The 127,324-nt window shown below is 43.2% G+C and overlaps 3 protein-coding genes and 1 long non-coding RNA gene across 10 annotated transcripts; 3 read left to right on the plus strand and 1 right to left on the minus strand.

Annotated features, from left to right (window-relative positions):
* Window positions 1-3,160: 3,160 nt before the first annotated feature.
* LOC106600899 (uncharacterized) lies at window positions 3,161-7,408 on the plus strand. Its single transcript, XR_001327910.3, has 3 exons — window positions 3,161-3,469; window positions 4,620-4,652; window positions 5,050-7,408. It is a non-coding gene; the product is annotated as an uncharacterized LOC106600899 (long non-coding RNA).
* A 2,280-nt stretch (window positions 7,409-9,688) lies between these two features.
* On the plus strand, window positions 9,689-34,681 carry LOC106600898 (BAR/IMD domain-containing adapter protein 2-like 2). Of its 4 annotated transcripts, none has more exons than XM_014192661.3 (13): window positions 9,689-9,943; window positions 10,236-10,311; window positions 10,958-11,044; window positions 25,873-25,934; window positions 26,244-26,315; window positions 27,225-27,320; window positions 27,812-27,937; window positions 28,420-28,609; window positions 28,889-29,108; window positions 29,386-29,451; window positions 29,638-29,809; window positions 30,412-30,455; window positions 32,230-34,681. In XM_014192661.3, exons 1-13 carry the CDS (start codon window positions 9,890-9,892, stop codon window positions 32,306-32,308), a joined length of 1,344 nt encoding a protein of 447 aa, XP_014048136.1. In that variant the 5' UTR covers window positions 9,689-9,889; the 3' UTR covers window positions 32,309-34,681. The 4 variants fall into 4 exon arrangements, with proteins under 4 accessions (XP_014048136.1, XP_014048137.1, XP_014048139.1 ...); XM_014192662.3 differs by having other exon boundaries at window positions 29,641-29,809; XM_014192664.3 differs by having other exon boundaries at window positions 29,653-29,809.
* Window positions 34,676-77,103, minus strand: prva (Parvalbumin alpha). 2 transcript variants are annotated; one of them, NM_001173764.1, is given in 5 exon segments: window positions 34,676-36,647; window positions 36,771-36,880; window positions 37,131-37,263; window positions 38,768-38,836; window positions 76,932-77,103. In NM_001173764.1, coding segments are annotated over 4 exon segments (330 nt in total). In that variant the 5' UTR covers window positions 38,829-38,836; window positions 76,932-77,103; the 3' UTR covers window positions 34,676-36,621.
* Window positions 77,104-96,181: 19,078 nt separating this feature from the next.
* Window positions 96,182-111,753, plus strand: csf2rb (colony stimulating factor 2 receptor subunit beta). 3 transcript variants are annotated; one of them, XM_014192659.3, is made up of 14 exons: window positions 96,182-96,808; window positions 97,600-97,733; window positions 98,017-98,146; window positions 98,256-98,416; window positions 98,615-98,769; window positions 103,900-104,044; window positions 104,384-104,519; window positions 104,707-104,861; window positions 105,258-105,385; window positions 105,624-105,807; window positions 106,629-106,725; window positions 107,418-107,487; window positions 108,173-108,282; window positions 108,423-111,753. In XM_014192659.3, the coding sequence occupies exons 2-14, from the start codon at window positions 97,631-97,633 to the stop codon at window positions 109,189-109,191; spliced, it is 2,343 nt and encodes a 780-aa protein (XP_014048134.1). In that variant the 5' UTR covers window positions 96,182-96,808; window positions 97,600-97,630; the 3' UTR covers window positions 109,192-111,753. The 3 variants fall into 3 exon arrangements, with proteins under 3 accessions (XP_014048134.1, XP_014048131.1, XP_014048130.1); XM_014192656.3 differs by lacking the exon at window positions 96,182-96,808 and having other exon boundaries at window positions 97,006-97,733; window positions 108,176-108,282; XM_014192655.3 differs by lacking the exon at window positions 96,182-96,808 and having other exon boundaries at window positions 97,007-97,733.
* Window positions 111,754-127,324: the final 15,571 nt, after the last annotated feature.

Below are 127,324 nucleotides of genomic sequence, written 5' to 3' on the forward strand. Positions count from 1 at the left end.
CCCTGGTGAGACAAAACCGTGACATGTCAGTGAAGAGCACTTTTTGCCAGTCCTGTCTGGTCCAGCGACGGTGGGTTTGTGCCCATAGGCGACGTTGTTGCCGGTGATGTCTGGTGAGGACCTGACTTACAAAAGGCCTACAAGCCCTCAGTCCAGCCTCTCTCAGTCTATTGCAGACAGTCTGAGCACTGATGGAGAGATTGTGCGTTCCTGGTGTAACTAGGGCAGTTGTTGTTGCCATCCTGTACCTGTCCCGCAGGTGTGATGTTCGGATGTACCAATCCTGTGCAGGTGTTGTTACACGTGGTCTGCCACTGTGAGGACGATCAGCTCACAGTACAGACATTGCAATTTATTGCCCTGGCCACATCTGCAGTCTTCATGCCTCCTTGCAGCATGCCTAAGGCACGTTCATGCAGATAAGCAGGGACCCTGGGCATCTTTCCTTTGGTGTTTTTCAGAGTCAGTAGAAAGGCCTCTTTAGTGTCCTAAGTTTTCATAACTGTGGCCTTAATTGCCTACCGTCTGTAAGCTGTTAGTGTCTTAACGACCGTTCCACAGGTGCATGTTCATTAATTGTTTATGGTTCATTGCACAAGCATGGGAAACAGTGTTTAAACCCTTTACATTGAAGATCTGTGAAGAAATTTGGATTTTTACAAATTATCTTTGAAAGACAGGGTCCTGAAAAAAGGGACGTTTCTTTTTTTGCTGAGTTTAGTTGTATGTATTGCTGCTGCATAGACCTATATCTGTAGGCAGCCTTTAGGATTCCATTCAAACTGTAAAAAGTTTTAGTGTAGGGCAGGGGTGGGAAAACCTTTTGGCTCGAGGGCCACATCGGGATTTTGAAATTCAACGGAGGGCCACATTTTTTGGGGGACTAATTGTTTGTTAAAATCAATTCGTGAGGTCCTCCCGAGTGGCGCAGCAGTCTAAGGCACTGCATCGCAGTGCTTGAGGCGTCACTACAGACCCCGGTTCGATCTCAGGCTGTGTCACACCTGGCCGTGACTGGGAGACCCATGAGGTGGCGCACAATTGGCCCAGCGTCGGGCGGGTAAGGAGAGGGTTCGGCAGGCTGAGATTTCATTGTCCCATTGTGCTCTAGCAAGATAAATACACGTTCAATTGTTTATGGTTCATTGCACAAGACTCCTGTCTTGTGAGACTCCTGTGGCGGGCCGGGCGCATGCACGCTGACACGGTCGCCAGGTGTACGGTGTTTCCTCTGACACATTGGTGCGGCTGGCTTCTGGGTTAAGCGGGCGGGCATTGTGTCAAAAAGCAGTGCTGCTTGGCTGGGTCGTGTTTCGGAGGATGCACGGCTATTGACCTTTGCCTCTCCCAAGTCCGTACGGGAGTTGCAGCGATGGGACAAGACTGTATCTATCAATTGGATACCACAAAATTGGGGAGAAATTACATTTTTAATGTCTCGCAAGCCGTATTGAAGTGCCTGGCAGGCCCCCCCCCCCCCCCCCCCCCCCTTGGTGTAGGGTATGCTACAGCACTGCTGTGAGAGAGTCAATGATGTATGCCTATGGAGAGTTCAGATGTTTAAAATTCCAGTCATGTCTCCAGTGGTTTTATGGTGCCACCTAGTGTACAAATAGCCATCAGACAGACAGACCATGATTACTGCGCCACTAGTTTTATGAGAGCTCAAGGGCCTTCTCTCTCTGTGTCATCTCTCTCTCTCTCTTCTTCTCTTTCCCTTCTCCTTTCTTTCCCTTCTGTTGTTTCTTTAACTCTCTCCATCTCTCTTTCTCTCATTATATCTCTCTCTGCCCCTCTCAACTTCACTCTCCCCCCTTTCCAACCAACCAACATCTTTCTTTCTTTCCTCCCCCTCTCCATCCCCCCCCCCCCCCCCCCCCCCCCCACCACACACTTTAAACCTCTTAATTGCTTAATTAACTCAGGAACCACAACTGTGTGGAAGCACCTTCTTTCAATATACTTTGTGTCCCTCATTTACTCAAGCGTTTCTGGCAGTTACCTGTATATTACAAACAAAAAACTACGATTTAAGTGAGAATAGGCATTGGTCTGAAGCCAAAAAAGAAAGGAAATTCACATGAACATCACAATACCTACTCCACCCATGCTATACCAAGGTTTTCCAGCACACGGTTTTGACCAACTACAGTAGCTATATTGGTATTGTACTTCAAACTACTGTATGTGTAGGCAGGTTGCTATGGATTCAAACCTTCTCAAACAGACTATTTCATACTCTTCAGAGGGATAATGACCTTTACATTTCTTGCTTAAACTGAGAGATTTTGATGGGGATTTTTTTAATCGTGTTACTTAGATTTTAAGACAATTGAACAACCTCCTGGAAAATGCACACATAATCAACATGTACACATAATCAACATGTACACATTAACTATTTACATGACAATGTACCTTATAATTTACTGAAGAAAGTCATAGTACTACAATACCTGTAAACAAAAGTGAGTTATAACTAAATATCAAATTTACAACTAAATGGATAGTCAACTTTGTAAATACAATTCAGGGATGGCCACAACTGCTATTGACAAACTACAGGTTTATGCAGTACCACACCTGATTCTACTATTCATGGTCTCAATGAACAGCTGAGTAGTATAATCAGGTGTTGTAGCACTGGGCTTGATCAGAAAAGTCTGCATAACGCTGTGGATCATCAAGAGCAATATTGATAACTCCTGTCATCATCAGAATGTCCAGTTAAATAGGCCAGACTGTCCATATAAATAGTGTCAAGTTGATGTGCTTATAAAAAGGTCCGTAGTGTAATGGTTAGCGTCACCGTCTTTGGAACTGAGGACACAGTTTGACCATTCTCTTTAGTGTATAGTTTTAAGTGGCTCTTAAAAGTGCCTTTGGTTCGTGGAGTGGCAGGCAAGAGGCAGTGAGTGGGGTGGTATGTACTACCACATCCGTCTCGCTAGAACGGAGGAGAGACCAGCTCTCAGACTCTCAAGGAAGAAAGAGGTCGTTGCCCTCATCCATGAGATGCATGCCATCCCTACAGTACTGCCCAGTACTGCCCAGGGAAACAGTGCTGTACGGCAGAGTGGCGGATTGTGGACATGTGCCTGGAAGCTTTTGTTGCACAATGTTTTTGTTGTTCATTCACTCAGTGCTGATTGAACGTGTATTTATCTTGCTTGCTAAAAAATAAATCGTCTTAAACAGTTGATGTGTTGAAAACAGTTTCATTTCAGTTAGGTCATATATAGAGTTAGCTCTAACCAGGTTAGCGAGCATAGTATTTTCTTTAAACTGCGCTCAGATTCGGTTGCACTAGCAAGTTTTAACTGGGTGCACGTGTGGCAAATTCAGATTTTTGGGAACACACTGAAAAGTAATTTGACACTGTATTGATCAGTCAGTGCAAATTTGGATTATAATGACAGGAAGACAATTGCATTGAGAGAGGAGGGCGCGCACTGAATCAATGCATATGGTAAGGTCTGTAACGTTAGCTAACGTTAAATGAGCAAGCTAGCTAGCAGCTGTTATGTTAAAAGTTGAAATCTGGTTGTACATATAACGTTAGCAAGCAAGCCAATTTTACTTTATGGAGTAACTAACGTTCGATGAGCAATGCCCATTGCACAATGTATTATAACTTAGCTGTGTGGCAGTTTTCCAAAGTTTGGTGTTGACTATGAACTTTACTCAGCTAGCTAGCTATGCTTTGTGGAATATTATGGGATATAGCTAGCTAAGTTATTGTCAACATTGAGTTTTACTGGCTAGCTAACTGGCTATAGTAGGCAAGGACATTAGTTAGCTTATCTGTTTGTTTACACAGATGACTTCAGCCTTATAAAAAAAAAACTTCCCAGGCAAAATATAGGTAGGTAGCTTTCCTCGCTTGTTGGTTAGCTAGCTAGCCAACATTAGTTCTCATCTGACAGGTAACTTATTCTGTGGTATAACGTTACGTTAGCTAGTTATCTAACGTTACAGCTGCTGGCTAACTAACATTAGCTAATCAAAACAAAACCACATTCAGCTCACTAATAACAACCAACCCATTTTTCATGTTGGACAATTATCTGTGTGCATTTATTGATTAACCTCATCTTGAATACCAACATATAGCTATCTATAGTAGCTTAGGTTTGTCCTGAACCACTTCTTATCATGGCTGGCTGCCTGGCTGATAAAGGCGGTGACCGGTTTGCGTTGGCGAGTTGCTGAGCACTCTGAATTTCAGCTGAAAATATCTTAGCATTGTCAGAAATGTTACAAAAAGTTAGCACATCATTGTTTTCTAATTGACGGAAATGTGCACGTGATAAATGATACATTTCATAAAAACTGTTGCACCTACAAACTTAGCCTATCCGACATTGTTTAAATTCAATGGTCACTTTATGGACACTATAGTCTCGCTTTTAATCCGACTTCTAGAATTTGAGCAAGGTAGCCACAAGAAATACAAATTGCTAATGACAATGTTAAAAAAAATCTGGTATGTGGTTCTTGGCAGTGTTGCCAACTCCTCAGTAAGTAAGTAGCTATTGGCTGTCCTAAAAGTCGCTAAATGACACCATCACCTAATTTGCATAATTTTCATTTGCATGTAATTGTGATGGATGCTGTAGGAGAGAGGAATAACGTCGTAGGAGAGAGAAAAAGTGAGTAAAAAACACCCTAAATATGTTTAGATCTACAAATGAACTTTCTTCTGTCGATTCTTGTTTTTCTTTATGTCACAATACCAACTCTCCTCCTTTATCCGGACTTGGGACTGGCAAAAGTGACCCAAAAGAGACACTCTGGTGGAGTTACTTCGGGTTTTTTTCTTAATTTGGTTTGGTTTTTAACCTTATGGTCCACTTAGGAGCCTACAACAAGTCACAGTAAAACATGAACATTTTTAACCATAACATTCTTTAAAAAAAATGTGTATACAATCTACATGAACAATCTAAATGGACCAAAAAGAGACAATATAAAAACTGTCAATGGCAATGTGAGAAAATTATGGTAACTAGTCTGGCCCTAATTCAGGTTAATTGTTATTTTTTCCAGACCCCCCTCCTCACACACACAGGCTGTGCTGACTCACAGAAAGAGTGGATCATCGTCATTTTGGTCAAGGCTCTCTATGGCAGGTTCAGCAACTGAGGGAGCTGACTTAAATGAGTAAGCAGCTGATGTGCCAAAAAGCTGCAAAACATTATCAGGCAGCTGGTGCTCATAACAAGCCTCACCAGACAGCTTCAGTCCTTATCGAATGTACAGGATGGAGTTAAGGGTCTGCAAGGACATCCGATTTCTAAGTTTGCTTTTTACCACACTCATCTTGCTGAATACTCTCTCAACTTCAGCATTCGAGTGTGGCAAGGACAACACAGACACAGCAGCCATGGCAAATACTTGAAACGGGTTGATATCAGCTGCATCCCTGAACTTCCAAATCTCACTCCAGAAGCCCAGTGTGTTTTTTGTCTCATTCCATTTACTAAGATGGATGGCACGCCATTGCTGGACAATCTTGTCTATCTCTGCAGGGGAGTAGCCAAGGAGCTTGGCTATTTTTTTCTATTTCTCCAGGGCTCTTATTGTGCTTTAGAGTTTCTTCCACATTGAAAACTGACATGTACTGCAATGCTTCGATGTTGTCCGGCAGTCTCACCCTCAACTCATTAGTGAGGGAGATGGTGAAGGCTACACACCGCTTTCGGACATTGTTTTTATCCTCAGGTGCAAGGTGGAGCTCAGCTGCATTTGACTCGAAAAGGTAACCAAGGTACGGTTTGGACTGATGTATCCATCTATTGGCCCTTTGAGTACATCAACATTTGCCAGTGGATTCAGCACCCTGCTGCTCACAGACTTGATCAGGCTAACCAAGGTGTCAAGTAGCTTAAGAGGATCTACTTGCTCTCCCTCAAAAGCCTTGATGGCCAACTGTACCTCACCCAGCACTGACTTCAAAAAAGTCAGATACAATATGTTTTGAGGATCACTGTAAATGGAGCATAAAACCTCAGCCATGTAGCAGTGTTCACTGGACTTGGAGATTGCGAAGATCAGCCTAAGCTCCTCCCACTGGTCCAAAATGTGTGAAACTGCGGGTTCAATGGAGAGCCAACGTGTGGCACACACCTTGGTTATCTGTGAAGGTTTCTGCCCACAGTTGATGGTCTCATATATGGCCTTGTAGGCCTCCCTGCGCTTTGGAGACACTTAAAACCAGTTATAAGTCTCTCGTACCAAGTACTCCACACTATGGGGGATGGTGTCATTGGAAGCATGACTTATAGCAAGCTGCAGAGAGTGGCACACACAGCGAATAAAAACCAGATATTTGAGGCCATACTCCTCCTTCAGCACTTTATGGACCCCATTGTTAATCCCTGTCATAACAGAGGCATTGTCAGTCCCTATCCCCAGGAGTTTCTCTTTTTTAAGACAACACTTCTCGAGGAAAGCCACAACGGCTATAGATTTGGCATCTCTTCCCTCCAACTCACCAGGCCCCAGAAATGTTGATACAATTGTCTGCTTGGTGTCACTAAAGTACCTTATCACAACCCCGAGGTACTTAGAAACACTTACATCCGTGAACTCATCGAGGAGGAGGATGAAACGCTGGTCACCCACATCTGCGACCAACTTTTCAGAGAGTATGGTGCTAGAACACCATTAATCATTTCTGTGCACTTTGTCCTGTGCATTTTGAAGTGAGTAGCAGCAGTGGAGTCGGAGAAAGCAGCTCTACATGCTTCTCCAATGTGATCACATGCCAGCATGGAACAGTGTTCAGCGATAGCTAATGCCATGGTGGCCTCAACCTTTTTTGCAGATTCAATTTTTGAAACCATAAATGGCAGCTTGTTTTGGGTGGAACTGTTACAAGGCTTTGCCTTTTGAGTATGTTTTTGAGTTGTCATGTGTTTTTTTACATCACTAAGTTTGGCGTAGAAATCAGCCTTACAATACAGGTGTCACGTCCTGACCTGTAAAGGGGTCATTTGTAATTGTAGTATGGTCAGGGTGTGGCAGGGGGTGTTTGTTTTGTGTGTTTTGGGGTTTTTTTGGTTCTAGGGGATTTTGGTTCTAGTTTTCTATTTCTATGTTTCTTTTTCTATGTGTGGCCAGGTATGGCTTCCAATCAGAGGCAGGTGTCTTTCGTTGTCTCTGATTGGAAGCCATACTTAGGCAGCCAGTTTTTCCTGTGTCTTTGTGGGTGGTTATTTTCTGTATAGCCTGTGTGCCTTATGGAACTGTTTTGTCGTTTTGTTTATTTTGTTTGAGTGTTCTCTTTTCTAATAAAGTAAGAAGATGAGCACTATACCCGCTGCGCTTTGGTCTGTCCCTATCGACGCCTATGACAACAGGCAGTATGCCCGTGTATCATCTCCAATAAACGGCTTCAACCAGCCTTTGAATTCGGGGTTTGATTCCCACTCCTTTCTGTATTTTTGAGTGTACAGTTTAGACTGAGACATGATGAGCTAGCCAGCTAGATGTTTAGCTTATGTCATAGGGAGGCACACACACAGTGGACAAGGTGAATAAGTGACTGAGGCTGTGTGAGTAAAATGCAGTGATTTATTTTTGTGCTGTGATTTATTTTAGACAAAGAATATTTTGCATTTACATCCCGCCCTGAATGTAAGCCAGGGCGGGATCAGCCTGACCGCATGCGCGATTCATTTGCAGTCTGGACGCGGAGGGGTGAACATCTCCTGCTCTGACTGCAGCTGGGAGGGACTGCTGCGCCTGTGAGTGCTTTGGGACGGGGGTGGGGCCCACGGCAGCACCTGCTGCTCGTTGAGAAGAGTAAGAACTATACGTGCTTTCACCTCAGAGTCTCCAGAAGTCTCCAATAACACCAGAAAAAGTCGCTAGATTTGTCGATAGTCGATTTTTTTTGAAAATGTGTCGCTAGAGGGGTCTGAATACTCGCTAAATATAGTGACAACATCGCTAAGTTGGCAACACTGGTCATTGGTAACGGATGAATGGATCATGACGAGAGACGGAGAGTGAGTTGTGTATCTCCAATCAAGTTGATTTGAAATTGGTGTCATATTGGCTTAGATTTAGTAGGAAGATTTGAATTTAACAGTGAGCTTCAACCAATAGCTATATAGACGAGACTATCATCATGTTTATAATACATTTTGGCAGTTACCTGTATATAAATAGGAAATACAATGATTCTTCTAACATTTTGTCACATTAAATATTATAATAATTATTCTTATTCGTATTTGGAAATTGGGAACTATAGTTCTAGCTACTATCACGAGCCTTTGTAATAATCTGTATTGTATGTGAACAGAAAGGTTGGTAACACTAGTCCGTGGGGAGATGCGAGAATTATTTATTATTGACTAGTTCACTGCCTCAGCTCACATACCTGAGAGTTGTATATGTTTGAGGTCACAGGAGAATCTGATCAGTTATTCCTATTGGTCTATTCATTTGATTGGGTTAGGGCCCTATAGTTCCCCCAGTGATACATCTGAACCCTCATGCTGGGATAGCTCAAACACACACACATACACGCGCACCCGTACACACGTGCACGCACACACTATCCTGGGTGTGAAAAATGAGCTCATGCTCATCATATTGTGAATGTTATAACATTCACTCATTGAATCATTTCAGTTAACTTTGACATCTGATTAAAGTGTTGATGATGGTTGAAATGTATTACTAAAGGGCAATTACACCACTTTTCAACCTTGTATTCGTTATCTCCAGCATCATACCAGTGTCTACATGGTGTCTTTCTTTGATCTGTGGTTAAAAACGTAAACAATTATTCTCTGTGACATCACAGGGTAGGATTAAAAGTAAGAAAAACTGATTTTGTGAGGACAGACGCTTGGAGACGAGAAGCAAGTACAGGGAGTGAACATTTAATTAATAAACAGACATGAAACAAGACATGACAGCGTCTAGACATGAAAAACATAACGTCATCAATGCTGACACGGGGATCAAACTGAGGAACAGACAGATATAGAGGGAGCAATCAACAAAGTCAAGGAGTTCAGGTGAGTCCAATGATGCGCTATTGCGCGTAATGATGATGACAGGTGTGCGTAAGGATGGGCATACCGTCCTCGAGTGCCAGAGAGGGGGAGCAGAAGCAGGTGTGACAGTAGCCTCCCCTCTAGGGGCGCCACCCGTCTTCCCACCTGGGCGAGCCTGATGAACTGGCTGAGGCATGGGAGCCCGATGAGCCGGCTGAGGCGTGGAAGCCTGACGAGCCGGCTGAGGCATGACGCGGGATGGGAGCCTGCCAAACCCACTGAGGCGTGGGAGCCTGACAAGCCGGCAGCCTGGCGCTCGAGGGGGAGCGGGAGCAGGCGTGACAGATTTTCTAAGCCTGCAACTAGTTTCTAGCCAGAGGAATCTGTATTTTCTTGCTTCCCACGTCACCTTTAACCCATAGTGTTTGAAAATCACTATCTTTAAAATGTTTTAACTTTTGATGATGTCATCGGGTAGAACTTTATATATTTTTCTACAAAACGTAGAAATGCAGTTTTCACATATGTAGACGCTGGTATTGCAATGGAGATAATGAAAATGGCCATTTAAGGCCCCTACTTACACAGCTAACCTATCTTTGTAAAGCTTAGGTCACTAGTCGCTGCGTGTTCTGTGTTGTTGAGTCGTTTATAGCTTTGACTTGATTAATAATTGACAACAGTCCTCTCTGAGCTCCAGTGTCAATTACTCACACGTTCTGTTCTGCTCCTCGCCCAGTTTCCTGTGAATTAGAACATCCGCGTTGATACGGATAGGGCACTTTCGGGACTGTCACCTTATGTTTCACAACGTATAAATAAATAGATTAAACGTTTCATAGGCAGCCAGTGGGAACACTTTGAGAGTCAGAATGTCTGGACAAAACTGCGACCAGTTGCATCGCTCTACTTTGGGCATATATGCGGTGAGTGAGATTGGTTTGAACTCTTGACAATTGTAGCGTAGTTCTAGATATAAGCTTCAACTAATCTCAATGCACATTTGTTGTTTGTATATTCTGTTCAATTTGGCGCACTATACTTGTGAGCAGTACTGTATTCTATGGATAAATACAATATGACTTATGAACAGGGTATATCTATACAGCTTACTGTTCAAGTTAAGCACCACACCTTTCAATGTCTCACTGTGTGTGTGTCTCTCTCTGTCTCTCTCTGTGTGTGTGTGTGTGTGTGTGTGTGTGTGTGTGTCAACAGAGCCTGATGGATCAGTTCAACCCAAGTCTACAGAAGCTAGTGTCTTTGGGAAACAGCTACATGCAGGCTTTCCAAGGTGAGAAAGAAAGGAAGTGAAACCGATGACCTTTGTGGCATGCATTTGAATACGATGAAGCATTCCAATAAAATAGAGTACATTGTGACAAAATAGTCATTCTCAGCAGAGTCATACATACACTATATGACTCTGATTTATACTAGAGGTCCTTCTCAGAACTATACAAAGCTTCCACATCTCTTCCCTTCTACACAACAAACCTGGAAATAAATACAAATTACTTTTCATTTTGTCAACAGAGTTCATCAGGTTTCCCTTGTAAAGTACTGCCATATCACTTGGGGATGTTTATTACGATGAACCTATAGGACATAATATAATCTACACATGTTTCTATTGGTTGAACTGCTGAATGTAAATGTGTCTGTCCAGTTTATGTTCTGTCTGCAGCAGTCATTTTCCACTCCAAATCAATGAGATATGGAAATATGGAACACGTATATGTGATGGGCCCAGCTATTTGAATGAATTATAGATGAATCTGTCGATGCATATTAAACAACCTTTCTGCAATTTGCTGCTTTCAGATTCATGTGTTTGTTGTGCTTTTACTGACATGAGTCTAACTCTGGCATGTCAGAAAAGTGAATCATATCAACTGGATATGAAATTCAATTGCTTGTTTGTTTCTGTATGTGTTTAGCCCTTGCTGTGACCAGTGAGGCTTACTTCAGCACTCTTGCTAAGATAGGGGAGCAGGCCTTCCACACCATGTCGTCTCGCTCCATTGGTAAGAATCTCTTCATTCACTGTGTGTGTGTGTGTGTGTGTGTGTGTGTGTGTGTGTGTGCGTGCACATGTGTACATTACGTGTGCGTGTCTGCGTGTGTGTCAGGTCAGTTAAAGAGTATGAGAAAGGTAGAGATGCAGGAACAAAGCTAGAGAAACACGAAGGACCAATGTACTGTATGGGTCCTTTGTGCTGTTTATGGTTGTGGTTATTACCCCAATCAATGCAGTGTCCTTCACCGAACCACACAGAGCAAAGTTTACCTGACAGGCAGCACATTGGTACACTTCCTTTTACCGTCACAATACCTCTGGAGCTTTCTTAGACGAGGGCGTATGTGCATGTGCATATGTGACAGAGGGTGGACACTGGGTTGGGTTGAATAGCAGTTGTGGTGTATGCATGTGAGTTTTTTGTTGTTGTGCCATACACAGTATGTCTGTTCCTGTTTGTATAGAGCAGAGTTATAGAGGGCATAGGTGCATATATCTGTTATTTTTACCCCATAGTGGAATATTAATTAAAATTAACTTTGCCCACATCAGTGTGACTGTAATGTTGATGCATTTTGAGATAACAAGACAACCTGTGCATGAGTCTAACCATAACAACTGGTCCAGAGTCAGTCTTCCCATTTCCCTCATAATGCTAATAAGAGGTATAATGTAACCGGAGCCCTTGTTAGGGGGTGTTATCTGTACTATAGCAGTGGAATCAGGTGACAGACCGACAGGTAGTCTTCAGAGCCATATGCATAATAGAGTGTAACAGGCTGTGGGTCCTGTTTAGTTCATTTAACCCAGCCTGAACCAAGCCACTCAGGCTAAAAGGCGTTACAGATGTAGGATCTTAATTTGATCACCCTGTTGCACGAGAATTTTCCTGAAATGTAAAACATGTACTGTATTTGAGGTTTAAAAAGGCTTCTGAAATTTGTAATTTCCACTTTCAGACATGATTTTACCTTACGGAAAATGTATCAACCCCTACAAAAAAGTCCATTAATTCTACATAATAATTCACATTTCCTGTTGCTGCTGGGTTATTTTCCTTCTGTAGGAAACTGGCTCAAATTAAGATCTTACATTTGAATGTAAGGTTGGCTATGGAAACCCACATAGCAAAAGGGCTCAGTGTAGTTGAGCATTCACTGATTGGACTCCCACATTGCAAAACATTTCCTGTAAAATATACAGTAACTTACTGGCAGCAACGCCAAGTCAGCCCGTGCTCATGGTTCTCACATGGGAAGTGGAATGATAGGCTACAATGACTTTGCTCATGATCATGGCAATTTTCTTTTTCGCGTGTGCTTTTTCATTATCTGGATAAACACTTGTGGTGTCCAAAATGCTATCATATCACGCAATTATACCATTTATAAAATGGTCAGATATATCTATAAAGCTCCTATCTATCTAGTGCCTTCAGAAAGTATTCATACCCCTCCACTTATTCCACATTTTGTTGTGTTACAGCCTGAATTCAAAATTTATTAAATTTACATGTTTTTATATATTTTGCAAATTTATTGAAAGTGAAATAAAGAAATATCTAATTTATGTAAATATTCCCCCCCCCCCCCCCCCCCCCGAGTCAATATTTTGTAGAAGCACTTTTAGCAGCTGTGAGTCTTTTTGGGTAAGTCTAAGAGCTTTGCACACCTGGATTGTACAATATTTGCTCAATATTCTTTTTAACATTCTTCAAACGGTCAAGTTAATTGTTGATAATTTCTAGACAGACATTTTTAAGTCTTGCCATAGATTTTTAAGTGGATTTAATTCAAAACTGTAACTAGGCCACTCAGGAACATTCAATGTTGTCTTGTTAAGCAACTCCAGTGTAAATTTGGCCTTGTGTTTTAGGTTATTGTCCTGCTGAAAGGTGAATTCGTCTCCCAGTGTCTGGGGGAAAGCAGACTGAACAAGGTTTTCCTCTAGGATTTTGCCTGTGCTTACAGTAGCTCTATTCCGTTTCTTTTTATTCTAAAGAAATCCCTAGTCCTTGCATATGACAAGCATACCCATAACATGATGTAGCCACCACCATGCTTGAAAATATGAAGAGTGGTACTCAGTGTTGTGTTGGATTTGCCCCAAACATAATGCTTTGTTTTCAGGACAAAAAGTTCATTTCTTTGCCACATTTCTTGCAGTAGTACTTAAGTGCCTTGTTGCAAACAGGATGCATATTTTTTCATATTTGTATTCTGTACAAGCGTCCCTCTTTTCACTAGTATTGTGGAATAACTACAATGTTGTTAAACTCTGTAACTGTTTTAAAATCCCCTTTGGCCTCATTGTGAAATCCCTGAGCAGTTTCCTTCCTCTCCGGGCAACTGATTTAGGAAGGACACCTGTATCCTTGTAGTGACTGGGTTAATTGATACACCATCCAAAGCCGAATTAATAACTTCACCATGCTCAAATTCACTACTGGAATTGAGGGACCTTACAGATAATTGAATGTGTATGGTAAAGAGATTGGGTAGTCATTCAAAAATCATGTTAACTACTATTATTGAACACGGAATGAGTCCATGCAACTGATTGTGATTTGTTAAGCACTTTTTTTTACTCCTGAATGTATTTAGGCTTCACATAAACAAAGGGGTTGAATACTTATTGACTCAAGACATCGTGTCTATACATTTTTGCATTCATTTCTAAAATGTTCATAAAAACAAAATTCCACATTGATATTATAGGATATTGTGTGTAGATCAGTGACACTAAATCTTAATTGAATCAATTTTAACTTCAGGCTGTAACACAACAAAATCAGGAAAAAGCAAAGGGGTGTGAATGCTTTCTGAAGGCGCTGTATAGGTAGGGGTAAAGTAACTAGCAGCAGCATCTGTGGTGAGTGAGAAAGTGTGTGTATATGTGAGTGTGTGTGCATGTTATATGTGTGTGGGGATATGTAGTGTGTATGTGTGTTGGGGTGTCAGTGTAAGTATGTGGGAGGGTGTGGGTAGAGTCCAGTGTCTGTGCATAGAGACAGTGCAAGAGAGTAAGTGCAAAAAAGTGACTGTATACGGTATATGGGTCTTTCTAAAAGATAATTGACCAATGTGGGATAAAAATGTCTAAATGGATTGAAAAAAAAATCAAATGTTTTTTTATGCAGTTCAACATGTGTACTTAGAGGAATAAAAGTGAATATATGCAAATTGGCCAATAACTCTACCTATACAACAACATAGGCCTAGGACTATACATTCTTTAAGCGGGGTTCATACAGACATTGGCAAGTCTAATTCAAGGACTTTAAGGGACTTTTTCAAGCACTTCATTGTAATTTTCAAGGACCTGAATGTTATACAATTGTATAATCTATGTAATTGTACATATAGGGCCTAATATAGAACGCCCATCCATGCAAAAAGTGTTAAAGAAAAATTACACTATTACCACTTTAACATATTATTTTTTTAGGCCTTGATATTCACATTATTATTACATTCTAAAATATGTGAGAATAACGTGGACATTGCCTGACTAAAATATTATCTTCCCAGTCATGTGAAATCCATGGATTAGGTCCTAATTCATTCATTCAAATTGACTGATTTCCTTATATGAACTGTAACTCAGTAAAATCTTTGAAATTGTTGCATGTTGCGTTTGTATTTTTGTACAGTTTGTATTTATACATGCCGATTTTTCTGTAGCCTTGTTCCCGACGACCGGCACACATAATAAAGCCATGAATAGGGACAACATCCCTAGCCGTGTCCTCAAAGCATGCGCAGACCAGGCAAAGGCAAAGATAACAGAACTAAATGACTACCGCCCGTAGCACTCACTTCTGTCATCATGAAGTGCTTTGAGAGACTAGTCAAGGATCATATCACCTCCACCTTACCGGCCACCCTAGACCCACTTCAGTTTGCATACTGCCCCAATAGGTCCACCGACGACGCAATCGCCATCACACTGCACACTGCCTTATCCCCCTGGACAAAAGGAATACCTGTGTAAGAATGATATTCATTGACTACAGCTCAGCATTCAACACCATAGTACCCTCCAAGCTCATCATCAAGTTGGAGGCCCTGGGTCTCAACCCCACCCTGTGCAATTGGGTCCTGGACTTTCTGACGGGCCGACCCCGAGGTGGTGAAGGTAGGAAACAACATCTCCACTTCGTTGACCCTCAACACTGGGGCCCCACAAGGGTACGTGCTCAGCCCCCTACTGTAGTCCCTGTTCACCCACGACTGCGTGACCATGCACACCTCCAACTCAATCATCAAGTTTGCAGACGACACAACAGCAGTGGGCTTGATTACCAACAACGACGAGACAGCCTATAGGGAGGAGGTGAGAGCACTCGGAGTGTGGTGTCAGGAAAACAACCTCTCACTCAACGTCAACAAAACAAAAGGAGATGATCGTGCACTTCAGGAAACAGCAGAGGGAGCACCCCTCGATCCACATTGAAGGGACAGCAGTTGAGAAGGTGGAAAGTTTTAAGTTCCTCTGCGTACACATCACAGACAAACTGAAATGGTTCACTCACACAGACAGTGTGGTGAAGAAGGCGCAACAGCGCCTTGTCACCCAAAACCCTGACAGACTTTTACAGATGCACAATCGAGAGCATCCTGTCGGGCTGTATCACAGCCTGGTATGGCAACTGCACCACCCTCAACCGCAAGGCTCTCCAGAGGGTGATGCGGTCTGCACAACGCAAACTACCTATTCACACCCTACTATCCAGAAGGCGAGGTCAGTACAGGTGCATCAAAGCTGGGACTGAGAGACAAAAACAGCTTCTATCTCAAGGCCATCAGACTGCTGATTTGCTAATCAGCAATCACTAACTCAGAAAGACACAATCACTGGCCACTTTGATAAATGGATGACTAGTCAATTTATACAATGCATACTAAATAATGGCACTTTAATAAAATATATATAGTCTGTATATATATATATATATATATATATATATATATATATATATATATATATACTGCTCAAAAAAATAAAGGGAACACCTAAACAACACAATGTAACTCCAAGTCAATCACACTTCTGTGAAATCAAACTGTCCACTTAGAAAGCAACACTGATTGACAATAAATTGCACATGCTGTTGTGCAAATGGAATAGACAACAGGTGGAAATTATAGGCAATTAGCAAGACACCCCCAATAAAGGAGTGGTTCTGCAGGTGGGGACCACAGACCACTTCTCAGTTCCTATGCTTCCTGGCTGATGTTTTGGTCACTTTTGAATGCTGGCGGTGCTTTCACTCTACTGGTAGCATGAGACGGAGTCTACAACCCACACAAGTGGCTCAGGTAGTGCAGCTCATCCAGGATGGCACATCAATACGAGCTGTGGCAAGAAGGTTTGCTGTGTCTGTCAGCGTAGTGTCCAGAGCATGGAGGCGCTACCAGGAGACAGGCCAGTACATCAGGAGACGTGGAGGAGGCCGTAGGAGGGCAACAACCCAGTAGCAGGACCGCTACCTCCGCCTTTGTGCAAGGAGGAGCAGGAGGAGCACTGCCAGAGCCCTGCAAAATGACCTCCAGCAGGCCACAAATGTGCATGTGTCTGCTCAAACGGTCAGAAACAGACTCCATGAGGGTGGTATGAGGGCCCGACGTCCACAGGTGGGGATTGTGCTTACAGCCCAACACCGTGCAGGACGTTTGGCATTTGCCAGAGAACACCAAGATTGGCAAATTCGCCACTGGCGTCCAGTGCTCTTCACAGATGAAAGCAGGTTCACACTGAGCACGTGACAGACGTGACAGAGTCTGGAGATGCCGTGGAGAACGTTCTGCTGCCTGCAACATCCTCCAGCATGACCGGTTTGGCGGTGGGTCAGTCATGGTGTGGGGTGGCATTTCTTTGGGGGGCCGCACAGCCCTCCATGTGCTCGCCAGAGGTAGCCTGACTGCCATTAGGTACCGAGATGAGATCCTCAGACCCCTTGTGAGACCATATACTGGTGCGGTTGGCCCTGGGTTCCTCCTAATGCAAGACAATGCTAGACCTCATGTGGCTGGAGTATGTCAGCAGTTCCTGCAAGAGGAAGGCATTGATGCTATGGACTGGCCCGCCCGTTCCCCAGACCTGAATCCAATTGAGCACATCTGGGAAATCATGTCTCGCTCCATCCACCAACGCCACGTTGCACCACAGACTGTCCAGGAGTTGGCGGATGCTTTAGTCCAGGTCTGGGAGGAGATCCCTCAGGAGACCATCCGCCACCTCATCAGGAGCATGCCCAGGCGTTGTAGGGAGGTCATACAGGCACGTGGAGGCACACACACTCCTGAGCCTCATTTTGACTTGTTTTAAGGACATTACATCAAAGTTGGATCAGCCTGTAGTGTGGTTTTCCACTTTAATTTTGAGTGACTCCAAATCCAGACCTCCATGGGTAGATAAATTGGATTTCCATTGATTATTTTTGTGTGATTTTGTTGTCAGCATATTCAACTATGTAAAGAAAAAAGTATTTAATAAGATTATTTATTTCATTCAGATCTAGGATGTGTTGTTTAAGTGTTCCCTTTATTTTTTTGAGCAGTGTATATTATTTAACCAGGTAGGCTAGTTGAGAACAAGTTCTCATTTACAACTGCGACCTGGCCAAGATAAAGCACATCTACCATTCCAGTGTTTAATTGCTAAATTGTAATTACTTCGCCACCATGGCCTATTTATTGCCTTAACTTACCTCATTTGCACTCATTGTCTATAGACTTTGTTTTCTTTTGTTCTACTGTATTATTGACTGTATGTTTTGTTTATTCCGTGTGTTGTTATATGTGTCGAATTACTATGCTTGTCACGGTTGTCGTCGGGAAAGGAGGACCAAAACGCAGCAGGGATGTGGATGCTCATCTTGATATTTATTTATAAAATAAAGTGAACACCAAAATAATAAACACGGAAAAACCGCACGAACAACCAAACAGTCTTGTAAGGCTCACATACACAAAACAAGACACAATCTCCCACAAACACTAAACCAAACACATACCCATATATAGGACTCTCAATCAGAGGCAACGAGAAAGCACCTGCCTCCAATTGAGAGTCCAACCCCGCATTAACCTAAACAGAAATACAACTAACTAGACTAAACATAGAAATGCATAAACAAGGAACAGTGCCCAAAAAACCCGGAATACATAAATCAAATACCCTTCTACCAAAAACACCACCCCGAACCACATAAAACAAATACCCTCTGCCACGTCCTGACCAAACTACAATAACAAATAACCCTTATACTGGTCAGGACGTGACAATGCTTTATCTTGGCCAGGTCGCAGTTGCAAATGAGAACTTGTTCTCAACTAGCCTACCTGGTTAAATAAAGGTGAAATCAAAATAAATAAATAAAAATATACAGTGAGTGCAAATGAGGTAAGATAAGGGAGTTAAGGCAATAAATAGGCCATGGTGGCAAAGTAATTACAATATAGCAATTAAACACTGGAATGGTAGATGTGCAGAAGATGAATGTGCAAGTAGAGATACTGGGGTGCAAAGGAGCAAGATAAATAAATAAATACAGTATGGGGATGAGGTAGATGGGCTATGTACAGGTGCAGTGATCTGTGAGCTGCTCTGACAGCTGGTGCTTAAAGCTAGCGAGGGAGATATCAGTCTCCAGCTTCAGTGATTTTTGCAGTTCGTTCCAGTCATTGGCAGCAGAGAACTGGAAGGAAAGGCGATCAATGGAGGAATTGGCTTTGGGGGTAACCAGTGAGATAAACTTGCTGGAGCGTGTGCTACAAGTGGGTGCTGCTATGGTGACCAGTGAGCTGAGATAAGGCTGGGCTTTACCTAGCAGAGACTTGTAGATAACCTGGAGCCAGTGGGTTTGGCGACGAGTATGCAGCGAGGGCCAACCAACGAGAGCGTACAGGTCGCAGTGGTGGGTAGTGAATGGGGCGTTGGTGACAAAACGGATGGCACTGTGATAGACTGCATCCAATTTGTTGAGTGTTGGAGGCTATTTTATAGATGACATCACCGAAGTCGAGGATCGGTAGGATAGTCAGTTTTACGAGGGTGTGTTTGGCAGCATGAGTGAAGGATGCTTTGTTGTGATATAGGAAGCCGATTCTAGATTTAATTTTGGATTGGAGATGCTTAATGTGAGTCTGGAAGGAGAGTTTACAGTCTATCCAGACACCTAGGTATTTGTAGTTGTCCACGTATTCTAAGTCAGAGCCGTCCAGAGTAGTGATGCTGGATGGGCGGGCAGGTGTGGGCAGTGATCGATTGAATAGCATACATTTAGTTTTACTTGCGTTTTATAGCAGTTGGAGGCCACGGAAGGAGAGTTGTATGGCATTGAAGCTCGTCTGGAGGTTAGTTAACACAGTGTCCAAAGAGGGGCCAGAAGTATACAGAATGGTGTCGTCTGCATAGAGGTGGATCAGAGAATCACCAGCAGCAAGAGCGACATCATTGATGTATACAGAGAAGAGAGTCGGCCCGAGAATTGAACCCTGTGGCACCCCAATAGAGACTGCCAGAGGTCCGGACAACAGGCCCTCCGATTTGACACACTGAACCCTGTCAGAGAAGTAGTTGGTAAACCAGGCGAGGCAATCATTTGAGAAACCAAGGCTGTCGAGTCTGCCAATAAGAATGTGGTGATTGACAGAGTCGATCGCCTTGGCCAGGTCGATCAATACGGCTGCACAGTAATGTCTCTTATCGATGGCGGTTATGATATCGTTGAGGACCTTGAGCTTGGCTGAGGTGCACCCATGACCAGCTCTGAAACCAGATTGCATAGCAGAGAAGGTACGGTGGGATTCGAAATGGTCGGTAATCTGTTTGTTAACTTGGCTTTCAAAGACCTTAGAAAGACAGGGAAGGATAGATATAGGTCTGTAGCAGTTTGGGTCTAGAGTGTCACCCCCTTTGAAGAGGGGGATGATCGCAGCTGCTTTCCAATCTTTGGGAGTCTCATACGATACAAAAGAGAGGTTGAACAGGCTAGTAATAGGGGTTGCAACAATTTCGGCAGATCATTTTAGAAAGAGAGGGTCCAGATTGTCTAGCCCGGCTGATTTGTAGGGGTCCAGATTTTGCAGCTCTTTCAGAACATCAGCTATCTGGATTTGGGTGAAGGAGAAATGGTGGGGGGCTTTGGCGGGTTGCTGTGGAGGGTGCCGGGCAGTTGACCGGGGTAGAGGTAGCCAGGTGGAAAGCATGGCCAGCCGTAGAGAAATGCTTATTGAAATTCTCAATTATAGTGGATTTATCGGTGGTAACAGTGTTTCCAAGCCTCAGAGCAGTGGGCAGCTGGGAGGAGGTGCTCTTATTCTCCATGGACTTTACAGTGTCCCAAAACTTTTTGGAGTTTGTACTACAGGATGCAAATTTCTGTTTGAAAAAGCTAGCCTTATCTTTCCTAACTGCCTGTGTATATTTGTTCCTAACCTCCCTGAAAAGTTGAATATCACGGGGGCTGTTCGATGCTAATGCAGAACGCCACAGGATGTTTTTGTGCTGGTCAAGGGCAGACAGGTCTGGAGTGAACCAAGGACTATATCTATTCCTAGTTCTACATTTTTTGAATGGGGCATGCTTATTTAAGATGGTGAGAAAGGCACTTTAAAAAAATAACCAGGCATCCTCTACTGATGGGATGAGGTCAATGACATTCCAGGATACCCCGGCCAGGTCAATTAGAAAGGCCTGCTCGCAGAAGTGTTTTAGGGAGCGTTTGACAGTGATGAGGGGTGGTCGTTTGGTCGCAGACCCATTACGGATGCAGGCAATGAGGCAGTGATCACTGAGATCTTGATTGAAAACAGCAGAGGTGTATTTGGAGGGCGAGTTATTTAGGATGACATCTATGAGGGTGCCCGTGTTTACGGATTTGGGGTTGTACCTGGTAGGTTCATTGATTTGTGTGAGACTGAGGGCATCAAGCTTAGATTGTAGGATGGCCGGGATGTTAAGCATGTCCCAGTTTAGGTCACCTAGCAGCACGAGCTCTGAAGATAGATGGGGGGCAATCAATTCACATATGTTGTCGAGGGCACAGCTGGGGGCAGAGGGTTGTCTATAGCAAGCGGCAACAGTGAGAGACTTGTTTCTGGAAAGGTGCATTTTTAGAAGTAGAAGCTTGAATTGTTTGGGTACAGACTTGGATAGTAATACAGAACTCTGCAGGCTATCTTTGCAGTAGATTGCAACACCAGCCCCTTTGGCAGTTCTGTCTTGGTGGAAAGAGTTATAGTTAGTGATGGAGATTTCAGGGTTTTTGGTGGTTTTCCTAAGCCAGGATTCAGACACGGCTTAGACATCCGGGTTGGCAGAGTGTGCTAAAGCAGTGAGTAAAACAAACTTAGGGAGTAGGCTTCTAATGTTAACATGAAACCAAGGCTTTAATGGTTACAGAAGTCAACAAATGAGAGCACCTGGGGAGTGGGAGTGAAGCTAGGCACTGCAGAACCTGGATTAACCTCTACATCACCAGAGGAACAGAGGAGAAGTAGGATAAGGGTACGGCTAAAGGCTATACGAACTGGCCGTCTAGCACATTCGGAACAGAGAGTTAAAGGAGCAGGTTTCTGGGCACGGTAGCATCGATTCAAGGCATAGTGTACAGACAAAAGTAAGGTAGGATGTGAGTACATTGGAGGTAAACCTAGGCATTGAGTAATGATGAGAGAGATATAGTCTCTAGAGACGTTTAAACCAGGTGATGTCATTGCATATGTAGGAGGTGGAACAACATGGTTGGTTAAGGCATATTGAGCAGGGCTAGAGGCTCTACAGTGAAATAAGACAGTAATCACTAACCAGGACAGTAATGGACGAGGCATATTGATATTAGAGAGGCATGCGTAGCCAAGTAAACATATGGGTCCAGTGAGTGGTTGGGCTGGCTGGGGACACTGCGATTCATACAGTTAGCAGGCCGGTGCTAACAACCTAGTAGCTAGTAGCTCTATGTTTTCCTGTGTTCTCTCTCTGTCCTGTCTGCTCTTCTCTCTCGCTCCCCTCTCTTCCTTGCTTTCTGAATATCTGCTTTTCTGGATCCCCTATATTATTACAGACGGCATAATATTAGTGCCGTAACAACTGACGAACACACACAGAAGCAATATGAACAACACTCTTTTTACGCTGCTGCTACTCTCCGTTTATCATATATGCATAGTCACTTTAACTATATCTACATGTACATACTACCTCAATCAGCCTGACTAACCTGTGTCTGCATGTAGCCTTGCTATTTTTTATAGCCTCGCTACTGTATAGAGCCTGTCTTTTTACTGTTGTTTTATTTCTTGACTTACCTATTGTTCATCTAATACCTTTTTGCACTATTGGTTAGAGCCTGTAAATAAGCATGTCACTGTAAGGTATACACCTGTTGTATTCGGCGCACGTGACAAATAAACTTTGATTTGATTTGAAATAATGTTTACCTGAATTGATCTAAAGGTAAAATCTGGGATAATTTCTGTTCCGTATTGATATTAGCAGTTCACTCAATCTTAAACCTGATTAACATTCAACTATCTTACCCTTCACTAGCAACAATACCTGTGTTCATTCTCTCTCTGTCACTTTAGCAAGAAAATCGACATGCATTCAACCATGGGGCAAAACAGATAAGGTTGGCTTATATAGTTGACATGTAAACTATATTTCGTCTCCAATGTTTATTGCAAACGAATACATTTGCACAATGACCACTTGTTGTCTCAAATACATTGTTACAGTTGTTGGTTAGCTAACTAGCGAATATTTGCATTGACATGAAATCAGTCAAAACAAGACATGGTATCAATAACATGACAGAAAATGCTGAAATGAGTCACTTACGATTCCTCACATGGCAGTTTGTCATTCTTGCTAGCAATCTGGCAATCCAGAATCACAACATGCTGACTTCTGCCCCATGGAAGTGCGCACATCGTTTTCGTGACGTTGTCAGGCAACCCATCTATATAGCTAGATGCTAAATAATTGTATTATAAACACACACACATAATCTATTCACTTACTCCTGCAAATACAACTACCGTCTCACTCTGTGTTTGGTGATCTGCATCTCTAGCCCTCTTTCTCAAGAATTTCCTATCTTCTATAAATTGGAAAAAAATGTAATTCAGCTATCAAGCTTTGTTTTTCAACAGATACGGTAGCTAACTAATTGAGCTGACGTTACTGAAAGTAGCTAACGTTAGTCTTAAGTTAGCTAGCTAGTTTAGCAATTCTTTGCATATTTGAACAGTAGCGTTACTTGATTCGACAGTAATTGGTTTGTTAGTGATACTTGTGGGGTAGTGAATGGAGTTTTCAGAGTCTAGATAGCTAATCAATTACTGTCAAATGGTGTAAAGTACTTAAGTAAAAAATACTTGAAAGTACTACTTAAGTCGTTTTTTGGGGGATCTGTACTTTACTTTACTATTTATATTCTTGGTCACCTCCCTGACCAAGGCCCTTCTCCCCCGATTGCTCAGTTTGGCCAGGCGGCCAGCTCTAGGAAGAGTCTTGGTGGTTCCAAACCTCTTCCATTTAAGAATGATGGAGGCCACTGTGTTGTTGGGGACCTTCAATGCCTCAGACATCTTTTGGTATCCTTCCCCAGATCTGTGCTTTCACCCAATCCTGTCTTGGAACTTTACGGACAATTCCTTCGACCTCATGGCTTGGTTTTTGCTTTGTCATTGTGGGGTGTTGTGTGTAGAATGATGAGGGAAAAAAACTATTTCATCCATTTTAGAAAAAGGCTGTAATGTAACAAAATGCGAAAAAAGTCAAGGGTTCACGCCTTGTATGTTAATGAGCCAGCGATTCTTCTCCCTCCCACAATATTTTACCACAGCAATATTTTTTTTACAGCAAAAGAGCAATACAGTACTTTATTGTTGAATTGTACTGAAAAGCTATTCAGCAATTGCTAATAGTGAAAATGTAATTCTATATTACAGCATACCAACTGATATTTGGTGATTTATATCACTTGTACTTTGGGCCTTAACAAAGGCTTCGAAACTGACAGTAACTGCAGGGCAAAAGAGACACGGTTGTTGAATTCGTTCATTTTCAGTAATTTGGTCTTCACCAAGTGAGTTAATAGGATAATGTTATCATTATAATGAAATTCTATGAAAATACATTAGATAGTCCTTATTTTGAGGTCTAGCTTTACCTTAATACAGTGGCCTGAAACACATGGTTTACAGGCCACACACATCAGGCTAGCAAGTAGGTTTTCAAAGATCCAGTAACTTTCCCCAAATGTACTGATTTTCAAAAAATCCTGGTTGGAGGATTTCCAGGAATCTTCCAATTGGGATTTCTGGAAAACCTGGTCAATTTTACGTGTATTGCATGCTGTTTGGGGTTTAAGGCTGGGTTTCTGTATAGCACTTTGTGACATCTGCTGATTTAAAAAGGGCTTTATAAATACAGTTGATTTATTGATTATAATATGTCAGTTAAATTCATACAGCATTCTCACTAATGGGTGCAACAAATACAGCCTCTTACAAGTCACACCTAAAAATATGTCAACAATCTTTAGAAACTGGTTTCATCCGTCTCCTGTTACCGGGCAGAAAATTGTGGCTCAGTCAATCAGTGGCCTGGTTAAGGACAACACCATGCACCCACTGGTGTTAAAAAAGTTTTTGCGCTCCAAAAATGCAGTATGATACAGTATTTTGCATAACAGTGAATTACTGGCAGAAATTGACCAGTAAGTTACTGTACATTTTTGGGACAAAGTTTGTATATTACTGTATTCTCTGGGGGTAGAACATTCTCACTCAACTAGAGCTTCTTACAAGGCATGCCTTAAAATATGTTAATGAGATTCTTTCCCCGCCCACAGCATTTTCCCACAATGCACCATCATGTATTCTGTAAAACACATTTAAGGTATGTTTCTGTGCATTCTACAGTGTTTTACTGGCTTGTGCCATCAAACCCCTGCAACTTTAACAGAACGCTGAAGTCCGCCTGGTATTTAACCTTCCCAAGTTCTCCCATGTCATCCCGCTCCTCCTAACACTCCACTGGCTTACAGTCGAAACTAACATCCACTACAAGACCATGGTGCTTGCCTAAGGAGCAGGAAGAGGAACGGCCCCTTCCTATCTTCAGGCTACACTTAAACCCTACACCCCAACCTGAGCAATCTGTTCTGCCACCTCTGGTCTTTTGGCCTTCCCAACCCTACGGGTGGGCAGCTCCCACTCAGCCCTGTTCTGGCATCCCAATGGTGGAACCAGCTTCCCCCTGAATCTAGGACAGCAGAGTCCTCGGCCATCTTTCTACCTCTGAATTTTTCTGATATCTATTTTATTGAGGAAAAATGTACTTGCTATGCCTGTGATATGTGGTTGACCCACCTAGCTGTTTTAGGATGAATACACTAACTGTAAGTCGCTCTGGATAAGAGCATCTGCTAAATGACAGAAATGTGAAATGTAAATGTAAAATGACAGAAAACTCTTACAACGTGCTTTAAAACACGTTTACGATATTTTACTGTGAATTCTACCGTGTTTTACTGTTGAAATTACAGAAACGTCTTACAGTGTAGTCAGAGAGATGCGCCTTGGGATGTTGTTAAAGATTATAAAAGCAGGCTCTCATTCAGTGTGTGTGTGTGTGAGGGGTGGCGGGGAAGGAGCGTATGTGTGTTCTGACACTGTGTGTCTCTCTTTCTGGGATGTGTGTGTGTGTGTGTGTGTGTGTGTGTGTGTGTGTGTGTGTGTGTGTGTGTGTGTGTGTGTGTGTGTGTGTGTGTGTGTGTCTTAATGTCTGCCTATGATCATTTCTCATTGTGTCTCCCAGGAGATGTCCTGATTCAGATTTCAGAGAACCAGAAGCGTCTCACTACTGAACTGGAAGGAATAGTAGGTTACTTTACACTCCTCATCAAACAGTAGAACAGTGGCACTGCACTAGTTCTTGTACTGTATTAGAATTCAAAATGAAGAATTACGAGTGTATTGTAATTAATTGTACCTGGGGTTGTAGGTACACCTGTCAAAACAACTCACAACTAAGCAACCCACTTATTAATATGTTGTACTGTATATTTTACTAGATGGCGTAACAACACAGTTGATTCTATAATCGGACAATTTGAGATGTGATTTTTTGGCTTACCAGTGGTGTTTCGACTACTGCGATCATAATAACCATTCTCTGTGTTGCTCTAGTTCCGCTGGTTCCACACTGAGGTGCTACAGGAGATGAACAACAATGTCAAACTGGATAGGGACTACATAGCAGTGAGTAGCCACTCTCATTCACATATGGGGCGGCAGGGTAGCCTAGCGGTTAGAGCTTTGGACTAGTAACCGAAAGGTTGGAAGTTCAAATCCCTGAGCTGACAAGGTACAAATCTGTCGTTCTGTCCCTGAACAGGCAGTTAACCCACTGTTCCTAGGCCGTCATTGAAAATAAGAATTTGTTCTTAACTGACTTGCCTAGTTAACTAAAAAAATACTCCTTTCACATACTGTAGCCCCTTGTGTTGACAGTACAGAAGTTGTGTAGTAAAGCTCATGGACTGGCAAACAGACTGAATGTAGTGGGCAGTGCTCCAAGTTTGATGCTTTGTGTGAGGATCAAACAAAGTGTTATTTACTCCTGGACCATTCCTTATTGATACTTTTACATGAAGACTATGGTGGTGTTATTATGTATACACTGAGTGTACAAGACATTAGGAACACCTTCCTAATATTGAGTTGTACCCCCTTTTGCCCTTAGAACACACTCAATTTGTTGGGACATGGACTACATGCCCCAACAAATTGGGGCCCATGTTGACTCCAATGGGAGTCAACAACAACATGGGATGCTGGCCCATGTTGACTCCAATGCTTCCCACAGATGTCCTTTGTTCTTGAAACACTCAAACTGGTGCGTCTGGCAAGGGCACTTAAATCTTTTGTCTTGCCCATTCACCCTCTTAATGGCACACATACACAATCCATCTCTCAACTGTTTTAAGGCTTAAAAATCCTTCTTTAACCTGTCTGCTCCCCTTCATCAACTCTGATTGAAGTGGATTTAACAGGTGAGATCAATAAGGGATCATAGCTTTCACCTGGATTCACCTGGTCAGTCTATGTCATTAATGTTTTGTACACTCATTGTAAATGTATCTGACATTGATGTAATGTGTCCTCCAGGGCAGCAGGAGGCAATATGAGATGGAGGTACAGATCCAGGCCATATCTTTGGAGAGGCAGCTGAGGAGAGGGGCTCACCAGGTCAATCCACTCAATGTGTGTGTGTTTGTGTGTGTGTGCCAGAGGAGGTTGGTGGCACCTTAATTGGGGAGGACGGGCTCATGGTAATGGCTTGAGCGTAACAGGTGGGATGGTATCAAACACCTGGTTTCCATGTGTTTGATGCCATTCCATTTGCTCTGTTCCGGCCATTATTATGATCTGTCCCCCCCTCAACAGCCTCTGTGTGTGTGTGTGTGTGTGTGTGTGTGTGTGTGTGTGTGTGTGTGTGTGTGTGTGTGTGTGTGTGTGTGTGTGTGTGTGTGTGTGTGTGTGTGTGTGTGTGTGTGTGTGTGTGTGTGTGTGTGTGTGTGTGTGTGTGTGTGTGCGCGTGCGTGCGTGTCAGAAAGAGTATGAGTAAAATAAATAAAATATAAAGATTAAGAGTGCACCAGGGAGAACGCTATTACATTTCTGTAAAGTATTTACACAGTGCGTGTCTGTGTCAGAGGAAGTTCTATATTTACACATTGCATGTGTGCTCACAGGATGAGTACATTCACTTCCTGAGGGAGAGTCAGCGCGAGGCTCTGATGGAGGAAGAAAGGCGATACCGTTTCCTGGCTGAGAAACACTGTGGTCTCACTCAGTCCATCATCTACCTCATGAACAAGGTAGTGTAGCTTAGTTCATTGTACTACAGTCTCATTTAATCATACACACTCAATAATATGCTATTTAGCAGACACTTTTATCCAAACCGACTTACAGTCAGGGATGCATGCATTTTACATATGGATGGTCCCAGGAAGCAAACCCACTATCCTGGCATTGCAAGTGCCATGCTCTACCAACTGAGCTACAGAGGACCACCCTCTCCATTACTGTCATAAAACACATTCATCATAGAAAGAACCGTGGCTGGTTTGCAATATGACAACCTGCTCCTGGCCTTTTCCTTTTCCAAATCTCCAATTTGTGGATTTGAAGGGAATGAATAAGTAGAGGCACCACCTAGTGTGTTGCGTTCTGTTTTTATTTTTTGAGAGAGAGTGTTAAGTAAGAGAGAAGAGAGTGAGTTTCCTGACTAGATTAAAGCCAATGAGTAAACAAGGTGAATGAAAGTAATGTAACGTGTGTGTTTTCGATGGGCCAGACAGGGGCAGGGGGAGGCCTACAGCAGATAGCTGATGGATGGAGAGACCAGGTCAACGCCACCAGACGACCTGGATCCCGGAACCCTTCTCGCCTGGACCAGGACAACACATCCAGAATGAGGGAGGAGGACAGGGGGAGCCAATGGTCAGGCAAAGAGGAGCAGCCTCTGGGAAGAGTGCCCTCCAGAGGTGGGGGCATGATATACTGTATATCTACACTACAGTATACCAAACCTATAGTGTTAAATAGAGTACTCATCTTCGTGCCCAGTTGACAACTTTGGTGGAAGCCATCAATGGCAATGTCCATGCTAAAACAGGTTACGTCCATCTGGATAAATACAATGTACATACCATACTCATGGTGTTCAGGTGTCTTTCCTCTCCTATGACCTGCCTTCCTGACCCTCTGATGTTCACACATCCTCTCCCCTCTCCTTCCTCCCCTCTCACCCTTCACCCCCCCAGGCCCATCACCCCAGAACACCCGTTCCCGCTCCAGCTCATTTGGCGAGTCCCTAGGACTGGGTGGAGGTGGAGGAGGGAGACCTATGAGAGCTCTGGTATCCCACCCCGCTAACTCCAACAGCCCCACCATGCTGCCCTTCTCCCGGGGGGAGGTGGTGAGCGTGCTGGTGCAGGAGCCCCGTAACGGCTGGCTCTACGGCCGGGCAGAGAGCAGCTCACGGTGAGGGAGAGGGAGGGAGAGAGAGATGCTCCTGCCTTCAAGGCAAAGCTGCCCTCACAGAACAACATTGTATAAGGAAAACTTAAATCCGTTCAAGAGATACTCCACTTGATACTGTAGTCTTTGGGATATGAACCAGAAAATGTAAAATACCATTTTAATATATATATTTTTTAGCCTACTTGCTTATGAAATGTGCTGAATGCTAGCATGCCATAGCTCTCTGTCCTTCATAGAAACTCATAGAAATGTATCTCTTCTCTGCTTCCCCCCACAGTCAGGGCTGGTTCCCAGCTGCCTATGTGGGGACACTGGAGGAGGCCCCTAGATCAACTGGCTCCAGGTGATCCACTAGCTCCACTGTCTCTTAAAGGGACAGTTCACCCAAATTTCCCCTCAAGGGAAATTATAATTTGCTTATAATTTCCCTTGAGGGGAAATTTGGGTGAACTGTCCCTTTAAGAGATAGTTGCTAATGAGTTGCTGATGCTAATGCTGTTTTGACTTTTGGTGACCTTTGACCCTTTAGTAGCTCCACCCTTAGGAGCGCCCACAGTATGGACAACCTGCTGGACCAATCAGGAAGCAGCAGCCACGGTAGACCCCCGCCCCCGCCGCCGCCTCCACCCAATAGACAGACAGAGATGCGTCCAATCACACCCAGCATGGAGAGAAGGGCGGAGACTCACTCTGACAATAAGGTAATGCTGCCTGGGTGAATGATCACTGAGGATCGATGTTGGCCATGAAGTTCTTAAAGTCTAGTGTTTACACTGTTTACTCTATGGTGAGCCTGCTGTACGACACTAACGTGGTGTTTCTAATAAATCAATGTTGGTTTGTTATTGTTAACATGATAGTCTGAGGAAAGTCTCTGAGTGAAAGTCATTCCTATTCAGGTTTTTGGTGAGGCATAACAAGTAATGAAAAGCTAGCTATAGTAAAAGCTAGTTAGAATGGAGTTAAAGCTGAAAAGGTTAGAGAAATTAGTATTTAAAATCCGCTGCATGTTTGTCCTCCGGCCAGCAGGGGCACTGTGGCAATGTGCTGTTCTCTATGACGCCACAGCCCTCCTTCTGGTGGATGCAGGGGGGAAGCTCCAGCTGCTGACAGTGTAGGGGGGTGAGGAGTGTGTGAGTGTGTGTCTGTTTGTGTGTGTGTTTGCATGGTGTTGGATCTTTGCATGGTGTGGATTGCACACCCGTAGATGCTCTGCCCCCCTCTCTGGGTTACAGCTATATATGTAAAAATGTTTGCATGGGTTGGAATACCTTTAAAGTTGTGTTCTTTCCTCCCCTTGCAGAGAGGAGAGCGCCATGGTGGACCTGGGCCAAACCTCTTCCCAAAGTAAGGAACAGCCATTGCGGTTCTCATCAGTCCTATTTGTGTTTATTCATTACTAAGAAGTGATATCTAGAGAGATCGTTCAAGATTGACGTCGAAATTGGATGTTTATCCATGTCCCGAGGGAAATGCCATCAAAACCGGCAACTATGGGCAACAGTGAACGCTATTACCGTCAAGTAGGCTTGGGTTTTTCTAGGGCGTGGTGCCTGGGTGTAATCCCATGATTCTGGGTCAGAAGGTTGTGTGTTCGATCCCAGTTGTGGACACAGTTTTTTTATACAGAGTGCCTTCGGAAAGTATTCAGACCCCTTAACTTTTTCCACATTTTGTTAGGTTATAACCATATTCTAAAATTGATTAAATAGTTTTTTTCCCCTCATCAATCTACACACAATACCCCATAATGAAAAAGCAAAAACAGTTTTTTTGACGTTTTTGCTAATTCCTTTTACTGAGGAGTGGCTTCCGTCTGGCCACTCTACCATAAATGCCTGATTGATGCTGCAGAGATGGTTGTCCTTCTGTAAGATTCTCCCATCTCCACAGAAGAACTCTAGAGATCTGTCACAGAGTGACCATCGGGTTCTTGGTCACCTCCCAGACCAAGGCCCTTCTTCCCCGATTGCTCAGTTTGGCCGGGCGGCCAGTTTAAGGAAGAGTCTTGGTGGTTCCAAACTTCTTCGATTTAAGAATGATGGAGGATACTGTGTTCTTGGGGACCTTCAATGCTGCAGAAATGATTTGGTACCCTTCCCCAGATCTGTAATGTAACAAAATGTGGAAAAAGTCAAGGGGTCTGAATACTTTCCGAAGGCACTGTATATAACCTATCCAAAACCTAAACCCTTACCTTAAAGCAGCAATCAGCAGTAGAAACAATAACAAAGAGGACTCCCTGCCACTGTTTTGGTAAAAAGCTGAGGGATGGGGCTGGAGAAATGCAATCACTCTCGAATTCATAGACAGACTATGGATGCAAAGACTGACCATCCATGATATCAAAATTAGAGTTTTAACCATGTTAACATTTTCTTTGTTTACAAATGTTGAGCAAAACAAGCTGATATTTTAAGTTCTACTGGGGTAAGACAGTTGAACTAAGCTCCTGAGGCATTTCTAAGTTATATTCTTCAAGAATCAATGGGTACATATCATACATGTATAAGTCCAAAAATGGATGTAGCAATTGCTGATTGCCGCTGTAACCATTCAGAATGAGTGCCTAAACTTAAAGTTTTAACCCTATCCCAAACCTTAACCCTTACCTTAACCTTTGGAATGAGTGGCTAAACTCATCCCTTAACTTTGAAATTTGACGTTTGGAGGAATGGAACGATACAGAGCAGCAGGAGTCAACCCAGGGTGTCAAAAACATTTGGAGCAACTTCAAAATTTGACGTTTGGAGAACGTGGAAAAATTTCTAATTCTGCAGTGAGACTGTGAGAGCTTGTTGGAGATATTGTAATCTGCGTACACATTCAAATGTCTCTAATTTTATCACAAAATGTTATGCAAATGAGTTGCTGTATGTGATGATGCTGGGCCATGCTGGGTCAGTTAGTTTTGGAGAGGCGCCGCTGTGCGTTGGGTTAGTGCTGCTGTACACTCTGTTCATCCAAATAAACGACAACTTGATTATTTCATGGGAAATCATCATTCTGGACTGTTTATGCTGGTTAACAAACTACGTGTGTTTCGGTTTTCTTTCAGGCTCGTTTAAATATAATGCGTGAGCTAACATATCTCTGTTCTCTCACTGTCTTTGTTGTATAGGGGCACCAACCCTTTCGCCACTGTCAAGCTGAAGCCCACGTCCACCGATGACAGATCTGCGCCACGGCTCCGTCGGTGAAGAGGTCACGCCCTTGGGAGGTATTGGGCGCGTTCCAGTTCGACTACATTTCAGTCATTGCATTCCATCAACAAATGGTTTCATTCCGCGTTATCGACTGTGCAGTCGACTGCTATATCATATGATTCTCTGATATGTTAAATAAATACCTATCCAGGCGTTGTGAGATCTGGCAGGTGTCTGAAATGTAGTCATGCAAATGCAGCAGGGGTTTTAGGGTTGATGCCCTAAAACTGCCCCAAATCTTCCCAAAGTGTTGAAAACTGTCTTAATTAAAACTGCCCCAAACTTTCTCTAAGCAGCTCCTGATACCAATCTTGTACAGTTGGTTATTTAAAAATATGATGGAGTTTATCGGATGATTACAGTGATAAAGGAAGTTCGGGGGGCAATGTAAGATGCCAGAAACCCTAACAGATGCTTGGTGGACTGATTTATCTGGCAAGTGCATTAATACGTTTTATTTAATTAGTGAGACAAATCTTTTATGGCGCTCATTCATGCACTTTTATTCAGAATCAGGAATATTTTCTGACTTTATATACAGTTGAAGTCTGAAGTTTACATACACTTAGGTTGGAGTCATAAAAAACTCATTTTTTCAACCACTTCACACATTTCTTGTGAACAAACTATAGTTTTGGCAAGTTGGTTAGGACATCTACTTTGTGCATGACACAAGTACTTTTTCCAACAATTGTTTACAGACAGATTATTTAACTTATAATTCACAATATCACAATTCCAGTGGGTCAGAAGTTTACATACACTAAGTTGACTGTGCCTTTAAACAGCTTGGAACATTACAGAAAATTATGTCATGGCTTTAGAAGCTTCTGATAAACTAATTCAATCCCAGAACAACAGCAAAGGACCTTGTGAAAATGCTGGAGGAAACAGGTACAAAAGTATCTATATCCACAGTAAAACGAGTCCTATATCGACATAACCTGAAAGACCGCTCAGCAAGGAAGAAGCCGCTGCTCCAAAACCGCCATAAAAAACCCAGACTATGGTTTGCAACAGCACATGGGGACAAAGATTGTACTTTTTGGAGAAATGTCCTCTGGTCTGATGAAACAAAAATAGAACTGTTTGGCCATAATGACCATTGTTATGTTTGGAGGAATAAGTGGGAGGCTTGCAAGCCAAAGAACACCATCCCAACCGTGAAGCACGGGGGTGGCAGCATCATGTTGTGGGGGTGCTTTGCGGCAGGAGGGACTGGTGCACTTCACAAAATAGATGGCATCATGAGGTAGGAAAATTATGTGGATATATTGAAGCAACATCTCAAAACATCAGTCAGGAAGTTAAAGCCTGGTCGCAAATGGATCTTCCAAATGGACAATGACCTCAAGCATACTTCCAAAGTTCTGGCAAAATGGCTTAAGGACAACAAAGTCAAGGTATTGGAGTGGCCATCACAAAGCCCTGACTTCAATCCTATAGAAAATTTGTGGGCGGAACTGAAAAAGTGTGTGCGTACAAGGAGACCTACAAACCTGATTCCATTACACCAGCTCTGTCAAGAGGAATGGACCAAAATTCACCCAAGTTATTGTGGGAAGCTTGTGGAAGGCTAACCGTAACGTTTCACCCAAGTTAAACAATTTAAAGGCAATGCTACCAAGTACTAATTAAGTGTATGTAAACTTCTGACCCACTGGGAATGTGATGAAAGAAATAAAAGCTGAAATCCTTCTCTCTACTATTATTTTGACATTTCACATTCTTAAAATAAAGTGGTGATCCTAACTGACCTAAGACGGGGAATTTTTACTAGATTAAATGTCAGGAATTGTGAAATACTGAGTTGAAATGTTTTTGGCTAAGGTGTATGTAAAGTTCTGACTTCAACTGTACATGTCAGGTACAGGAAATATCGTGGTAGAAGTAGTTGTTTTTGTCAAAGCTTTTTGCGTTGTTTTCTTCAAGTAGCACTTTCATTTAGTTTTGCTTGTACAGTAACAGTATGCCAATTTAAACCAATACTTCACTTTGATTCTAAACTACAGTGAACCACAGTGAGCTAATCTTTCTCTTAGGAATGCCATGCAGGTAGATTGTTATGACAAGTGAGTTTTAGCGCTTAACTTAACAGTGCTGTTTTGTCCAGTGCCTTTAGTAAATGTACTATGAGATTTGTTTTTGTTTGCTCGTGCAGGCAGTAGGGTGGCCTACTACTCTAGTGAAGAACCCAGGGTTTGTCAATTCTAATCCACCAATGGGGATACTTAACCTAAATGACCCTTAGTGTGTACCCAGCTATGTAAATGGCTGACATGTGAGAGTGTTGAGCTAATGTAATATCTCTAACAAAACAATGACTTTTGACTTTACTGCTAGAATAAAAATGGTAGCTGCTTTTCACATTGTTTCCAATTCCTTTAATCAGACAGAAACACATCCTCTGATTCTGTTTTTTAGTTGCTGTTGATATTTGACACATTTATTTTCTAGTTATTGAGGGCCAATCGGTAGTGCTGAGCGATTAACTGAAATGTATTGAACAACCAATTAACCGACGTCGGTTCATTTATTTGAATTCCATTTAGTTCTTTTTTTTTTGTGAGCCCAAACGCGCCGTTTCTGTAGAGAGAAATCCAATATTCACGAGCAAAATCAAGTCAAGAACTATGTGGGACGCTTGGCTGTAGTATTAAGCCAATAATTAAACCTAATTCAGCACAGAAATTTGGTAATTAACTACAATGACCATAATCCATTGCGTCTGTACTTCGCGGCTTGGATTTGATACACACAGACCAAATAGACCGCATGAGAGGAATGTACAGAACACAACGATGAGAGGAACAGAGACAATTTGTGAAAGTATGCCTTACCTTCTTTGAAGAACTAGTAAAATTATTTTTTTAACAGACTGCTCTGCAACATTATTAGACAGGCTAGCCTAGCTAAATAGGATGACTAAAGACAGTACGGTATATGAAGCACAGAAATACTGTTAGATGGTCGGGATGGCTGGCTGCTACTACTTGAGCAGAGATGAGATGATGACTTTAAGGATTTAAAAATGATAAAGACATCAGATAAAAATGAAGTAATGTACTGAAATATGTTATCATTATGATAGTAATTTTCTATTTTTCAATGGACGTCTACCCAATGTGGACCTGACAGAGACAATGGAATATTTGAAATGCTTTGACAATATAATGTTCACTATTTTTGGTTTGTAATTTCCATTAAAAAGCTTTAAAATCATTAAAATTGTTTTATTTCGTAATGAATTTAATGTGTACCCCTTTCCTGCAGTCAAAGGACCAAATTGCCCTCTAGTGGCCTCATTGATGGAATGTTATTAATAGTTTTCATAACTTCACAATTCATTAACATCCTTTTTAAAAAAGCCGCTGAAAATCTATGTCAAACTGTTTTGCTATATTTCTGTCGTCTGTGATGTAATATTGGGAAGCAAACTCAAAATGTAATACATTTCAACTCTATATCTGACATGGTACAGGTGTCTTATTTTTGTTAAGCCCATAAACATGTGAATGAGGGGTATACTTTTGTTTCAAAGTAGATTTATTTAACCAACACTCTGTGTGACTCTGATTTAGCCCACTGCAGTATAAGGCTAAATATATTATTGAAACCGAAATCAAAAACCGCGATTACTTTTTTGTAATCAAACCGAAACCGAACCGACCTCAAAAAGCACTAATCGCTCAGCAATCCCAATCGGAGAAGAGAAGGAGACAAACAGAGGAAGCATTCGGAGTGAGTCAGTTGCTCTTGAGGCATTTTTTAAATTTATTTTAGTTTGTTCGTTCACAGCTTCATCTTTTGGTGTGTTTTTACAACAGCTCATTACCAAAGGAGAGAGGGGAAGAAAGGAAAGGAGCAATGCCAGAAAGTTGAAATAGAGACAGAAACAAAGGACAGATAAAGATAAAGAGTGGGGGAAGAGGGACAGAGTAAAAGGAGGGTGAAGTAAAATGACTTTCTCTCATTTTGAAATATCTACATTATTATTTTAACTTGAGGTTATTGGCCTTCCAGGCGGTCTGATAACTATACATAAACAGAAACACATACGTTTTGTATAAAAAGGAAAAAATAAATAGGTTGTGGGTGGGAGTGGTGGAGAGTGGTAAGTTAGCGGGGTGGGGGGCGGGAGCCACGACCCCATTCCTCCAGTGCAGTAGTAGTAGTGCGCTTGAGTGGGAGAGAGCTGGGTGTCAGTGAGGGCAGGTGGAGGGATGAGGTGGGGGAGGCTGCAGACTTGGAGAGGGGGAATATCGGGGCCGGGTGGTGGAGCGCTAGTCGGTTTAGGGATGTGTCTATTACTCGTGCACCAGGGCAACGAACTCTGAAAGAGAACAAGGAGAGACAAGAGGTTAGAGCACTCTGTGGAGTCTGTGGAAAATCGGATGACGCTATGATGACACAGGTGAGTATATGTGTCCGTCGGTCAGAGAAATAGTTTACTTACCGTCGATGCCGATCATGCCGTCTCCGTCCTTGTCGGCTTCGTTTAAGAACGCTTTGGTTTCTTTGTCGGTCAGGTCCCTGCCGTCTGAGGCAAATCCCTTCAGTACGAACCTATGGACAACAGGAGGATGGCAGAGAGACTTGAATAGAGACAGTACAAAAACTAGGAATGCTCTGGTGCCTAAACAGTTAAACGTGAGTGTTTGTTTGTGGATATGGGATGTGGACGCATGTCCACGTGGTCACTGGATAGTCACCACGCACTGTATGTTATTTAATAAATGAAGGAGTGTGTAGTTAGTCAAAGTGTCGGTGTGTGTGTCTCTCTGTCTGTGTCTTTCTGGTTGTGTGTGTCTCTTACTTGAGCTCCTCCTCCTCTATGAATCCGCTGGCATCAGCGTCCAGCACCAGGAAGGCTTTCTTCACATCCTCAGCTGACTTGGCCTTCAGACCCACCATCTCAAAGAACTTCTTATGGTCAAACGAGTCAGCCGCTGCACGGCATAATACACACACAGTTTAGTGAACACACACACATGTGTGCGCACACACACACACATACACACAGAGTACAGACACAAATGGAGGCAGGCACACGCATACATATGCACACACGCGACAGGCACGCATCCACGCAGACAGACCGCATGGCAAGCGGTACCGGAGTGCCAAGTCTAAGACAAAAAGGCTTCTCAACAGTTTTTACCCCCAAGCCATAAGACTCCTTGAACAGGTAATCAAATGGCTACCCGGACTATTTGCATTGTGTGCCTCCCCAAACCCTCTTTTTACGCTGATGCTACTCTCTGTTTATCAGATATGCATAGTGACTTTAATTATACATTCATGTACATACTACCTCAATTGGGCCGACCAACCAGTGCTCCCGCACATTGGCTAACCGGGCTATCGCCATTGTGTCCCACCCACCACCCACCAAGCCCTCTTTTACGCTACTGCTACCCTCTGTCCATCATATATGCATAGTCACTTTAACCATATCTACATGTACATACTACCTCAATCAACCTGACTAACCGGTGTCTGTATGTAGCCTCGCTACTTTTATAGCCTCACTACTGTATATAGCCTGTCTTTTTACTGTTGTTTTATTTCTTTACATGCCTATTGTTCACCTAACACCTTTTTTGCACTATTGGTTAGAGCCAGTAAGTAAGCATTTCGATGTAAGGTCTACACCTGTTGTATTCGGCGCACGTGACAAATAAACTTTGATTTGATTTTAGACAGGCACGCACGCACGGATGCTTGCACACGCACACACTCACAAAAATACAAAAAACAGCATAGGTGGCTGCCTGGATACAACACTCCAGAGGCTAAACGTTAATGCTAAACAATCATTAAGAGATTACTGTTTTTACACTATGATACAGTGTTTGTCTGAGTGTATGTGCATGTGTGGATCCAGAGCATGTGTTGTGCCAGTGGTCATATCAATTCTATAGGTTAGAGGACTGTGCCACCAGGACTAGCTGGCATCCTCTGGCAGATGTGTTACACAATACCAGTTATTACACTATCATAATTATGTCAGATATGATGTGCTATTACATTATCATAATTATGTAAAAATGTGTTGATCCCAAATGGCACCCTACTTGCTATATAGGAGGGCACTATAGGGAATAAGGTGCCATTTGGGACCCATCCAATGTGTATGTTTGACCAAGGAGCTCCTCCTGTTAACACTTTAGTATCGAGAACACATATTAACCACTAACGTGCAATACAATAAATGAATGATACCTTTATTAAGTATTATTAGCCATTTATTTTGCCTCTATTCAGTATTTTCTTGTTTACACATTATGGGACGGTTTCCCATACACAGATTAAGCCTAGTCTTGGATTAACAACAGGAAAACTTTCAATGGAGAATGCTTCTTAGTCCTGGACTAGGTTTAATGTATGTCTGGGAAACTGTTCCTAAATGTGATGTAAGAAAATAAAATGGAGTAAAAGGTGTTTGGTCACCTGCGAATGCGTCTAGGGCTTTCTTGATATCGGCAGCGTTGAGAATGCTGTTCATCGCCATCTCTGCAGCTGGAACGTCGGGGGGGGGAGAAGGAAGGAGGAGAAGAAAAGGGGGGAACCAAGTTAAACACGAGGGTACATGAGAGCAAAGACATTCAGAGAGAGACATTCTCATATTACACTGCTGAGACTTGTGAACTGGAGCAAGGAAATCAGGGCGAGAGCGAGATATTGAGAGAACAAATTAGAAAGGAGGGAGGAGGAGAAACTAGAGGGGTGCTCAGTTCTCCATTTAGTGTGTGTGTGTGTTTTTTTGGGAGGGGGTTGAGGTTATTATGAGAGAAACATGGCTGGTCTCCAGGCGTCTACTCAGCAAGGTTAGTGCCATAGGATCTGTGCCTTGTGCTGTGTCGGACATACCATAGAACAAGAACGAGCTGTGGAGCTAGGAGGCCGTTGGACATACCGCAGAGTTGGAGCTGTGTAGAGCTATAGTGTGGGCCGGGGGCTCCTTCTGTCTCACACTTTGAAAGGTGAGCCGTGTGTCCAACTCTGTGTGCCATTGAAGTCAATTGCTTCGTACTTATAAACGTATCACCTTACCCTTCCTACCCCAGCTTCCATCTGTCTCCCAGAAGAGGAGAGGAGAGGCGAGGAGAGGAGAGGAGAGGAGAGGAGAGGAGAGGAGAGGAGAGGAGAGCTGGGGAGTGAGTGGTGTTGACTAAGGGGTTATTGAGGAATGGATTAGAGGGTTGAGGTATGGTTGCTGTGTGGTGGCCATGCTATGATATCGTGCGAGGGCAATTTATAAGTCTATTTTTGGATTAGTTTACGTCTGCAATGGCCCCCGAGGGGTGGCCCTGCTCCAGGACGTCAGGGCCAAGTAGGGTGCTCTAAGATATTTCCCTAAGACACCGCTGAAGCAAAGGCTCATGGGATAAGTGAGCAAAAAGGTCCAGCTAGACATATATAGTACAATAGAGCTCGCCAGCTTGTAGTCCTAAAAAACGCGTTGCCTCTGGTTCGTTCAGCCGTTCCTATGGGGGAAATGAATAGGGAAAGAATGGGGTTTTGGGATAAACGCGGAAAATAAGGTCTGAGGTTAACACAGGCTTAGCATATCTTATACGTTTTGTTCTATAAGATAATATCAGTTAGTTAAAATGACCTTTATGAATTATGAAGCCTTTCCCTTTCAGAAAAAAACACACCATTTCCCATGTGAAATCATGTGAAAACATGTTTTTGGAACACTTCACATTTTTTTATGTGATTTTCCACATGTGAAATCATGTGGTTTATCCGTAAGGGGGATGCCAGCAATCTGATTTTCCGACTTCACAACCAGGTATTAGGCAAGAATAAAAGGTCAAAGTTACACATAAGGTACCTTCAGAGATACACAGGAATTCACATGGTACTGGCAGGGCCGGCTTAATGCAGGGGCTTACCCCAAAAATACACAGTATATATTACATATATAATATTCTGCAACTGCCAACCACAGGGGGATTCAGGAGCCCACTCTCCTGGTGCCACTCTGCTAATCGTTAGATCAAGGGAGGAGATACATGTGACTGGTCAATTGTGTGAGTCAGGGGCAGGGGCCCAAGCCCATAAGGGACCCAGTTATTATATATATGTTTTTTTTCCAACAACAGGAGCCCATCCTCAAAATACACCAGAGAGCATAATTTAGCCACAGAGGAACAATAGTTTCAAAAAATATTACTGTGGATAAAATGTTATCACAAGCACATACAGGTAACTGCCAAAATAAAGGAAACACCAACATAGTGTCTATAAAGGGTTTGGCTACGAGCTGTCGGAATAGCTTCAATGCGCCTTGGCATAAAGACTACAAGTGGACCTAAAACAAACCATGCCAGTAAAATGCACACCAGACCATAACATATTATTTGAATCCCTCGTTTACTCAAGTGTTTCCTTTATTTTGGCAGCCAACCTTTTTGGCAAGCATGCACAACAAATATACAGCTTGTGGCACCAGGGCCAATGATTTCTTAATATGGCCCTGGGTACTGGTCAATATCTTGTGTGGATAATCTAGTATAATGGTAATTTTTTCTAGGTACAATCGCTACTGCACTCCAAAAAATGCTGGGTTAAAAGCAACCCATAGCTGGCTACATAGTGGACAGAACACGTGTTGGGATATTTTTGACTCAGCCAGTTGGGTCACTTAGTTGGGTTATTGAGCTATGATCCAGCATGTCAGATCAGAATACAGAATACTGGAGGCATAACTTTCAGTTGTTTTTGGCCACCTGTGAAAGTAAATGTTGTTCCGGTTAATCTGTTCTGTTGTATTGTCAACACATGTTAAAGTTGAGCACTGACACTTTTGTAGCTTAATGAAGCGTTTTCTACTTTTTATTTGTAACCAAGGGAACAACACTGTACACTAACCATACCCTTATTTTTTTGTATGTCCCACGTTCCAAGCAATAAGCATGAACCCGGTGGCACTGCAGAAACCTTGATGCACTCAACCAAACGGTTGAAAGTTTAAATCCCCCAAATACTTATGTACACTCTATGTCTAGCACTGCTAGTTTTAGGTTAATGCAACATTGGTGGTGATAATTGGGCAATTACTTACCTGATTCTGGGCAGCTTTTAGTAAAGTGCAGGAATGTATTATTGCCAATAAGTCTGTAGCCCTATGTCTTTTATGCTCACAGACCTGGTGGTGTAGCAGGACATTTCAGATGGCTACCAACAAAGAAGTTGTGAGTTAAAATCACAACTGAGGTTTAGTCCCAAGTAATCCAGGGATGACACAATGTTCTAAAAAGGTTGTTGGGGATGTCCTGGGAACTAGACTAAACTTGCAGGGGACCATGACTGTTTAAACTGAATGCATGTCAATTATGCCGTTTAAAGTCAAATATTCTCAATGACATTCGACACCTGTGTTTTCACGTGCTCAAATGTCACGTGTAGTTTCATGGTATCACATGTTGAAATATGCCATCCCCATGTTGTCACATTTATTTCACATGAGATCATAATTTCGCATGTGTTACCATGGTCACATGTTATCACATTAACTTCACATGTGATCACGTGAAATTCATGTGGTTTTTCTGTAAGGCTTATGTGGTTTATGTTTGTTTTGATTACATAAATGCTTCAACATTCACAAAAAGTGATATTAGCTGATGAAGATTATCTCATGGAACGAAACGTACAAAATCTCCTAAGCCTGTTTACCACAGACTTTATCCTAAACCCCTCCAAACACCCAATTCATTTCCCCATAGGCTTTGGCCAATTAGCCATGGTGGAGTTAGAGCCTACAAAAAGACGCCTACAGGATCTCTACAGGATCCTACAAGACCCTATTTAGTAGTTAGCCTCTTTCCACAGTTTGTTCTATGCGAATGCCTCAACAGTCAGCCTCATCTTAGTGAGATATAGCGCTTCCTTTCACCCATCCCCTTTCTAACACTCCTCCATTTGGCTAACCCTTTGGCTCCAATGAAAAGTAGAAATATGAAACCCTCCTTTTTTCCTGCGTGTGCCCTTCTTCTCACCCAGAGGTGAGGGAAACCCAACCGCGCCACAGCAGAACGGACCGACTCCTAGCCTTCAGTACAACAGCTGCATGGTCGGTGTGTGTGCGTGTGCGTTTGGAAGAGGGGTTCTGGGGATCAAGGGAGAATGCACTTGTGTCTCAAGAAACTCGAGCCCCTTAAGTTAAGCCCCCTCGATCTCAATTTACTATAACATGTGTACGTTTGAACGCGGTCGTTTTTAGTGTCAGTGTGTGAGTGAGAGTGTGGGTTTGTGTCTATGAATGCGTGTGCTAATATGTGTGTGAACTTAGATTTGATCTTAGTGCTTGGTATAGGTTAGGTGGGCACATGGGGGGGTTATGAGTTTGTGTGTGTGTGTGTGTGTGTGTGTGTGTGTGTGTGTGTGTGTGTGTGTGTGTGTGTGTGTGTGTGTGTGTGTGTGTGTGTGTGCATGCTCCCATGGGGTGGGGATGAGTTTGTGTGTGTGTTAATGTACATGCATATATGTACGTCTGTGTGCTGTTGGTGAGATAATATTTTGCGGCATTGTGTGTCTGGACTCATATACAGTTGAAGTCGGAAGTTTAAATACACCATAGCCAAACACATTTAAACTCAGTTTTTTAATCCTAGTAAAAATTCCCTGTCTTAGGTCAGTTAGGATCACCACTTTATTTTAAGAATGTGAAATGTCAAAATAATAGTAGAGAGAATTATTTATTTCCGCTTTTATTTATTTCATCACATTCCCAGTGGGTCAGAAGTTTACATACACTCAATTAGTATTTGGTAGCATTGCCTTTAAATTGTTTAACTTCGATCAAACGTTTCGGGTAGCCTTCCACAAGCTTCCCACAATAAGTTGGGTGAATTTTGTCCCATTCCTCCTGACAGAGCTGGTATAACTGACTCAGGTTTGTAGACCTCCTTGCTCGCACACGCGTTTTCAGTTATGCCCACAAATGTTCTATAGGCTTGAGGTCAGGGCTTTGTGATGGCCACTTCAGTACCTTGACTTTGTTGTCCTTAAGCCATTTTGCCAGAACTTTGGAAGTATGCTTGGGGTCATTGTCCATTTGGAAGACCCATTTGCGACCAAGTTTAAACTTCCTGACTGATGTCTTGAGATGTTGCTTCAATATATCCACATAATTTTCCTACCTCACGATGCACCTGCAGCAAAGCAAGCTTGCAAGCCTCCCCCTTTTTCCTCCTAACATAATGATGGTCGTTATGGCCAAACAGCTCTATTTTTGTTTCATCAGACCAGAGGACATTTCCCCAAAAGGTACGATCTTTGTCCCCATGTGCAGTTGCAAACCGTAGTCTGGCTTTTTTATGGCGGTTTTGAAGCAGAGGCTTCTTCCGTGCTGAGCGGCCTTTCAGGTTATGTCGATATAGGACTCGTTTTACTGTGGATATAGATACTTTTGTACCGGTTTCCTCCAGCATCTTCACAAGGTCCTTTGCTGTTGTTTTGGGATTGATTTTCACTTTTCGCACCAAAGTACGTTCATCTCTAGGAGACAGAACGTGTCTCCTTCCTGAGCTGTATGACGGCTGCATGGTCCCATGGTGTTTATACTTGCGTCCTATTGTTTGTACAGATGAATGTGGTACCTTCAGGCATTTGTAAATTGCTCCCAAGGATGAACCAAACTTGTGGAGGTCTACAATATGTTTTTCTGAGGTCTTGGCTGATTTCTTTTGATTTTCCCATGATGTAAAGCAAAGGCACTGAGTTTGAAGGTAGGCCTTGAAATACATTCACAGGTACACCTCCAATTGACTCAAATGATGTCAATTAGCCTATCAGAAGCTTCTAAAGCCATGACATATTTTTCTGGAATTTTCCAAACTGTTTAAAGGCACAGTCAACTTAGTGTATGTGAACAACTGACCCACTGGAATTGTGATATAGTGAATTATAAGTGAAATAATCTGTCTGTAAACAATTTTTGGAAAAAGTACTTGTGTCATGCACAAAGTAGATGTCCCACCCGACTTGCCAAAACTATAGTTTGTTAACAAGAAGTTTGTGGAGTGGTTGAAAAACGAGTTTTAATGACTCCAACCTAAGTGTATGTAAACTTCTGACTTCAACTGTACCTCGTAGAGCTCTTACTTACAGTTGATTTTACATTTAAATACTCACTATGCAAGTGAATCAGAATGATTTAAACACAACAAATTGGGGATTGTGCTTGTTTTTAGCATACTGTACAGCAGAAACATTTTATTGGAGGATTTTGATTCAGAATGATAGCCAACTTGTAAATGAATTGCTGAAAGTGTGTCGAGAACAGGTCAACTGGGTGGCTACAACACAATGCTGTAGCTCCAACGGTAATGATGTCTTTAGTTATGGCTAAGTGTATCCAATCTAATGTTTGCTATTCACTGTCCATCAGAACAAATGCTATTGATTCAACAAGTCATTGATTTCATTATAAAAAGTGGAGTCAGACTCTCGTCATTCTAACGATACCAAAACACAAAGAGCAGTGGTCCGAGTGGCACTTCCATAATAACAACGCCCAGATGGATTGTGGAGGATCATCTTTGGACATAACACCAAAGTCCACTATCTTATCTCACAGCATGGTGCTGAAAATAACTGCTGAGCTACCTTCCTGCTGTACCACCACAGTACAACTGAACAATCAGACCTGTGTTCAAATACTTTCAAAAAATGTTTCAAATACTTTACCTGTACTTGACTAAATTTGACTGTTGCAACGGAACCAATAGAGCGGTCCGAGTGCAAACCTTGCCCATCTGGTTGTCCAGGTAGGCTGATAGGCTGATAAAAATATTTCAAATAGTATCCGAACCCAGGTCTGGATACCAAAGTACCCACAATTCAATGACTGAGCAGCCACAACAATAGGCATTGTGTAGTAGTAGGGACTCTCCTGGCTGGCACACAAAGGAACCGCTATGATAATGTAATCTTGTCTAATCAACTAATCACATCGTCTCATAATTCCATTTGGGACAATGGGACAATCAATAATCTACATGCAAATTCCAAACATGTCAATAACGAAACCACGTCACGAGACATTTACATAAAACACAAACAGAATAATATTATATTATTAAATAAATAGAAATGTGTATGTCGCTTAAGCCAACTATTTGCATTTAAATCAACATCTGAAGTCTTTAAGTCGTATATATTTCATTATGACACACAAACAACACATTAAATATGTCCCTAATGGCACCCTATTCCCTATATAGCGCACTACTTTTGACCAGAGCCCCATTGGGTTGTTATTTGTCTCTGTTTAATTAACAGGGGCTATAGCCATTAAAACAGTTCACTGACTCCATGAATATGCATTAACATAGAGATATGAGCAGATGAGTATCATGCAAATGCACTAATCATACTCAACGACTCAACGTAATCACATACAGAATGATAATGAGGGAAGGTTATGGTCCCGATAGGCGACTGAGTTAAAAAATGTAATTAATAAATACAATTTCCCAGTGTCAGCATTTTACACCATACTTAGTTAATGTCCTCTTCATCATTATTGAAAGGTTTGGTCGTTTGGTTCATATTCTTTATACAGTACCCATTCCCATTATACAACTAACACCACAAATTGCACCTGCTCATGCTATTTTCCAACACGTAACTACCTACATACTTAAACAAGAGCTTACCCTCACAACTTTGCGTAGAACTTTTGTCATTTTTTTCCCAAAGTAGTTGTTAGTAAGTGTACTGCAAAACTGCCTAAAATTGAATTAGAGATATTCTCTATTGTGGTGACCAATTGATGAAACCTCTTCCATGCTATTACTAGGGTTGGGGTCAATTCCATTTCAAATCAGTCAATACAGGAAGTAAACTGACATCCCAATGTTTACTTCCTGATTTGGCTGAATTAAAATGGAATTGACCCCAATCCTGGTTGTTGACCAAAGCACGCAGCCTTACCTGAGTTAAGGTGAGGAGTAGTATGAAGGAGATGGAGAAATGGGCCAGAGAGGTAGGGTGGAGGTCTGATAAAGAGACGAGGGTCCACTCCTTTCTTTTTTATACCCCTCCCCTCCGCCTATTTTAGGAGGGAAAGATGGAAACCCTATCGCTTCCTTTAACCACACTTAACTAATCAAACCCCTGCTATTAATAATCACCTGCTCAGTCTCCAGCACCCATTCCACCTGACACCTTTTTCTTTGCCCTCGCTCTTTCTTGCCTTCCCTCCACCCATCTGATTTTCTTACCTAATTTTCTCCCGCTCAAGGGGCTCTGTCCTTAAATCCTCCTTTGATGTCACTCTTTCTCACAAACTCTCTCTTTCTGTGTTATATCGCTCTCTCTTTCCTCCTCTCTCTCTGTCACTCTCTTCATCTCCTAAGTCCTGCATCTTCCAACTTCCCCTGTCTCTCACACTTAACCATTCTCAAAGCAGAGATAGGTAGTAGTTCTGTTACATGTATTTGAAATACGTATTTAAACTACTTCTGAGTATTTTGTACGTTGTATTCCACTGGGCTGAAATACAGTCCAATGTAGTTTGTAACAATATATTTTCGAAAGCCGTAATTTTCAAATGACAAAATACTTTTCTATACCATTTCTTTATAGAAGTTAAACATTTTGTGGCCCTCTTTCACCCTACACTGTTATCAAAAGTCTGACGGCACTATGGAGTGATAAGACTATCTGCTAAATTAACTTGATGTAAATGTACAGTATATGTAAAAATGAACAATTGCAAGGCATGCAGAGTATTATTCTAATGAGCACCACCCCGAAACAAGGCCAATTACAATACCCAGTGTACTTTGCAGTTGTTAATTTTCATATATACATTTTGGTAATTTAGCAGACACTCTTATCCAGAGTGACAGTGCATTCAAGTAAGGTAGGAAGAAAGACGTTTCTGTAACCGTTACTGAGAATGTTGTTTCTGTTTGGCTGGTTACTTGCAAATGTATTTTTGTATTTTATAATACAAAAGACATGTATTTAAATTAAATACAATACTTTGCAAAAGTATCTAATATTTTATTTTGATACATTGGTCTTTAGGGTATTTTTTAGTTGCATTTTCTAATTTTAATTTCTAATTTATGCCCATCCCTATCTCAAAGTCTCTCTCATCTACCATTCTTTCTCATGGGGGATTAAAACCATCAACCAACTTCCTTAATCCATCCCTTTATATCCACCTTCATTATCCTATTCCTTTCTTTGTCTGTCCCTAATGAATCTATATTTAGCAGACACAAGGCAAAGCCAAACTGAAGGTATATCCTGAACAATCATTACTTATTTTTACATCCATGATCATAACTGTAACTGAAATCTGATACCTGTGGGCCACCTTATGCTCTATGCTCGTATGAGTTTGTCCAAAAATGGCACCCTATTTCCTGTATACAGATGTAGCATCTTAATTTGACCAGTATTGTCGCAGCAAAATAATTCTGCAGCAACAGGACTTGAACGTTGCTTGATCCGTGGTTAGGCTATCAGCTGGTAAAAATTAGACTACATGAAAAGTGCAATACTGTTGACATAGCGTGTTTAAATGTGAATTCTCAGCAACAAAAGAGTGATCAAATTAAGATCGTATATATTGTACAGTGTAAGTGTGGTCAAAAGTAGTGCACTATATAGGGAACAGAGTGTCATTTGGGACACAGGCTATATTAATTTGTGGGGAGAAAATCCAAACAGGGTCTCGGCATCAATTAACCATAAAACACAGAGGCTTGGGTCACTCTGGCGCAAGCAGCACCCCGTCAGGAATCTCCAAACGCCTGTCATATATAGATATGTATTACTGATTATGGCTGTACCAGTGGACTGCACACATCAGCTGTTTCCATGTCTGAGATATTATTGAAGAGTGTGTGTGTGTGGGGGGGGGGGGGGGGTTGTGTGTGTGTGTGTGTACAGTGTGTGTGGGTGCGCAAGCATGCGTGTGTGTGTAGTCGTTGACCTTTGGAAAGGTGGGTTTTGAAGGCTAGAGATAGGGACTGCGATGTGGGCTGCGGTGCTACTGTATTGTACATAAAGAGAGCAATAAATAGGTTTACTATTGGAGAGGATGGGGGAGGTAATGGTGGTGGTTGTGGTGGTGGTGTGGGTCACTGAGCTCCCATGTATAAATGTACTTGGACATGGTGTGATGAGGAGGGATTTGCTGCTCTGTAGGGGACCTCAGTGACTGTTGCTATTAAACCTTCTTACCTTACCTCATTGGGACCATTTGGGGAGCAGATGCTGTACTTTAAAAAAAACGGATAAAGTTTTGTTTCTGGAATGACATGCATTTCTCAAACGAGGTTAATCACGCCGTTTGATTAGACGTTGAGTCATCGTGTCATATTTCCAATCACTTTGATATGGAACACCTCCCCATCTGTACTTCTTTGCAATTTACCACTATAATTTACCACTCTATAATTTATCCCTCTGTTTCTCCTGTCCCTTATTCCCTCTGGTACCACTCATGGGAATGTTATTCCCCCGTCCAATTCTAATGCGCTCAAGCACTTTAATCTTTTTAACTCTTTCTCTCCTCTCTTTCCCTTCAATGTAGCATTCCTTCCGCCTTCCGTTCACTGCATGAAGAGGTATATACAGTACCCTCCTTTTAAGGAGCCCCTTTCTTCATTTCTTCCGCTAAACTTGTGTGCTCTCCAAACTTCCTTAGACTAAATGTATCATCCTCCTCTCTCTGCCTTTCAGGGCCATGCAGCCAAGAGCCACCAAGAGGCTTGACTTAACCCCACAGCGTGCTTGTTTGTTGTCTGGGTCTCTCTCAGGGAGGGATGACAGTGGTGCTCAGTGGTGGAGCCAGGGTGGTGGCAGAAACGGACGGGCCATAGGGCAGCTCGGGAAAATAACAGATAGGCTGGTCCATCTTTAGCTCAGTGGGTCGGTGATACATTTTTTGGGGGCTAATATTGAAGGGTTTGCAAAGAAAAAATGGGTTGGTGTGGGGACCTCAAGGAAATGCCCGGCCGGTTTCTGGTCACTGACTTTACCTGGGTGGAGGGGTGATGCAAGAGGGAAGCGGGAAGCAGAAAGGCGGGCCGAAGGGTGGTGAGATACATAAACAGGTTGTATGGAAATCAGTGTTGACCTGGGATTTTTCACCCTAAGGTGTCAGGGCCTGAAGGGTGGAGGGTGAAATGACATCTGTTCTCTTCCAAATCTCAACCTCTACCCCAATGCCCTAGCTGTCATTAGCAGGCATGGCACCTGACACCATCAAAAACCTTTTGAGCAAAACAATATAAAAAATGTGATACATGTCCTGGTTTTGTAAGGGAATTGATGGAAGGTGATGGAATTATCTGCTTCTTTGATTAAAAAAGACTTTTTATTTACATTTCTGTTAATTTGAAAGGTTTTTGTTGAGGTTGATTTGAAAATAGATGCATCAATAAAATGTGTTCTGACTAGCATGTTAATAGGGAAATCAAAAGTTCCTTGTCGGTTTGTTTAAAGGGTGCGTGTTTTTGTTGTCTATCCCCAACAAAGCACACAATGCACATCGACGGGCTGTTGTGGGACAGGTCAAGAGCTGGTATTTCAGTTTTTTATGTTTCATAAATGTGCACACATTTCAAAAAAACTGTTTTTAGCTTTTTCATTATGGGTGTAGATTGTGTAGATTGATGAGGGAAAAATATGATTTAATACATTTTGGAATATGGCTTGTGTTATTATTTTATATTTTTCTCTACTATTTCTCTTTTTTTCCCTCTGTATTGTTGGGAAGGGCCCGTAAGTAAGCGTTTCACTGTTAGTCTACACCCGTTGTTTACGAAGCATGTGACAAATAACATTTGATTTGATTTCAAACTGTAATGAGTTCAGTTGTACGTCATTTCCAGTAAAGGTCTTTGAGTGTTTCATTTCAGTTTGTCTTGTTATAATATGAAACAAAATGTCAAATTTGGTTATAAAACTTTTTCCAAACCACATATTTCGTTTTTACATTTCTGGTGGCCGTCTGTCGTTCCAAGACCTTCTCTTTATAACACACTTCCTAGCGAGAGCCACTTCCTGTGGCTGAAGAAAGCACAAATATGTTTACATATTTCCCTGTTTCCCTGCCTGGAATAACAAAGACAGAGTTATTCTGAGGAAGACAAAGGGAGAGGATAAAACTGAATACGTTTTAGAGGAAGCCGAATTCCAGGGAGAAAAAGAGAGGGGATGGGGATGGGGGACGGAGGGAAGCTTTGAAAAAGTCCTAAAAAAGCTCAGCTAAAACAGACAAAATCTCATTCCCTTTGAAACTGACAGCTTTTGAAGAAGCAGAAGTCAGGGCTGTGTGGCTGGTCCAGGGTGAGATGAGAGGTAGTGGGATCTCCAAATGTCATCTTTGCAGAACAGTGTGGGTCTGGATGAAATGTTGGACGATATGAAGGCTTGAAACAACCACAGTTTATATAAATGCGTTAGCATTTTTTTCTTTTTCTTTTATGTACATTTTGGAGTGCTAGCCTTTTCTTGTCACCTGGTTTATTTACTGTATCATCAGTATCCAGTGAAATACTGGTGAAGTCTGTTTCAGCAAACCACTGAAAGCAATGCATTGTTCACTTGTTTAGCTGTGCTGTGCTGAGCCTTGCCACCTGGCAGTAGGTGTGGGTATGTAGGGGCATTACTGTTACCGGCTGTTTGGCCTGCTGTGGGACATCACATGACAGACCTATTACAGAGAATCTGTTTCAGAATTTTCTCCAAGGGAGACGCAGAGCGAAAAATGACACTGACAGGGATGAAGGGAACAAGGGAACAATGGATGAAGGGAACATGAAAGGCATAAAGAGCAAGAGAAAGACCAAGGGTAGGAAATGGAATCAGATACTGTCTGAGGGAGGGAGGGATGGAGGGAGGGAGGGAGGGAGGGGAGGGGGGAGGAGGGAGAGAGAGAGAGAGAGAGAGAGAGAGAGAGAGAGAGAATGGACAAGGACATCCATGGGTCCTGACAGAGGGAATGAGAGGAGAATGAGAGCTGGACGCCCATGGGACAGAAATTAATGAGTTATTTAATAAAGGAGCTACTGGGTCGTCCATCTGCAGGGATCCTCCCTTAGCCTTAACAAATGGGAGTCTGCATTTGAAACATTAAGACGGATGGGCTTCTTCTCTCACTCCGCATGATCAGCCGTTCCGTTGCAATGATGTAACGCTATTTAGCGCCGCGAGCATCTTCTGATGCAAGAAAAGACAGAATGCTGCAGGGCTGAGGAATACCAAGAGACACACAGAGACAGTAAGAATGATGGGCCAGTCAGGAGGCTAGAAGAGAAATAGTGTGCAGAAGATACAGAGGAAAGAGAGTGTCAGAATGATGGGCCAGTCATGAGGCTAGGAGAGAAGTAGTGTGCAGAAGATACAGAGGAAAGAGACAGTAAGAATGATGGGCCAGTCAGGAGGCTAGAAGAGAAATAGTGTGCAGAAGATACAGAGGAAAGAGAGTATAGAGAATGATGGGCCAGTCAGGAGGCTAGGAGAGAAGAAGTGTGCAGAAGTTACAGAGGAAAGAGACAGGAAGAAAGAGAAAGGAGAGGCAGGCAGTGAAAGAGGTCAAGTAGAGTTTTGGTCGGATGTGATGAAGGAAGGTTGCTCAATCTATAAGGAAAAAAATCGGATGGACGCCAGTGTCTTGTCGTCAACCTCAATCAATCATCAACGATGGACAGTGTAATGGAGGTGATTCTGTGAACTGCGCTCGCATGATTAGTAGCCTAACCTTTTCTTAGACCTGAAGACTTGTGTTAGCTCCTCAAGTTAATGCCTAGGCTTTAGCTTAGCAGGCTAACAGACCCCGTTGGTCACACCAGTATGGAAAACCGATGTGAATCGCGCCAACAAATCTGAACTAAATCATTTCAATAAGTCTTGAAAGCCCCTTGAGATGACGGTGGCCGCAATAGAAAAGCTGAACCTCAACAGAGACGATGGGGTGGGTTATTCACACGGAGTATACATCCCAAATGGTACCCTAGTCCTATATGCAATGTAATCCTTTTGACCAGGGTCCTAAGGGCTCTGGTCAAAAGTAGTGCACTACATAGGTAATAAGGTGCCATTTGGGACGCAGAGAGTATCAGAGCTGGTCTGTACTGGACTTGGCACAGGGAGGTGTGTAATCCATTCAGCAGGTGCCTTGGGACCAGAGAGACAGGCTTTGGGAGAATATGAGGTTGTGAAGGGGAGATATGAGGAAAGAGGGAGAACACGGGGAAAGCGATATGAGGGAAGAGAGGGAGAGTAGAAGGGTGTGGGGAATTGAAGAGGTAGGTATAAGCGAAAGGAAGGTGAGGAAATATGAGTTTGAGGAGGGAGAGCGAGCGAGCGAGAGGGAGGTGGGGGAGATGGAGTAGAGGGGTGAGGAGATTCCTCAGGAGCATCTGTCAACTTACAACTCAAGAGATAGGTGTTGAGTTGCACCCGGCGATGCTACAAATGTTTTATGGGAGACAGACACTGTATCCCTGGCGATGTCGTCATAACTAATGTTGGATGCTGGCCAGTTTGCATTTTTGTCATACATTTTCTAGCTCTCTTTGGGTTCTAATATCAGTGTGTTCCTGTTTGTTTTAGGAAGGATGTCAGCGAGTCAGTGATACCTTCTCTTCCTCTGTAGGCAACTGACAACATGACATTTATAACCGTGTCACTTGAGAATCACACCACCAAGCAAGCACAAAAATGCAAGCATGCATGTTGATACACACGCTCGCTCGCACGCACACACACACACACACACGCACACACACACACACACACACACGCACACCAAGATCGGTTTGACCTTGAAGTCCTAGGCTACATGTGTCAGATGTGTGGATGCAGTATGTAGTGTGAATGAACTGTGATAAGACTGTAAATAGTAGCTCTAATATATACAGAGAGCACAACACCAGCTCAAGGGCTGAGGCAGCGAGAGCACTAAAGTTCATTTGACAGAAGATGCAGTCAGGCTTAAACTGCAGCCCCAAATGGCCACATCACAGCATTATAATAACTACTACAATGATCGTTATTCCCCTAAATGTATACTGAACAAAATTTGTAATGCAACATGCAACAATTTAAACAAATTTACTGTTACTGTTCATATAAGGAAATCAGTTCAATAGGTCCTAATCTATGGATTTCACTTGACTGGGCAGGTTTGCAGCTATGGGTGGGCATGGGAGGGCATAGGCCGACGCACTTGTGAGCCAGACCCACCCACTGGGGAGCCAGGACTTTCAATCAGAATGAGTTTTTCCCCACAAAAGGGCTTTATTACAGACAGAAATACTCAGTTTCATCAGCTGTCCAGGTGGCTGATCTCAGATGATCCCGCAGGTGAAGAAGCTAGATGTGGAGATCTGGCGTGGTAGTCTGCGATTATGGGGCCTGTTGGATGTACTGACAAATTCTCTAAAACGACATTGGCTTATGGTAGAGAAATTAACGTTCAATTATCTGGCAAATGGATCATGGATCCCTCCGGAACTTTCATCACGCACACCTGTCCCCTATTCCCACTGATTAGTATTTGTATATATGTGCCCTTTTGTTTCCATGGTTTTGACGATTATTGTTACAATGTCCGTTGGTGCGTGTGAGTACCTGTGCTGTGTGTTTTGGGCTTTCGTGTCCTTGTGGATTGCGCAGATGATTACAGGTCTCGTCCCGTGCCTGTGTGCGTGTGTATTTATTCGAGGTACTCCTCGCTCTTTTGTTTGGGTTTCAACCCTGTGTTTTTGTTACGTGTTTGTTTGGTCTTTGTCCCTGTGCCTTTACACGGCACGCTGTAATTTGGCCTTAATAAAAAAAACTATTACGCATTCCTGCGTCTGTCTCCCGATCCTTCATGCCAACGTGACCCTGGTAGACATTCCTGCAGTCAGCATGCCAATTCCACATCTGTGGCATTGTGTTGTGTGACATAACTGCACATTTTAGAGTGGCCTTGTATTGTCCCCAGCACAAGGTACACCTGTGTAATGATCATGCTGTTTAATCAGCTTCTTGATATGCCACACCTGTTAGGTGGATGGATTATATTGGCAAAGGAGAAATGATCACTAACAGGGATGTAAACAAATTTGTGCACAACATTTGACAGAAATAAGCCTTTTGTGTGTACGGGAAATGTCTTTACATGTTGCGTTTATATTTTTGTTCAGTAATAGTTGTTGTTGAACAGATTTGAAAGGCTGGCGCTGGTTCTGACTCGTGTCCATTTAGGGGGATATGCTATCTCTGTCTGTGTTTCCAAATGTACTACATTATAAAAACATTAAAGAGACGGCAGCACTCACAAAGACAGAACACACACCGCTGAAATTGAAACATCAACACCGACCGACTGGCCCGCACATCCATTCAGTCAGGGGTGCGTTCATTTAGGACGCAGACAAGATGTTGGAGTGGAGTGTATTCACATATGATCAAATACAGTAGGCTTCTTGAAGGGCCCTTTAACAAACCACTGCCGTTAACTCTACGCTCCCTGTTCTGCCCCGGGACCCAGCCGCATTGCAGTTAAAATCGAAGTCTGTTCGCAGGTGAAGGATGCCTTGAGTCGCTTGGTTGAGAAGGTCTGTATTATTACTTCACACAATCAATTAGCTGTTACATGGGCTATGAGGGTGGTGCGTGTGTCTCTGTGTGTGTGCGTCTCTCTCTCTCTCTCTCTCTCTGTGTGTGTGTGTGTGTGTGTGTATATGTATGGGCAGTGTGTGTGTACGTATGTGTGTGTGTGTATGTGTGTGGGCAGCGTATGGGAGCCAGGGAGTGGCCACCATAGAGCAATTAAGCCAAGTTAATGCACCACCCCCTGTGCACATCGATCCACTATACTCTAATATCCATCAGCAGTGCCAGTCATTAGACTGTGTCCAAAATGGCACTATATCGGGAATTGGGTGCCATTTGGGATGCACTCATTATATTTATCATGGTCGATGCAATAGCCAACCGCACCATAGTGTAATTACCTAAAGAAGCATTAACCGTTTCGGGCTATTTATTTAGTAACATATACTGTATGTAAAGTATAGGTGGTGTTAGGTTTGAAAGTGTGTGGCAGATTTTGAAGTGGGGGGGATCATGAGTGGTTTTTCAGATATGCTCAATATAGGGAATGAGCTTTACCCCAGTAACTGTTGTTATCTCCCTCAGAAGAAAGTACATTCACAAAATATCACATTTCAGTTTAGGAGAAACTAACCAAAATGTTGGTTCATTTTTATTCACACTTATTTGGGGAATTCCAGTCGACACAATCCCAATTTAATGGGCGAGACACACACACATGTACACATACACACACACGCGCGCGCACACACGCATGCACGCACACACACCGCACGCACGCATGCACACTCAAGCCATTGTCTTCTAATTGGGGTATCGGGTGATATTTCTCAGAGTCTTTGAACAACTCTCTATCTGAATCATTCATGATTTGTATGAACAAACGGAAACAATGAATCTTTTACCAAAAATATAGAATAACCGAGCCCTGCTGTTACATCTGAGGAAAGTCATAGAGGGATCGCTGATTAAAAAAAAGATAAAAGAAGAGCTTTGAAACAGAATAAAAGTAAATATTCCCAGCTTCAGTTTAATCTTTTAAGATAGAATAGTAGCTGACAGCACACCAGGGACCTCATTTCTCAGTCATGCATAGGCCCAAATCTGTGCGTAAACCATGCGTGAGATCATTGTCACTCAAAGTGTGAGATTTATCAATATAAATGTTTGCTTGAGAAGGTGTGTACATTTACACACAGCCATGACCATGTGTACACAGAGAGCTTGTTTTTAGAGAAAGGTGAGACTTTTTTTTGCAGAAAGTACAGATTAAGCCATCAGATGTTGTATCCCAAAACCAATCTTGTAGGATTTTAGCAAGGATTTAGACCAACTTTAAAAAGGCGAACACATGCCATTCCGGTGCACATCCAAGTGCTATCCAGCGGCGGATTTTGGCAATGGGCACTTTTCAGCTGGAGTTTGCTGATCGGCATGTCACAGACCTCGATGAGCCAATGTTTTGGATGCATAATCAGCAAAACAAACAGTTATGTACACTTTCCATACACCATCGCACAACAGGTTGATGTAAGAGGGGTTTCTTTGCCGTCAATGGGATCCCAAATACGAAAGGAGCAATAGATGTCACCCACATTGCCATTAAAACACTATCCCAAAACGAGTTCAACTATGGTTAATGTGATGTGATGCGCAAAAAACGCAGCTGAACGTGGTGGAAAGGTGACCAGGTGGAGCGCACGACTCGTTCATTCTGCAGAACAGAAATGTTGTCCTACACGCCTAAAGGAGGGAGCTGTTGAGGATGGATGGCCTATTGGTGAGTGTTGCCTACTCATTTGAAGTATATTTGCCATAGCTAAAGCAACTTGAATAGTCTTAATGGTCCCCTCGTAGTACTTTTATTTTTTACTGGTCAGGACACAACTGAGCGAACCAAATAAAACCTTTTGGTTGTACCTAACCTCTGACACTAGCACATCTATTTCAGTTTGTTTTTCATAGCTTTTTTTGGTTGTGCCATTGTATTTCATGGTACGACATTGTATATTCCCTGCACGCTTTAGTGGGGTGATTTTGACCATATACAGTGCATTCTGAAAGTATTCTGACTCTTTGACTTTTTCTATACTTTGTTACATTACATCCTTATTCTAAAATTGATTAAATTGTTGTTGTTTTTCTCATCAATCTACACACAATACCACATAATCGACAAAGAAAAAACAGTTTTTATTATTATTTATATAAAAAAAATGAAATATCACATTTACATACAGTGGCTTGCGAAAGTATTCACCCCCTTGGCATTTTTCATATTTTGTTGCATTACAACCTGGAATTAAACAAGAAATAAGACAAAAAAACTGAAAACTTGAGTGTGCATAACTATTCACCCCCCCAAAGTCAATACTTTGTAGAGCCTCCTTTTGCAGCAATTACAGCTGCAATTCTCTTGGGGTATGTCTCTATAAACTTGGCAAATCTAGCCACTGGGATTTTTGCACATTCTTCAAGGCAAAACTGCTCCAACTCTTTCAAGTTGGATGGGTCCCGCTGGTGTACAGCAATCTTTAAGTCATACCACAGATTCTCAATTGGATTGAGGTCTGGGCTTTGACTAGGCTATTTCAAGACATTTAAATGTTTTCCCTTAAACCACTCAAGTGTTGCTTTAGCAGTATGCTTAGGGTCATTGTCCTGCTGGAAGGTGAACCTCCGTCCCAGTCTCAAACCTCTGGAAGACTGAAACAGGTTTCCCTCAAGATTTTCCCTGTATTTAGCGCCATCCATCATTCCTTCAATTCTGACCAGTTTCCCAGTCCCTGCCAATGAAAAACATCCCAACAGCATGATGCTGCCACCACCATGCTTCACTGGGGATGTTGTTCTCGGGGTGATGAGAGGTGTTGGGTTTGCGCCAGACACAGTGTTTTCCTTGATGTCCAAAAAGCACCATTTTAATCTCATCTGACCAGAGTATCTTCTTCCATATGTTTGGGGAGTCTCCCACATGCCTTTTGGTGAACACCAAACGTGTTTGCTTATTTTTTTCTTTAAGCAATGGCTTTTTTCTGGCAACTCTTTCCTAAAGCCCACCTCTGTGGAGTGTACGGCTTAAAGTGGTCCTATGGACAGATACTCCAATCTCCGCTGTGGCGCTTTGCAGCTCCTTCAGGGTTATCTTTGGTCTCTTTGTTGCCTCTCTGACTAATGCCCTCCTTGCCTGGTCCGTGAGTTTTGGTGGGCGGCCCTCTCTTGGCAGGTTTGTCGAGGTGCCATATTCTTTCCATGTTTTAATAACGGATTGAATGGCGCTCCGTGGGATGTTCAAAGTTTCTGATATTTTTTTATAACCCATCCCTGATCTGTACTTCTCCACAACTTTGTCCCTGACCTGTTTGGAGAGCTCCTTGGACTTCATGGTGCCGCTTTCTTGGTGGTGCCCCTTGCTTAGTGGTGTTGCAGACTCTGGGGCCTTTCAAAGATCTGAGATCATGTGACAGATCATGTGACACTTAGATTGCACACAGGTGTACTTTATTTAATAATTATGTGACTTCTGAAGGTAATTGGTTGCACCAGATCTTATTTAGGGGCTTCATAGCAAAGCGGATGAATACATATGCATGCACCACTTTTCCGTTTTCATTTTTTTGAATTTTATGAAACAAGTAATTTTTCATTTCACTTCACCAATTTTGACTATTTTGTGTATGTCCATTACATGAAATCCAAATAAAAATCAATTTAAATTACAGGTTGTAATGCAACAAAATAGTAAAAATGCCAAGGGGGATGAATACTTTTGCAAGGCACTGTACTGTAAGTATTCAGACCCTTTACACAGTACTTTGTTGAAGCACCTTTGGCAGCGATTACATTCTCAAGTCTTCTTGAATATGGCGCTACAAGCTTGGCACACCTCTATTTGGGGAATTTCTCCAGTTATTCTCTGCAGATCCTTTTAAGCTCTGTTAGGTTGGATGGGGTGCATTGCTGCACAGCTATTTTCAGGTCTCTCCAGAAATGTTAGATCAGGTTCAAGTCTGGGCTCTTAGCTGGGCCACTCAAGGACATTCAGAGACTTGTCCCGAAGCAACTCCTGGGTTGTCTTGGCTGTGTGCTTAGGGTCATTGTCCTGTTGGAAGGTGAACCTTCGCCCCAGTCTGAGGTCCTAAGTGCTCTGGAGCAGGTTTTCATCAAGGATCTCCCTGTACTTTGCTCTGCCACCACTATGCTTTACTGTAGGGATGGTGCCAGGTTTCCTCCAGACGTGACACTTGGCATTCAGGCCAAAGAGTTCAATCTTGGTTTCATCAGACCAGAGAATCTTGTTTTTTTGGTACCCTTCCCCAGATCTGTGCCTCGACACAATCCTGTCTCGGAGCTCTACGGACAATTCCTTCGACCTCATGGCTTGGTTTTTGCTCTGACATGCACTGTCAACTGTGGTACCTTATATACTCAGGTGTTTGCCTTTGCAAATCATGTCCAATCAATTGAATTTACCACAGGTGGACTCCAATCAAGTTGTAAAAACATCTCAAGGATGATCAATGGAAACAGGTCAATCCTGAGCTCAATTTTGAGTCTCAGAGTAAAGGGCCTGAATACTTATGTAAATAAGTTAACTTTGTCATTTAGGGGTATTGTGTGTAGATTGATGAGGACATTATTTTATTGAATCAATTTTAGAATAAGCCAGTAATTTAAAAAAAAAAATTGAAAAAGTCAAGGGGTCTGAATACTATCCGAATGCACTATATATGGTTAAAATATTTGGTTTCTCTTCAACTCTCTTTCTCTCTCACACATTCTCCCTTTCTATTGCCATCTCTCTCTTTTTCTTTCTCTCTGCCATCTTCTTATGTCCTTTTACTATGCATTCTATTACTCTTTCTTTGTTCTCGGAGATGACAGAGAGCACTATTAAACATGCACAGCACACATGCACGTGCGCATGCACACTCTTTTTGGAAGTCAAGAACATTGACATTCGCCTGACTTGCGCAACTTTTTGATTCTGGCCATTGAATAAATGAAGGAACTCAGAGTCCCAGGAGAGTAACAGATACTATTCAGCCATATCGGCCCAAAGGTCGAGCTATTGATCAAGCTTTAAACCCGCTCACACCCTCTCATGCTTCACAGAGCCTGACGGTCAGATGAAGGACTAGGGTTTGATATTACGCCCATACTGTCAGCAGCTAGCGAGCAAGGACCCGATAGTGCTCACTCTTAGATTATCGCGCCACTGTAGGCTATTTTTTATGCCTGCCGTGTATATCTCTCTCCCTGCCAGTACATTGTGTTTTCTTCTGCCTACACAGAGAGGTGGAGTCATAGAGAAGACACATTTCGGCTCACATTATAGGCCTGCCTATATGATGAGGATGGTTCATGACCCTGTTGGTTCCCCTCGGGTCAGTGTGTAGGATGAGGATCACTGTCGTGTTAACATGTAGGATGGGTCCACGTCGCCTAGGGATGAGAGGAGAGGAGAGGAGAGGAGAGGAGAGGAGAGGAGAGGAGAGGAGAAGAGAAGAGAAGAGAAGAGAAGAGAAGAGAAGAGAAGAGAAGAGAGGAGAGGAGAGGAGAGGAGAGGAGAGGAGAGGAGAGGAGAGGAGAGGAGAGGAGAGGAGAGGAGAGGAGAGGAGAGGAGAGGAGAGACAACTGGTGTGTAGGGTCGGAGGGTTAATTCCAGGGTTGGGGTCAATTCATTCAATTCCAGTCAATTCTAAAAAGTGAACCAAACTCCAATTCAAGTTCAAATGTTCCCTAATTGAAAAGCATTGAAGTTAATTGGAATTTTATTGTACTTCTTGAATTGACTGGAAATTAAATGGAATTAACCCCAACCCTGGTTAATAGAGACGCATAATAACTAATTGAGTCGTAAACTATATTGTGACTCTTTCCACACAATTACAGGTTGGTGAAAGGATATGAGTTATCTTGGAGGTTATACTCACTGGCCAAAAGGCAAGCCAGTGGAGGGACAACAATGCATTTGAGAAGGAGCCTGCTTTTTAAAGACATCACGCTAGAGCAGAGAGCCACGAGAGCTCAGTTCAGTTACTCACATACTAATGTTGCCTGTTTCTCCCGAAGCACTTAGATGCCCACACTTTCACACGAGCTGTCTCTCACTCATAACCTTCCACTGGCTTGCTCTCCCTCACTTTTTTTCATGTCTTCCACTATTTCTCTCTCTATATCTTAGTCTCACAGATATCGGCAGAGGGGTTTGAATGTGAACACAAAGACGGGACTAGTTAATCTGTAGCCAGGCTTGGCTAGAAGCTCTTCTACTAGTGAAAGACACACATGATAAAGACTATCAGACTGAGGGCAAAAATACAAATATTTTGGGGGTTTGTAAGGACGTTTGATGCAGCCAAACGTTTTAACCAGTACTTTCTCTATGTCTCGTTCCTCTTATAGAGCATAGGCAGTGGGTAAGTCGACAGAACATAGGCAAGGATCACCTGGGGCCTCATATATCAATTTATCTCAAATACTATTTACGAATGGAATTTAGAATGTTCATACGCATAGAAAAGGTGTGATTATAAAACAATCCAATGAGTGTCATACACACACCGGTAGGAGATCACCATTGATAAATGGCAATCCTTCTCAACCTTAGTGCTCGTGCATGACCTTGGCTGTTTGCATTTCGAAACGCCCCTAAGTAAACAAGGCAATCCCAAGGAATTGACCAGGGTTCAGAACAATGATAATCTATTGAAGTTGGCCACTGTTGTTACCATTCTGCTACCAACCTCGATTTGCTGTTGCCATGATGATAATGGAATCTGCTCAGAATGCCAGCATTGGTTTTTAACCTGAAGTGGCCCTGCCAATAAGCCACCTGAACTAGAATTGGAGGTGACAAGATGAGCGGGGGGAGAGAGAGAGAGAAGGGAGGAAGGGGGAGGCTGGGAGACAGACAGGGGGCATAATTAGGAGAGGTGTGTGAGGGTTGTAAGGTGGCAGCGCCCCGGAGGGAGGAATGGAAGTGAGGGAAGCCTCGGAGGAGAGGAGCTGATAAGCTAAACTGCTTCAGTAACGGCCCAGTGGATGCTGCTCTGAGCAGAGATAGATACGGTGTGATTGAGGTGCCATGCTGCTGGCTTGGCTGAGTTTTCTCCTCATCGCTCTGCTCCTCCAAATGCAACCGGCGCCAAATGAAATGCAAGAGTGCCACCTCCTCTCCTTTACTCTCCTCTCCTCCTCTGCCCCCCTGTATTTCTGTCAATTGTACGTACAAATGGAGTGGAAATCTGTGGAGCTGAGTAGTAGTCTACCTGCCAGACAGGAGGCACCTCACCTGCCCTCTCCCTGTCAAGGGCCTGTTATGCATATGGAATCACCAGTCTCTTCTCGCAGCTAAATGCCTTAGCTAGCTACAGTACATGTTTAATCAGCCCATTTGAAGGACTCTACTTATTCGCTACTCTTTATTAAAGAAATATATATATATATATTCTCCCTCTCTCTCTCTATGCATCTCTCTCTCTCTATGCATCTCTCTCAATCCATTATCATGACTGTATCATTTGGCTCCTGCCCCCTCTGTTCCAGGTGGGTTAGATGTAATAATAACAATGAGGACCAGATGTACCTGGGCAGGGAGTCGCTGGCTTTACATTAAATAACATCAGGGTCGTATTCATTATTGCCAGTGGCGGTTCTAGCTTGTATGGCTACCTGGGCGAACCCCCCCCCCCCCCCCAAAAAGCACCATTCTGCACTAACTGTAATTTTAATTCAGATGTTTGGAACAACACAAATAAATAATCATAACATTTAAAACTATATAAATATACAAAAATATACAAAAATAAGACTCATGAATATAAAAAATAAGTAACAAAGGCAAATAAAAACAAATTGTAGTATATAAATACAAATAAATAAGAGAATCAAATTATTACACTATTTCCCTATTGCTAACAAAAAGCACAAATCCTATATCATACAAATACACAAATAGAATAACACACTTATAAAGAAGAGAACCTAATAATTACACTATTGCACTTCAAACAAGAAACACACTAACTAAATTGCACAACTAATTGCATTACTAATTGCAGTACTGTACAAAGATAGAGGTGCGCTATTTAATACATTCCCCCACTCCCACTACCTCGAGCTTCCAGTGGGGAGACCTGAGGTCAACCAACCCCCACCCCCCTCCCCCTCCCCTACTTCTGAGTGGGAGACCTTCCCAGGCAGTAGCCTGCCTAGCTCACAAACTAGAATCAGGGTGGCCACTCCGACAAGGTTAATTGACCCACCGTCCCATATGGTGACATTATATAATTGACGTGACGTGCAAATGAGCAATAGAAAAATGATTGCGCAAATGTATTCCGATTTTTTAAATTAATATTATTCTTTTTTTGTGTGTGAGGGCGCCCCGTGCCGCCCACGGCAAGATGCCGCCCTGGGCGGCTGCCAATGTCGCCAATGCCTAAATGCGCCACTGATTATTGCACTTCGTTTTGCAGCGGGCAAACAAGCGTTCCTTATAAGTTCAGGCAGTCCCTTCCCATTACCATCTGTTCTCTTCAGTTTGTTATCGAGTGAATATGACCCTGGTTTTTATGTTACGTCATTTCTGCTTAAGCTTTGTTTTTCTTTACTTGCTTAGTCATCCCCTCTCCCCCACCCCCTCCTCTCTTGGTGGAAGCCAACAAATGTCACCCGACTGAGATGTGTCCTCGTGAACAGTCCCGGGTTTCCTTCCAAGTCATTACTAGATACACTATTTCTGAATGCTCTCTCTCTCTCCGGTCTCTCTTCTCATTTTTTCCAAATGGATAAATGCATCTTCTCTTTTAATAACCCCTGTTTTAAGATGGTCAAACCATGACTCATTTAGCTATTTGATTTGGATTTGTAGGACCCCTGTCGGTATATATAGTACCAGTCAAAATATTGGAACTACTCATTCAAGGGTTTTTATTTATTTTTACTATTTTCTACATTGTACAATAATAGTGAAGACATCAACACTATGGAATAACACACATGGAATCATGTAGTAACCAAAAAAGTATTAAACAAATCAAAATATATTTTAGATTTTAGATTCTTCAAATAGCAACCCTTTGCCTTGATGACAGCTTTGCACACTCTTGGCATTCTCTCAACCAGCTTCACCTGGAATGCTTTTCCAACAGTCTTGAAAGAGTTCCCACATATGCTAAGCACTTGTTGGCTACTTTTCCTTCACTTTGCAGTCCAACTCATCCCAAACCATCTCAATTGGGTTGAGGTCGGGTGACTGTTGAGGCCAGGTCATCTGATGCAGCACTCCATCACTCTCCTTCTTGGTCAAATAGCCCTTAGACAACCTGGAGGTGTGTTGGATCATTGTCCTGTTGAAAAACAAATGATAGTCCCACTAAATGCAAACCAGAGGGGATGGTGTATCGCTGCAGAACGCTGTGGTAGCCATGCTGGTTAAGTGTGCCTTGAATTCTAAATAAACCACAGACAGTGTCTCCAGCAAAGCACCCCCACACCATCACACCGCCTCCCCCATGCTTCATGGTGGGAACCACACATGCGGAGATGATCCGTTCACCTACTCTGCATCTCACAAAGACACGGCAGTTGGAACCAAAAATCTCAAATTTGGACTCATCAGACCAAAGGACAGATTTCCACCGGTCTAATGTCCATTGCTTGTGTGTCTTGGCCCAAGCAAGTCTCTTCTTCTATTTGGTGTCCTTTAGTAGTGGTTTCTTTGCAGGAATTTGACCATGAAGCCTGATTCATGCAGTCTCCTCTGAACAGTTGATGTTGAGATGTGTCTGTTTCCTAAACTCTGTGAAGCATTTATTTGGGCTACAATTTCTGTGGCTGGTAACTCTAATGAACTTATCCTCTGCAGCAGAGGTAACTTTGGTTCTTCTTTTCCTGTGGCAGTCCACATGAGAGCCAGTTTCATCATAGCGCTTGATGGTTTTTGTGACTGCACTTGAAGAAACTTTCAAAGTTCTTGACATTTTCCGCAGTGACTGACCTTCATGTCTTAAAGTAATGATGGACTGTTGTTTCTCTTTGCTTATTTGAGCTGTTCTTGCCATAATATGGACTTGGTCTTTACCAAATAGGGTTATATTTTGTACACCACCCCTACATTGTTACAACACAACTGATTGACTCAAACGCATTAAGAAGGAAAGAAATTCCACAATGTACTTTTAACAAGACACACCTGTTAATTGAAATGCATTCCAGGTGACTACCTCATGAAGCTGGTTGAGAGAATGCCAAGAGTGTGCAAAGCTGTCATAAAGGCAAAGGGTGGGGCTACTTTGAAGAATCTCAAATATAAAATATATTTTGATTTGTTTAACACTTTTTTGGTTACTACATGATTTCATATGTGCTATTTCATAGTTTTGATGTCCACCATAATTCTATAATGTAGAAAATAGTAAAAATAAAGAAAAACCCTGGACTGAGTAGGTGTGTCCAAACCTTTGACTGGTACTGCATATAAATTGGCCTTTATTGCTATAGCCTATAGAAATGTATTGAATAACCAATTTATAAATGGCAAAACAGGCAGTCCAAAAATAAATCATAAGGTTTTTAAGTATCTGTCCTATATCTCGGTGATATAAGAAAGCTCAGGAATTATTTATTATTATTTTTTGACACATATATTTAACATATTTGCACAAAACGACTTATGTACTTCTGTATTCTTTTTAACCAGTACCGGGTTACCTTCAGAACAGTCCCGTGAGATCATAGTTGGTTGTTAGCCCAAACTGTTCAGGCGCAACAGACAGAAGTTGGCACATTGGCGGTACCGACTTCAGACGAGTCCCATGAGACGAGTCCCATTTTTGTGAGAGGATCGATTTTCGGGATGTCTCCTGGTCTGACAAACAAAGCTGTAGCTCTGCCACTTTCCACCGTAGTTGTGGAAGGCTGACATCGGCGGATGTGGTGGATTGAGACGCAGCCCATACAAAACAGATATCTCTAGCTTAAACAGACGGATTTTGGTGGGGATTTTTTTATTAGGTTAATTAGTCAACTCAACTTTTAAGAGCCGGTATTTCCAATAACACTCAAGACCATTCCATCACTGTCATGCAGTGCTTGACTTGGACTGAAACAGGTTCCGGTATTCATTTTGGGTGCCGATATTGTTTATATTTAGGTGCTCCTGTGATGTTATTCCACTGCTACTTCATCTGATTTGATGGGGCTTGATTTGCCTTTATTGGTAATGACATCATGACATGTGATCTCCCATGTAAACATACATATTCTGTGATTGTGGGTAAAAAGTTGAAGTCTACAATAATCCACTGGCAGTGAAGGGTTTATGGACAGTCAGTAGTGCTCTTCCTCTCTCCACAGAGCCTAACACCCAACATATGTGACAAGTCTCGTCTCAGCAGGGGGGCAGGAGTACTCTGAACAACTCTGAACTGAGCGTCAATTCACCAGACGGGAACAACTCCCCAAAAAATGGGCTCATCGTAATAGCTGCAATGGAACGGATGGAAAGGTATCAAACACATGTCCATGTTTTTGATACCGTTCCATTTATTCCATTCCAACCATTACAATGAGGCCCTCCTCCTATTTATTCACCCACCAGCGTCCTCTGGTTCAAATTGGCTCCCCCTCCGAATATGCTAAGAGCGTTTGATTGAGTCTCGAGTGACAACTGCCAGATGGGCATGGATGGGAAATGCTCTTTCGGTATTGAACCCCTTCTGTACCTTCATGGACAATATGCATATGACTGCATTCCACTAGTCAATGTTAGATTGTCGTGATATTTACAGATAGCCATTCACACCAAAAAAGTGTCCTATAGGTGCACTACTAAGGGTACTATCTGCAAGGACAAAAACCACAGTCCCTTTCAAGCATGAGTGCCTTACACGGTGTGATGTAAGGGCTTATTTTTTTCCCTGAACTATAAAGCTCTACTGTTCACCCCAATTTTCCCTTTGTGTGTAGAGAAAGACACTAAATCAAGTGAGACAGATGTTGTCGCCCCCAATGCTGTGTGTTTGTGTTTGTGATTGAGCATGTGCTTGTGTGTGTGTGTGTGTGTGTGTGTGTGTGTGCGTGCGTGCGTGTGCGTGCGTGTGTGTGCGGTGTGTGTGCGTGTGTGTGTGTGTGTGTGTGTGTGTGTGTGTGTGTGTGTGTGTGTGTGTGTGTGTGTGTGTGTGTGTGTGTGTGTGTGTGTGTGAGAGAGAGAGCAGTTTCCACAGGGGCAGGCCACTGTAGTGAACAAAGGAGGCTAAAAGAGGTCATGGTGGTGTCAGGAGAGTGTGTGTGTGTGTGTGTGTGTGTGTGTGTGTGTGTGTGTGTGTGTGTGTGTGTGTGTGTGTGTGTGTGTGTGTGTGTGTGTGTGTGTCTAAGTGTGCGTGTGTATGTCTATGTGTATGAAGGGGATTCCTGTTTCCTTTAGTATAGTGTGAGTGGCAGCCAGGCCTGTCCAGGATGAGTCTGATGGGTTTTGATGGCCGCTGAGGCTTGAGTCACACAGCCCTGTGTGCGGAGTAGAGGGTGACAGAGGATCCTGGGGGGAGGCGTGAGAGAGAAAGAGAGAGAAAGTGACTATGGGAAGGGGCTGGATATCAGGGTCCTGTGTATCACTTAGCCAACTAGCATGGTGCTGAGGCTGAGGATTCATACATCCGCAGAACAGTGCCTGTCCATCCTGATGCATCCTTCATCTTCCTTTATTTTCTTGTCTTTTATCCCTTGCTCCTCTGGCTCCTCTCCTCTGTCTCTGGTTTGCATTTTCCTTTTCTTATCCGTTTCTTTCTTTCTTTCTTCCTTTCTTTCTTTCTTTCTTTCTTCCTCGCATGCCCTCCAGCACCTCCCTTTCGACGGTCCACCTCCTTCTTCTTCCCATTTTCTCTTGCTCTTTTATTCTCTGTTTCTCTCATTTCTTCTCCTCTCAGCTTGTTGTCTGCATCAGGCTGGTCTAAGCCTCTCTATTGTGCTGGATCCTTTCTTTCTCTTCCTGAGACAGATTCACTTCTATTCCCCATTCTCCTCATGCTCTAGGCTTACGGTACCAAAAAACTAAAGCGCAACACAATTTGTATTCTGTGCTAGTCTTTGATAGAGGGGGGGGGGGGTAGAAGAGGGATGAAGGAAGAGGGAGACAAGGTTTAAAGTCACAGTCGTGGGCTGCTTAAAATTGTTGAACATACAATTTGTTTGAGCTTTACATTGTCAGCACATTCTCTGTTTGTCTGAGATTTAACCCATGGTTCTGCAGGCTGCGAACACAAAAGCCCAAAACCCTATAATTGTGTTGTTATCGTAATAACTCGTAATTCAGTCTTCCGCTTGTAAGGCTCTCAAAATCGTAATTCCGGGATTATCGGCAAATAAGTAGCACATTACATAAGTGGCCTATCCGTCAGAACTTTGACATGACATCACGTCACTTAAATATGTTTTGTTGTGTGTGGTTGTTTGCATCAGACGGAATATAAACCAAATATTGAGTATGTGTTCATGTATTTGCATTAGCTCTTGATGTGTTTCCACGTGCAGTGTGGGTGACTGGGTGGGTGACCACCATCCACGCAGAACTGCACATTCCTCTGCTCATGTTTTTTACTGAGTGTGTGAGTGAGTCAGGGTGTGTGCGCACGTGTGTCCGTGTGTGTGTGTTTCGGTGTAGATTGTCGGAGTGTGTCTGTGTATTCAGAGAGAGAAGCTGAAGCCCCTGTCCCATTGGCAGTGGCTTGCCTTGTCAGCAGTAGTGGCAGCAGAAACTCTGCCGCCTGACAGCGCCTCTTGTCTTGCAGAAGTGTGTGTTTGTGCGTGTGTGTGTGTGTGTGTGTGTGTGTGTGCACGCTCGGCTATATAAACCCTCCATTGACCTTGCACCATAAAAGCCAGTCCAGCACTGGGCTTCCGCTACTCCTCTACTGCTCTCCTCCTCTCTTACTCTGACACAGTCTTCACACTCTGCTGGTGGGAGCTGGGGCCGAGCCTGGGGCAAGCTGAGTTGAGTGTGTCCAGCTAGCGCTCTCACAGCTCCACACAGAAAAGAGGGAGGGAGGAGGAGAGAGATGGAGAGGAAAGAGGGAGAAGGGGATGCACACATTCATGGTTCTACAAAGGAACGATATGTGCTGTCATTCATAAAGATAGAAAATAGAGAGAGATTAACACAATCTAAAAGAGCTAAAGGGGCTGTTGGCAACTGGGCACAGACACACACACACACACACAAAATCACACACAATCACACACACACACAATCAAACCATCTGTGTTTGTGTGTGTGTGTGTGTGTGTGTGCATACGTGCATACGTGCGTGTGAATCTACAGTACTACAGAATCATGACCAAAGCCCATTCACTGATAAGGCTTCAACCTAACACTCCCAAATAGAGAATGACATTCAAGTAAATGAAGCTCATCAGTGTAATACGTGATTATCAGAGACGTTTAGCGCTGGCTATACTGCAGGCCCCTTGCTCACACTGACATAACGATTGCATCCAAAATGGCACCCTATTTGCTAGATAGTGCACTACTTCTGACCAGGGCCCATAGGGCTCTATTAAAAAGCAGTGCACTATGTAGGGACATAGAGGATTTTCGGACACAGGCGGGATTGCATGTTTTCTGCATTCAGATGATCTCTACGATGATCAGGGGCCAGTCCGGAATGCTCCCAGCTCCCGTCTAAAATATAATAGCAGGCCGGCAATGGGAGAGAGGAGGCGAGGAAAATGTCCATCATCCTCTCCGCTCATTTTCAGGAACGTATGATAATATGACAGCTGATGTGGAATATGATGTATATTGGTCACCACGAATGCTATTCCAAGTCCTGCTTATCTTTTGTATCACACTGATAATGCAATGACATCTGGTCATCGTAGTCATTGCTAGGAATAGAATAGAACACGTCGGAACGGAATAGAATAGAGTTTGGTAACTTCTGCACTTCTGCACCCACTAAGTTGTCCTTTCTTGGCATCTATTCTCTATGCAGGGAGTAGAGAACAGTAGTTCTAAGATTGAACTGTTCAGCCAGGGACCAGGCAGCAGTCTTCCGTAAGGGACTAATTGTGTAGCCGGTAAGTGGCAGGTTCATGAGAAACCTGAGGAGGAGACGGAGCAGAAGTTTGAGACCTCATATAGGGAATGCAGCAGTATCTCCATCTACTCATCCACTTGTCTGTGAAACAGTGTCCCCTGTCTCACTTAGATGAACTGTGGTGCAGAGGGATGCTGTTTTAAGGTCACAGAGCAGGAGTACACTTTTGCAAATGATGTTGGGTAAGAAGCGTCATTTCTTGTGATGTGTGTGTGTGTGTGTGTGTGTGTGTGTGTGTGTGTGTGTGTGTGTGTGTGTGTGTGTGTGTGTGTGTGTGTGTGTGTGTGTGTGTGTGTGTGTGTGTGTGTGTGTGTGTGTGTGTGTGTGTGTGTGTGTGTACATGTATGTCTATATATCATCCACATCCACTGACTCTCCCAAAAGAGTAAGGACTTTTAAGTCACACCGCATCAAAATAGGTCACCATGTTACATTATCATCCCATTTACTTCACCAAAAACTCCCTCCCTCCGTGACCCATAAAAATAAAAATCTCAAACCACTTTCGTCTCCTCTGCCTCTTCCCAGATGACTTCCATCCATCCCATCACACTAATGATCTCATTTAGGAGTTTGTGGAGGTTTTAATTGCTAGGCCTGACTCCTGCAGCGCTGCGGTGACCTCTGTGTCACTACTAAAGTTAGATTCGCTCTCAGCGACCTCTGTTGCTCGGGCGGTTTAAAAATACATTGGCCTTAAAAAAATACATGGCCAAATCTCTAAAATAGATCGACTGAACTTTGGCACAAAGTGGGAAGTGTCCCCTTTTAACACCTTTGGATAGGGAGAGCGCTGGTGATAGAAAGTAAGAAAACGCGAGGCAGTAAAAGAGTGAGTAAGAGAGGAAGAGAGAGAGAGAGAGAGAGAGAGCGTAAAAGAAGATACAAGAAAGTGAGTGTATTGCAGGTGTGGTGGCAATTACATCAGCACCTGGCATCTGGTCAGGTGCAGCACCATTCAACAACAGAAAAACCCCTCATCCATCAAAACAATACGACAGTTTCCCCCTCCACATATTAATACACTTACTGCAAGATAACACAGGTAGTTTGTAAAACTAGAATGTCTGAAATCTAGATGCAAATGTAGACGGAACAACAGCTGATGTTCCAGCACCATGCATCATTAGCTTAGCCTGGGAGCCAGTCTGTTTCTGCTCTCTTGCCAACTCCTTATGGAATGCTAATGGAGTAGGGAAAAGCACAAACAGATCTGGGACCAGGCTACACCACAGTCATAATTCTCTATTAGCAGGTGACTCAAAGTTATGGCTCCCTTCCAGCTTCTGGCTTCCAACTTCCAGCCCTGTAATGCCACTTGGTCCCACATGTGCTTTCATCTGATCAGTAACACACACACACACATACACTGCATACATACACACACACATACACACAGTCTTGTATAACTAACCTTGTTGGGACACACATTCAGTCCCATTCAAAATCCTGTTTTTTCTAACCCCTAACCATAAACATAACCCTAACCCTTACCCTAACCCTAACCCTAACCTTAACCCCAAAGCATTATCGGCATTATGAGTTGGAGGATGATGTCTAAGTGCATTTTGTTGGCCAAAGTTCAAGAGATGAATGCATTGCATTGGTGACCTGACCGTGGGAGTTTATGTAGGTGGGGATGGAGATGGTATTGCCCTATTCTGCTGAGCAATGGAAAAACTAAAACGTCCTCTTCCGGAACGGTGTGTGTGACCTCTCGCTATGTGTGCATCTAGGTGAATGGGTTTATAAGGTGTGTGTGTGTGTGTGTGTGTGTGTGTGTGTGTGTGTGTGTGTGTGTGTGTGTGTGTGTGTGTGTGTGTGTGTGTGTGTGTGCGCGTGTGTATGTGTGTGTGCAAGAGTGTGTCTCAACACAGTAATGAATTGTCATGAGTGTCAACCAAATTGGGATCAATCCCCACGATGCTGACAGGCAGGCAGGCAACACCTTCTGAGTTTCCCACTCCTTACAGCAGTGGAGGCTCCTCAAAGGAGGAAGAGGAGAACCATCCTACCCAGTGATTTTTTAAATCCTTTTTAGATCAATCTCTACTAAATATATTCAAATGTCACCAAATCATTTATTAAAACACACTTTTTTTGCAATGAAGGTCTACAGTAGCCTCAACAACACTGTAGGGTAGCTCCATGGTGTAGCCGGAGGACAGCTAGCTTCCGTCCTCCTCTGGGTACATTGACTTCAATACAAAACCAACTGTAGGAGGTTCATGGTTCTCACCCCCTTCCATAGACTTACACAGTAAATATGACAACTTCCGGAGGACGCTCTTACAGCATGAACTGACATGTTGCCCACCCAATCAAAGGATCAGAGAATGAATCTAGTACTGAAAGCATAAGCTACAGCTAGCTAGCACTGCAGTGCATAAAATGTGGTGAGTACTTGACTTAAAGAGAGAGAAAGACAATAGTTGAACAGTTTTGAACAAATTGATTTATTCCAAAATGAAGGACAAGCAAGATAGAGATAGAGAGAAAGGGATTTCATAATTTAAAAAAAAATCTGTTTCATTTACTTAGCGAGCAAGTGCAGCTAGCTAGTTTAGCCTACTCAAATACCCTGCTCAAACAGAGGGATGCTATTTTAGCTAGCTGGCTATGAATTTCCAACACAACACTGGAACTCTTCCATGTCAAAGTGAGCTGCTTACTGACTCTACACTGTAACGTTACTGCATGATTGTAGCGGGTTTACTAACACATTAGTTCTATTAGCTATGTTGACTATGATGTTACTTTAGCTAATATGGTGACATCGATGCAAGCTGTGTGTAGAGGTTATGATATGGTTTGGCTTGAAATGCTTTTTTCACCTGGTCACATACAGCTGATGTGCTGTGCATTGAAGTCCACAAACAAAGGGAAAAGGTGAGAGGAGGAGAGCTCATGGATGCAAGAAGGAATACAACGTGGCTGCTATGAAAGTGAACTGTGTTTACGCGTGATCAGGGGTGTATTCATTCTGCTGATTCTGTTGAAAAAAAAAAGTTTCTTAAACGGAAGCAAACGTTTGCAACTGTTGGACTAAGGATTACACCCTAGATCAGCGAGATGCAGGCAAGAACGTGCAAGGCGGTATTGAATGTGTCACTGTCTGTCCATGTGTCACTGTCTGTCGCCTCAAATTTTTCTCTCCACCTGTGTGCACCTACATTGTAAACTTTCATTCATAGGCTAGGTTGTACCATCCTCATGATGGGTATAGGGAAAATTTGAGTATTATGTATTAGCCTAAACCTATCAATGTTATATTGAGCTGAGTGAATGGAATACGAACGACAGTCATCCAATATGCTATAATAGAAATAAAGCCATGCTCATAAAAAAAGACCCTTCCTTATCTTAAACGGCACCGACCGCCACTGCCTTACAGTATAACTACAGCCTGCCACTTCAGCAAAGAGAGAGGAAAATGCTCTCTTCTTTCTCTTCCCCCCATTTATTCTCCTCTTTATAATGATGGCGATCTGTTTTTTAATTAACGCTCTGCACCGGAGGTCGATTAAGTCTGTGTTAATTGCATGTTTTTAATGTCAAAATCTATCAGCGCAAATTGCGAATAGCTTTGTTTAAATTCATTCAATTTCATTTATCAGAAATGTACATAATGGGGGATGGCTACTTGCAAGTAGCCTTTTAAGTGGGGGAAGCTACATATTATAGTTACATCCCTGTACACTCTTAGAAAAAGAAAACTGAAAAGGATTCTTTGCCTGTCCCCATAGGAGAACCCTTCGAAGAACCCTTTCCACAGAGGGTTCTACATGGATCCCAAAAGGGTTCTACCTGGAACCAAAAAGGGTTCTAACTGGAACCAAAAAGGATTGTCCAATAGGGACGGCCGAAGAACCCTTTTGGAATCCTTTTTTCTAAGAGTGTAGTTGTGGGTGTGCGCGCCTGTGAGGTCGTTTTTGAATTGCGAGTGATGCCTTTCGGACAGTAGAATGCAGCTGTGCTTTAGTTTCATACAGTTCAGTTTTGAGGGTGCCCACGTAAAAATTCAAACATGCACTCTGGATCCGTCCGCACACAATTAGCTGGTCCTATCTAACATCTACCAACCTCTCACCTACACAATCCCACACAACAAATTTCTCTTCTTCCAAGTAATCATGGCATTCTCCTATTCTTTCACCCACTGGCACCCAGCTAGCTACCCACTCACTCAAACTCACTCAAACATACGTGCGCTGCACACGCAGAAAGGCACCCACACACGTCTATGTGGAATTGTAGAAAATATATAGATAATAAGTAGATCTGCAGTTTGATGTATGTGGGGCTGCTAAACTGGTACTGGTACACTGGTACTAGCAGGCTAGATTGATCATCTCTGTTGGATTGGTACTCTAATCCCATCCATGTTCCATGATGTCATTAATCTGCCCGTGCCTGAGTCAGAGACAGGGATCGGGGATGAGATATGCTTCATTAACTGCGGTGCTACATTGCGCTGAAGAGGCCTGCTCTGGTCTGGGCTGGTCTGGTTTGTTTGCAGACACACACACACACACACACACACACACACACACACACACACACACACACACACACACACACACACACACACACACACACACACACACACACACACACACACACACACACACACACACACACACACACACACACACACACACACACACACACACACACACACAATAACATGCTTGAATTACTCCACTATTTTAGACAGGGTTTGTGGAGAGACGCCTCAAGAAGAAGGACGATGAAAGTCACTCTAACACACACTGCAGCGGCAAACTAAACCAGAGGCAGAACCCTTGAACACATAGCTGCCACCAAGCAGAAGGTGTACCACACAAGAACTCAGTTACCCACACTTACACAACCCTGAAATCTCCCCAGAGTCCCACCCTTCCACCACGCTCCCGTGCACATCCCCATCACTCCTGTCCTGTGCTGTACTGGGTATCCCAGCAGATCCCAGCTGCCACAAATGCGACAGACACTTTGGCTGTATATTTCACAAGGTTGTATTTCACACTCCAAAGAGCCACTCGCCTCTAAGTCAGTGAATCCTTAGAAATTCACGAGATGATATAGACTAGAGTCATGCATCACACCCCTCACATTCACTTCTAATGAAAGAGGACTGATGGGGTGTGAGATACTATATGTAGTGAAAAAGAGATGGAGGATGGATGGAGCAGGGGAAAGAAGTATCTTTCTACACACTGGGCACCGACGTCAATTCAACCTCTATTCCAGGTCTTTTTTGTGAATGGGATTTTACGGAGAGGCAGAGCTGTCGCTGCTTCCTGCTTCCTGCAGCTGCACAGCTGATACATCAACATTTTCTTGACATTCTCTCTATTCTCTCTCTCTCCATCCCTCTCTCTTACGATCCTTCTCTCGCTCCCTTTCTGCATTTCTGCCTGCTGCATACATCAAACTGTTGTCTCTTTCTCTATTCTCAGACAGTTTCCTCAAGACCCACCATGTCCATCTACACATTTCTATCTATATTCCTCTCTTTTCACAAGAGTGCACTGTATTACCGCCTAGCTCTCCACACATCTCTTTCTCGTTCCATCACTACCTTTCTCTCTCTCCCGCTCTCTCTCTCTCTCAACCCTCCTCCTGTTTTTCTCCTGCCATCTCATTATAACCCTCATTCCCTCTATATGTCAGTTCATTTTTTCTCTCTTCTCTCTCTCACACTCTTTTTCTCTCTCTCCCTCTCCCGGTCTCTCTCTCTCTCTCCTCTCTGTCCCATGAACTCCTGTGTGGTTGCTGAAGTTCTCCCCGTCGCTCTATCCCTCTCTCTCCATCCCTCTCTCTCCATCCCTCTCTCTCCATCCCTCTCTCCCTCCCATATGTACTTCAGGTTGCCTGTACTTTGCCGCACCCAACGACAGTTTCCCAGAAATGTAAACGTCACTCTTACAGGCTGCTATTTGCATGCCAGGAGTGCAGCCCCTGTTTCTACAGATGTTATCAAAGGGGAGCAAGCTGGAGTGAGAGATGAGGCAATCAGGGAGTAGGGGAGAAGGGGAAAGGAGGGGGAGGGAGGAGTTGAGGAGGGAAAGTGTCCCAAAGTCTGTCGCAAAGTCACAGCGATCGTCTCTGTATCTATAGCCTGCATTATGACAAGCGTACCAACCCGCACCGGCGACATCACTAATTATTTTCATTTGGACCCCCCCTTCCTCAATACATTACATCTTGTATTAAAGTGTACACGCCTACTCAGCCCATCTCTCTCTCTCTCTCTCTCTGTTAGTCTGCATGGTGTGTGCTGCTGGAGCAGCCGCTCAAGCACAGCATTAGCACCAGACCCACAGAAGAGCTTTCTAATAGACTTTCTATTCCCTTCCTCTCTCCCGCTTTCCCTCCTTCCCTCTCACCCTCTCTCAATCTCATTCTCTAATACAGTACACACACACATTGAAGCAAACACACACCGCTCGGGGACCAATCGGAGTCCGCGGAGTTCAGCTCTTATTTGTGAATGGGATTTTACGGAGAGGCAGAGCTGCCGTTGCTTTCTGCAGCAGCACAGCTGATACACCAACATTTTCATGACATTCTCTCTATCCCTCTCCATCCCTCTCTCCCTTTCTGCAATTCTGCCCGCTGCATGCATCAAACTGTTCTCTCTTTCTCTGTTCTCAGACAGTTTCCTCAAGACACCTAATTTCAATCTAAACATCTCTTTCTATATATTCCTCTCTTCTCACAAGTAACAGTGCACTGCATTACCGCCCCTCCTCTCCACTCCTCTCTCCCTCTTCTTTTTCCACTTCATCTCTTCTCATTCTGGTTCTCCCCACTCCCTCTCTCTTTCTTTCCCTCATCCTGTCTGCCTCCAGCATCAGTGATAGTTGAGGGAAGCAGAGCCCCTCTCTCCTCTCCTCTCATCTTCCCTTATTTCTTACCTTTGTGAGAGTCTGTGTCCCGGGTGGTGCTGGAGCTTCAGCGGGATCGTCGGACAGTCAGGCGGACAGGCAGACGGACAGACAGACGGACCAGGAGCCTGGGAACCTTCTGTGAGCCAAAGAGAGAAGGAGAGAGAAAAAAGAGGGAGCGAGAGAGAGAAAAAGGTAGAAAGAGAAAGAGAGCGGGCGGTGCTGCTGAAGAGGGAGAGGGAGCGCTGAGTGGCTGGAGGTGAGATGAAGGGGAGAGAGAGAGAGGGTGGGAAAGATAAATGGAGAGGGAGGGAGGGAGAGAGGGAGAGAGGGAGAGAGGGCTGGATTGGGATAGGAGGGTATTTTGTGATGTTTAAGAGGGAGGGATTGCAGCAGTGGAGGGAGATAGTGGAAGAAGGGATGGGGAGAGGGAGGGTGGCTAGGGAGATGGAGAAGAGTGGAGAGAGGAGTGAGGGAAGTAAGAACTTGAGGCAGAAAAGGAATGAAAAGGTGATGGAAAAGGGAAGAGTGGAGGAGGAGTACAATGTGGAGTGAGGGATGAACCCCCTATAGATGAAGTGCTGATGAGAGATGGAGAGAAAGGCAATGAGAGATAAGAGAGCATGTCAGTTTGTTCTGGGGCCTGGGGTGAGTGCACTTAGGAGTGAAAGGTTACGGGAGGAGGACAGAGGACAGAGGAAGAAAAGAACAGGCTATTTTGAGGCTATTTTATACAAGATGCCTCTAGACAGTAGAAGTTCCTGTTCCAACCTGGACTCAGGGGTAGATGTAACGTAGTAAAAGTCAATTATATGATATGTTACGAATTACAATTCGAATGATATGTTACGAATTGCAATTTGTTGTGGCTAACGTTAGCTAGGTGGCTAAGTGGCTAATGCTAACATTAGCTAGGTGGCTAACGTTAGCTAGGCTAGGGCTTACGGGTTAAGGTTAGAGTTAAGGTTAGGAGTTAGGTTAAAGAGTTAAGGGTTAGGGTTAAGGGAAAGGTTAGCTAACATGCTAAGTAGTTGAAAGTAGCTAAAAAGTCGTAAGTAGTTGCTAATTAGCTAAAATGTTAAAGTTGTCTGTGATGAGATTCAAACACGCAACCTTCGGGTTCCTTGACGTTCACGTTATACGCCTACCCATCCAGCTCGATCGTTTTTGCCTTAAGTAACCGTCTGTCTTATGCAACTATACCAAACGTAACATATCATACTCATTTGAGTGTCACAGATTTACATTTACTATGTTATGTCTAGTCTATAAGACTTGGCTGGCTGTTCTAGACCTTGACTCAGTGTTAGTACTGGAATTCACTAAGTGTCTCAGAGCAGGTGCTGATCTAGGATCAACTTAGAGTTTTAGATCAAAATTATTGAGGGAGGACCTGATCCTTGATTAGCAACCCTATCATAAGTTGCTTTGTGAATAGGTGAAGGTGTCTCAGTTGATTTGCAGTGAGTGAGATGTCGAGAAGTCAGAGTGGACTTCTACCTTAGCGATTGGAGAGGCTTTAGGGGCAGGGGGTTTTGACTTAACTTGAAACACAGGATACAGTCCTGCTGTCTACAACAGTATAGAACGTAAAAGAGCACAGAATTGTCTATGAGATGCTAGATTATGAGATGCCAAATTATGAAAGCCACATTCAGCCACTGCCTGAGCAATGGAAAGTGTGATTGCATCATCATCCTTCCTCTAGTTCTCTGGAAAGAAACGACATGAGTACATGTATTTCCACACGGTCATGATGGGTTCTACTGTGATGTATATCAAAACATGTTCATTCCTTCTTCTTCTATTCTCAGGGGGACCTGAAGGAAATTAGAGGAAAAACACACATATCTCACAACTACATGTCATTAACTGTGTGTGTGTGTGTGTGTGTGTGTGTGTGTGTGTGTGTGTGTGTGTGTGTGTGTGTGTGTGTGTGTGTGTGTGTGTGTGTGTGTGTGTGTGTGTGTGTGTGTGTGTGTGTGTGTGCTTGCTTGCTTGCATGCGTGCATATGAGATAACGACGGAGCTAGGGAGAGGGAGGGAGAGAGAGAGAGAGAGAGAGAGAGAGAGAGGGGGAGAGAGAGAGATGGCGCTGCTTTAAGACAAAGCCGACACGATGTGCTGTGGATGCGCATCTGCTCCCCTCTATATATCTCATTCAAAGGCAGTTTTAGAGAGGTATCTCCTCCGCTCTGCCCGCCCGCTCCCATATATCCCCAAAGCACTTCACTTAGATTAAAACCACAAGTGCCTTATAATTACAATAATGTATCTATAAAGGGGAGGCCGAACTTAACAGCTCTCTCCCATCCATCCCTCTCTATCTATTGGTCTGAATGGTCCTATACAGTTACATTACTTCGAGCTTCTACTTTTAAAGTCAACCTTTCCAGAAATAAGTCTCTCACTGTTGCCGCATTTTATAGACCCCCCTCAGCCCCCAGCTGTAACCTGGACACCATATGTGAATTAATTGCCCCCCATTTATCTTCAGAGTTTGTACTGTTAGGTGACCTAAACTGGGATATGCTTAACACCCTGGCCGTCCTACAATCTAAGATAGATGCCCTCAATCTCACACAAATTATCAATGAACCTACCAGGTACAACCCTGAATTCGTAAATACGGGCACCCTCATAGATATCATCCTGACCAACCTGCCCTCTAAATACACATCTGCTGTCTTCAACCAGGATCTCAGCGATCACTGCCTCATTGCCAGCGTCCGTAATGTGTCCGCGGTCAAACAACCACCCCTCATCACAGTCAAACGCTCCCTAAAACACTTCAGCGAGCAGGCCTTTCTAATCGACCTGGCCCGGGTATCCTGGGCAGGATATTGAACTCATTCCGTCAGTAGAGGATGCCTGGTTATTCTTTAAAAGTGCTTTCCTCACCATCTTAAATAAGCATGCCCCATTCCAAAAATGTAGAACTAAGAACAGATAGAGCCCTTGGTTCACTCCCGACCTGACTGCCCTTGCTTGACCAGCACAAAAACATCATGTGGCGTACTGCATTAGCATTGAATAGCCCCACAGGCAGTTAGGAAATTTAGGAAAGCATTTTCAAACATAAATTTGCATCCTGTAGCACAAACTCCAAAAAGTTCTGGGACACTGTAAAGTCCATGGAGAATAAGAGCGCCTCCTCCCAGTTGCCCACTGCACTGAGGCTAGGAAACACAGTCACCACCGATAAATCTACTATAATCGAGAATTTTAATAAGCATTTTTCTATGGCTGGCCATGCTTTCCACCTGGCTACCCCTACCCCGGTCAACAGCTCTGCACCCCCCACAGCAACTTGCTCAAGCCTCCCCCATTTCTCCTTCACCCAAATCCAGATAGCCGATTTTCTGAAAGAGCTGCAGAATCTGGACCCCTACAAATCAGCTGGGCTAAATCAGCTGGACAATCTGGACCCTCTCTTTTTAAAATTATCCACCGCAATTGTTGCAACCCCTATTACTAGCCTCTATTTAGTATCGTCTGAGATCCCTAAGGATTGGAAAGCTGCCGCGGTCATCCCCCTCTTCAAAGGGGGTGACACTCTAGACTCAAACTGTTACAGACCTATATCTATCCTACCCTGCCATTCTGAAGTCTTTTCGAAAGCCAAGTTAACAAATAGATCACCGACCATTTCGAATCCCACCGTACCTTCTCCGCTATGCAATCTGGTTTTCAAGCTGGTCATGGATGCACCTCAGCCACGCTCAACGTCCTAAATGATATCATAACCGCCATCGATAAAAGACAATACTGTGCAGTCGTATTCATCGACCTGGCCAAGGCTTTCGACTCTGTCAATCACTGCATTCTTATCGGCAGACTCAACAGCCTTGGTTTCTCAAATGACTGCCTTGCCTAGTTCACTAACTACTTCTGTTAGGTTGCGTCAATTCGAATCTGGTGTCAGGACAAAGAGAAACTCTGGTCTCTAGTACTGTTTCACAGCTGTTTATTAAGCTAAGTAAATAGTGATAAATGCAATGTTCGTATATACGGGTTCACTGTAACACCTCGCAGGGCAGACAGAGAACTGAAATGACATCATAAGTTCTTCCTTAAATACTTCTTGACAGACGTAGTTCCCTCTCATAGTAGATGCTTGGGTGTGGTTTAATTAATATTTAATAAAATAAATGTAAATGTAATGTAAATGGTTTAGACTTACTCCAGCCTATCGTTGGCGTGCAGGCTGGTCCCAGCCTCTAGACGCATCTTTGTTGCCAAGCATAGTTGTCTTCTAGCTTATCTTCGTGTGTGTAACCGAGAGTCAGACACTCAAGGACAGTGCCTGTTTTTATGCTACAGCTATCTTCCATTCTATCAGTTCCTCACATACACCTGTCCTTGAGCGGCCCCACAACCAGGCATTGTGTGTGTGTGTCAAGAGTCTACTCAGCCTACACTCCTACTAGCCAGCAACCCTCCAGTTAGTCATGTCTATTATATGTTGCTCAATCTATGTTAATACAATATAAACCTCTTAGTGCATTACAGTCCATTCATACTTAGGCCTACATCTACTGTAAATGGTAATGCATCACATCTAATAAGTGAAATAAAACCCAACTCATCTCAGACAGAGTTCAGTGTGTCAAATCGGAGGGCCTGTTGTCCGGACCTCTGGCAGTCTCTATGAGGGTGCCACAGGGTTCAATTCTCAGGCTGACTCTTTCGTCTGTATACATCAGTGATGCCGTTCTTGCTGCTGGTGATACTCTGATCCACCTCTACGCAGACAACACCATTCTGTATACTTCTGGCCCATCTTTGGACACTCTGTTAACAAACCTCCAGATGAGTTTCAATGCCATACAACTCTCCTTCCGTGGCCTCCAACTGCTCTTAAATGCAAGCAAAATTAAATGCATGCTCTTCAACCGATCGCTGCCCGCACCCGCCCGCATCACTACTCTAGCATCACTACTCTGGACGGTTCTGACTTAGAATACGTGGACAACTACAAATACCTAGGTGTCTGGTTAGACTGTAAACTCTTTTTCGAGACTCACATTAAGCATCTCGAATCCAAAATTAAATCTAGAATTGGCTTCCTATTTTGCAACAAAGCATACCTCACTCATGCTGCCAAACATACCCTCGTAAAACTGACTATCCTACCGATCCTTGACTTCAGCGATGTCATTTACAAAATAGCCTCCAACACTCTGCACAGCAAACTGGATGTAGTCTATCACAGTGCCATCCGTTTTGTCACCAAAGCCCCATACACTACCCACCACTGCGACCTTTATCCTCTCGGTGGCTGTCCCTCGCTTCATATTCGTCGCTAAACCCACTGGCTCCAGGTCATCTATAAGTCTTTGCTAGGTTAAAGCCCCGCCTTATCTCAACTCACTGGTCACCATAGCAGCACCCACCCGTAGCACGCGCCTCAGCAGGTATATTTCGCTGGTTACCCCCAAAGCCAACTCCTGCTTTGGCCGCCTTTCCTTCCAGTTCTTTGCTGCCAATGACTGAAACGAATTGCAAAAATTCCTGAAGCTGGAGATCCATATCTCCCTCACTAACTTTTAGCACCAGCTGTCAGAGCAGCTCACAGATCACTGCACCTGTACATAGCCCATCTTTAAATAGCCCACCCAACTACCTCATCCCCATATTGTTATATTTTTTTTCCTCCTTTGCACCCCACTATCTCTACTTGCACATTCATCTTCTGCACAACGATCACTACAGTGTTTAATTGCTAAATTGAAATTATTTTGCCACTATGGCCTATGTATTGCCTTACCTCCCTAATCTTACTACATTTGCACACACTGTATATAGACTTTTATTTTGTGTTATTGACTGTACGTATTTTTATCCCATGTGTAACTCTGTGTTATTTGTGTCGCACTGCTTTGCACTATCTTGGCCAGGTCGCAGTTGTAAATGAGAACTTGTTCTCAACTGGCCTACCTGGTTAAATAAAGGTGAAATAAATGTAATAAAAAAAAAAAAAGATGATCTCATTATTCGTATAGGAAGACTGAATAATAACTTGCTATAAAACAGGAATAGAATAGGGTGAATCGTTCAGATGATATGTTGTGTGTCATGTTGGATCAGAGGAGGCTGGTGGGAGGAGCTATAGGGGGATGGGCTCATTGTAATCAATCAATCAATCACATTTATTTATAAAGCCCTGATGTCACAAAGTGCTTTACAGAAACCCAGCCTAAAACCCCAAACAGCAAGCAATGCAGGTGTAGAAGCACGGTGGCTAGGAAAAACTCCCTAGAAAGGCCAGAACCTAGGAAGAAACCTAGAGAGGAACCAGGCTATGAGGGGTGGCCAGTCCTCTTCTGGCTGTGCTGGGTGGAGATTATAATAGAACATGGCCAAGATGTTCAAATGTTCATAGATGACCAGCAGGATCAAATAATAATAATCACAGTGGTTGTAGAGGGTGCAACAGGTCTGCACCTCACGAGTAAATGTCATTTTGCTTTTCATAGCCGATCATTCAGAGTATCTCTACCGCTCCTGCTGTCTCTAGAGAGTTGAAAACAGCAGGTCTGGGACAGGTAGCACGTCCGGTGAACAGGTCAGGGTTCCATAGCCGCAGGCAGAACATTTTAAACTGGAGCAGCAGCATGACCAGGTGAACTGGGGACAGCAAGAAGTCATCAGGCCAGGTAGTATTGAGGCATGGCCCTAGGGCTCAGGTCCTCCGAGAGAAAGAAAGAAAGAGAAAAACCGAAAGAATTAGAAAGAGCATACTTAAATTCACACAGGACACCAGATAAGACAGAAGAAATACTCCAGATATAACAGACTGACCCTAGCCCCTGACACATAAACTATTGCAGCAAAAATACTGGAGGCTGAGACAGGAGGGGTCGGGAGACACTGTGGCCCTGTCTGACAATACCCCCGGACAGGGCCAACCAGGCAGGATATAACTCCACCCACTTTGCCAAAGCACAGCCCCCACACCACTAGAGGGATATCTCCAACCACCAACCACCAACTTACTGTGACAAGTCATTATTGTGACATAGTAGCGTGGAAATTATGCATGATGAAATGTCTGTCAGTAACAAAAAGAAGAAGCCCTGGAGAAAAGCCATTTTATAAGACGTGTATAAGTATCTCCTGAAAATTAAGGCTTCTTCTGAAAATCTATTTCTGAGAAGAGTGCCTATTAGGAAAACTGTCCATATTATGATTGTGAACTCACTATGGAATGGTTTTCTAAAAAGAAACATTACATTGAAAATCAACTGAAAATGACATTTCCTTTTCTGATCAACTGGATGAGAGTAACATTTTGTGGTCACTAGATGGGAGTGGTGAGGTTAATATAAATTGCGTTTGCCTAGGGCCATTTTCAGAGGTTTATTAGCGTAAGGGCATTACGAGGGAGCCCGGGGGGGGCTCCCTCGTCAGCTTCCCTGATGAGACGTTAGCTCCCCAAAATGCAACAAAAGTCAAACTTTGGGGGGTGGTCTCTAAATAATGCTAATTTAACCATTCTCCAATTTGTTTAAAATGCAGTGGTAAATATGTTTTACAGTGGTAAATGAAACAAACACCCCCACCTCTCTGTAATGGTTTAAACCATGTATTTCTATGTGGCAGAGTAGTTCATCCAGTAGCGCTGAATTTGGGCCTCAGCTGAGCTCCTTTGCACATAGATTTTCCTTTGTGTGTCCTCTTTTTCACCATTTCGCCATGCGTCCTTGATAAAAAAAGTAGCCTTTATTCCAATGCATTAGATTTATTAATAGATTTATCATTGTTTGATTTTGTTAGTCAACTGTTAAGAGAGCTCTTTGCTTTTGTTTTTCAGGTGCGCGCGAGTACTGTTGTTCTCCGTGCCGTCTGTGTCCAGAGGAAGTAGACCATTTGTCTAGCTTCATTATTTTCTATCATTATTTGTTTTCTTTCCTGTATCAGCTGATGATGGTTGACAATATTACTAGACAACTAACCTACAGCTAGACACCAATACACATCCATTCAACAAGTATACATTAATGACAGTAGGCCTACAGTTGACTCTTTCGGTTAGAAGTGTTACATTTTGCAACGACATAAGCCTACATTATTTTAGATTTGTGTTCCCATGAAAACTGTTTTCACAGCGAAACGTAATGAAATGTTACGTAGGTATAGTTACACTTAGATCTACAGTTGTAAGGGCTGTCTTCAGGAATGGACCAAAATGCAGCGGAGTTAGTATTCATCTTTCAATTTAATTAGAAAGAACACTATAACAAACAAACAAACAAACAAACGAAACAAAACAAAACAAGGAAACTGACAGCCAACAGTCCTGTCAGGTGCAAACACACTAAACAAGAAACAATTACCCCCCAACCCCAGTGACAAACAACTCCTACATATGTGACTCCCAATCAGGAACAACGATTCCCAGCTGTTCCTGATCAGGAGTCACAAGACACACACCAGACTGCCACGTCCTGACCCCCAAACTACTACACCAGCTCCATCTGCTGGTCAGGACGTGACAACAGTGCATTTTCGTTGATCTCCAAGATCCTTGATTCGTACAGCGTTTAAGTTCAGTGTTCTAATTCAATTGTTAAATGCTTAATAACTACAAATAGCACTGTCATAAATGTCATTAATGTAAGGAAAGAAAGGTATGTTACACGATCTGTGAAGACTCCAAGCATTAACACATGAACTATGGACAACTCATGAACTAGGGTGTAAAACATGTTTCAATTCAACTCAAATTACTATATATTGAATGTAGGCTACCTATTCTGGGTGTGTTCATGTGGCAGTGGTGTAGGCCTAGTGGAGGGTAAACACAAGCAAACACTGTTAACCACTTTTTTTTTAAATGCATTGAAAGTATAGGGACTATTACTTTTTTCACGTGACCGGCAATTAGAGTTTTCTCATTTACATTTACATTTAAGTCATTTAGCAGACGCTCTTATCCAGAGCGACTTACAATCATATTGTCACGTCCTGACCATAGAGTGCTCTTATTTTCTATGGTAGAGTAGGTCAAGGTGTGACTGGGGGGTTTATCTAGTTTATTTTTTCTATGTTGTGCTCTAGTTTTTTTTCTATGTTGGGGTATTTGTATGATTCCCAATTAGAGGCAGCTGGTCATCGTTGTCTCTAATTGGGGATCATATTTAAGTAGTTGTTTTTCCCACCTGTGTTTGTGGGAGATTATTTTGAGTTAGTGCATGCTGCACCGCTGTTGTCATGGTTCGTTTGGCTAAGTTTCACAATATAATAAAGATGTGGACCGATACTCACGCTGCGCCTTGGTCCGTTTCTACACACAATCGTGACACATATTTTTTTTAACAATACATCACTGGTTACTGGTAGGCCTTTTTGAAGTTCATGTTAATATACATTGTAGCCTTGTCTAGTAAGTTGACCATGTGTGTTAGGATGACCATCCTGTATTTCCTGGGCCAGTTTCAGCCCCATTTCAGGTGTCCCGACTTCTCAGGCTATAAAAAAGGTTCATTTGTCAGCAAGAGCATCAATTAATGTTGGACTAATCAATATAGAACTAATTAATGTAGGCCTAATCAATGGCAATCTGCAAATGTCATTAGGCACACTTTTTGGTGTTTTGTAACAGATGTCTATTTCCATTCATCAAATGGCGCAGGAATACGCAGTTTGGATGCTGGAATAATTTTGGAGTGAACGAACATGCCTACTTTTTGAAGTGATTTGTTTGACAATCAGATGAAAACATCATGACTGGTTGTGTTCATGCCACATTGAAAGGTCATGCATATTTTATTATTAGGCCCACAAAAATGTTTCAGTACAGAGACCCCGAATGTCATGGTTTAATTCGCACTCTGCATAATAGGCATACTTCTATATCATCCTTATGCAGAGTGCGAATCACAATCCTACACATAACACCTTTCAAAAACCTAACAGTATCACCATTACAATCACTATTATAATCTAGGATGGCGAGGGCGTTTTGTGAACTTGTGTTGAGAACAGTAAGGACCTCCTCCTTAGTTACTGTATGTATACATTTTTCTCAACACTGTGATAACGTATGAAATGATGTACAGTGCAACCAATTACTGTATTTGATAGAATATCTCCTTCTTTGGAAAGGCGTCGAACACCCACAAGACAATTCTAAGAGCACATTTATTTCAGAGAAAGAAAGAGGAACTACTTGCTGCTTAGTTTGGCACTTGCTTCCAGGAAGCTAAAGCAAGTGAGACACAACAACACATTAAGACACTTCAGAGGGGTACACTACAAAGCAGAATCTAGCCAGCTAACTTTGATAAATAACTATTGATTTTCTAGTTAATTAAGAAAGCTAAACTTAGATATGTGTTTTTGGTTGTTGAGCCAATAAGACCATACCCATGTCAAGCTCATCTTTAAAAAATAAATACAAAAATAAAAATATTTAGGCAAGTTATCTGGATAACTCTTTGATCCTAGTTCTGCCGGTCTCTAGATGACAGATAGTTACAATGTGTCACGTTTACTCCCGCTCCACCGCTCTGTTATGGCAACACATCATTACGCACACCTGGCAACCATCATTACGCACACCTGGACTTCAACACTACCCTGATTACTCCCCCTTTATTTAGCCCTCAGTTGTTAACAGTCCCTAGGTGTTATTGTTTTCTCTCACGTTCAGTATGCGGCGCATGTTTGTTCCTTTGTTTGGTCCTCCCGGTGTGTACATTACACAATGTTAAAGCATTTAATTGGCAGACAGATGGTGAATGGAAAAGGGAGTTGAACACAAACAAACTGCAATATACTGTTACATCCCATTCACACTATTTGACTTTAATCAACCAATCAATCACATGTATTTGACAAAGCCCTTTTTACATCAGCAGTTGTCACAAAGTGCTTTATAATAACCCGGCCTAGACCCCAAAGGCCAATAAAAGCAGAAGTGAGAACACAGTGGCCAGAAAAAACTCAGTAGAGGGAAGAAACATAGAAAGGAGACCCGGGTCAGATGTGTGGTCCATCCTCTTCTGAGTGGACTGAGTAGAGATTAAGAGTATGCCAGATTGTTTTAACCTAAACAACAAGTTCATGGTCCAACATAGTATAATTGATAAGCCACAGAAAGTGACGCTTTTGTGAAAAGTCAAATGGTGTTTTCTGAAATGCGAAACAACAACCATGTCTGACTGACTAGAAGGAGTCTTCACAGATCGTGTTTCTGAGTACGTGGCCAGGCGGAGTCTGGTGGGAGTGAAGTGAACAGTGTTGCTGAGAGTATCTGATCTGAGCTCAGTGACTCAGGGGTTAATTGTCTGTGTGACTTTGATACAAACATGCCAGGTTTGTCATTAGAAGGGCACTGTATGACTGCTGCTCATGAGGGATAGTGGTGAGGGACCTTACAGAAATAGAATGGAATCAAATAGAATTTAATTGAATAGAATTGAATAGAACAACTTTATTTGAATACAACAGATGAACAGTAGTTGTTCAAAGAGGTTACAGCTGGGGAAAGATGGCACAGGACTATGGCTTATTTGTGGTAGTTATGGAAGTGAAGTAAAAACAACATAATAAGGACTCGTTGCATCCCAAATCATTTTCTGGGTAAAAGTAGTGCATAATGTAGGGAATTAGGTCCCCTTTGTGATGCAGACCCTGACTTTATCACAGGCCAGACTCTAGTGGAATATGACACCCAATGCCATAATGTCAATGTCCTACCGTCCACTAGGGGCAACGCGAACCCCTATTATCATCTAGTAGGCTTGCGATGAGCTACGAGGTTGAGGATGGACTTAAACCAAAGTCTCAAAATGAATTCCTAATCTTACTTTGATACCTGACGGTTTTTTACTTTTTCATTACCGTATATTTTTACTTTTTCCCTCACTCAACTTTTTTCCTCACTCAACTTTTTTCATTCATCCCCGGAGGTTTTATCTGGACATGGTTCGTCAGGACTTCAAACAGCCGAAGCTAAGTAACATTAACATGATGCCTTCTAATTGCAGTCGTTGTATTTATAATATACAGGAGAACGATCGCCTTACGGCAAGGATAGCTGTGCTGCAAGCCCAGCTTCAGACGCGATCGTTAGGCAAGGGTAATTTCAGTGTAGGAAAGGATGAAACAGCGTCTGTGCCACCAGTAAGTACAGATAGTAACGTTAGTATAAACCCCCTCGCACGGTCCCCGCAGCCGGACATCTTTCTCATGGCTTCTGGAGGGAAACGCTGTAGGAATGCTCAACCGGTGTCGCTTATTCAGCCGACAGAAACTTTCAACCGGTTCTCCCCATTAAGCGAGTCGGAGTCGGAGGCCGAGACTTCTCTGGTCTCTACTCCTCCCGTTGTGGGGTCTGAGACGCCGACGGCTCCCACCATTAGCTCTGACAAATTGAAAACCCTAGTCATTGGCGACTCCATTACCCGCAGTATTAGACTTAAAACTAATCATCCAGCGATCATACACTGTTTACCAGGGGGCAGGGCTACCGACGTTAAGGCTAATCTAAAGACGGTGCTGGCTAAAGCTAAAACTGGCGAGTGTAGAGAGTATAGAGATATTGTTATCCACGTCGGCACCAACGATGTTAGGATGAAACAGTCAGAGGTCACCAAGCGCAACATAGCTTCAGCGTGTAAATCAGCTAGAAAGATGTGTCGGCATCGATTAATTGTCTCTGGCCCCCTCCCAGTTAGGGGGAGTGATGAGCTCTACAGCAGAGTCTCACAACTCAATCGCTGGTTGAAAACTGTTTTCTGCCCCTCCCAAAAGATAGAATTTGTAGATAATTGGCCCTCTTTCTGGGACTCACCCACAAACAGGACCAAGCCTGGCCTGTTGAGGAGTGACGGACTCCATCCTAGCTGGAGGGGTGCTCTCATCTTATCTACGAACATAGACAGGGCTCTAACTCCTCTAGCTCCACAATGAAATAGGGTGCAGGCCAGGCAGCAGGCTGTTAGCCAGCCTGCCAGCTTAGTGGAGTCTGCCACTAGCACAGTCAGTGTAGTCAGCTCAGCTTCCCCCATTGAGACCGTGTCTGTGCCTCGATCTAGGTTGGGCAAAATTAAAAATGGCGGTGTTCGCTTTAGCAATCTCACTAGTATAAAGACCTCCTCCATTCCTGCCATTATTGAAAGAGATTGTGATACCTCACATCTCAAAATTGGGTTACTTAATGTTAGATCCCTCACTTCCAAGGCAGTTATAGTCAATGAACTAATCACTGATAATAATCTTGATGTGATTGGCCTGACTGAAACATGGCTTAAGCCTGATGAATTTACTGTGTTAAATGAGGCCTCACCCCCAGGTTACATTAGTGACCATACCCCCCGTGCATCCGGCAAAGGCGGAGGTGTTGCTAACATTTACGATAGCAAATTTCAATTTACAAAAAAAAAAACAACAATGACGTTTTCGTCTTTTGAGCTTCTAGTCATGAAATCTATGCAGCCTACTCACTCACTTTTTATAGCTACTGTTTATAGGCCTCCTGGGCCATATGCAGTGTTCCTCACTGAGTTCCCTGAATTCCTATCGGATCTTGTAGTCATAGCAGATAATATTCTAATTTTTGGTGACTTTAACATTCACATGGAAAAGTCCACAGACCCACTCCAAAAGGCTTTCGGAGCCATCATCGACTCAGTGGGTTTTGTCCAACATGTCTCTGGACCTACTCACTGCCACAGTCATACTCTGGACCTAGTTTTGTCCCATGGAATAAATGTTGTGGATCTAAATGTTTTTCCTCATAATCCTGGACTATCGGACCACCATTTTATTACGTTTGCAATTGCAACAAATAATCTGCTCAGACCCCAACCAAGGAGCATTAAAAGTCGTGCTATAAATTCTCAGACAACCCAAAGATTCCTTGATGCCCTTCCAGACTGCCTCTGCCTACCCAAGGACGTCAGAGGACAAAAATCAGTTAACCACCTAACCGAGGAACTCAATTTAACCTTGCGCAATACCCTAGATGCAGTTGCACCCCTAAAAACTAAAAACATCTGTCATAAGAAACTAGCTCCCTGGTATACAGAAAATACACGAGCTCTGAAGCAAGCTTCCAGAAAATTGGAACGGAAATGGCGCCACACCAAACTGGAAGTCTTCCGACTAGCTTGGAAAGACAGTACCGTGCAGTATCGAAGAGCCCTTACTGCTGCTCGATCATCCTATTTTTCCAACTTAATTGAGGAAAATAAGAACAATCCGAAATTTCTTTTTGATACTGTCGCAAAGCTAACTAAAAAGCAGCCTTCGCAAATGGAGGATGGCTTTCACTTCAGCAGTAATAAATTTATGAACTTCTTTGAGGAAAAGATCATGATCATTAGAAAGCAAATTACAGACTCCTCTTTAAATCTGGGTATTCCTCCAAAGCTCCATTGTCCTGAGTCTGCACAACTCTGCCAGGACCTAGGATCAAGGGAGATACTAAAGTGTTTTAGTACTATATCTCTTGACGCAATGATGAAAATAATCATGGCCTCCAAACCCTCAAGCTGCATACTGGACCCTATTCCAACTAAACTACTGAAAGAGCTGCTTCCTGTGCTTGGCCCTCCTATGTTGAACATAATAAACGGCTCTCTATCCACCGGATGTGTACCAAGCTCACTAAAAGTGGCAGTAATAAAGCCTCTCTTGAAAAAGCCGAATCTTGATCCAGAAATTATAAAAAACTATCGGCCTATATCGAATCTTCCATTCCTCTCCAAAATTTTAGAAAAAGCTGTTGCACAGCAACTGACTGCCTTCCTGAAGACAAACAATGTATACGAAACGCTTCAGTCTGGTTTTAGACCCCATCATAGCACTGAGACTGCACTTGTGAAGGTGGTAAATGACCTTTTAATGACGTCAGACCGAGGCTCTGCATCTGTCCTCGTGCTCCTAGATCTTAGTGCCGCTTTTGATACCATCGATCACCACATTCTTTTGGAGAGATTGGAAACCCAAATTGGTCTACATGGACAAGTTCTGGCCTGGTTTAGATCTTATCTGTCGGAAAGATATCAGTTTGTCTCTGTGAATGGTTTGTCCTCTGACAAATCAATTGTAAATTTCGGTGTTCCTCAAGGTTCCGTTTTAGGACCACTATTGTTTTCACTATATATTTTACCTCTTGGGGATGTCATTCGAAAACATAATGTTAAATTTCACTGCTATGCAGACGACACACAGCTGTACATTTCAATGAAACATGGTGAAGCCCCAAAATTGCCCTCGCTAGAAGCCTGTGTTTCAGACATAAAGAAGTGGATGGCTGCAAACTTTCTACTTTTAAACTCGGACAAAACAGAGATGCTTGTTCTAGGTCCCAAGAAACAAAGAGATCTTCTGTTGAATCTGACAATTAATCTGGATGGTTGTACAGTCGTCTCAAATAAAACTGTGAAGGACCTCGGCGTTACTCTGGACCCTGATCTCTCTTTTGAAGAACATATCAAGACTGTTTCAAGGACAGCTTTTTTCCATCTACGTAACATTGCAAAAATCAGAAATTTTCTGTCCAAAAATGACGCAGAAAAATTAATCCATGCTTTTGTTACTTCTAGGCTGGACTACTGCAATGCTCTACTTTCCGGCTACCCGGATAAAGCACTAAATAAACTTCAGTTAGTGCTAAATACGGCTGCTAGAATCCTGACTAGAACCAAAAAATTTGATCATATTACTCCAGTGTTAGCCTCCCTACACTGGCTTCCTGTTAAGGCAAGGGCTGATTTCAAGGTTTTACTGCTAACCTACAAAGCATTACATGGGCTTGCTCCTACCTATCTTTCCGATTTGGTCCTGCCGTACATACCTACACGTACGCTACGGTCACAAGACGCAGGCCTCCTAATTGTCCCTAGAATTTCTAAGCAAACGGCTGGAGGTAGGGCTTTCTCCTATAGAGCTCCATTTTTATGGAATGGTCTGCCTACCAATGTGAGAGACGCAGACTCAGTCTCAACCTTTAAGTCTTTACTGAAGACTTATCTCTTCAGTAGGTCCTATGATTAAGTATAGTCTGGCCCAGGAGTGTGAAGGTGAACGGAAAGGCTGGAGCAACGAACCGCCCTTGCTGTCTCTGCCTTGCCGGTTCCCCTCTTTCCACTGGGATTCTCTGCCTCTAACCCTTTTACAGAGGCTGAGTCACTGGCCTACTGGTGTTCTTCCATGCCGTCCATGGGAGGGGTGCGTCACTTGAGTGGGTTGAGTCACTGACGTGGTCTTCCTGTCTGGGTTGGCGCCCCCCCCCCCCCCCCCCCCCCCCCCCTTGGGTTGTGCCATGGCGGAGATCGTTGTGGGCTATACTCGGCCTTGTCTTAGGACGGTAAGTTGGTGGTTGGAGACATCCCTCTAGTGGTGTGGGGGCTGTGCTTTGGCAAAGTGGGTGGGGTTATATCCTGCCTGTTTGGCCCTGTCCGGGGGTATCATCGGATGGGGCCACAGTGTCTTCTGATCCCTCCTGTCTCAGCCTCCAGTATTTATGCTGCAGTAGTTTATGTGTCGGGGGGCTAGGGTCAGTCTGTTACATCTGGAGTATTTCTCTTGTCTTATCCGGTGTCCTGTGTGTATTTAAATATGCTCTCTCTAATTCTCTCTTTCTCTCTTTCTGTCTTTCTCTCGGAGGACCTGAGCCCTAGGACCATGCCTCAGGACTACCTGGTATGATGACTCCTTGCTGTCCCCAGTCCACCTGGCCGTGCTGCTGCTCCAGTTTCAACTGTTCTGCCTGCGGCTATGGAACCCTGACCTGTTCACCGGACGTGCTTGTTGCACCCTCGACAACTACTATGATTATTATTATTTGACCATGCTGGTCATTTATGAACATTTTAACATTTTAACATTTTGACCATGTTCTGTTTTAATATCCACCCTGCACAGCCAGAAGAGGACTGGCCACCCCTCATAGCCTGGTTCCTCTCTAGGTTTCTTCCTAGGTTTTTGGCCTTTCTAGGGAGTTTTTCCTAGGGAGTTTTTCCTAGCCACCGTGCTTCTTTCACATGCTTTGCTTGCTGTTTGGGGTTTTAGGCTGGGTTTCTGTACAGCACTTTGAGAATATCAGCTGATGTACGAAGGGCTATATAAAAATAAATTTGATTTGATTAAACTTAAGCATCAAGGTAAGTTTTGGGTTGACTTTTGCGGCGTTTGACTGTCAGCTAACGTAGGGGAAGACCGAGGAAGGTTGTAGCACTTTTAGCATTAGAAAAAGTTCTCCGAGATTGTTGGAGCTACATTCAAAATGTGATAGGAACAGCTTCCATCTGTCTGCTACAAATTGGTATTATCTCTCTAAATCAAACAGACAAGGTGTGACTTTGTCTCAAATACAAGGAGTGAAATGTTACAATTTACTCCACCTCCCCGGTCAGCAACATGGCTTGTAGTGAAACGTAACAGTTTGGAAAAAATTAGAAATCATAACATTGCCATGTTTCAAATTTTGTGCGGCAGGAATAAAATAATAATACAAATCATAAATTGTTTATTTTTTTGCGTTCCATTAGCTGGCCCATCTCAACTAAACAACATCTGGCAGCCAAACAACAACATCATGGACTAAACATTTGAATTCCTCATGTGAACATGTGTGATCTTGAGGGATCACATGTGCTTTTATGTAAAGTTAATGTGATAACGTGACAACATGCGAAGCAACATGTGATAGCATGAAACTACACATGTGACATGTGAGCACATGTGAGAACATGATCTCATGTTAAAAACATGTGGGCATGCAACATTTCAACATGTGATACCATGTGATACCATGAAACTACACTATTTGTGAAATTTCACATGTGAAATCATGTGCAAGTGAAATTTCACATGTGAAATAATGTGCAAATGTGTTTTTGGAACACTTCACATGAGATATTGAGGGGATTTGAGTATTGGACACAGGTTGCCCCGGTGGGAGGAGTTTGCCCCGGGTGAATAGTGATTGCATTCGTTTTAGAAATGTGAAATGCTCTAAAAACACATCAATTCACATGTGAAATGTCACATGGGAAGTTTTCCAAAACCACATGTTTCTTTCCATGTTTGTGTGTGATTGGTGTGTGTGTGTGTGTGTGTGAGTAAATGCTGGACATGCTCACTGAATCAGAGTCACAGTTGTAATCTTGGTATGGTAGTCCTGGGGTACAGGCTTGGAGGGCCCATCATTTGTATTCCCTTAGGCTTGTTACAACTAACCCTGACCCTTGCAGCCATTATTTATCTTCAAGTTTAGCTAAGTTCAAACTTTAGCATTGCTAACTTACATCAAATACATCTACACACACTGGTTATAAACCTGATATAAGTTTTGTGATTCTAATGACAAAGCAGGTGATGCCATCACCAACATGCATTTGGTGAAGGCATTTGATTTTTTTTACCTCAAAATCATATTTCGGTCAATAAAATCTGCAAAGTCTATCACAGGGTCTTGCTTCTTCACATGAGGGTTGAGGACTAAACGGACCATGTGCACAGTGAGTCACATGATTCTAGCTTGTTCCTGATTAGAGATATTGAGTGTTACAACTATCCTGTGTTACAACCATCCCCGGTCTCCCCTATGCCAAAATATGCCGTAAATAAGACAGCCATACAGTCCATAATCTATAGACAGCACCACAGCCTGTCCCACACACCATCATTAAAATGGCTAGGGATGGCGTATCTCTGTTGCTGCCTTTATGGTGGTGTTTTGTTTGGAGCTTGTGTTGCTTTATCATTATGCTCAATTGTCACTGTTCTTTCTGTGTTGTGTCGCAGTAATGATGTTCGAGTGTAGGTTTTGGCCTTTGAGTCAGCTTAAAAAACCTCATCAGTGGTCTATGTGAGTAACATACACTTAACAGAGCCAAATCGTCACCCTGCTAGGGACTAGGCAGGCGTTCTTCTACAGACATCGAGCCTCTCCCTTCACGCCACAGTGAGCAGGATAAGCTGCTCTAGCAGCCCAGCACAGCTTCTAGACTCCGTCCCAAATGGCACCCCATAGGCCTCTGTTCATAAGTAGTGCACTATGTAGGGAATGGGGTGCCATTTGGGACACAGGATCCAGACTCAGGCGTTTCCCTGTCTGTCTGTGTGCTAGCTAAGGACTGGTGTATTGTACAGTGGATTTGCTCTGCTACTGAAGTGCAGTCCTGGCATGCCAAAGGGACTTAAAGGACATCAATGGTTTGCGTCCCAAATGGCACCCTATTCCCTATTTAATGCACTACTTTTGACCAGGGACCATAGGGTTCTGGTCAAAAGTAGTGTACTATATAGGGAATAGGGTGCCATTTGGGACAAAGCTAATTACTGTACTGACGTGACACTGCCTGAACCAACTAAGAAACTTCACTGATCAATCTTCACACTGTTCAGTAGCACCTCACTGGAAATCCCCATCACTCATAAAAGGCCTGGGCTAGAAGCTCACTCTTGTGTAACAGCAAGACAATTATAAGATGACAGAAAAGGAATAAGTTATTTTAGATAAATTGTGTGAAAGTGATATTCATAATTTATGCATACTATACATACTAGGCTACTTATACTACCCTCAGGGCAGCATTTCATTCCATACTATATCCCTATGAGCTCAATATGTGAAATTATGTTGAAAATGTAGAAAAAATACCTTTTTTGGTTGAAAATATGTTGAAAATATGTATTTTTGGTTGAAAAGTGTTTTTTCAATGTTTTGTGCTCACTGAGAGCGTACTGATCACACTGTGATGGAGCTGAATGTTGATTAAGTGTCATTTTTGACCACATGGATAACAGCCACATGAAAAGAGGAAGCAGATAAAGTTGAGGCTACAGACCGAACACATTTGGCATGAGTCTTGACGTTTCTTCGCACACCATAACTTCTTGGAAATAGAACTACAGAATTCACTGAACATTGAATCGGAGACTAGGTGAGAACAACTTAAATAGTATAAATAAGCTTACATACAAGTGTTAATTTTGGGGGATTCTTACCATCTCTTTGTATTTTAACCTCTATCCCACAACGTATTCTTAGAATGCTTATTTAGAAACGCACGCACAGACACAGACAGACACACACACACACACACACACACACACACACACACACACACAAACACACAGTATCTGATGGGGATTTCTCAACGCCACTACAGTCACAACTGTCTGCCACTTTTTTTGTTCATGCTTCTAGTCCAAAATGTATGTGCCTGATAGAAGGACATTACAGTGAAGAGAGTACCACAATCAAAAGAAACAGAGGCTACATCCAAAATGCCAGCATAATATAAAGTGCAATACTATTGACTAGGTCCCATAGGGTAGTGTGCACTATATATAGGGAATAGGGTGCCATTTGGAACATATAAAGACAGAGCAAGCAAACAAGGGTGAGAAGAACGGATGTGTGGTTACAGCGGATGGTGGGAGGAACATCAGAGTCACTCAGTGAAGAATATACTGTAAGGGAAGTGAGTGGTAATGATGTCATTTTTTCCGAGAATTGTGATATTTGCGTGTGTGTGTGTACACGTTCATGAGAGAGAGAGAGAGAGAGAGAGAGAGAGTGAGTGAGACTTTTTGTATCTGAGCCATTTTTCTCTGAACCCTGACAGATATAGCAGTCAGTCCACATAATGCGGGCCCTAGATGGTCTAGATCTAGAAGGTTAATTACTGAGACCCACCTGCTGACCCTTACCCATGTTCTTCTGCTCCAGGGGACCTGTCCTCCTGCGCACCCCGGGAAACATGCTCCTCTTCTGGATGTCTTGTGGATCACTTCTCCCTCTCCTGGTCCTTTGCTATAACGGACAAGAACGCTGCGCAATCCAGGACAACAAACAATATCATGGTAGGGTCTAAGTCTAAGAATCTTTTTAGCAGATATCGATGACAACAAAATGTATAATTTAGACATATGGTTAAACGTTTAACTGTGGACATTATAGAAAGTCTTATTAAGATACAGACACTAGCACAACACTGTCACCACCCACTTGGAAATGTATTTTTTTCCAGAAGTGATTGTAGATCATATTTTCTACCCTATAGAGAGAAGTGTACACTACATCATACAGCACAATGTGTTGTAATTATATTGTCTATATCCTTCTTCCCACTCCCTCTCTCCATAGTGTCCCCTGTGCTTGAGTCCCTGCGGTGCTACAATGACTACAGCTCCTACGTCCGCTGTAGCTGGGAGGAGAGTCCACACCCGTCCTCACAACCGTTAGCCCTGTACTACTGGGACAGCACTGAGAACCGGTAAGGATAGAGCTGATGGGGTGATGAGAGGACAGAGAGAGGGAGGGAGGGACACCGAAAAACAATGTACTCAATGAACTCATGTCTCCCTCTTTCGCCGACCCTCTAGTGAGTCCTTGTGTAAACCCTATGGTCAGCCAGTACTGAATCCCAACAGCATCAAGCTCACTGCCCAGTGTCAGTACAACACTGGTTACTTTGGCATCAATACCAACCATGTCTTCTTCTTCAATACCTCCTGTCCCCCTGCCCTGCTTCTGTCTAAGAATGGTGAGTTGTAACATTGCAGGACCCCCTGTCATAAGTCATTGGTTCTCAATTATTTTACATTTACATGTTTCATTTTAGTTACAAGTTAGCTAGCAGATGACCAAATTCAGTCAAAATATATAGGGTCCTATATCTGTATTTGTCTAGTCATGTATGTGTTGATTTGTTTTTGACAGTGTGTGCATGTGTGTATTACAGTGAGGGTGCGTACACCAGTCCACCTATCACAGAAGCCTGTAGAGAGAGGGGGCCGTTTGCTCAGCTGGAAAAGCCCCTACCCCCCAACGTCCCTCCTGACCCCCATTCTCAACTACCAGGTCAACTACAGGAGGTCTAACCACGATGACTGGACAGTATGTACTGGAGTAACAAACAATTAGCTTGAGTGCCATACCTTGTTTGTGCTATATACACTGCGTGCACAATTATTAGGCAAATTGTATTCCTCTGCATTCATTTTATTGTTGAACAAACACAATGCTCTCAGTCAATCCAAAATGTTATTGAACCTCAAACCTGAACGTTTAACAAAGGAAAAGTGAGTTTTGTCTTTCTCAGGGAAATATATAAGTGTGCACAATTATTAGGCAACTATTAGTGTGCACAATTATTAGGCAACTAAATTATAAAAATTATTTCTCTCAACTCACTTGTTTATTCTAAATTTTTAGAGTAAGTGTAACAGATAAGTAACACAAAATGACAATTATATAACATTTTTGGCCTTTCAAAAATACTCAGTGACCAATATAGCCACCCATATTTTCAATAACTGCCATGAGCCTTCCATCCATGGAGTCACGATCAATTTCTCCTACAAGTTCTCAATAGGATTTAAGTCAGGTGAGGAAGGGGGCCAGGCAGGGGCGGAAATTCTGGGGGGGACGGGGGGGACACGACCCCCCCCATCCTGGGAAAAATATGATTTGTCCCCCCCAATATATCACTGAAACATAACTATGTAATTTAAATAATATTAATAATATGCAATGAAAGCAATTGTGCTGATTATAGACACTTAATAGCGCGTTTTTAAGTTTCAAAAGATTGCGACTGCCAGTTCCTTAGTTGGCAAGGTAACAGAGGGGTGGTATCCACTGTCTGAAAGGCACTCAATGAACGTAACTGACGTGAGGTTAATCCAGTCAATCGCGCACACACACTAGCTGAATATGCAGAGCTAGCGGGCAAATATTAACTATTAAGCTAGCTAGTAATTATTCCATTTATGTGGCCTCGTCAAAGATGGAATCTTTGCTATCGTCAATTTATTCCAAGATCAGCATGCAGGTGAGGTAAGTTAGTGCTTCAAAGTCCCTGTGATAAGGTTAGCGATAAACTGAAGTCCAAACTGAACAGAACTACACTCTCTTCTACCATTGTCTTAAATATATTTAATGGTCTCGTTGCAAAAGCTAAATTGTCGCAAGGGAACTTTTATTTATTTATTTTATTTCACCTTTATTTAACCCGGGTAGCAAAGATTATAGCAAACACCACTGAAACGGAATTGGTGCTCGCTAGCTTTGCAAATTCAGCTATTGTTGGAAGCCAGCCAATATGAAACAAACTATTAAAATTACAAAAGGTTGCAGCATATGTTGTGTAAATGGTGAACTCATACAGCTGTCAACTCTTGTCATTTTAATCCGTTTCACATTTGCTAGCTACCTTTTAGATCGAAGCCCAAATAGAATGATAAAAGATAAGATGATAGAAGCCCATCTCCTACTGTAAATAACCTACACACTGTGTGTGTGTGTAGCCAGCCAGCCAGGTAGAAAAATGGCAGAAAAATAAAAGACGGACATCAGAGTATTTTTCAGTACACCAAAACGCAAAGTAAGAACCCTAGTAGCCTAATATCTCAAAGACTAGTTGATAAAATGTTCATAAGAAAGAAATGAAATTCTAATGGAAATGTTTCACAGTGATGTCATTAGGCAGAGCAGGCAACAGATGGCACACAGACAGCAGAGTTGGGGACAGATATGCAGGGACAGACTGGCAGAGACAGGGAGTCTCAGGTAAGTTTGTTGAGTCTTTGTTTGGCAACATTATGAAAGGTTCTCAATTTTTTTTACTTGTAAAATAGGAACATAATTGGAAAATGCCATGGATACCCCCACTCTCAACTTAAACTGGTGACTGAACTAAGATTTGTTAAAGGCAATGGTATTGCTGTTGTGATTAGTTGTGTCGTTTTGGGTACCGGTAGTTAGGAGTACGGCAAACACCTTATTTCTTTGGTTCCTCAATATACATTTACCATATTACAATGTAGGCTATGTGTTACAGCACTACTTTTGGTGTCCCCCTCAGGAATTGCTCTTGAGAAAATTTCATGTAATTGTCCCCTCCAAAGTTGATATCAGATTTTCGCCCCTGGGGCCAGGTCATTATTCAGGCATCTTTGAGGCCCTTGCTGGCTAGCCAAGCAGTAGAGTACTTGGATGCATGTGATGGAGCATTCTCCTGCATAAAGATCATGGCCTTCTAGAATGCTGAGGACTTCTTCCTGTAATGAGGCTGTTTGACGAAAGAATCTTCCAGAAACTGGCAGTAGGTTTGGGAGTTGAGTTCCAGTCCATCTTCAACCCGAAAAGGTCCAACTACTTCATCCTCAATGATAGCAGCTCATACCAGTACACCTCCTTCACCTTGCTGGCACCTGACTCAAAGTGGTGCCCTGTGTCCATTACTGATCCAGCCACGGGCTCATCCATTTGGTCCATCAAGAGTCACTTTCATTTGCCTAATAATTATGCACACCTTGATATAAGGTGTTATTCACTTTCACCACACCCTCCCTCATTACACAAATACATATCACCTGAAAATGATTAAATCCAATAAGCATTCAAGTTTATATGGTTTGGAGTTCGAAAATGTGAATAGAAACAATGATAAGATCAGAATACTCACTTGCCTAATAATTGTGCACTCAGTGTATTGCCAACTCCCTGTTACTCATTGTCAAGGACAGCAGGCAAAAGCGCAAACAAATCTGGGACCAGGTTACATACAATGTTCTTTTAAAGACTGCTATTCATCTAAGACATGTGCTTCTGAATCTTCATAAATACAGTATACACTCTTAGAAAAATGTGTTCCAAAAGGGTTCTTCGATTGTCCTCATAGGAGAACCCTTTATGGTTCCAGTTAGAACTCTTTTGGGTTCCATGTAGAACCCTCCACGGGAAAGGGTCTACGTGGAACCCAATAGGGTTCTACCTGGAACCAAAAAGTGTTCTTCAAAGGGTTCTCCTTGGGAACAGCCAAATAACCCGTTTAGGTTCTAGATACCACCTTTTTTTCTAAGAGTGTTAGTAAACATATTGCTTATGTTTTCTGACCCTCTTGTAAAAAGACATGCTAACTCTCATGGTTTTTCATCATGGCATGAGATATCCCCCACGAAACAAGCACAAGTTTAGGGTAGTTTTGCTCGGTGACAAAATCATGAATCACTTCTTTAAAATCATTCATCACTACCTCTTTGCTTCCTGCCCAGTGGTGTCACCAGAGTTTCATAACATTTGGGGGCTCAGTCCTGAAGATCAGGGGCTGAGGGGTTTGTGGGTGAGAAAAAAGGGGCCTTTTCTAAAATCATTTCCTGTAATTCTACATCATTTTACATGACTGGAGACATTACAATAATATATTTTTATACCACACAAATTATCTAAATGTCAAGCTGCTAAAACAAACAACCCTTGTCTTAAATGCAACAAGAGGATAGGCCAATGAAAAGAGTGGATACTCAGATCTTAGGTCTACAATATGAGGAGGAAATTATAGTCCATCAACTTTCCAGTGTTTACTCACCAATTTAAACATAATTGTTTCGCAAGTGTATTTTGAAATATTGCGAAATACCTTCTAGCTGCTGCCTGCTGTTCATTGACAGCCACAACTCAACAATCAGCTGTTTTATATTTGCCGTAATCGCTCACAATGTGACAAAACACAATCTACAGCAATTATTTTAAATAAGCTATTGATCCTCTGTGTCTAAGTTATGCTGGGGTAGTATTTTCAATGATTTGTTGTATTTTTATAGAGACAGGAGTAATTATATAATTTGTCAAATTTAATTCAATTTATCTGCAGCACTTCCAGCACCCCTTCCTGCAGCGCTATGGTTTCTTCCATGCGCTATGCTCCCCCCAAGGCCAAATAATCAACACTTCTTATTATTAATTAAATGGATTGTGGTCAATAACCCCATATGAGGTTATTGTATAGGTAGGCCTACTGTTACAATAATATTTTAAATAATCAAGCAGCAAATAGCCTAGCCTAAAATTACAAGAGAATAAATTCAGTAAATCAATGAAGCCAATAGTGGTTTCAGCTATATTGTTATTAAATATATTGTTATTAAAACATTTAAACAATAACAAAAAAAACATGTCAAATTGCTTAAATAGTCTATGGGAAAAGTGTACAATGTGTATTCACATCAGTAGGCTAAGGGACTGAAATGCATCAGAAAAGTATTGGAAAGTTCAGGAAAACATCAGGGAAGCTCAACAGGTAGGCTATATAGGCCTAATGTGTGTGTGTAGAGAACATCTGCGTTGCTTTTAACTGCTAGATGAATGATCATGAGCACTCAACTAAACGTAGCTAACATTACCCAGCATAATTGTAACCTAACATCCAAACAGAGTTTCAGTGAAAACAAAAATTGGACATTGATTGATTTATCAAGACGAGTTCCCAAGCTGTCCCAATCAAAACAGTGCTGGATTGATCAGTTGACCACACATGGAAATTGCTTTACATTTATTATAACCAGTGCTATTGTTTTAGGTAGCCTACCAGAGCACCATTTTATCACTTATTAAGCCATTTCTGAATGAAAGTTGGTACCAACATGAAACCTTTCATTCAGAAAATCCTAAAACACCAAGTTAGGCCTACCTTATTATAAATCAGGCCATCATCACTGTCAATCGTGAATGATAATTCTCCACGTTTTACAGGTTAAACGTCCATGCTGCATGCATCCCAACAGTTCGATCCCAAACAGGTTGATGGGAATATGCAATTTGATCTGTCTCAATAGTCTGAAGTGGTTTCTACCCTTTCATCTGCACTAATTTGAAGCCACAGGATAGGTGGAAGCAGTTGAAAGATTCTTTCAGGAAGTCTACTTTCACCTGTCCAGACCAGGTCCTTCACACTAGTGCAGATGAAGGGAAGAAAACAAAGAAAGGAACCCACTGAGGACACACTGGTTGAATCAACGCTGTTTCCATGTTATTTCAATGAAATTATTTTGAACCAACGTGGAATAGATGTTGAATTGATGTCTGTGCCCAATGGAGAGCCACTTTAGTAAATTGAGATGCACATATAATGTGCGTACCAAATGGCATCCTATTGCCTTTATAGTACACAACTTTAGACCAGAGCCTTGTGGGGCACTATGCCATTTGGGACTCCATATTCTTTGTCTGTTTCTCTCTGTGCAGGCAGTGGAGGTTCAGGACACCCAGCTGAGTGTGAAGGCTGAAGCTCAGGTGCCCGGCTTCCAGTATGAAGCCAAGGTGAGGGCAAGGGGGAAGACGGGACTGTGGAGCGAGTGGAGCCCCCTAGTGACCTGGTTGACTGAGGAGGGTGAGTGGAAACCCTACATATACATAAACATACTCCATCCTCCATCCTCCATAATGTAATGTCATACAATGAAATGTATTAGTTTCATAGGATTGTAATGAGTTTGTAATGAAATTGTAATGAGCGACTTGCGATGGCATGTGATTTACGTGGAGGTGTCAGGGAGTTGTGATCGCGTCATGTTAGCATTGCTCAGTCGTGCATCAATGTCTTCTTTCCTTTTGTTCACTCCCGTCCTCCCTAATTCCCCTTCTCTCTCTCTCCCTCTCTTTCTGTCTCTCTCTTCCTCCTGTCCTCCTGTTCCCTCCCTCCCTCACCTCCCTTCCCTCCCTCACTCAGACCCTGTGCCAGGCCCCTCCAATGCGCAGTGTGTGTTGGATAATGAGACTGCGGTGACATGCAGCTGGGAGGTGAAGAGAGACCTGGCTCAGTTCCTTACCTTCCATCTGTCCTGCAAACACAACCACGCTGCACCGTGAGTTAAGATCTGTGTGTATGCCTTTGTGTGTGTGTGCGCGCTGCATGTGTTCATGTGTGTGTGCCCATGGATGAGACAGAACAGTTGACTACGCTTCAGTCTCATAGATGACTACTCTCTTTCATTGTCCTCCCGCTTCTCCATCCAGCCATCCATTTCTCTCTTCCTTTCGCCATCTCTCCAGAGCCCAGAAATGCTGTGATAACACCATGGTCAGCACTCCATCCAGGGGTCCAATGCTCAAATACATCTGCTCCTTCCATGTCCAAGACTTAGAGCAGCTAGAGGTGGAGCTCGTACCCACACGCAACAGCAAAAAGTTTAAGACACACAAAAACAGTGAGTCCCTTTCACACCGAGACAGGGGTGATATTTGGGGAAGAATAAAATCTCATAGCTGAGACTCAATTTATGATGATATTTGTTTTGATGCAATTCAGAAAATATACTGCCTCAGTGATTGTGTATCAGTGCTGCCACCTGGAGTTTATATTGTGGTATTACAGGCATTATTTTCTAGAAGGTTTTGTATAATTTTAGCCAGTAGTTTAGAAATTAGTGCTCATGAGCCAAAATGGGACTCGGGAAATTGTGCACAACTGTGTACAACGTCATCCATTTCATACGATATGTTACGTCCTGCAAAAAAATAAATACATTCATAAGTGCTTAAGATCCCGTTGAATCTCTTTAAAGATTCTTGATGTCTGACTCTTGATGTCTCTCTCCACACAGTTCGTCCAAACCGTCCACTCAAAGTGCAGGTAGAAGAGAGAGATGGGAACTGGATTCTAAAATGGAATCAGCCAGAATCTAAGGTTGATCTGACCTATCAGGTGCACTACTGGAGTAATGAGACTCAGGTAGGAGAAGTATGTTATCTATTTTTGTGCTATACTTTCACAGGATGCGGGATGATCCAAAAGCAATGTCTTTTCATTTTCACTATTACATTTGATCATCTCTAGTTCATCAGCTAAAGAACGCTTATCAAGCGAGATAGACTGTTGCTTTTTTAAGCATCTCATGAATAGATCATTTGACAATGACTGATAATTCTACTGTGTCTCACTTGGTTCTGTCCAACCTTCTCTTTTTCAGGAGGATACTACGTTCCTCAATGTCTCCCAGGGGTCCCACTCGCTCTCCATCCTGGGGGTGTCCCTGCGCCCCTCTGAGTGCTACCTGGTTAAGGTGAGAGCCCTGGTGGTCCCGGGAAATGGTGATACTTTTGACGGACTCCCCTCAGAATGGACCGACCCAGTGGAGTGGACCACACAACCAGGTAATGGACCTAGATAGTATCTCCTGGTTGAAGGATGTTTTTAATAGTATTCTAATCTATTGTTGTATTCTATTCTAGCCTGAGAGAGTCTGTTTTTGCTATTATGCCAACTCCTTGTCACTCATTGTCATGTCAATTGCTGTATATGGCTTGACAATGACAGCAATGGAGTTGGCAAGAGCACAAACTTGGATCAAGCTAATTCTATTTTTTTTTTTTCAAATAACTCTGAAAACATATTTTATCATCAGAGATAACCAGTCTGCACGGAAACAAGTACAAATGGGGGGATGTGAACCATATTTTATTATTTACAATTCATCTAGTCGTGCCAGCCATGCGAGTCAAAATAGCGGAGCTCTAAAAACTATAATGTGATTATATATTCATGAGATGCTGAATGAAAAAGCACCAAAGTTCATATCCCTTGAATAATGTTTTCAAAAACAAATGTAAAGACTTTCATTATGTATTAAATAGTGTTTTTTTTGTTTCCATGTGTTAGTCTTATGTGAAGCCACGATATTTGCTTTGATGTGAAAAATGAGAAAATAAAAAAGGAGAAAATAATATTGAAATGTGTTGAACACCGTTTGGAGGGTTCGGAGAGTGAAATAATAAGAAATTAAGACTAGACTTGATGAAGGCAGCATACAGGAGCTGATCAAATGTGACTTTGTTCTCTTGAAGCAACCACCATCTCAATCAATTCACATGACAGACAGGAATATCCAGACACTACTAATCAATTACTCATTGATGATCATCAACTACATTTTCCACTCTTACATATGCATCTTTTGTCCCATGTCTCCTGGTAGCTTCCTGGTCCATCACCACCTTCCTCTACGTCTTCATCGGTATACTGGTGGCCATTGTCTTCATCGCTCTCTATGTTACCATACCAGCCTGTCACAGGTGATTACTCAGACTTCTCCAAATGTTTCTATTGTATTTCTACCATTTTAATTCGCCCCTTCAAATCAAACTTTATTTGTCACATGGACCAAATACAATAAGTGTAGACTTTACCGTGAAATGCTTACTTACAAGCCCTTAACCAACAGTGCAGTTCAAGAAAAATAAAATATTTACCAAGTAGATGCCCTTGTGTTATTACTAGTGTTAAAGCCGGTGCTTCCATACAGGTGTGGTTCCTGAGTTAACTAAGCAATTAACATCCCATCATGCTTAGGGTCATGTATAGAAATGCTCTGCAGGCCATTATTTTGGCTACCATGGCTATGGGAACACAATAGGATGACAATGGCCCTATCCACAGGGCACGAGTGGTCACTGAATGGGTTGATGAGCATGAAAACCATATAAACCACATGCCATGGCCTTCTCAGTCACCAGATCCCAACCCAATTGAACACTTATGGGAGATTCTGGGGTGGCGCCTGAGACAACGGTTTCCACCACCATCAACAAAACATCAAATTATGTAATTTCTCACGGAAGAATGGCATCGCATCCCTCCAATAGAATTCCAGAAACTTGTCGAATCTATGCCAAAGTTATGTTGGTGTTTCCTTTATTTTGGCAGTTACCTGTCATTCTATTCATTCATCCATCCATTGATTCATTCATTCGTTTTCTGTCTGTAGGAGGGTAGTCCTGTGGGAGGTGTCTGTCCCGTCGCCCCTCAAGAGCAAGGTACTGGGAGAGGTCATTAAGGTAAGTCTGAATACATCTGAATGGCTGAGTATTCATCCAGCATTATTCACAAAGCATCTCGCTGTGGACTATTCAGCTATTGAATATATGACAACTGCACTCAATAATAATACAAATCATCTAGACTGTGCACAAAGATCATTTTTCATAACCACTATAAATTACATTGTGTGTATCCAGGGCTGTGCACTGACCTTTTAGCGGGCAGGTGCTCAAAATGAAAAAAATGGCAATTCATATCTCGAAATTCATAACATACTAACTGCCTCTGTAGCGAACATTTAAACATGCTTTAGCGTTGGCCTATTTAGTTCTGCAACAACACACTCACAAGATTGTAAGCAAGCTAGTTACAGTGCCTCCAAAAGACATGATTGACATCGGGAAAAGAGGGTCGGCTATCAGCTAATCATTAATGTTGATTGACGTAAATCTGCTAGTTTGTGAACTTGACAATGTCATGACGACTTGGGGGCAATGGGTTCAGAACAACAACGACAAAAACTGAACTGTACGCAAAAAATATACCACCACCCAAAAGGGCGAGTGGGAGGGCAAAGGGGAGTGGGAGGGCAAAGGGGCAGGTGGGAGAGTAAAGGTAGACCCCTATCTGTGCACGTGCCTGCATGTATCTATCTTTCATAGTTCATCACTCACAGATAATGGTATGTCCTCTCTTTCCCAGAAGTCTCCTGATAGGTTGTTATTCCATGAGAGTGAGAGAAGTGAGAAGACCTACATCTGCAGAGTACAGACACTGGAGAGCAGGGAGGATAACAGTCTCTGCTCAAGCTGGTAAAACTAGCTCATATCTTTATACTTATTTAACCTACACTATCCAACACTTATAAAAGATAACTCGTACACATGGTGACCTGGCTCAACCCTAACCCTAGCCTCAATCCTAACCCTTACCTCACTATGTTGTGTTGCAGCTCTTCAGATAGTCCATTGTGGTTGAACCCAGATGTAAAGGCCAATGGACTGTTCCATTCCATTACCAAGGAGGGGTGGAAGAAGTATGACCCAAACTCTTCCTCCCTCCATTTGCTGTCTGTGGACAGATCTGGCCCTCCTGCTCTAGACTCATCCGGCTTCAGCTTCAGTGGCCCTTACATCTTCTGTGGCAACAGTTCACCGCCGCCCTGTGAGGAGTCCGACAACACTCTCTCTAACTCTAAACCCACTTCTCCGTCCTCCTCGGAGAGGTCTGCCCCATCCCACTTGGAGTCGAGTGAGAGCTACGTGGTGATGCCTCAGGCCTGTGCTGGCCTGTCCAGATCAACAGAGGGAGTGTCTGATGGTGTTATGAGCGCTGTAGTAGCGGACAACAGTAAGAACACTGGTAACAACAACGGCAACAACGACATCATGGCATGGCCCAAGTCAGAGCTCCTCCCACCCGGACCTAGCTCTATGCCCACCTGCTCACCACCCAGTGAGAATGAAAACCCTCCTCCAGCGTACACACCGCCCACCACCACAACCACCCCCCTCACCTTGACCCCAGTGGGCCCTACCCTACACACCTCTGGGTACTGCTTCCTCCCGGCCCTACAGGCGCTTGGGGGCTGGGGCAATGTGCAGTCTTCTGGACCACCTAAAGGGGGCAGTCAAGAGCAGCAGGCCTGTAGGAGGGAGATGAGGCAGGAGGAGCAGTGCAAGGAGGATCCCTATGTCAGACTGTCCCAGCTAGCCACTTAGCTAACTAGCTAACCCCATCTAATGCTGGACAACATGAGGGCCACTATACGTCACTGTTCTCAATTTTTTATCCATTCTAACACTAACACACCTGTCTCATCTAATCACAGAGCTTGATTATTAGTTGGACTAGTTTATTCAGGTGTGTTAGTGTTGGAATGGACCACATGTGTAAAACTACTGATTTGTGGTCACTGAAGACTGGGTTGAGATTGAGAAACACTTCTATTCCTGGGAAGGAGAACTGTTAGAGCCTCCCTTGATTACGCACAATGCCCAGCAGATGGCAGCACTGTACTTACTGTGTATCTGTTGAACTCACAGAGGTGGCCTATTTATTTATTTGACCTTTATTTAACTAGGCAAGTCAGTTAAAAACAAATTCTTATTTTCAATGACAGCCTAGGAACAGTGGGTTAACTGCAAAACGTCGGATTTGTACCTTGTCAGCTCGGGGATTCAATCTTGCAACCTTTCGGTTACTAGTCCAATGCTCTAACCACTAGGCTACGCTGCCGCCCCCATGGATTCTACTGTAAGGACTAACTACAAACACAGAAGCATTCCTCTCTGGGTGGTAAGGTGACTGAGGGCCAGATTCCCAGGTTTCCACCACATCACATGGATGGTACATGTGTAACAGGGTGGCACTGTTGAGTATGTGAACGCAGCCTTATGCCTCTGTCAGTGCCAGTGGCTGTTCATGTCGTTCTACAGCAGGGGTCAGCCCGCGGGCCGCAAAGTGCTGTGTTACAGAATGCAGAATGGTGATGACGGTCTCCTGGTCAAATGTCATTCGTCACAAGCTTTGTAAACAACTGGTGTAGACTTAAGGTGAAATGCTTAATTATGGGCCCTTCCCAACAATGCAGAGAGAAAAATATAGAAAAAAACAATAACACAAGGAATAAATCCACAATGAGTAATGATAACTTGGTTATATACACAGCGTACCAGTACTGAGTAGATGTGTAGGGATACGAGATAATTGAGGTAGATATGTACATATAGGTAGGGGTAAAGTGACTAGGCAACAGGATAGATAATAAACAGTAGCAGCAGCGTATGTGATGAGTCAAAAGAGTTAGTGCAAAGAGAGTCAATGCAGATAGTCTGGGTATCTATTTAATTAACTATTTAGCAGTCTTATGGCTTGGCGGTAGAAGCTGTTCAGGGTCCTGTTGGTTCCAGACATGGAGTATCGGTACCGCGTCGTAGCAGAGAGAACAGTCTGTGACTTGGGTGGATGGAGTATTTGACAAATGTTTTCCTCTGACACCGCCTGGTATAGAGGTCCTGCATGGCAGGGGCATACGCACTACTCTCTGTAGCGCCTTGCAGTCAGATGCCAAACCAAGCAGTGATGCAGCGAGTCAAGATGCCTTTAATGGTGCAGCTGTAGAACTTTTTGAGGATCTAAGGGCCCATGCTAAATATTATCAGCCTCCTGAGGGGGAAGAGGCATTGTCGTACCTTCATCACAAATGTGTAGGTATGTGTGGATCATGTTTATTTGTTAGTGATGTGGAACTAAGGAACTTGAATCTTTCATCCTGCACCACAACAGCCCATCAATGTGGTAGGAGCGTGCTCAGCTCTCCATTTCCTGTAGTCCACGATCAGCTCCTTTGTCTTGCTGATGTTCACATTTCACATTTTTGTCATTTAGCAGACACTCTTATCCAGAGCGACTTACAGTAGTGAATGCATACATTTCATAATTTTTTTTCTCCGTACTGGTCCCCCGTGGGAATCGAACCCACAACCCTGGCGTTGCAAACACCATGCTCTACCAACTGAGGGAGAGGTTGTTGTCCTGGCACCACACTACCAGGTCACTGACCTCCTCTCTGTAGGTGGTCTCAGCAACCTTAATGATGGTGTTGGAGTTGTGGGCAGCCAAGCAGTCGCAGGTGAACAGGGAGTACAAGAGGGGACTAAGCACGCACCCCTGAGGGGCCCACATGTTTTAATGTTCTGCGTGGCAAGATTTTTGCTTTCTTGGTTAAATGTGAGAACACATTTCAAAAATAGAGGGGAAAGATGTAACAGGGTGGAACTGTTAAGTTGGTGAATGCAGCCTTGTGCCTCTGTCAGTGCCAGGCGTGTGAGATTGTAATTAAGGGTGTGGCCTTCAGTATTTAACCTGGTTGTTCTTGTTGTTCTACAGATTGGCATTACCATGAGAAGGTTGGCATGTGCAGGGAGGATGGGAGTGGTGACACTGGGTTAGTCCAAATTCTGAAGCATATCCGGGGATCTTGTGTTTATGGCAAGAATACCCATATGCCAATTTGACCCGCTCTCCTTCACCTATGGCATGCCCTCCTGAGAGTATTGTGCAGCATGTTCTGTGACCACGAGTAATTGATCTGATCTGTGTTATGCCATAGCTCAGGCATATATCGAATGTAATTGTGGATTTGTATGTCAACTAAAGTTTGTTTATGTCCTGTGATATGGAATCAGTATGAGCTAGAGCTTCCAAGGAACATGTATGCCTGGAGATGAAGATGAAAATATTGTTTTGTTTGCTGTAAAATAAATGAATGTTGTTCGCTATACCTCTTCCTATTATTCCCATGCTCCACTCCCTGATGTTAGAGAACCTGTATGTTTTAGATTAGTCCCGAGGACCTCCCCTCGCGTACATGGAAAATGTGGCGTACTATCGACCCCAGGAAGAGATACATGTAAATCCCATCCCCCTTGTTACACATCAGAAGAGGTTTGAGTCCCAAATGCCTCCCTATTCACTATGTAGGGAAGAATGAGTCGCAAATGCTTCCCTATTCACTATGTAGGGAAGAATGAGTCCCAAATGCCTCTCTATTCACTATGTAGGGAAGTTTGAGTCCCAAATGCCTCCCTATTCACTATGTAGGGAAGTTTGAGTCACAAATGCCTCACTATTCACTATCCAGCCTTAACTACTGTAAAATGACCAGCGACAGGGACTGTCGGACTAGGGAGCGTCGCTTGAGGACCGCGTGCTCAAAGCAGGCACCGGCCATACTGGGCTATGGAGGCGTACTGGAGGAAGAGTGCGAGGAGCAGGCACAGGACGTATTGGGCTATGGTGGCGCACTGGAGGGAGAGTGCGCGGAGCAGGCACATGGTACACTGGGCCTTGGAGGCACACTGGAGGTCTGGCGCTTAGGGCTGGCACAACCCGTCCTGGCTTGATGTTGACTATAGCCCGGCAAGGGCGGAGCGCTGGTACAGGACGAACTGGACTGTGCTGGTGAATGAGAGGTACCGTGCGTAGAGCAGGTGCAGGATAACCTGGGCCGAAGAGACGCACTGGAGACCAGATACGTTGAACTGGTGCACTTCTCCCTGGCTGCCGGCCAACTCTAGCACGGCAACGGTGAGGAGCTTGCACCAAGCGCACCGGGCTGTGAGTACGCACTGGCGACACAGTGCGTATCACCGCATAACACGGTGCTTGCTCGGTCACTCGCTCCCCACGGTAAGCACGGGGAGTTGGCTCAGGTCTTAACCTCGCCTTCGCCAATCTACCCATGTGCCCCCAACCCCCCAAAAAAATTGTTTTGGTGCTGCCTCTCGGCCTCCTGTTGCTTGCCTAGCCGTTCCTCCCAGTATCGCCGTTCCGCCTTCCCTGCCTCTATCTCCCATTGTGGACGGCGATACTCCCCAGGCCTTGTCTAGGGTCCTGCCCCATCTAGGATCTCCTCCCAGGTCCACTCCTCTGAGCCATACTGCTTGGTCCCGCTCCTCCTCCTGGAGAGTGCACGCTGCTTGGTCTTTTTGTGGTGGGTAGTTCTGTCATGGGCGTAAAAATGAGTAGACCAAGGTGCAGCATGGAATATGTTCATCTTGTGGTTTAATGAAAGAATGAACACTTTACAAATTAAACAAAAATGACAGCAGACAGTTCCGTCAGGTACTTACAACTAAACGGAAAACAACTACCCACAAAACCCAAATGAAAAACAGGCTGCCTAAGTATGGTTCCTAATCAGAGACAACGATAGACAGCTGCCTCTGGTTAGAAACCATACTCGGCCCAACACAAAGAAATACAACACATAGAATGCCCACCCCACCCCACACCCTGACCTAACCACATAGAGAAACAAACCCTCTCTCTCAGGTCAGGGCGTGACAGATCCGTCCTCCCCTCAGCAGCCTCCACTGGTCTGTAGCGTATATGTAGGCCTATACAGTGCATGAAGAAAGTATTCAGACCCCTTGACTTTTTCCACATTTTGTTACATTACAGCCTTATTCTAAAATTGATTAAATTGTTTTTTTACCCCTCATTAATCTACACACAATACCCCATAATGACAAAGCAAGAATTTACATAAGTATTCAGACCATTTACTCAGTACTTTGTTGAAGCACCTTTGGCAGTGATTACAGCCTCGAGTCTTCTTTGGTATGATGCTACAAGCTTGCCATACCTGTATTTGTTGAGTTTCTCCCATTCTTCTCTGCAGATCCTCTCAAGCTCTGTCAGGTTGGATGGAGAGCATCGTTGACAACTATTTTCAGGTCTCTCCAGAGACGTTCGATCGGGTTCAAGTCCAGCCTCTGGCTGGGTCACTCAAGGACATTCAGAGACTTGTTCCGAAGCCACTCCTGCATTGTCTTAGCTCTGTGCTTAGGATTGTTGTCCTATTGGAAGGTGGACCTTTGCCCCAGTATAAGGTCCTGAGTGCTCTGGAGCAGGTTTTTCATCTAGGATCTCTCTGTACTTTGCTCCTTTCATCTTTACCTCCATCCTGACTAGTCTCGCAGTCCCTGTCGCTGGAAAACATCCCCACAGCAAGATGCTGCCACCACCATGCTTCACCGTAGGGAGGGTGCCAGGTTTCCTCCACATGTGACACTTGGCATTCAGGCTAAAGACTTCAATATTGGTTTCATCAAACCAGATAATCTTGTTTCTAATGGTCTGAGAGTCCTTTAGGTGCCTTTTGGCAAACTCCAAGCAGACTGTCGTGCCTTTTACTGAGGAGTGGCTTCCGTCTGACCACTTTAGCATAAATCCCTGATTGGTGGAGTGCAGCAGAGATGGTTGTCCTTCTGGAAGGTTCTCCCATCTCCACAGAGGAACTCTAGAGCTCTGTCAGAGTAACCATCGGGTTCTTGGTCATCTCCCTGACCAAGGCCCTTCTTCGCCAATTGCTCAGTTTGGCTGGGCGGCCAGTTCTAGGAAGAGTCTTGGTGGTTCCAAACTTCTTCCTTCTAAGAATGTTGGAGGCCACTGTGTTCTTGGGGACCTTCAATGCTGCAGACATTTTTTGGTACCCTTCCGAAGATCTGTGCCTCGACAATGGACAATTCCTTCGAACTCATTGCTTGGTTTTTGCTCTAACATGCATTGTCAACTGTGGGAACGTATATAGACAGGTTTGTGCTTTTCTAACTCATGTCCAATCAATTGAATTTACCACAGGTGGACAACAATCATGTTGTAGAAACATCTCAAGGGTGATCAATGGAAGCAGGATGCACCTGAGCTCAATTTGAAGTCGCATAGCAAAGGGTCTGAATACTTATGTAAATAAGATATTTCTGTTTTAGGTTTTTATAAATTAGCAAAAGTTTCTATAAAACAGTTTTCACTTTGTTATTATGGGGTATTGTGTGTAGATTGATGGGGATTTTATTTATTTAATCAATTTTAGAATAAGGCTGTAACGTAACAAAATGTGGAAAAAGTCAAGGGGTCTGGATACTTTCCAAATGCACTGTATGTGACATATAGGTCATATCCAAAGCCATAGTCATTTTATTCTTAAATAATAATAAAAGTATACATTAACCTCTGACTATAGGAACATAATCTAATTGTATGATCGCCTAGAAATAGGCCTATAGCACAAAATTCATTAAATAAGGAAAAAGTTGGTATACCTTTTCATATATCAAACTGCTTATCATATCTCATGTAAAGCATAATATAAAATGAATATTAGATTAAATATTTCATAAATTAATAGAACAGACAAATAGTTAACTTTGTGCTAAGGGCACCAGATGATCCAACAGGGCATATACAGTATAGTGTGCCAAAGATGAACATTTACTCTGTGCTGGCAAAGCGTTCATAACGTAGGGGAGACTGGGGATGGTTGTAACACTTTTAGCATTTTTGCCATTTTCCCAGATATTTTTGGAGCTGCTACATTCAAATTGTGGTAGGAACGGCTTCCATCTATCTGTCTGCTACAAATGGGTATAGGTATTTTCTCTCTAAATCAAACAGACAAGTGGTGACTTTCTCTCAAATACAAGGAGTAAAATGTTACAATTTACATCACCTCCCAGGTCAGTTGTAACAGGGGGTGGAATTTAAAAAATGCATAAATCATGACATGCAACGAAATATTGAAAGGCTTATTGAGAACATGGGAACAACATTGCCATGTTTAACATTTTGTGCAGCAGAAATAATAAAATAATAATAAAAATCATAAAATATCATTTTTATGTTCCATTAACTGGCCCTTCTCAACCACTACAACAACATTTGACAACTAAACAACAACATCTGGACTAAACAACTGACTCTTTGTGGTGTCCCGAATGAGTTCCACAAGTGACCACGTGTGATCTTGTGTGATCACATGTCATTTTATGTAGTTAAAATTACATATTCCACGCTGCACCTTGGTCTACTCATTTTGACACCTGTGACAGGATCATAATAATGGCCCGAATGCAGTGAATGGAATGGTATCAAACACATAGTTATCATCCATTCACTCCATTCCAGCCATTATTATTATCACTGTCCTCTCCTCAGCAGCCAGAACCTTGCTCTTTGGGAAGTTTTTGACCTATGGATCTTGATTCTACCCATGAAACCTTATATCATGCCTGGATTCGGGGCAAACCAATAAAGTTAGCACATGACTTGACTTTTTCCTAAAGGAGCAAAGGGCCTCAGCAGTGCTGTACTTTTTTGGTTTTCTTGGCACCATTCCAGAAAACCTGAAAAAGTGGAGCAGAGATGAGGGCTACATCCAGTAGTTTCCAGAACATCAAAATTGAGCACTGTAGGAATAGGGTGCCATTTTGGCCGCACTTATAAGCTAGGTTTCTGTCCAATTTGTGACAGATTTTCATGCAAATATTCTCAAATCTGGATAAAATAATATGCTAATTTTCCCACCAGAGATGTTTCCATCAAACTGACTTATTGCAGATAAAAGTAGTTCACGTAAAAATAAGATTTGTGGTTAAATTCATGTACCAAATGAAAAATGCAAGTTAAATGGTTCCCATCACATTTTCAACTCTACTGATGGTTTCGACACAAAAACTGGTGAGCGATATTATTTTTATTTGTCAAACGGCAGCCACATCGATCATCATGTTACCAGAATAAGACCTTCGATATTTATTGGAAAGGAGCATCAAGCTCATCACGTGCACTTTCACCAATTTATTTCATCTGTAGCCCAATAAACTGCATGGGTCCCCAAGTCGTGGTGGGAGGACCACACAACATATCATCCCATGACTCCAAGTTTAGCTTTCATCGATATAGTATTTATATCAATATTTGCTCATAAGGTGTTTCCAGCGCAACTTCCCGCATAATACATTTTACCAACACAAAAAGATCTCAATGTCCAACGAACAAATTGTCTGTCGGCATTTATTACAGCCCGTCGTCACTTCTTTCATGCGTCAGGCTGTGGCGTGTATTCATGTATGTCAAGGGAAGCCAGGCTTCCCCAAAAAATTTGCCAACACATTTTTTTTAATAAATGAAATAATTTATGTTTCATCGCTCTGTGTTTCATAATTGTTTATGTCACAGGAGAACGTATCCGCGAAGCGAAACAGCACCCCTCTGTCTCTTTACCTGTAGGCCATCTATCTGATTCTGTCTGGTCCAAACAAGTATGACATTGTTGCCGCCCGTAGCATTAAAGCCAAGGGAAGCCAGAGAGCATCTGGCCTCCCTTGACAAAAAAGTATAAAAAAATATCCAATCAGCGTTGAGCTAAAAGGAGCGAGCAAGACTGTGAATGGTCCAGGCGAACAAAAAAAAGTGTCAAGGGAAGCCAGCTTAGATTTGCCATCACTCCTATGAAATCCCATTGAGAGCATATATCATTGACAGAAAAACTTTCCTAAATTAAACATGGATGGAGATAAGGATTTGAACTTGTGGTTTTACTTATTTCTCAGTACTGGCCAATGATTGTAATGGTGATTTTGATCAAAACATTAATTCAAACATTGTTGTGCCCCTGGCATGAGAGGATGGAAGTGCAATATGTACTGTAGCGAGATGTAGAAGGGTAATGTTAACTAGCTAACGTTGCCCACGAAGCTAGGCTAGCGAGATAGCATTTTAGCCAGGTAGCCTAGGACATCAAAAAATAAAAGTGTGTACTGTGTGACAGTGATACACCGTTTCAAATAAAATGAAACTTTATTGGTCACATACACATGGTTAGCAGATGTTAATGCGTCAACATGAAAGAGAGGACTATGGCATTGGCGTTTCTCAACAAGTAGGGTGAGTCAACATGTTTTTCTACTTGCATGAATGCTTTCATTTCATTTAAGTCATTTAGCAGACGCTCTTATCCAGAGCGACTTACAAATTGGTGCATTCACCTTATAATATCCAGTGGAACAACCACGTTACAATAGTGCATCAAATCTTTTACATTTTACATTTTTTAGTCATTTAGCAGACGCTCTTATCCAGAGCGACTTACAGTAGTGAATACATACATTTCATACAATTTCATACATTTTCTTTTTTTTTCTTTTTTTTTTTTCTGTGCTGGCCCCCCGTGGGAATCGAACCCACAACCCTGGTGTTGCAAACACCATGCTCTACCAACTGAGCTACAGGGAAGGCTTTTTAGGGGGGATTAGAAGGATTACTTTATCCTATCCCAGGTATTCCTTAAAGATGTGGGGTTTCAGGTGTCTCCGGAAGGTGGTGATTGACTCCGCTGTCCTGGCGTCGTGAGGGAGCTTGTTCCACCATTGGGGTGCCAGAGCAGCGAACAGTTTTGACTGGGCTGAGCGGGAACTGTGCTTCCTCAGAGGTAGGGAGGCGAGCAGGCCAGAGGTGGATGAACGCAGTGCAATTGTTTGGGTGTAGGGCCTGATCAGAGCCTGAAGGTACGGAGTGCCGTTCCCCTCACAGCTCCATAGGCAAGCACCATGGTCTTGTAGCGGATGCGATCTTCGACTGGAAGCCAGTGGAGAGAGCAGAGGAGCGGGGTGACGTGAGAGAACTTGGGAAGGTTGAACACCAGACGCGCTGCGGTGTTCTGGATGAGTTGTAGGGGTTTAATGGCACAGGCAGGGAGCCCAGCCAACAACGAGTTGCAGTAATCCAGACGGGAGATGACAAGTGCCTGGATTAGGACCTGCGCCGCTTCCTGTGTGAGGCAGGGTCGTACTCTGCGAATGTTGTAGAGCATGAACCTACAGGATCGGGTCACCGCCTTGATGTTAGTGGAGAACGACAGGGTGTTGTCCAGGGTTACGCCGAGGCTCTTAGCACTCTGGGAGGAGGATACAAGGGAGTTGTCAACCGTGATGGCGAGATCATGGAACGGGCAGTCCTTCCCCGGGAGGAAGAGCAGCTCCGTCTTGCCGAGGTTCAGCTTGAGGTGGTGATCCGTCATCCACACTGATATGTCTGCCAGACATGCAGAGATGCGATTCGCCACCTGGTTGTCAGAAGGGGGAAAGGAGAAGATTAATTGTGTGTCATCTGCATAGCAATGATATGAGAGACCATGTGAGGATATGACAGAGCCAAGTGACTTGGTGTATAGCGAGAATAGGAGAGGGCCTAGAACAGAGCCCTGGGGGACACCAGTGGTGAGAGCACGTGGTGCGGAGACAGATTCTCGCCACGCCACCTGGTAGGAGCGACCTGTCAGGTAGGACGCAATCCAAGCGTGGGCCGCGCCGGAGATGCCCAGCTCGGAGAGGGTGGAGAGGAGGATCTGATGGTTCACAGTATCAAAGGCAGCAGATAGGTCTAGAAGGATGAGAGCAGAGGAGAGAGAGTTAGCTTTAGCAGTGCGGAGAGCCTCCGTGACACAGAGAAGAGCAGTCTCAGTTGAATGCCCAGTCTTGAAACCTGACTGATTAGGATCAAGAAGGTCATTCTGAGAGAGATAGCAAGAGAGCTGGCCAAGGACGGCACGTTCAAGAGTTTTGGAGAGAAGGGAAAGAAGGGATACTGGTCTGTAGTTGTTGACATCGGAGGGATCGAGTGTAGGTTTTTTCAGAAGGGGTGCAACTCTCGCTCTCTTGAAGACGGAAGGGACGTAGCCAGCGGTCAAGGATGAGTTGATGAGCGAGGTGAGGTAAGGGAGAAGGTCTCCGGAAATGGTCTGGAGAAGAGAGGAGGGGATAGGGTCAAGTGGGCAGGTTGTTGGGCGGCAGGCCGTCACAAGACGCGAGATTTCATCTGGAGAGAGAGGGGAGAAAGAGGTCAAAGCACAGGGTAGGGCAGTGTGAGCAGGACCAGCGGTGTCGTTTGACTTAGCAAACGAGGATCGGATGTCGTCAACCTTCTTTTCAAAATGGTTGATGAAGTCATCCGCAGAGAGGGAGGAGGGGGGGGGGGGGGGAGGAGGATTCAGGAGGGAGGAGAAGGTAGCAAAGAGCTTCCTAGGGTTAGAGGCAGATGCTTGGAGTTTAGAGTGGTAGAAAGTGGCTTTAGCAGCAGAGACAGAAGAGGAAAATGTAGAGAGGAGGGAGTGAAAGGATGCCAGGTCCGCAGGGAGGCGAGTTTTCCTCCATTTCCGCTCGGCTGCCCGGAGCCCTGTTCTGTGAGCTCGCAGTGAGTCGTCAAGCCACGGAGCAGGAGGGGAGGACCGAGCCGGCCTGGAGGATAGGGGACAGAGGAAATCAAAGGATGCAGAGAGGGAGGAGAGGAGGGTTGAGGAGGCAGAATCAGGAGATAGGTTGGAGAAGGTTTGAGCAGAGGGAAGAGATGATAGGATGGAAGAGGAGAGAGTAGCGGGAGAGAGAGAGCGAAGGTTGGGACGGCGCAATACCATCCGAGTAGGGGCAGAGTGAGAAGTGTTGGATGAGAGCAAGAGGGAAAAGGATACAAAGTAGTGGTCGGAGACTTGGAGGGGAGTTGCAATGAGATTAGTGGAAGAACAGCATCTAGTAAAGATGAGGTCAAGCGTATTGCCTGCCTTGTGAGTAGGGGGGGAAGGTGAGAGGGTGAGGTCAAAAGAGGAGAGGAGTGGAAAGAAGGAGGCAGAGAGGAATGAGTCAAAGGTAGACGTGGGGAGGTTAAAGTCACCCAGAACTGTGAGAGGTGAGCCATCCTCAGGAAAGGAACTTATCAAGGCGTCAAGCTCATTGATGAACTCTCCAAGGGAACCTGGAGGGCGATAAATGATAAGGATGTTAACTTACATCTAGACGTTCCGCTAGCGGAACACCAGCTCCAATATCCAATGATAGGGCGTGGCGCGAATTACAAATTCCTCAAAAATACAAAAACTTCAATTTTTCAAACATATGACTATTTCACAGCATTTTAAAGATAAGACTCTCCTTTATCTAACCACACTGTCCGATTTCAAAAAGGCTTTACAAAGAAAGCAAAACATTAGATTATGTCAGCAGAGTACCAAGCCAGAAATAATCAGACACCCATTTTTCAAGCTAGCATATAATGTCACAAAAACCCAGAAGACAGCTAAATGCAGCACGAACCTTTGATGATCTTCATCAGATGACAACCCTAGGACATTATGTTATACAATACATGCATGTTTTGTTCAATCAAGTTCATATTTATATCAAAAACCAGCTTTTTACATTAGCATGTGACGTTCAGAACTAGCATACCCCCCGCAAACTTCCGGCGAATTCACTAAGAATTTACTAAATTACTCACGATAAACGTTCACAAAAAGCATAACAATTATTTTAAGAATTATAGATACAGAACTCCTCTATGCACTCGATATGTCCGATTTTAAAATAGCTTTTTGGTGAAAGCACATTTTGCAATATTCTAAGTACATAGCCCAGGCATCACGGGCTAGCTATTTAGACACCCGGCAAGTTTAGCACTCACCAATATCAGGTTTACTATTATAAAAGTTTGATTACCTTTTGTTGTCTTCGTCAGAATGCACTCCCAGGACTGCTACTTCAATAACAAATGTTGGTTTGGTCCAAAATAATCCATCGTTATATCCGAATAGCGGCGTTTTGTTCGTGCGTCCCAGACACTATCTGAAATGGTAAATCAGGGTCGTGCGCATGGCGCAATTCGTGACAAAAAAAATCTAAATATTCCATTATCGTACTTCGAAGCATGTCAACCGCTGTTTAAAATCCATTTTTATGCCATTTTTCTCGTAAAAAAGCGATAATATTCCGACCGGGAATCTCCTTTTAGCTAAACAGAGGAATGAAAACAAACCTTTCGGTCGACGCGGGCACGAGCCTGAGTCTCACAGTACTGTAACCAGCCACTACCCAAACGCGCTACTTTGTTTCAGCCAGAGCCTGCAAAGCCACGATTCAGCTTTTTACCGCCTTCTGAGACCCTATGGCAGCCGTAGGAAGTGTCACGGGACAGCTAAGATCCTCACTCTTCAATAAACAGAGACAAGAAGAACGACACCTTGTCAGACAGGCCACTTCCTGCCTGAAACCTTGTCAGGGTTTTGCCTGCCAAATGAGTTCTGTTATACTCACAGACACCATTCAAACAGTTTTGGAAACTTTAGAGGGGTTTCTATCCATATATAATAAGTATATGCATATTGTAGTTACTGGGTAGGATTAGTAACCAGATTAAATCGGGTACATTTTTTTTATCCAGCCGTGAAAATACTGCCCCCTAGCCATAACAGGTTAAGCTTGAAAGGGCTGGTAACTGTGACAGCATGGAATTCAAATGAGGAGATAGACAGATGGGTCAGGGGAGAAAGAGAGAATGTCCACTTGGGAGAGATGAGGATTCCAGTGCCACCACCCCGCTGGCTCGATGCTCTAGGGGTATGCGAGAACACGTAGGCAGACGAGGAGAGAGCTGTAGGAGTAGCAGTGTTATCTGTGGTAATCCATGTTTCCGTCAGCGCCAGGAAGTCTAGGGACTGGAGGGTAGCATAGGCTGAGATGAACTCAGCCTTGTTGGCCGCAGACCGGCAGTTCCAGAGGCTGCCGGAGACCTGGAACTCCACGTGGGTCGTGTGCGCTGGGACCACCAGGTTAGAGTGGCAGCGGCCACGCGGTGTGGAGCGTTTGTATGGCCTGTGCAGAGGGGAGAGAACAGGGATAGACAGACACATAGTAGACAAGCTACAGAAGAGGCTACGCTAATGCAAAGGAGATTGGAATGACAAGTGGACTACACGTCTCGAATGTTCAGAAAGTTAAGCTTAAGTAGCAAAAATCTTATTGACTAAAATGACGAAAATGATACAGTACTGCTGGCTGGTGGAGTAGGCTAGCTAGCAGTGGCTGCGTTGTTGACTTTGAACGTGCATGCACACACACACACACACACACACACACATGCACACAGAAATCAGAACCATGGACAGCCACATCATATTTAGTTCATGTTGATTGGAATAAATCGTTTTTGGTATCTTTTAGTTGTCACTGTATTAGACTATGCAGAGGGGATTTGATCATGTTGAAATGTTGAAGGTTAAATGCTGCTGGAATAGTGGAGGCAGCTCCTGTTTTCTTTGCGACTTGCGTTAACTCTCTGTGGTTCTAAATCAATAGTTGTTAATAGTTGCTATCCGGTTTTGCCATCCGTCAGGTAATTCATCCGCATTAAATGGTTGGATGTAAACCTGGTCATAGAGAATTAGTTTTATTGAAGTAGTTGAATTGAAATTGTGCAGTGTCACTCGTTTGATTTTGCGAGAAGTTATGAAAAACATTTGTTCATATTTAGATTTTTTTTAAATTGTAATTTTGTGAAAAACTTAGTTTCTCTCCAGTCCCTGTCTGTTTCTGCTTATAGGTGCTAGGTCTCCAGTTATTTTAACGTTGTAATTTGGCTGGCTGTCTGTTGGCAGCTAAAGCCTGGCTCGTGGGGAATATTCCTGTGTCTGCAGTACTGAATGACTTATCATCAAATTTATGACCATGTGTATCTGCTCATCCAACTAACCACTTTCTGAGCTGGTGTCAGTATGTGAGAATTACATTAGCATATATTCATGGTTAATATCTCAGTGGCCCTTAGTGTGGGTGTCATTCGTGTTGTGTGTGTGTGTGTGTGTACTTGTGCGTGTCTCTGTCTGCACAGAAAACACAATGCAAGAATTTCAGGCATGATGATAAGAACTTCCTGTGTTTTCAACCCATCACAAGGTACTACTTCCTGTTCACAAGGTACAGCATCCTGTCTTCTGAAGTTCAGTTCAGAGACGTGTGTGTGTGTGTGTGTGTGTGTGTGTGTGTGTGTATGTGTGTGTGTGTGTGTGTGTGTGTGTGTGTGTGTGTGTGTGTGTGTGTGTGTGTGTGTGTGTGTGTGTGTGTGTGTGTGTGTGTGTGTGTGTGTGTGTTTGTGTGCGTATCGGTCAAACTGCCCATAAACATGCTCATGTAGCTTTTTTTTACTATTGTGATAACGGCCTTGACTGTGGCATGAAGGTAAAGAGGTGATTAATTTTTTCCAAACATTCCAGACTGGTTCAGATGCTGACACTGCCCCAAAACACTCACATTCCTCTGTCCCACATTCCTCTCTGTCCCCACCACAGTTGTATTGTTCACAGAAAGAGGGGGGAGAGATAAAGGGAAATAGACAGAGACAGAGAGAGAGGGCGGCTTGGGTTGAGGTAGAGTCGGTGATGTCTGGGGTGGGGGCTCGGGGGCTTTTCTGTGTCCCCATCCTTTGTCGTAAATAAGAACAAGAAAATAAAAGGTTAAGAAGGTGTAGGGGATGCATGGCGCCACACAGATGCTTATGCAACGGCTTGTTCAAAGTCTTTTGTTTTATTTTCGACAGGATCAATTCATCTAGGTCAACCTCACCCCTGACAGGCGGGAGCCACCAGGTAGTGCCACAGAGGACGCCATTATATCACCCCCCCCCCCCCAAAAGACTGTATGGAATTTAAATAAGGATCACAATTGAGGAGCTTTAAGCTTGAACATTCCAAACAACACTTTCAAGTTCCAAAGCCAACCGAAAACATAAAACGAGAAAAGCCAAGACCAGTTTTCAACACATCATTTACCCACCATGGCAACTACAGGAAACCCCAAGCACAGTATGCTACCTCTGTCTTAAGATCAGTTCTGAAGGGTAGGCCTACACATACTTACACTGCAGTGGCGGTTAGTGCGGTTTAAGATTAGGGAGGATTATTTAAAAAAATGTATGAGCATGGCCTTACTTCTATTACAGCATATTGGATGATTGTCATTTATATTCCATTCACCCAGCTCAATGGAACATCAATAGGTTTAGGCTACTACATGATACTCAAATGTTCCCTATACCCATCATGAGGTTGCTACCACCTAGCCTACGAATGAACATTTACAACATCGGTAGAGAGAAAAGTAATCAAGGGGATGGACAGTGACACATTCAATTCTGCCTTGCACGCTGTTGCCTGCATCTAGCTGATGTAGGGTGTAATCATTAGTCCAACAGTTCAGTTCAGGAGAAATTCAGGTATGTTTATGCCCGTTTCGTTCCATTTACTTCCGTTTTAGAAACATTTTTTAACAGAATCAGCGGAATGAATACACCCCTGATCATCATCAAATACAGTTCAATTTCATAGCAGCCACATACAACCAGCATGATCGCTTTGCTCATTGTATAATTCCTTCTCGCATCTACACTCTATTCTGTGACCAGGCGAAAAATGTTATACCATAACTGCTAACTGCTACACATAGCCTAATCATTAACCTCTCTAGGGTAGGGGGCAGTATTTTCACATCCGGATAAAAAACGTACCCGATTTAATCTGGTTATTACTCCTGCCCAGAAACGAGAATATGCATATAATTATTTGATTTGGATAGAAAACACCCTAAAGTTTCTAAAACTGTTTGAATGGTGTCTGTGAGTATAACAGAACTCATATGGCAGGCCAAAACCTGAGAAGATTCTGTACAGGAAGTGCCCTCTCTGACCATTTCTTGGCCTTCTATAGCCTCTTTATCAAAAACAGAGGATCTCTGCTGTAACGTGACATTTTCTAAGGCTCCCATAGGCTCTCAGAAGGCGCCAGAACGTTGAATGATGACTCTGCAGTCCCTGGCTGAAAAACAGTAGCGCATTTGGATAGTGGTCGATCTGAGAACAATGAAACGGGGGCACGCGTGCACGTGAAGAGTCCATTTTCTTCTTTGAGTCTTTTAACGAAAACGACGTCTCCCGGTCGGAATATTATCGCTATTTTACGAGAAAAATCGCATAATAATTTATTTTAAACAGCGTTTGACATGCTTCGAAGTACGTTAATGGAATATTTTGAATTTTTTTGTCACGATATGCGCCGGCGCGTCACCCTTTGTTACCCTTCGGATAGTGTCTTGAACGCAAGAACAAAACAGAGGATATTTGAACATAACTATGGATTATTTTGAACCAAAACAACATTTGTGGATGAAGTAGAAGTCCTGGGAGTGCCTTCTGACGAAGAACAGCAAAGGTAATCCAATTTTTCTTATAGTAATTCTGAGTTTAGTGAACGCCAAACTTGGTGGGTGTCAAATTAGCTAGCCCGTGATGGCGAGCTATCTACTCAGAATATTGCAAAATGTGCTTTTGCCGAAAAGCTATTTTAAAATCTGACACCGCGATTGCATAAAGGAGTTCTGTATCTATAATTCTTAAAATAATTGTTATGTTTTTTGTGAACGTTTATCGTGAGTAATTTAGTAAATTCACCGGAAGTTTTCGGTATGTTTGCTAGTTCTGAACGTCACATGCTAATGTAAAAAGCTGTTTTTTTTATATAAATATGAACTTGATTGAACAAAGCATGCATGTATTGTTTAACATAATGTCCTAGGAGTGTCATCTGATAAAGATCATCAAAGGTTAGTGCTGCATTTAGCTGTGGTTTTGGTTTTTGTGACATTATATGCTAGCTTGAACAATGGGTGTGTGATTATTTCTGGCTGGGTACTCTCCTGACATAATCTAATGTTTTGCTTTCATTGTAAAGCCTTTTTGAAATCGGACAATGTGGTTAGATTAACGAGAGTCTTGTCTTTAAAATGGTGTAAAATAGTCATATGTTTGAGAAATTGAAGTAATAGCATTGTTAAGGTTTTTGAATATCGCGCCACTCGATTCCACTGGCTGTTGACTAGGTGGGACGATTTCGTCCCAGATACCCTAGAGAGGTTTTAAGACCATATTAGATAATGTCATAGTCAACATACACTACATGACCAAAGGTATGTGGACACCTGCTCATCGAGCATCTCATTCCAAAATCATGGGCATTAATATGGAGTTAGTCCCCCCTTTGCTGCTATAACAGCCTCCACTCTTCTGGGAAGGATTTCCACTAGATGTTGGAACATTGCTGTGGGGACTTGCTTCCATTCAGCCACAAGAGCATTAGTCATGCTATCATGCTGAAACAGGAAAGGGCCTTCCCCAAACTGTTGCCACAAAGTTGAAGGAACAGAATCATCTAGAATGCAATTGTATTCTGTAGCATTAAGATTTCCCTTCACTGGAACTAAGGGGCCTAGCCCGAACCATGAAAGTCAGCACAAGACCTTTATTCCCCTTCCACCAAACTTTACAGTTGGCACTATGCATTTGGGTATGTAGCGTTCTCCTGGCATCCTCCAAACCCAGATTCGTCCGTCGGATTGCCAGATGGTGAAGTGTGATTCATCCCTCCAAAGAATGTGTTTCCTCTGCTCCAGAGTCCAATGGCGGCGAGCTTTACACCACTCCAGCTAATGCTTGGCATTGCACATTGTGATCTTAGGCTTGTGTGTCGCTGCTCGGCCATGAAAACCCATTTGATGAAGTTCCTGATGAACAGTTCTTGTGCTGACGTTGCTCCCAGAGTCAGTTTGGTACTCGGTAGTGAGTGTTGCAATCGAGGCCAGACAATCGAGGCTAAACTAGCTAGCTGCATTCGCTTCGCATGTAATTCTCATGTAACTT

This window comes from Salmo salar, chromosome 03 (assembly GCF_965601325.2).
Source record: "Salmo salar chromosome 03, fSalSal1, whole genome shotgun sequence".
In the NCBI taxonomy this organism is placed as follows: domain Eukaryota; kingdom Metazoa; phylum Chordata; class Actinopteri; order Salmoniformes; family Salmonidae; genus Salmo; species Salmo salar.

Excerpts from the sequence above, each read along its gene's own strand:
- LOC106600898 (XM_014192661.3), top strand. The coding sequence starts at position 9,890 with ATGTCTGGACAAAACTGCGACCAGTTGCATCGCTCTACTTTGGGCATA. Across the intron at positions 27,938-28,419 it reads TCATCTACCTCATGAACAAG|ACAGGGGCAGGGGGAGGCCT; the intron begins GTAGTGTAGCTT and ends TCGATGGGCCAG. Across the intron at positions 30,456-32,229 it reads GGGCCAAACCTCTTCCCAAA|GGGCACCAACCCTTTCGCCA; the intron begins GTAAGGAACAGC and ends TTTGTTGTATAG.
- prva (XM_014192424.3), bottom strand. The coding sequence starts at position 38,828 with ATGGCGATGAACAGCATTCTCAACGCTGCCGATATCAAGAAAGCCCTA. Across the intron at positions 37,264-38,767 it reads AGCCCTAGACGCATTCGCAG|CGGCTGACTCGTTTGACCAT; the intron begins GTGACCAAACAC and ends TATGCCGTGCAG. Across the intron at positions 36,881-37,130 it reads ATAGAGGAGGAGGAGCTCAA|GTTCGTACTGAAGGGATTTG; the intron begins GTAAGAGACACA and ends TGTTGTCCATAG.
- csf2rb (XM_014192655.3), top strand. The coding sequence starts at position 97,583 with ATGTTCTTCTGCTCCAGGGGACCTGTCCTCCTGCGCACCCCGGGAAAC. Across the intron at positions 104,862-105,257 it reads GTTTAAGACACACAAAAACA|TTCGTCCAAACCGTCCACTC; the intron begins GTGAGTCCCTTT and ends CTCTCCACACAG. Across the intron at positions 108,283-108,422 it reads AACAGTCTCTGCTCAAGCTG|CTCTTCAGATAGTCCATTGT; the intron begins GTAAAACTAGCT and ends GTTGTGTTGCAG.